This window comes from Salvia miltiorrhiza, chromosome 2 (assembly GCF_028751815.1).
Source record: "Salvia miltiorrhiza cultivar Shanhuang (shh) chromosome 2, IMPLAD_Smil_shh, whole genome shotgun sequence".
NCBI lineage: Eukaryota > Viridiplantae > Streptophyta > Magnoliopsida > Lamiales > Lamiaceae > Salvia > Salvia miltiorrhiza.
Window position 1 is genome coordinate 41329060 of NC_080388.1, and position 144179 is coordinate 41473238.

The window sequence follows — 144179 nt, forward strand, 5'->3', positions numbered from 1 at the left end:
CCCCCTAAATCCCACTTTGTAAAGGAGGTGATTTTGAATACAACAGCATTCTTTTTCTCATTGGTTATTCTCTAAATTCTCGCTTCATACGCAACAGGTGAACTTTCTTAATCCATTCAAATAACCCACCGAAAATGTGCTCATCACTAGAACTAGCAGATTAGGGAAATATAATTAAATGATGATTTAAAAATCCTAATTGGCTAATTATTACTCCCTCAATCCACGAAAAAGAGTCATGATTTCCCTTTTTTTTTGTCCACAAAAAAGAGTCATGTTTCACTTTTTATACAATTATACCCTTTATAACTTTATGTATTTACTTAATTTGCCATTGGAGGACCCACCTCACTAATTAAAAATTCTATCCACTTAAACTTAATCAAACATAATTAGCAATAATTACTTCTAATATTCACTCGTTCAAACCCTATTTTCTAAATCTGGAGCGGCGCCTCAACCTTTTTCTTCTTCCTCTTAAAGCTCAACCTCTGATCTCGCCGCCTTACTCCTTCTTCTTCTTCTTCACCTTAAGGTGTCGTCTCCCTCAAAGCAAGCGTCCCTCAAATCGCCGCCTCCCGCCTCCCACAAATCACCGCCTCCTTCTGACCCAACACCCCAAATCGCTGCTGTTTACCTCGTTTTTGGGTGATCTTTGCTTGTGTTTCGGCTGTGCATTCGAGCATGTTTCATGACTTTTTGCTCTATATTTCACGTGCTCGATGATCTTTTTGGGTATGCTTTTGATTGTATGCAGGATTCGTGAGTTGTCAAGCTTTTTCGGCATCGTTTGGAGCAATTTCCGATGGCAGACTCACGGCCGCCGCCGTGCCACGGCGGCCGCCGTCCAGGCGGCGGCCGCGGCCCTACGGCGCGGGCCGTGCTTGTTTTTGAAGGATTCTGCGAAAGGGCCTCACGGCGGCCGCCGTCCACGGCGCCGCCGTCTCACGGCGGCCGCCGCCTCCGTTCAAATCCGGCAGTTACGGAAATTCGTATAAAAACCCATTTTTAGGGTTTTACTTCATACCTTCGATCAGAACAGCCTCCTAGGCGAATTCCACACCTTTTTTCCATTGTTTTTAGAGGATTTAAACATTTACTTTCGCTTTGGGATTCATTGGAACGCGTTTGATGTGATACAACTTTCGATCGGATTAGATTTCTTGGATTGCTACGTTTGTAAGAACTCTTTTTGATTCTCTTGGTTATATGAATCCATTGGTTTATTGAATCATTGTTTTATGCTTTTGATGAATGTGATGATTTGAGTTTATGCTCGTTGAATCTTAATGCTTTACGTGAATCGTTTGATCGTTGTTGTTGCTCTCGTTTTTCTTTCTATGGAAAATGTTAGGGATTTCTTTTATGGAGATTTAAGCTTTCTTTGAATTCGAATCTTATGCTTGATTTAGTTCTTGCCTAGTTAGTGTTTAATCTTTGAGGTTTACGAGTTTACGATCGTTTGGTTTAGAGTTTGAGATTGAAACCCTAGTTGATTTCATCAATGTTCAAATGCCATGTTCTAGTCCTTATATGTTTTCTGCATTAGTTAATGTTTATTGTTTCTTTCTGTTTACGTTTTGGTGATAGAGTGTGAGATAGTGCCAGACCCAATCTTCTGATTAGAGTGTTTAGATTTCTTTTCAGTTCCTTGTGAGTAACACGATTAGAGCCCTGCTAAGTCTTCCTTGTGAGACGACTTGAGTCACCTTACCACCCTAGGACGACCTCGTATAAATTCGAGTCCATCCGCTAGGTGTTTTTGGATGAGTCAAATTTTGGCGCCGTTGCCGGGGAAGGCTTTAGGCATTTAGTTGTGTTGCATTTGTTTTCGTGTTTATTTTATTTCTTTCTTTTGACTTGGTTATTTTCTCCCTCCGGTGCGTTTGATTTGTTTGTTCGTGTTGTGTATGCAAGGACGTAGAAGCTTGAAGAGAAAGCTTGCACCTTACTACGACAACATTCATCGACCTCGTGAGGTCCTTTCAAGCCTGGAGAAGGAGTCCGAGTCCAGTTCGAGAAGCCTTGTGGAATCACAGTTTCAAGAGGAAAACTGTGAGGAGAGAATTGCTTCCAATCCCATCCTGGAAGCCGTTGAGGAGACGCTTTCAGAGCACTCCGCAGAAGAAGAAGAGGAAGCTCGGCCCTACCTTGACCAAGAAGCAATGGCGGAGCAGAATGTCCAGTACATGGGAGGATTTTCCAGGCCAGTCATTGGGACCACCAGCACGTCAGCGATAGTGCTCCCCACGGTAGTCCGGAATTACAATCTGAAGCCCAACGATTCAAACCTGTTGCCGCTCTTTTATGGGATGCCGAGTGAGGACGCCTTACAGTCCATCCGCTAGGTGTTTTTGGATGAGTCAAATTTTGGCGCCGTTGCCGTGTTGGCTGCACTTCTATACAGGGATGTTCTTAAACTTGCTCTTTCTTTTTGTGCCCTGAGGACAGTGCATGTTTTTCTCTATGGGGGAGGAGCGTGATTTATGAGTTGTGGGGGCTTTATGGTTCTGTCTTGGTCGTGTTGTTGGTTGTGCCGCATGCGGTTTTTATGATGCTTTATCTTTGCGTTGCATGCTTGGTTGTGGTGCCCTGTTTTGCTTGTCTTGGAGCGAATGGTCCCCTTCTCTTGTTTTCTTGCCTGTTCTTAAGTACATCACATGATTGATAGTGATTCACTGGCGATTCGGGTTTGTGTTTTGTTTGGTTTGTTGTCCTTGTTTTTCTTGATTGATGTGTTCCCATTGAAGTGTAATTAGCTTAAGGTTTTGGTGCAACACCCTGTTGAGCAACTCTTGACGTGATTTGTCCGGTAGATGCTAAGGGGAGTGTTTTCAGTGCAATTACCTAATATCTGTCTCTGTTTTGAATTGTTTGGTTGGTTGTTGAGTTTCTGATAGCCTGGGTCTCTGCTCCTCTAATGATTTCATTATGAGCATGGGTAACCACACGAGAACATTTTGGATCACCCCCAAAAGTTCAATCTCGTGAATTATGGCTCATCTATCAAGAGCGAAAATAACTTAACCCCAAAAAAAAAAAAAAAAAAAAGAGAAAAGTGAAAGATTATGAAAAGGGAATGAGACATGATTGTAAAGGAAATTGCATTAGGAAATTCACCCTTAGCGGAGAATTGGGTCTGATCGGATTGAGTTGTATCACCTTGTTGTTGCACTTTTAAATCTTAGCTTTGAACACTTGATTGGGGGACATTGATTTCTTGGAGAACTTGGATTGGTTTGTGTTTGCTTGGTGAGAAGAATCGCTTGTGGGTTTTCTTTCGATTTTGTGTTTGTTGCTTGAAGACAAGCAAGGATTTAAGTGTGGGGGGGCTGTTTACCTCGTTTTGGGTGATCTTTGCTTGTGTTTCGGCTGTGCATTCGAGCATGTTTCATGACTTTTTGCTCTATATTTCACGTGCTCGATGATCTTTTTGGGTATGCTTTTGATTGTATGCAGGATTCGTGAGTTGTCAAGCTTTTTCGGCATCGTTTGGAGCAATTTCCGATGGCAGACTCACGGCCGCCGCCGTGCCACGGCGGCCGCCGTCCAGGCGGCGGCCGCGGCCCTACGGTGCGGGCCGTGCTTGTTTTTGAAGGATTCTGCGAAAGGGCCTCACGGCGGCGCCGTGACACGGCGGCCGCCGTCCACGGCGCCGCCGTCTCACGGCGGCCGCCGCCTCCGTTCAAATCCGGCAGTTACGGAAATTCGTATAAAAACCCATTTTTAGGGTTTTACTTCATACCTTCGATCAGAACAGCCTCCTAGGCGAATTCCACACCTTTTTTCCATTGTTTTTAGAGGATTTAAACATTTACTTTCGCTTTGGGATTCATTGGAACGCGTTTGATGTGATACAACTTTCGATCGGATTAGATTTCTTGGATTGCTACGTTTGTAAGAACTCTTTTTGATTCTCTTGGTTATATGAATCCATTGGTTTATTGAATCATTGTTTTATGCTTTTGATGAATGTGATGATTTGAGTTTATGCTCGTTGAATCTTAATGCTTTACGTGAATCGTTTGATCGTTGTTGTTGCTCTCGTTTTTCTTTCTATGGAAAATGTTAGGGATTTCTTTTATGGAGATTTAAGCTTTCTTTGAATTCGAATCTTATGCTTGATTTAGTTCTTGCCTAGTTAGTGTTTAATCTTTGAGGTTTACGAGTTTACGATCGTTTGGTTTAGAGTTTGAGATTGAAACCCTAGTTGATTTCATCAATGTTCAAATGCCATGTTCTAGTCCTTATATGTTTTCTGCATTAGTTAATGTTTATTGTTTCTTTCTGTTTACGTTTTGGTGATAGAGTGTGAGATAGTGCCAGACCCAATCTTCTGATTAGAGTGTTTAGATTTCTTTTCAGTTCCTTGTGAGTAACACGATTAGAGCCCTGCTAAGTCTTCCTTGTGAGACGACTTGAGTCACCTTACCACCCTAGGACGACCTCGTATAAATTCGAGTCCATCCGCTAGGTGTTTTTGGATGAGTCAGCTGCCTCCCTCAAATCATCGCCTCATTTTTCAAGGTGAGGAGCCACATGCACTACGCGCCGCCGTCTCTCTTCCCCGACGAGGAACGCTGCCACCGACCGCCTCTCTCTGCGTCGCCCTTCATCCCTCGCTCTCTCTATTTCTCAGGTAACAACGACAACCTCTCGTGGTTCCTTCAAATCGCCGCCTTCTGAGCCCGAAATCCCAAATCGCCGCCTCTTTGAGCCCGAAACCCTGATTTCGCCGCCTCGCTCCTCCTAAGCTTGAATTTGTTTTGATGGAATTTGTTGTTGAATTTATTGTTTAATTTATTGTCGAATTTGTTTTGAATTTTCAGAAAGTTGTTGAATTTGTTGTAGAGTTTGAATTTGTTGTTGTAATTTCCTAAATTTGTTGATGGAATTGATTTGTTGAATTTGTTTGAATTTTTCGCTGAAATTCATTTCTTGCTAGAATCGAATTTGTTTGAATTTATTGTTGAATTTGTTTTGATAGAATTTGTTGTTGAATTTGTTTTGAATTTCTAGAAAGTTGTTGAATTTGCTAGAATCAAATTTGTTGTAGAGAGAGATTATGTTGAGTTTTGTTTCGGATTAATTAAATTTAAAAAGTCATTAACACTACCCCTATAAATTTACTTCTCTCTCCACTTACACCTACTTTAACAACTTTCTTAAAACCCGTGTCGAGTCCCAAATGGGACTCTTTTTCGTGGACGGAGGGAGTACTTATTAGACTTATTTTAGTTATTATATTGGGAAAAAATGCCTATTTTCTATAAACTAACCGATCGGGCCAATTTGGCCGAAAAGTCCGGCAAGCTTTTTGGCCCGCGGGCCGCGTGGCCCGACGGGCTGCATGGGTCGGGCCAGATAGGCCCAGTTTTTTTTGCGCCTCAAAAATCCTAGCCCAGCCCAGCCAAAACTACGGGCGGGCCAGGCCACTTTCGGCCCATTTTGACAGCTCTACTCATAACCCTGCGGAAGTCCTGAGTTCCATAACAAATGCACCCTTTGAAAGTCACTGAAGAAATGAATAGAGATTTGACCACACCTTAGACTCAGGAGGAAATTATCCAGGCCCTCAAATAGATGCACCCTTTGAAAGCCCCCGGGCCCGATGGTATGCCTGCTATTTTCTATTCTTCTTGTTGGTTTTCTGCTAAAAATGATATTGGCCCTTTGCTTCTTGATGTCCTTAACAATGGTGCGTCCCCTAGACCGCTCAATTCTACTTTCATTTGTCTCATTCCTAAAAAAAAAAAACTTGTGTTCATCCATGTGATTTTCAGTATTAGTTTGTGCAATGTTGTGTATAAACTTATTTCCAAGGTTATCACTAATCGCCTTAAGTTATGTCTTCCATCTGTCATTCATGAGAGTTAGTCAGCCTTTGTCCCTGGTCGTCATATAACCGATAATGCTATTCTGGCTTTTGAGATTTTTCATATCATAAAGATTAATAAAGCAAAAGCCTATGGTGTATTTACTTTTAAATTGGATATGGCAAAGGCTTGTGATCGTGTGGAGTAGAATTTTCTTGAGTCTATTATGTTGCATTTGGGGTTCTGTTCCTCTTTTGTGGATTTAATTATGCGTTGTGTGTCTACAGTTTCTTTTCGTGTCCTGGTTAATGGCTTTCCAAGAGACCCCTTTGAACTAAGCAAGGGTTTACGTCAGGGAGACCCTCTGTCTCGTTTTTTGTTCTTGTTCTATGCAGAGGCCCTTTCAGGTTTACTTCAATGAGTTGGAACTTCAAATTTGCTTCATGGAGTACGTCTTTGCAGAACGGCCACTAGAGTGAGTCACCTCCTTTTTGCTGATGGCTGTATCATCTTTGGGAGGGGAAATATCACTGAAGTGACGGTGGTTAGAGAGATCTTACGAGCATATGAGATGGTTTCTGGGCAGAAAGTCAATTTGGACAAGTCTTATATCACTTTTAGCAACGGTATATCCGATCCAGTCCAATAAGAGCTCGCGGCTGTTCTTGGTGTTGGTAGAGGCGGTCAAAGGAGTATGTACTTGAGTATTCCAAGTACGGTGGGACGATCCAAGTCCGAGATTTTTCAGATGCTGGTTGATAGGATGAGAAAGAAATCCAAGGATTGGAAAAGACAGTTTCTTTCGGGGGCGGGTAAAATGATTCTTATTAAATATGTCCTTCAGTCGATACCATTGTTGGGTCTCGGAGGGATGCTGAACAGGTGTATTCCCCCCATACACCTGTAGGCTATTTTTCAAAAATCTTGTTGTTAACTGAAAGATTGTTGACTGAAACTGAAAGAGTTTGACAGAGAAGAGCAGTTAAACAGTTTCAATTAAACAACATAACTTTGACTGTTATCCAAAAAGGGACTTCTGTCAAGTTTTGAAACAGAAGAGTGTTATGAATCTTACTGATTATCCGAAGATTTATCAGTTAGACTAATAACACTGGCAGCGAAAAAACTTAAACTTAAGAAATAGCCTTTGTGATTAGCACGTTGTCAAGAGTTTGGTTTCACTTGCCAATTAATCAGTTTTAGTTAAAAAGAAGTTTGTACACATATAAGAAAGTAAAACTAAAAGAGAAAAACAATAAAGAATTTTTACGTGGTTCGAAACAAGTTCCTATGTCCACAGTCAGTTAAACATATTGACAATCACTCTGGGCTTGTGCTTACGGGTGCACAGCAAACCTTAGAGTGAAAATACAATTTCCAGTACCAACACTCTGGGTTGGATTTCTCGCTCACTCTTAGCACGCTAAGACACAAGTGCCTTTTTCCAGTGGGTGGCTAAGATCTCTTGGAGTCAGAACACTGGCCTGAACTCCTCTCTACTCACACTCTCTTTTCTCTCGGGTGAAAAGGGGTTTGAAGTACCAACTAGATTACAGAGAACAGGCTCTCTGTAATCGGAAACTTAGGCTTTGGATATTACAAAGAATTTGCCTAAGGAACTAAGAGAATGTATGAAATAAAACAACTGATTTTGGCTTTGGGAATTCTCTTCTTCGATTCAAAACTTTGAAGGCAGTGAATGGCTGAGTTGCGATTTTGGCAGAGTTTCAGCTTGTGCGTTTGAATCGGTGAAGATTGTAGTGTTCCTCGAACTCTATTTATAGGAGAAGTCTTGAATAGATCCGTTGGTTGAGATGGTCTTCAAGAATTTATTCGTTGTGAGAGTAATTTGAATTTGGTTGAGGCTTCAATCTTCGAGGTTCCTTAATTTGGTGAAGAACGGCGTCTCAGGTACAAGAGGTAAGGCGCATCTGAAAAGTTATCACCAAAAAGGAATACTCTCCAGAGAAATGATGATATTCAATATCTATGCATTTAATGTGGCTGTATTTGAAGGTACATAGCTTCCTTTATACTCAGGAGTTTCAGTCTGAGGAAGAATGTCAACTGATACTTGACTTGGGAATCAGTCCGCTAAATCCACATGGCCTGCATTATTAACTGATTCTTTAGTAAGCAACTCTTTCAGTCAAAACGTCATTATTTGACTTGGCCTTTTCATAGCTAACTTCAGTTGAGGTCGTCAGTCTTCAGTCCTCAGTCCTCCGGTCTTCAGTCTTCAGAACACTAGATAAACTAGAAAATGAACTCCAACACTTGAGTTCGGAAGTTCTAGTCTATTACAAGGAAAAGCTAATGATTTTGGTATCATCAAAAATAGGGCTAGGATATTTCATTAAGTTCCCAACAACCGTCTTATATTATGAGCTATTTTTCATTACCTTAGCAAATTTGTCAGCGCCTCAATAGTGTGGCTGCTCATTTTTTCTAGGGTAAGGATGAGGAATGTCGTATACAATGGAATAGCTGAAAGAGATTATGTGTCTCAAAAGGTGACGGTGGTTTGGGTTTCCGGGATCTTGGAACGTTTAATAAGGCAATGTTGGCCAAACAAGTTTGGAGGCTCCTCATTAATCATACGTCTCTACTTGCCTGTTCCCTTAAAGCTAAGTACTATCTGAGGTCTGATATTCTCCTAGCTAGTAGTGCTCATTACCCATCTTTTGCATGGAAAAGTCTACTAGTAGGAAAAGATTTGATCATGGATGGAATTACGTGGAAATTGGGGGATAGTTCGCGTATCCGGGTTGGTGTGGATAAGTGGATTCCTAATGGAGATGGAAGCTTCTCTACGGCAAAAGTTTCTACTGGGACCAAAAATCTTAGAGTTACGGATTTTATTCAAGAGGAAGACTTCAGTTGGGATGTTGGGATGATAGATTTTGTGTTTGAGCAGCCCAGGGATCGATGGAAACTCTTTTCTCAACTCAAAGGGAATCCGAATGAGGTGGACAAACATTTTTTGCCCATGGGTAGTCGAAACATTTATACTGTGAAATCAGGCTATTGGCTTGCAAGCAATATTCAGAGAAGGCAAGAGGCTTCAACTTCGACTCCAAACAACCATATGTGGAATTGGATTTGGGGGCTTGAGGCAATTCTTAAGGTGAAAATGTTCATGTGGCGCTGTCTTTTGGATGCGTTCCCTTCAACCCATGCTCTGTGGAAACGTTCAATTGATTTGGATCCAGTTTGTTGAAGGTGCGGAGTCGGCGCAGAGACTATCGAACATGCTCTTAGGGACTGCCCTTGGACGGAGTTTTTGTGGGATATTTCGCCTCTGAGGCTACAACCTATTTCAGCGGGGTCACATTGCTCAATTTCAGATTGGTTTGACAGTATTAAAAGTTTCCCCAACAAAGAGCTCCATGCGATTTTTGCTACGGTTTTATGGTCCATCTGGTATGCGCGCAATTTATTGGTTTTCCAAAATAAGGAGCTCTCTCACCTTGACTGCCTTTCCATTGCTTCTCGAGCTCAGTTGATTTCACCTCCTTGTTCTGCTACGAATCTGAGATTAGATATGAAGGTGGATTGCTCTCGGGATAATCAAGTGAAGTTTTTATGCGATGTTGCTGTACATACCAATCGAGGGGTAGGCTTGGGAGTGGTTTTGAAGGATAGTGAAGGTGTTATTCTTGGCTGCAAATTTGGTTTGCTTCAAGGAGCTTTTACTGCCATTGATGGGGAAGCTTTTGCTGTGCTGGAGGCTATTCGATGGTGCAGAGATCGAGGGTTCCATGATGAGATTTTTGAGATGGATTGCCAATTTCTTTACTGGATGCTTGTGAAATACGAAAACGACCTATCCTACTTAAGGGATACTTTGAGACAGATCTTCGAGATTAGTGCTGCTATACCTCATTTTGTTTTCATCTAGACTCCTAGAGAGGGGAATGTTACTGCCGATAGTCTTTCTAGTTTTGCGTTGCGTAATTATTCGCCCATATCTTTTGCTCGGGCTTTTCCTTTTGATGTAAACTCTGGTTTATCCTTTTAATGATGATTTCTTTCTTCCTCAAAAAAAAAAAATGGTTAGCTTCAATATTATATACTTATATTTATTGTTTTTATGAGAAATGTGTAATTTGAACTTTGCTCCAAAGTTTTTAAACATTTCACCAAGTTTTAATTGGAAATTTTCAATTTTGATGGAATCATTATTATGTGAATATCTATTGCACTAAATAATTACACCATTTAATGAAGAAAAAATCAACAAGATTATATTCTAAAATTATTAAAGAATTAAGCAATTAAAAATATCATTAACAATACTCCTAAAAAATACCTTTATTTCTCTTACACAAACCAATATAGTATATAATAATACTCACTCCGTCCTCATAAGTTGTATTCAATTTATTATTTTTGTCTGTCCTCATAAAATGTATCAAGTCTATTTTTAACAAATTTTTCACTCACAATAAGATGAAACTCTTATTCTACTCGCAACACATCCAACTATTTTATTAAAACTCATACTCCCCCCGTCCACGAAATATTGTCCTACTTACCCATTTTTCCTTGTTCACAAAGTAATGCCCTACTCTATTTTTTGTACCACTACACCCTATTTTCTTTCATTTATTTATCATCAATTGCCACTAATGGACCCACCTTACAACAACTTATTTCGTTTTTATATTCTATATTTATTACTCCCTCCGTCCACAATTCAATGCCCCATTTGGGTGTGGGCACGGAGCTTAAGAAAAGCTGAAAAAGGTGATGTGGATAAAGTATACGGGTAGTGATTAAGAGATTAGATGACTTTTACTAATTTTGTGTTAAAAGAGTGTTTTTAATTTATGAATTTATTTTTAGCACCATTTGGATTTATTTTTTAATTAAAAATTTTCAGTTTATTAAATTTCATTTTTCAGATTATTAAATTTAAATTTTTTCAGTTTAAAATTTTCAGTTTATTAAATTTCATTTTTCAGTTTGTTTCCTTATTTCAATTAATGGAAAAAGCATAAATAACTTCACAATAAAAGGGTAGCAAACAAAGAATGGAGGCAAAATGAATTTTATTGACAAAGACTGACAATACAGTGGTGGTGCCAAAAAAGAGAACCGAAAATGGTCCCTCCAAAAGTTTGGAGGGAAAAAAGGAACAGTGCACTAAGTACAAAAGCCTATAAATGCAGCCACAATTTGAAGGAGCATTCAATTCTTGCAAAACAAAAAACCCTCATACTATAAAGTCATCACAGGGTCAGACCACAAAAAATGGTCATACATAGAGCTAGAATCGAGGATGATGAAAGAAATAAGTTAGCACAGTGGCTTCTTGAGCATAGCCTTGGAGGGAAGCTCGAATTTGGTGCCAAAAAAGAGGCAGCAACCCTCTTCAAAGTCGATTTGAAGACAATTTGGAGGATTTGGAGCCAAGTGTCAAAGCAAAGAGCTTGTGGTGTACCTGTACAAGTAAAATCCATTAGAAAATGTAGTTCATACAAAAACAAGATGCAAGTAGATGTTGAAAAAATCAAGAATCTTTCTGTGCTTCAAAGGTCATCAATGAGAGTCATGTCTACAAATCTAGGTGTGTCAAAATCTTTGATTCACAAGTGGGTGAAGGAGAAAAAGCTTAAACCACACACAAATGCAATAAAACCCTTTCTTACCCCCACAGAATAGGCTGTCAAGACTGAAGTGGAGCCTAAATCAGCTTAGTTCAATAAGTGAAGATGGTTTTATAAAGTTTCAAACAATGTACAACACCATTCACATCGATGAGAAGTGGTTTTACCGTACCAAAACCAATGATAGGTATTACCTGCTGCCGGATGAAGGGGAACCATATCGTACATGCAAATCAAAGAGGTACATTGAAAAGATTATATTTATGTGTGCCGTTGCCCCACCAATATTTGGCCTAGATGGCAGATGCATATTTGATGGAAAGTTTGGGATATTTCCTTTCACAACCATGGAGACAGCACAACGGAATTCAAAAAACAGAATGAAAGGTACCATGGAAGTGAAGCCAATCACAGCAGTTACTAAGGAAGTGATGAAATGTTGCCTTTTAAAAGAGGTCAGTTGTTACTTTTTTCTTTTTATTACTGTCTGCTATCAGAAACTGTTAAAGTTTCATCATTTAGTCCTTTTTATTACCTTTTGGCAGATGATACCTAACTTTAAAGCTAAGTGGCCAGTGGGAGCAAACAAGCACATATATATCCAACAAGACAATGCAAAACCCCACATAAAACCCAATGATCCAGACTTTTTAGCGGTTGCAAATACTGATGGTTTTAAATTCCAACTAGTATGCCAGCCTGCTAATTCACCGGATACAAATGTCAATGACCTAGGGTTTTTCAGAGCAATACAGACATTGAAGGATCAAAAACCAGCAGGGAATGTGGAAGAGTTACTCAAGAATGTTAAAGATGCATATGATGAATACCCACTAGAGAAGCTAAACCATGTGTTCATTACTTTGCAAAGTTGTTACCATGAAATCATCAAGGCAAGGGGAGGGAATGACTACAAAATTCCACACATGAACAAAGAAAGACTCTCAAGATTGGGGTTGTTACCAGATTGCATTCAAGTTGAAGAAACACTTGTAAGGGAAACACTACAGTTTCTGGAGTTGGATGCAAGTGCAGAGGGAGAAATTTACAACCTTGGAGCAGTCATAGAAGGGCTGGAGCAGGTTGACATCACTGAATAGACTGTATAGATTAGGGCAGGGTTTACACATACAAACACAATGAACAATCTTTTGATGTGTTTGTAATGTAAATCATTTTTTTGTAAGCATATTAGTCTCTGCCATTTCTTTAGCATCATTGACTGCATAATTTTATTTATATTCAACCTCCAAGAGTGAATTGATGGCTAAATACAAACAACCCTCAGACTATAAAGTCATCACAGGGTCAGCTTACTCATAGATACACAGATAAGAAGGCATCACCAGCCAATCCCCACCAAAGATACACAAATTGGCACCTTAGATACACAAATTGGCACCACCTTAGATACACAAATTGGCACCTTAGATACACAAAGACACAAAGACAACACCAATACAGCAAACATGCAATCGGCAGCAAAGACACACAATCGGCAGCAAAGACACACATTCGACAGCAATCACATAGAATAACAAGGCATCACCAGCCAATCCCCACCAAAGCACAACAACATATCATAACAAGGCATCACCAGCCAATCCCCACCAAAGAAAACAACAATCACAGAACGAAATCACCTTAATCGCTCGGCCTCTTCCCGATCACGTCTGAAAGACTCTCTGATTTTGGCGATTCGTTGTACCTCTTCCCGATCGCGTCTGAAAGATTCTCGGAGGGCTACAATTCACTTGGCCTTTTCCTTCTCTCTTCTAATTTGTTATGGAAGCCATCGGAATCGTATTCCGGTGGTTCAGAGAGAGGTTCCGGCGATGGTGAGAGAGAGAGGGTTGCCGGCTCAGTTTTCGGTAGCAACCATGGTCCGCCTTCGTAAGGAGGCAAAATCTGCTCCGATTCAGAGCCAGGGAGGGAGGCTGCCTCGGTTCCCGGCAGCATCCATGGCGCCGCTTCGGATTCCGGTGGCAACGACTCCGATCCGGTGACAGGGAGCAACGACGACTCCGACTTCGACCCAGTTTCAGTTTCAGGCACGAATTCAACCGATTCAGAGAGAGGGAGGCGCGCCGCTACGGATTCCGGCAGCAACCACGGCGCCGCTTCGGTTTCAAGCACGAATTCTACCGATTCAGAGAGATCGGGAAGAGGAAATTCAGTTTCTGGCACAAACGTCTCCAGCAACACAAATTCATCCAAAGAATCCATAAAAATGCCCTCCATCGATGAAGATGGAGGAGATTTGGATGGAGGTGGATTCATGAATGGAGAGGCCAAAAAATCGGGAGAGAGAGGGAAGCGGCGCTAGGGTTTTCAGAATGGAGAGTGAAAGAGATGAAGCGGCGCTAGGGTTCAAATGAATGAAGAGGCTAAAAAATAAGATTGCATCGTGCAAATAGGGAGAGAGTAATTAGGTGTTAATGATGATTTAATTAACTAACTTCACAATAAGGGGTGGGGTAATGAATGGCAAAGGATAGCAATTTTAAATAAAGAGGGAGGGTAAAAGGGTACAAAAAGCAAAACAGGGCATTCAATTGTGGACACTTTTTAAAGGCCAAACAGGGCACTGAATCATGGACGGAGGAAGTACATATTATTACTATTGGACCCACCACACAACACTTTAGTCAACTACTTTTATCACTTTAATCAATTACCCTTATATTTTACTAACAACCACTTTATCAGTTTTCTTATGCCGAACACTATATTGCACGGATTCGCGAAAAAACAGTAGCGTGCAGTATCGGATACGCCGTGGGTGCGGGTGCGGGTGGGATTCGCGTGGGATTCGCACGGGATTCGCCACGTGGCGAATCACTCCAAAAAAAAAAAAAAAATTGGATACGCGAATCGGATTCACGAATCGGGAGTGTGGAGATGCAGCCGGAGGGAAACGAGGGCAGCGGCCGTGGTCTGTGGCCTTCTGCAGTCGCCGGAGGACAGAGATAGAGGAACAGAGAGGAGTTAGAGGCGATGGCGACAAGGGCGACGACCTCGTTGTGTGCGGTGCGTGTGTTTTGAGGGGATGTTGCCGGAGGGAAAACGGCGACGCCGTACCAGCTTGGTGCGCGACTATGCGTCGAGGATAGAGAGCCGAGAGAGAGATTTGGGGGTGGAGGCTGTGTTGTGTGCGTGTGTTTTGAGTCTTTTGACTTTTGAGGGAACATTAGGTTTGGGTGGTGGCCTGTTGGGCCATAGCTATTGGGCCTTTTTTAATCCAATTCATTTAATTGCTTTTTTTCTCTTTAAATTATTGAACTTTTGTTTAATTTAGTTGAATCTTTGAACTTTGAATTATATTGTGATTTAATTCTGTGAATTATATATATATATATATATATATATATATATATATATATATATATATATATATATATAACACAGACGTATCCTTCATGAATCGCACCCTATAATTTTTTGAAAATTCGTATCCCCGTACCCGAATCGTATCGCTCACGCACCCGCCCCCTCGCACCTGTGCAACATAGGCCGAACATTAAATAGGGCAATACTTTGTAGACGAAGGAAATACTATTTAAAAATTAATACTTTGTATAAAAAAAAGGAAGTAGAAGTATAAGAACAATAAAATTTTGCCTCAAAAAAAAAATAATAATAATAATAAACTTTTTTATATTTGTAACAAATTTGAAGGTGCAAGATATACAATCGAATGGATACTATTTTTCTTTCCAAGCGTTTTTCTATTAATCACATCTCACTATTTCCTCCATTTAACATAAGAAAAATATGAAGAAATAAGAGGTTACGATTTAAAATAACAATAATCCGATTGCCAATCTAAAACCTTCTTATCAGGTTTAGGATACCAATAGAAAGAAAAATATGAAGATACAAATCACGCTTAGCGATACACCTAGCTTCAATTCACCACCGTCACCAAACTCCACGACAAAAAAACGCTTCAAACTAGAGAGCTACTGAAATCACGCTTACGCCCTCTCACCCCTAATTCTCCTAGCCAGCTGAATGTCCTTGGGCATAATCGTAACTCTCTTCGCATGAATAGCGCAGAGATTGGTGTCCTCAAACAGCCCAACCAGATACGCCTCCGCCGCCTCCTGCAGCGCCGCCACGGCGGAGCTCTGGAACCTCAGGTCAGTCTTGAAATCCTGCGCGATCTCACGCACCAGCCTCTGGAAAGGAAGCTTCCGGATGAGCAGCTCGGTAGATTTCTGGTACTTTCTGATCTCCCGGAGAGCGACGGTTCCCGGGCGGAAGCGATGGGGCTTCTTCACTCCGCCGGTTGCGGGGGCGGACTTCCTGGCGGCTTTGGTGGCCAGCTGCTTACGCGGCGCCTTGCCGCCGGTCGATTTGCGGGCGGTTTGCTTGGTTCGAGCCATCGACGTTTAAGTTATAGGGCTTCGGAAGTAGAAATTGGAAATAGGATTGGGGGAATTTGAGCGAGTGTGAAAGCACGTGGTTTGAGTGTTCTGAGATATGATTTGAGGGCAAATTTATAATTAGGGATCTGAGAATTGTGGCGGGAATGCTGATTGCTGTGAGCCGTTGCTTTCCAGTTGAATCTGACAGCTGATGTTTGTTAGTAGTCATTTGGTTCGGATCGATGACGTGGTGGTTACGAGTGATCGAAGCGTTGTGGGTGCTTCGCGGATTAATGACGTGGCAATATCCTGTGTTGGTTTGACGGGGATCTTGGCCATCGGATTCTTAATAGAATCGACGACTCCAATCTGCTACGTTGAACCCACTCTTTTAGAGTTTCAATTAAAATTTCCAGTTTTCATTTATAACAAATATTTCGAACACAAAAAAGAAAAAAAATTGCAACAAATGATTGATTCGAATTGATATCTGCAAAGTGAAAGGTGTGTAGACATATATTGGAAATTTGGTTGAATTAAAGTTTTAATTATTTTTAATTAAAATTTTAATATAATATGCCCCCGTCTCATTATGTGCCCAAAGGCCCCAAACCTTGTATATTCATATGATAATTAATGTTGCTCAATGAGTTATATTTGGCATTTCAAAAAATGAGTTATATTTGGAGTAAATCATCAAAGATTGATCGAAAAATGTGAAGATCATATCATATGAGATCTTAGACTTATTTGTAGGTGTTGATTTAATGTATTCTATGAATAATAATTATCTGGAAGAAGCAAAATTTTACTTGGGTTCGAATTCTAAATGGAATAAAAATTTTATCAATATTTTTGTTAGGTTCCGGAAGGTCAAGAATAGGTGTATGGAGAAAGAATACACCTAAAGGCAGTTTTTCAAAATCAAACACAATACAACCTTTAACAGTTAACTGATACTGAAAAATATGACTGATGAACTAGTTAACGAAAGGTTGAAGACTGATACTGAAAAACACTTCAGTAAAGATATCAGTTAAAGTCAAGACTTTAACTGATACACTTCAGTAACGAAAGACTTTAAGTCGGATGTCATCAGTTGATTCCCTATTAGCTAATCTCCTTGTACTTGAACAACACATTGGTTCTTCAGTTGACCTTGTAGACTGTCCAGTTGATCCATCAGTTCACTCACCAAATTGATATACTGTAAACATAGAGGCATGTTCTCTGACATTTGAGATGCAATCTACATGATAAAACTTTGGCATATCATCATCAGTTTCAAGGGTTTTAGAATCTTAATCAAAACATCAATTTTCTAACACTGTTCAAAACCTCGAGCCACCAGTCGATCTTTTAACTTATCTAACTCACCATTTGATAAAATCTTAACTCAGAAGACCCATTTGTTGATAATAAATTTATAGAGAGGATTATGAGGTATAAGGAACACAGTACCTTTGAAAGTCGAGAGCTTGAAGCTCGTTTTTCATTGCAACAAACCAGCAAAGATCAGCCAAGGCTTCTTCATCAGAAGCTGGCGAAGAAGAAAGTTTTTTGGGCACAATTGAAGCTGACTCGGCTTATTGAGAAACCAACTGAACAATATACACAATATTGTTCACAACAGCAAAATGCGGTGGCCACACATGCATTATCTGACTGTGAAAAAGAATTATATTGATGAGAATAAGCAACCCGGTGAGTATGTAACTTTTGGGCCTAAAATCCCATGTTTTGCCCTTGTAATCATATGGTGAGTGTTGATAGGAGGAAGTGGAAGAGGTGGTGGATGAGAGGGTGGTGGTGGTGTTGTTGTTGTTGTTGTTGATGATGATGATGATGATGATGATGGAGGGATTGATTGAGGATACAAAGGATGAGCTTGGAGTGAGAGTTGGGGGGAAGGGGGGAAGGAGATAAGAGAGAAAAAGAGCAGTTATAGATTGAAAAAAAAAATTGTTATTATGAAAACTAAAACTACAAGATGCATGAGCACATGCATATATACACAACAGCAATTAAGTAGAAACGAAACTTATAGCTAAACAATAACTACTTCAAGATGACTCAACAACTAACTTCTCTAACTAATTGGAATTTATTCAGCTTCTGTAACAGAAAATAAGAGAAAATAAAATATAATTTTAACAATTTACAAATATATTAGGAGAATATATGTCTTTTTAGGCTTAATAATTAAAAAAAATACTTTATTCATCCCATATGAGAGTATCACTTGGGTATGACACGAATTTTCATAAAAAGTTGGTAGATAATGTATTGAGTGAAAATGAGTGATTGTGGTTGAATTGATTGTGATATTATTGATAACACTCATGTTTTCATGGTTTTTAGTGTTCATATGATGTTACTTTTATAGGAAATTGAGTGTTTGATAGTTGTTTTGTGCTTAAATTATTTTATCTTGTGAAATATGATACTTGCTCGTACTTTGATAAATTTTACAAAAATATATAGTTCGAATTTGGACTATTGGTCTTAATGAAAGTTATAGTTTGTCTCGATACGAGTTCGTAGGAACAAATGGTTCGTAAATCGGGGTTCGAACGAGAAAGATATGACCGAAACAAGAAAGTCGCGCTCAGCAGTGAATAGTACCCGACGGGAATTTTCGAATTTTCGGGATTTTGCGGGATTTTCGGATTTTATCAATATTTTCGAGCTTTGTACTGTATTTATCCCATGTGCCTATATATAGGTCTTCTTTTGACCTATTTAGGATTGCCAACTTTAGTTTTTCAGTTTCGTAGCTTTAGATTATTATTGCTTTCCAGTTTTTAGAGCTTGGATTGGATTTATGCAAGGATTGAAGATTCAAGATTGTTCATCAGTTTTATTCAGAGTTTTATTTAATTCAGTTTTTACAATTGCGTTCTTTTTAATTATGTTTATGTTTTATTTCATTATGTCTGGCTAGGTTTTTATTAGGGGTGGGAAGATAGGGTTCGGGTATAGGGTACCCGATTACCCGACCCGAAAAAATCGGGTATCGGGTACCCTATACCCGAAAAATTAGGGGTCGGGGTCGGGTTCGAGTAGTTAGGGTGTAAAAAAATCGGGTATCGGGTATACCCGAAATACCCGATTTTAAACTAGAATATATTTTAAATTATTGAATTAAATTTAATTTTTTAAGTTTGAATCAATTAAGTTTGAAACCCAAACCCTATTCCCTGCGTACTGCCCTAACTTCCGCCGAATCCGCCCCCATTCCCTGCCTCCCCGTCCCGCCTCCGGCCTCCCACCCAGCGGCGCGCCAGCGCCTCTCACCTGCCCGTCGTCGCCCTCCTACGCCACCACTCGGCCTCCCCATGTTCCAGTTCTAGACTTCTAGTCCACCGGCCTCCAGTTCACAGCGGCGCGCCTCCCACTCCCCGTCGAACCCACCCACAGCCGACGTAGCAGTTAGCACTCCAGGCGTCCACCGGCCACCGCCCCGCCTCCGAGCTCGAACAGCAGAGCAGTCGCCAGTTCACAGCGGCGCGCCCCGCCGAATCCGCCCCCATTCCCTGCTTCTTCCTTTTTCTTTTTGCGGATTTCTCTTGAATTTATTTTTTACTTTGAGGAGTCTAATTTCAATTCATTTTAGTCGGGTAATTTAGGGTACCCGAATACCCGAATCGGGTACCCGACTCGGGTATTAGGGTACCCGATTTCAGAATCGGGTTTGGGATCGGGTAGGAGTTTTGGTCAATTTTCGGGTTCGGGTACCCGATTTTTTCGGGTAGGGTACCCGAACCCGACCCGATTCCCACCCCTAGTTTTTATTCTGATTCTAGGGTTTGTAAATAGTTAATTAGATTTATGTGATTAATTTGTTAATATCTATTTGCTTTCCAGTTTATGATTCATAATTCCTGGTGCTTGAATTCTTGTGAATTATCTGACCAATAGTTTGCATGTGTAGCTATTCAGTTTGAGACCTAGCGGAGATAACTGTTTAGCGGATTCAGGAATGTATGATATGATCTTAACCTTGAGACCTAGCAGAGATATGTGGATCATAGAGAGCTATTCTTATGTGCTTTTGGGAGTTAGTAGATTTTCTTGAGACCTATGCGGAGATAGAGAATTTACTAATCTACTATCGTTGCTGCTCTAGCGAGAGTAATTGATTAATTAAGTGATCTCTCATCATAACTAGATTAAATTGGTTAATAGGATTAATAAATTGATTATGTGGATTTAGTTAATGAAATTACTACCCTAGGATCAGTCGTTTTCATTATTTGAATTTTTCTTCTTGAATTTTATTTGCTGCTATTTGAATTTAATTTTAGTTAAATCTTCTTCATATTCTGTTTGCATGTCTACTGTGATAATTTGTTTAGGGAGCAGTTAGAGTTATTTCGTTTATCAGTCTCTGTGGATACGATACTCGGTTACTGATTATTTGCTACAATTGCACCGTGTTAGTTGTGGTATTTTGTGCTAAGAAATTAGTGATCAGTTATGTAGAAATCAGTGGTTGCGGTTAAAAAGAGAAAGTGAGGTTATGTCCTAAAATGAAAGTGATACTTTCTTATGGACAGACGAAAATGGAAAATATGATACTTTCTTATGGGACGAATGAAGTATTTTTTTTTTTTTTTGTGGAGGAGTGTTGTTCTTTGTTCGATAGAGAGTTAAGTAGTTTTATTTTTGTCATGGTTGGCATTAAATTTTTGGGTTATTGGCGCTTCAGTACACGAATTTTGGGCATATGTTGATTTTTTCCACGAACTTTGAAAGTTGTTTAAAAATACACAAATTTAAATATTATTGTAAATTTCTCACAATTCAAATTTCAGTCAAAAATGAATATGACATAACGTTGATGTGGCAGTTTTCTAATCAAAATGACGTTGTTTTGATTCTGAAACATATGTTAAAAATAGATTATTGGCGTCTAAATACACAAACTTTGGGTCCATTTAGGTTTTTTTTACTCAGTTCTTTTTTCGCCCTGATAAAGTATCATTTTTTTATTTATTAAAAGTATCATTTGCATTATGAAAAAATATTCCTTTCGTCCTACCTCACTTGGCCTAGTTCTTTTTGGCATGATTATTTCGAAGAACAAGATTGTAGTGTAAAAGTGTATGAGCCTTATTTATTATAGTGAAAATTGAATACCTAAAAATGAAATAGATGACCAAGTCAAATGAGATAATCCAAAAAGAAATATAGGTCAAGTCAAGATTAAAAGTGTCATTTGTAATGTACCCCCTCTGTCTCATTAGTAATGTCTCAATTACTATATTTGGATGTGCATTAATAATGTCATATACCCTGTGTAGTATAAAATTAGCCATTTAATTTGTTATTAACAGTAGGCCCAACCCATTAAGTATCATTAATGCCCCCATTTTTCATTGATGAGGAGTAAAATATGCATAATATGAATATGACAGCACCAGGGTCGCCAGCACTGAGAACAAAGGTGGAGCGAAGGGTCTGAATAAGGCGCTTCGAAGAAAACGTGAAGGATAAAAGCATTAGGGTCATTTCGGAAAAATTTAGATACTACGTGTGACAGGGCTGAAGAAAAGATAAAATGAGCAGCGCTGGGGATTGAGCAGAGCAAGTGCAATCAGGAGTGGGATTCCAGCGCTGGAAAATAGCGACAGCTCCACTGGTCAACAATAACTCCAGAAAGATTCTCTCTAACCAACAGGGTCGTTATCAACCGTGTAATTACTGTTTTATCCTTGTATTAGGCGATTATAAATAAAAGGAACACCGGTCATTGTAAACACATGTTATTCAAATTTCAATACAACTCTCACTCTCTTTTCTCTTGCTTCAACTGCTCTCGCTTTTTCCACCGATCCATCAACACATTGCAGGTGAATCACTTTACTCATAATCGAAGGGTGAAATTATTGAACTCACCATCCATCTTATCCTGTCGGCAGCCAACACCTTCCTATTTCTCTCTCTTTCTTTCTCTCTCTCTCTCTCTCCACCCTTCTCTGGCCCCTTCTTCTAGCCTCCCCCAGCACCAGCTTCCACTCTCGTCTGCGGCACCCCCCACCCCCCATATTTTCCCAGCGTTGTCGCCCACTTTCCCTCCAAAAAAGCCCCAACTACATAACACCAAACAACCCCCACCCCCCATCTCGCGCCCCCTCCCTCCAGCCTTCCCCAGCGTCGCCCTCCACTCTCGTCTGCGGCGCTCCCTACCCTTAGATTTTTCTAAAGTTGTTGCCCTCCTCCCATCCAAAATAAGCCCTAATTGCATAGCACCGAACAACCGCCCCTTACTCCAGCAACGCCCTTCAGTCTCGTCTATGGCGGCCTCCTCCCAAGATTTCCCTTGCGTCGTCGCCCTCTCTCCCACCCCCAAACCCCAACTGCATATATAGCACCAAACAACTTCGAAGAAACAATAGTTACCGCATGGCCGCAGAGCTTGGGGAGGAGCAGCGGGGTGGGGGCAACATAAGTAAAATGATTTCGTGTAGTTTGGTGATTTTTTTTTGGGATTTTCGGAGGTGAAGAAATTGATTTTTGGGGCTTTCGTGTATGCGTGTGCTGTTAGAGAGAGAGAGGCAGGACTGAGGGGAACGACGCCTAAAAGTGGTGGCTTGTCGGCCTGGAATGGCAGCGATGGATAAGATACGGTGGTGCGGAAGTGGCGCCAGTTTTAGGCGGCAAAAGTGGTTGTCGTGTATGCTGTGTTTTGTGTTAGACAAAGCAAAGAGAAAGATTAGTTGGACACTAACTACACTATTCTTAATCTATATGTCCAAAAGTTGTGAAACATTATTAATGGGAAACATCATTTATTTTTATACAAAATATCATTTCATTTTATTAAGGGTAAATATCATGAAAACCCCTGAAGTATACCCGCTTTATCAAAAATACCCTGAAACTTTTAAAATATTCTTTAAACCCTCAAACTATCGGGTTTTTATCAAATATATCCCGCATCTATTTTTCGGTCACCAGAAACGTGATGTGGCTCGCTGGATGCCACAATGTAATTTATATTCTATTTTTTAAAAATGAAATGGAAAAAACGACGTCGTTTCGTACCATATCATTTTTAAAAAATCCACTATGAAATTTAATATTCATTCTTATCGTGTTTGAAATTCACACTAATAACATAGAATTATGGATAAACACGATAAAATATGGTACGAAACAAAGTCGTTTTTTTCATGTCATTTAAAAAAATAGAATATAAATTACATTGTGGCATCCGACGAGCTACATCATGTTTCTGGTAACTGAAAAATAGATACGGGATATATTTGATAAAAACCTAATAGTTTGAGGGTTTAGAGAACATTTCGAAAGTTTCAGTGTATTTTTAATAAAGTGGATATAGTTCAGGGGTTTTCATGATATTTACCCTTTTATTAAATATGTCATTTTTGAAGTATATATCATTTACATTTAAGAAAAGAATCAGCTGCTGTTAAGAAAAATATTATTTTATATCATGTTTTATGTGTATTATTTCATTTGTTATTGATAAAATTATAATTTAATAAAAATATCATTTATGTATGATAACTAAATGGAACAAGGAAAAAACAATTAAATGAAAAAAAGGTTTGGCTCGAACGGGGCTGGGTATGACTCGTCTGGATCATGCGGACGGTCTCTTTATTTTTTTGGGTTAAGTACCACTTTACCTCAACGTTATCACCCCTATCGCCTTTAACACCCTGAAGTCAGGGTTGGCGCTCTTTACTACCTCAATTTGTCAAAACTGAAGCAAATAAACCCCCTCCGCCCCGCGATTTTAACGGTGCTTAACCCTGTTAAAAAAAATATTATATATTTTTATTTTTAATCCTTCATCCTCACAAACGAATAGATCCTCCATCACCCCTTTCTTCGTCTCCGGATCCATCTCCATCGTCTCGAAACTCACCGGATGGTTGAGCACCACCGAGCTCCAGTAATCAGTTCCATTGTAGTCAACCGTGTGCAGCCTAACACTCCTCATCTCCTTGACTTTCACCAAGATGTACGGCAATTACACCTGCCACCAAGCTCCAGTAATCAGTTCCATTGTAGTCAACCGTGTGCAGCCTAACACTCCTCATCTCCTTGGCTTTCACCAAGATGTACGGCAATTACACCTGCAACGCATAGTCTCTGTGTTTCTGATTGAAACTGAGCTCCAGATACTTCGTTTATGAACGAGAACTCTTATTTTTGGCGCTTTGCTTGACGGCGGCGGCGGATTGCAGGGTCCATTTGAAGTGGATGCCGTCGTGGACATCGACGATCTCTTAATTTTGTCGACGGTGACGACGAGGTATTGCTGTTTGGGAGGCTTGTTCACCTTAATCCTCTTGGTTGTGCGGGAGATTCTGGCATCGAGGTAGACGGTGGCGGCGTCAAACATTTGGTTGGAGGTGAGGCCGTGGAATTCGTCGACGACGACGGTGAGCTGCCGCGAGAGCTTGGCAAGGGATGAGGAAAGGTATGTGTGAGGGATGAGGTCGCTGGCGATGGATTGGGGCCCGCCATAATTAAAAACAAAAAAATACTATATTTTTTCTAACGGAGTTAAGCACTGTTAAAATGCGGGGAGCGATTTGCTTCAGTTTTGACACATTGAGATGGTAAACAACGCCAACTCTGACTCTGGGATGTTAAAGGCTATAAGGGTGATAACGTTGGGAGGAAAATGGTACTTAACCCTATTTTTTATTTATTTTATTTTTTTTATTGTCTCATCAAACTTTTGTCTGATTAAGTTGGATCAGTGGACTTTGCATGCATGTTTAATTGGACAGCGAAATTTTTAGGTTCACATAGGTCCTTAAATTTCATTATCATCGTTATTTTGCACGATTTTGTTAAATGACCGCCCATAATTCGTCTCACACACAACAAACCACAAAGTTTAATGAATCCGATGACCATTTTATGAGCATCTTATACAAGTTCCTATGAATTTTTACTGCCAAATCCATACAAATGTGAAAAGGAAAATATGATATTTCAATTTTTTAGCGTACATTAAGAAATGTTTCAATGTTTTAAAAGTAACAAAAATATCTTGAAGCATATTTTTTGGGCTCGAAAAATCGACGTATCAAATTGACCATGTACTAGGCGTGATGGGGAAACTGATCGGCCAAGTATGATGCATCAACTTTTGGAGATTGCAAATATGCTACGGGATATTTTTGTAATAATATCTAAACATGAAATACTAAAATATTGTGTAGGAGTATTAAAGATGATGACATATTTTCCGAATGTGAAATACATGAGGTGCATCTCTAAAAAGATTTGAAGATGCTTAAATGAGGGAAAAGCAGATAAATATGCTTCTTATCTTAAAAGATTAATTTGGATGGGCATAATTTCTCCTTTTCCGATCCATAAGGCATCGCAAGAGTTAGCATGAGGAATCTGTATATGTAAAGGGGGCTCTTTATTCGCTTCTTTCAACGCCTTATTCGTCTTTTATTTTATTTTATATAAATATAAAAGACCTTTTTAATTGGTGGTTGTGGTTCTCAAGAGTGACCCAAACAAATTCTAGTAAAATAAAAGAGTGTCGAAAGCCAGATAAATGAAAATAAAACTTTGGGATTGACCCAATGTTTTTCGATTCTCTAAGTTTTATATATATATATATATATATATATATATATATATATATATATATAGGCCAAGGTTCAATGAAGAAGGCCTAAATGTAAGAAAGAAGAGAGAAGTAATCTCATCCGTTGATCTTATCTAATCTAACGGACATGATTTGTTCACGCCATGTTCAACGGATTTTTTCGTTGAACTTATGGGGGGTCGAAACCCAGAACCCCCAAAAATATTGTATATGTTCACGAATGTTCAACGAAAAAATCCGTTGAACATGGCGTGAACAAATCATGTCCGTTAGATTAGATAAGATCAACGGATGAGATTACTTCTCTCTTCTTTCTTACATTTAGGCCTTTTTCATTGAACCTAACCCTATATATATATATATATATATATATATATATATATATATATATCTTTTTTATTCAGTTGTGATTATATAATTGAAAAATATATTTTGTAGGGCATGCCTTCATAATCCTAACTGAATAGACTGGAAAATATTGAGAAAATGAAAGATTTTGTTGAAACCACACATTTTCGTATGATCAGTTTTCTCGCTTTACACTACATAAAGGTGGGAAATTATTCCGTATTCAGAATTGAATCCAAGACCTCCAAGACATCTCACAAAGGAGAGTTTTTTAGTACCTCAACTTTGTCAGTTGAGCTGAATCTCATTGACTATTTGAGTTCGATATTTTATTGGTAAGCTGAGTAGTTTGATTATTCCCACGGCATCTTGTAAGAAATAAAAACGTACGTCAAAATTAAATTAAATACTTGTACAAAACTTAGATCAAAATATTTTTTGCAAACTAACTTGAATTGAACACCCTTTCAAAAAAAAAAAAACTCGATTGGAACATCATAGGCCATAGCTTGGTTTGATCGACAACACTAAGAATCTTAAAAACTGAGTGTGAATGTAGTTTAAAATATAAGGGATGTCTCAAGCTATGAGAGAGAGAGAGTGGAGCGTGGTGAGGAGGAAAAGGGTAGGTCGTCCTTGTCCCGAGAGAACTCCGGTGAGGCAGCAAAACTATCCTAACCATAGGGCTAACCCTAAACCAAAGTCAGCGATTGATCGGCAGGAGAACGGGAAGTGTGACCAAGGAGATACTTTCTTCTTTAATAATTTTCCAGAAGGAACCTGGATTCAAACACTCGAGAAGAGCTTCGATAAGATTGGTAAGGTCATTGATATTTTTCGACCCAAGAAAAAAGACGTTCGAGGAAAATCTTTTGGATTCGTGCGTTTCGAGAAGGGATTAGATGCGGAGAAGATTTTGGAGGATTTGAACAACATATGGTTCGGTAGCTACAAATTGAGGGCATACATCCCAAGATTTTCAAGACCATACATAGCAGATTGCTCAGGTAACAAGGAGAATCCAGAGAAAAATGAAAAGATGGTAAAAAACCTTTACGGTGAACAGCAGAAGAAATTCTCAAAGGCGAATTCCGGAAGAATCTTTACGGTGAACAGCAGAAGGGAACCAGGGAAAACATTTGTCGAGGCTCTTGGAGGCGCAAAAAAGCCCTCGACCTTTCCGGCAGATGAAATCATCGGATTCCAAACAACGGAGGGTGAGACGGAATGGCTCCGAAACTCTTTCACAGGTTTCATGAAATCGGAGTTTATTTGGGAAGACTTTGAGGAGGAAATAAGTAGTGAATGTGCAAACAACTTAAAGATTTCTTCTTTGGGAGGCAATCTCGTGTTGATCCAAAGCTTGAACAAGTCACCGGTGGAGGAGTTGTTGAAGGAACTCGACGAATGGGCGAATTTCTGGTTCGAATGGGTTCGGCCATGGTCATACGTTGATGTAAACACGCAAAGAACAGTTTGGACTAGATGGCATGGGGTGCCTTTGCAGGCGTGGAGTACTAAGTTCTTCGAGATCTCAAGCTCTCGAGTGGGGAGGCTCCTCAAGATTCATGAGAATACAAAATCAAAGAAAAGGTTGGATTGTGCGTTCATACAACTTTCAACGGGCCTTGTTACCATTAATAGGTGTTTTGAATGCATCATCGATGGTGCTCATTTTAAGATCAACATTGTTGAAGTTGAAGACTATCCATTAGAGGTTCAACCGATGCAACAGGATGGACAGTCAGATTCGGAGTTTGAGGAGGAAACGGATGAGGAGGAGGAGGTGGAGCAGGTTTCGACGTCACCGGCTAAAGCTCAGATCGGAGACATTTCAGCAGCCGATGGAGACGGTGGAACTTCAGGCAGGAACACGCCCCATTTGACCGAGCTTTCAATTCCCACCAGATATGCAGCCGCCTTCCCGAACCCCGAAAAGATTTGTTACGTTTCTGATACGGCACAATCTTTAGGGAGCTTGTTTCAAGAGGAGAGGTCGAATAAAAATATGACATCTGGCAACCCCGAAGTGGAAATTTCGAAAAGTGGTGGGGAGACTTATGAGGACCAATTATCACCTAGTGTTCTCGGCCCAAACAGCGTTCAAGCTGATTCTTGCAAAGCAACAGGGGATTTAAGCCCATTAATAGAATTGGAGCCCAAAGCCCATGATGCAAGAGAGATGAGCCCACTTAATGGTGAACAATTCTCGCCTCAAGCTGTAGAAGGAATCGGACCGCAGGAATGTGAAGATGGCGGGCCTATTCCACCGACATGTAAGGACAAGGATGCTGGAAAGGTAACTCACATGATAGAGGAAAAGCAAAAAGCAGATTCCATAAAGCTTTGTAGTGGAAAGAGAAATCATCAAAAAAAAAGAGGTGGGGGCGATTTATCTTTAAAAATGGGGGCCAATCGTTTTCTTCATTTCAAACTCAAGAAGTATTCGCATAAATCACAAGATCGAAGGAAAGAGAAAGGAAGGGAGCTCGAAGGAAGTGCGATGGAAGGTGAGATTTTCAGTGACAGATCAACTGAAACGTTTACAAAGGAAATAGCAGATGAGGAAACCTCAATTGAAATTGTTTCGAGTTCCTTAGAAGAAGGGAAGAAAATTTGGGAATTTGGGAAGAATTTAGGGTTGATTAGCTCTCACGCGGACATGGAAATCGCAAAGGAGCTGGTGGAATGTAGAGAGATTGCAGGGGTCAGGGAGAAAACCATATCGAGTGATAGATGAAGATGCTCTCATACAACATCAGAGGGCTGGGGAGTAAGATGAAAAAGAGAGAAATTAGAGAGATCGTTCAGCATCACGACCTCGATTTTTGCTTCATCCAAGAGACAAAAATGGGGAAGATCAGCGAGATGGACATCAAGTTAATTTGGGGATAAGATAATGTGGGAGTGGCAGAGAGACAAGCTGATGGTAGATCAGGGGGAATCCTTACAGTGTGGAATAACGTTCGTTTTCATAGATCGAGCCAGTGGGATTTGCCGGGAGCATCAATTGTTAACGGTCGATGGATCTCAGGTAATGTTGATTGTTGTTTGGTTAATATTTATGCTCCCCAAAGTTTTTCCGATAGAATCTTGTTATGGGATCAGATCAGTTTGGTGGTGGAACATAATAAAGATTTGTGTGTCTGTGTCGTGGGCGATTTCAACTCTATTAGAAACGGATCTGAAAGGGTTGGTAGAGGGTCTCAGTTCCAATTTAGAGATGTGCAGTCGTTCGATTCTTTCATTAGGAACAGCAATTTGGTTGAACTACCGTTACATAATAGGAAATTCACGTGGTACCAACCACAGGGACAGTGCAAGACAAAACTTGACAGATTTTTGGTAAATGATAAATGGTTGGATGCTTGGCCTCAGTCTAAGGTGAGAGGTCTTCAAAGGTCGGTCTCAGATCATGTTCCTATTCTCTTGGAGACTAAGGCTGTGTTTTGGGGGCCCAAGCCTTTCCGATTCTTGAACGCTTGGACTAATCACCAAAGTTTTGAGCAGGTGGTCAGTGAGTCGTGGCAAAAAAGTGGAATCATCGGATGGAGTTGTTATGTGTTTAAAGAAAAGATGAAAAGGCTAAAGGAGGATCTTAGGAAATGGAATAAATCAACATTCGGGCATGTCGAGGACAACATTTTTCAACTGAAAGATCAGATTATGAAATGGGATGCTATTGATGACGCTTTGGGACTGGATGAGGAAGAGGCCATCAAAAGGAACGAAGCTGAGGCAGATCTCATTATACAGCTAAATAATCGTGACAGCCTACTCGCTCAAAAATCAAGGGTTAGATGGATCAAGGAAGGGGACGTCAATAGCAGTGTTTTCCACAAGGCAATCAGGGGACGAAAATTCAAGAACGAGATGTCGGGGCTGCTTCTCGAAGGGGCTTGGATTGAGGACCCAACGGAAGTGAAAAGAATGGTGAGAGAACATTTCAAACTGCAGTTTAGTAACAGGAACAGGTCGAGACCAACAGTACCAGAGGTGTTCGGTCAGAAAAGAATTTCAGATGAAAACAGAGATTTACTTGAAGCACCGTTCACTGAAGAAGAAATCAAAGAAGCAGTTTGGAATTGTGATAGTGGGAAGAGCCCGGGTCCGGATGGCTTTAACTTCCATTTCATGAAGAGATGTTGGGAGATCATCAAAGAGGATCTCATTAATGTTTTCAAAGAGTTTCATTCAAATGAAAAGATAGCTAGAGGTTGCAACCCGTCGTTTATTGTTCTTATTCCAAACAAAGATGCCGCTTCAGAACTGAAGGACTTCAGACCTATTTCTTTAATCAATTGTCTTTACAAGGTAATCGCAAAAACTCTTGCTGCTAGAATGAAAAAAGTGATGAACTTCATTATTTCAGAAAGTCAGAGTGCTTTTATTGAGGGAAGATACATTCTTGATGGAGTGGTTATCCTTAACGAGATTGTGGAAGAGGCTAAAAGGAAAAAGATTGATACTTTATTGTTCAAAGTTGATTTTGCAAAGGCCTATGATACAGTCGATTGGAGCTTTCTTGATAGAATGTTGGCAGTCATGAATTTTGGAAATAGATGGAGGAATTGGATTGTCGGATGTCTTAGTTCAGCGACAACTAATGTCTTGGTAAATGGAAGTCCTTCGGGGGACTTCCAAATGGAAAGAGGGTTGAGACAGGGAGACCCACTTTCACCGTTCCTTTTTCTCGTCGCAGCTGAGGGGTTGAACCTTTTGGTGAAAAGATCAGTTTCTAATGGGACCCTGGAACCATTCAAATTCGGGAGAGACAGATTAGAGATATCTCACCTTCAATACGCGGATGATACAATTTTTGTTTCCTCTGCAAAGATGGAGAACGCATGGGCCTTCAAGTGCATCCTTAAGCTATTTGAGCTCCTATCGGGCTTGAAAGTTAACTTCGATAAAAGCAACCTAATGGGAATTGGAGATGTGGGTGAAAATTGCAGGGAGATGGCTGAGATTCTCGAATGCACAAAGGGGGAGCTTCCAACGAAATATCTGGGAGTCAAAATTGGAATCAGCTTATGTCGAGCGATGAACTGGGAGTATTTGGTTGACAAGATTAAAAAGAAGATTGCTAATTGGACCAACAAAAAAATCTCGTTTGCCGGCAGGTTAACTCTTTTACGATCGGTCCTCTTCTCCTTGCCGATTTACCAACTTTCTTTTGCTAAGCTTCCTAAGAGTGTGTTGGCTGATATCCGGTCTCTTTTTTGTAAGTTTTTGTGGGGAAGTGGGAGTTCTGGTGAGCGAAAAATCTGTTGGATCAAGTGGGAGGAGTTATGTTTAGATCTTAAGGAAGGGGGTTTGGGCATAAAAAATTTGGAGTGGTTTAATATTGCTTTGATGTCAAAATGGATTTGGCGCTTCCTATCTGAAAAAGATCTTTTGTGGGTTAGGGTAATCAGGGCAAGTCAAGGGGAAATAGAGAGGGAGGGGGATGGGTTCCGAGTCAAGGGAGGAAGAGGCGGAAGAAGTGGGTGGTGGAAAAAGGTGTTGAGTATAAGTAGGGGGGAGGGAGGGAACTGGTTCAGGGAGAATATGGTTTTACAAGTTGGGGAGGGTGAGTCGACTAGATTTTGGAAACAACGATGGGTTGGGGAGAGGAGCTTGGAGGATATTTTCCCTAGACTTTTTCATCTTAGCTCCAATAAAGATGGATTTATTAGTGAAATGGGAGGTTGGTTTGAGGGAGTGTGGAGTTGGGGGTTATTGTGGAATCGGGACCTTAGGGGGAGAGAACTTGATCTTTTGTCTTCTCTTAACTCTTTGATTTGCAAGATTCAATTGGTCGAAGGGAAGAGAGATGCTTGGAAGTGGAAGGCGGAGGTATCCGGAGCCTTTTCTGTTAAAACGGCTTACAAATCTTTGAGCAATGCAGCAAGGCCGTGTATTCCCAGTTCAGATGGTTTCGAGTGGCAGCAGGTATGGAAAACACCTGCTTCATTTAAGGTTGTTTTAACAGCTTGGAAAGTTCTTAAGCAAAGGATGGCGACTTGTGATAATCTTCAAAGAAGACATGTCCCTATCTCTTATTCAGAGGCGATGTGTACCCTGTGTAAGTCGAATCAAGAGTCGATTGAACACCTTTTCTTCGAGTGCCAAAGGGCGGTGGAAGTTTGGAACGAGATTTTGGTTTGGATTGGAAAAGTGGCAGTTAATCATCATTCGGCAAAAGGTCATTTCTTAGCTTTTACAAATCTTGGCAGGAAGGACGAAATTTCCTTTCTGACTGGTGTTTGGAGTTGTACTATTTGGTGTATGTGGAAACAAAGAAATGGTTGCAAGTTCAATCAAGAGTCATGGAACAAAGATAAACTGATTGCAGAAATCAAGTCTAGACTGTGGAGTTGGAGGATGGCTTTCGATCTCAAGTCGGTGGCAACATGATTCAGAGGTTGGTTCGCTGCGGCTACATTGTCTGGATAGTTCTTGATTCGGTTATCTCAAGGTTTTTGGAGTTCGAGTGTTTTTACTTTTCAGTGTATTTGTTCTGTTCTTCTCCTCTCTCTTTTTTATGTTTTGAACTCTTAGGTACCCCTGGTACCTCATTTTATTAAACGATTTCTCTTGCCTTAAAAAAAAAAAAAAATCTTAAAAACTACTATATAAAACTAGATTAGAAATAAAACTCCTATGAAATCATTATTTTACATAGAAACATATAATGACGCCATTATACAAAAAATGAAATTAATTTGTTCTTCTTTTCCGAATTAATAAAGGGTATATCAGTAAAGTCACTACTTCAACATTTTGCACAGCGTTTGCCGCGTACACCAACACCACTGTGATTACATTTTGCCTTTTTTTTTTTTCCCCCCGCAGGGAATTAAATAAAGGCTGCTGTAAGCCTGTAATTCACAGGAAAAAACCATAGCTACTTTACTCTTCTCACCCCTATTTCTCTCTCTCAAACCATAATTGAACAAGTATTTGGGAGAAGAGAGGAGTTGAGATTGTTCTGTTTGCTGTTTTCTTCGTAATTTCCTCAACAATTGCGCTGCTGTCCTTTTTTCTGTGATTTTTGGATGTGTTGTCGGACCCATTTGATTTTTTCTGTCACTATAGGGTGGGCAGCGAGCTATTTTCTCCTGTTGTCGTTGAAATAAAAATTGTGTGATTTGTCGGAGTGTGTGTGTGTGTTTGTGATGGGTTTTTTTTGTTCCCCTTCACTTCCAATTAATTGGAGATTGTAGTAATGTTCATGATCATATTCGCGCGATCTCGACGGTTTTCCCTCTGTTCTTTTGTAAAATTCTATCGCGTTTATGGCGAGTTTTCTGGCTTTTTGTATGCGGTTTTTCTAATTAGACTGAAGCAATTTTAAACATTGAAGCAAATTGTGATGATTCTGGCAACCCCTTCCCCCCAAGATAGTATTTTTTGCGACTATGTGTGTATATTTCCACTAAAAAATGGATTGTGATGTTTGGTCTTGTTTTGGCAGCTAAAGAATTTAGTCTTGCAATTGATTTGATGGTAAAGGGTGTGAAGAGCGTTGCGTGCAAGTCAGCATCGCACCAGGTGTTCAAGGACAGAGCGAAGAATCGCGTTGATGATCTGCAGGGAATATTCAGCGACCTTCAATCCGCCAGGAAAGAGAGCCGCACCATTGATGTGGCTGTGCTCGAGGAGCAAGTTCATCAAATGCTCCGAGAGTGGAAGGCCGAGCTCAATGACCCCTCTCCAGCTTCTTCATTGCACCAGGTCATCATTTCATCACAATATAACTATTTCAACTCTAGGTGGCTCCTAACTGGAGAGAACTTACTGCACGTGGCTAATCATTGAGTGGTGATTCTTGGCAACTTCAATTAATTAGCGATTCCTGTTTAATAAGAGTGTGTCGTTTTGCTTGGATAGTCTTCCTGTTCCATTTTCGCAGCCTTTGAGACGAGTGTCTTTCATTAAGGCCTTATTTGCATAATTAAGTCTAGGCAGGCAGGTGTTTCAGAATAGGAATGTGCCTTTTGTGTTATAATTTGGAATGTGCCTGTTCAAAAAGAAACTGGATGCTCTGAAGTTTTACACTATGTGTGATCATTGGTAGGTAGGGAGCCTTGGCTTCTCGTCCGATATTTCTAGGCTGTTGCAGCTTTGTGAGGAGGAAGATGACGCCACTAGTGCATTAGCTGCCCCAAAGCCAGAGCCTGATGCCCAAAAGGCTGTTCATGGATTTACTTGTCAACAGGTTAGTTTTTCGCTTCCAAATTTTTACTTTGAAATGGTGGATTCTTGTAGTAGTTTTTGTAAAATTCAATGTCTCTAATGTAGTTTGTTCATGGAATAACTGCATGTCCTTCTTGGATCACATGTGCCCACAAATATATTTGCTATTTTGATTTCATTATGTCCAAGATATTTGTCTGCTACTTGCAATTCATTAGGTGCTAACTAAATTTTGAAATCTTTTAGTCACTAGGTGTAACTTTGTTTTAAATTTGTTTTAGAAGAGCGTATTTCATTCTGCAAGTATCTTCTTTACATCTTTTGGTCAGTTAATTCACATAATCGATAAAGAAAAGCTTTTTTCACTTCCATAAAATTCTTTTTACCTTCTTTTTTTTTCTTTTCTTTTTCTTTTTTTGATAAATTACATAAGTAAAATAAAGAAATTTAAAGACTGCACGATGGAGGACTCGAACCCAGGACCTTAGGTTTTGGGCATTAACCTCCTACCACTAGGCCAACAAACGCACACATTCCTTTTTCCTTCTTGTATGCATTTCCTTTTGCTCCTTCCTTTTATTTGTTGCAACTTTGCAAGTGTTAAGAAAGCATTTACTATTGTGGTTAAGTTTATAGTGTGAATTAGAATTTCTTCTTAGGCTTCGATATGGTTGCCCCAAATATACTTTAGATAGTTCTAGTTTTGAGATGACAAGTAAATATCGAACCTTCAAAAATAAAGAGCTACATTGTGTGCTATGACGTGTAGAATGTCAACAAGAGCTGTATGGTATCTGAAGTTATTCCTTATGATGATAGAGTAAAGGTGTGGTGTCTAATGGAATTGAGGTTGCTTTCCTTGTATGCCAATTTTCCCGTTCACTTTTTCTTTTTCTATAATTCTCAATCATATCTACGGACAGCCTTATCATGGAAGATTTGCGAGTCTTTCTTTTTACTCCCATAATTCGTTGATATGCTTGAATTGCATGATTTTTTTGGTGACATGGTTTCAATATGTCGAATAGTCCTCATGAACAGGTGTTCCCGCTGGTCGATCATTGCAAAGGCACCGGCATGGGAGCTGGCAACATGGGAATGAATAATAATATGGCTTTAGCAAGGCAACTAGAATTGCAGTCGGTTGCTGTGCATCATGAACTCGAGCAACAAGATTTCACGGGGTTCAGTACTACCAGTTTTCTTGGGGTTGATAGATTGCCTCAGTTGCCAGGCTATCAACAGACTATCCATCCTCCCCCTTCTGCTTTTTTAGGGGCGAAATGCGCACTTTGGGACTGTCCTAGACCGGCACTCGGCTTAGGCTGGTCTCAAGAGCCTGATGAGTACTGCAGCGTTTATCATGCCGGGCTTGCACCTGGAGAGGGCTACCCTGGTAGGGCTCCAGTCGTACGACCCGGAGGCATTGGTTTGAAAGATAACTTACTATTTGCCGCCCTTGGCGCAAAGGCACAAGGGAAAGATGTTGGTATTCCTGAATGTGAGGGTGCAGCTACTACAAAATCCCCTTGGAACGCACCTGGTAAGTTTGCCGTTTTTTTCTTTGTCTTAAATGCTTGCTTTTGCACTCATCGTGATTGAATTTAAACGAACGTGGCTGGTATATTTTTTCTGGTGTCGACAGAGCTCTTTGATCTGACCATTTTGGAAGGTGAAACATTAAGGGAGTGGCTGTTTTTCGACAAACCACGCAGAGCATTCGAGAGTGGAAACAGAAAGCAACGGTCTCTTCCAGATTACAACGGGAGGGGCTGGCACGAGTCAAGAAAGCAGGTGATGAATGAGTTTGGAGGTTTGAAGAGATCCTACTACATGGACCCCCAGCCAATGGAAAATTTCGAATGGCACCTCTATGAGTACGAAATCAACAAATATGATGCTTGTGCACTGTATAGGTTGGAAGTGAAGCGGGTTGACGGGAAGAAGGCTACAAAAGGGAAATCGGGCAATGATTCTGTGGCTGATCTGCAAAAGCAACTGGGTAGGCTGAGTGCTGAATTCCCCAATGACAAGCATCGTGTTCTCAAGTTAAGGGGAAAGGCCAATGTGAAGGTGGATGTAAATGGAAGCATCTATCCTGGGCCTAATTCGTTGCCAAGCCCCGGTGAAGGGCTCGATTTTGCAAGAGGTGCGCCTTATGATTATCTTGTTGATAGCTACTTTATCTGACTTGATTAACTGAATCTGGAAGCAGACTTGAATAAGATAACAATTTGTTATGTTATATTATATCTCGTATTTCACTCAACCCGACCAGATTTAACTGCTAGAATAGGGAAAATGGCTGTTGCTTTGGTGAATACTACAATAGTTGGTGGGGAATTTGTTGAAGCCTCAGAAATTTCAGCCAATATCTTACGGATTATGTAGAATGCCTTGATTTCTAATGTTGGTTTTTGTGCAGTATTTATTGTCCACCTACATGTATATACTTATGTACATATGATCGTATGTGTATTTCATTCGATGTAATATTTGCCTTTCTCTAGCAATTATTTCATTAGGCGGGCATTTGAAATTGAATTCGAATTTTTTGGTTAGAGGCCCAATTGGGGTATGTGTGTTGGTGTTTATTTGATAATAATACACTTAATTGAAGGCGAAAATCTGGAGAGTCTTGTGTAGGATCGTTACACTGGTCAAGATTCATAAATCGTTATAATTGGTAGTTAGTGTTTTGCATTTTGCATTTTGCATTTTGCATTTGTTTCAAATTTTCTGCAACAATATACTTGAATTATGTTACTAATTTATTTTTGCATCCAATGTTGGTTTACCACCAAATTCTTGCTGACTTGGCGGCCAGAATAGTTGACGTGTCACAATCAGCCGATGAAGCGAACGACGGCGTTTTCTTTTAATAAAACATCGTTGTTTTAACTTAATTTACAGAGTATAGTTTGATTTAGGGTTCAAATCCCCTTAATTGATTTAGGATTTTAAGGTTCAAACAAGGGTTTTACCATCTCTCGAATCTCCTCCCTCATCAGTGGCGAACAACTCAAATAGCTTGATATCCCATTTGCTCTTCTCCATTGATGCCTTACCCATCCACGACACGGCATTGTGGGCGGCATGAACGGCAAAACGCAGGCTCCCGCATTGCCAGGGGCTGAGCCTTGGGTGTCTCGGAATATTATAGTTGTACATGAATTCACAGGGGGCGTCGGGCAAGTTAATAGGAGATTTCGAAATTCCTAATGGCAATAGTCTGACAGTCGTTGCCAGACCGAATTTTCTGATAGGCTTGTAGTATTTTGGGTCTGAATTTTGGCGGCACTCGAATTTTAAAGGCACATCATAAATTAAATTGCCACGTTGTCAAGTTAGTTCACTGGCTGCAAAAACAAATTAGTAACATAATTCAAGTATGTTAAGATAGAAAATTTAAAATAAATGCAAAAACAAAAATAGTTAAGGTATTTAGGGGCATTATCCCCTTAAATATATTATGAGCTTTTTTCTTATGAACAGTTTCGGGAAAATTGAGTATACATACTTCCTAGTAACTAGTTTAGATATATTCCTTTCAAAAGAAAATAACTAGTTTAGATATAATTTCTGTAAACTTTTATTTCCTCCATCCTCGATCGGTTCGGGTTCGGTTACCCGTACCCGAATTTTCGGTTACCCAAGCCCAAAATTACCATATTTCACTAATCGTTCCCGAACCGTTTTAGATGTTCGATTACCCCCAAATAACCGCTACCCGATTCGGTTATTTGGGTATCCGAAATACTCATTTGAAAAATTAAAATTCAAATAATTTGTTAGATAGAGGATTCTTATACTTTAAATATAAACTTCATCATCAAATATAAAAGCTTAGTTGTTTTAAGTCCTCTGAAAACATATGCTTTTATATACTCCTTTCATATATTGTAAGCTTGTTAATATTCGGAACAAATTATGTTCTCATAAATTAATTACTATGACACGAGATTAAATTGTGAACCCTAATTATTTAGTAGATCATATATATGATTCATATATTATCAATTTTGGTATGAATTCAGTTGACATAAATATACATGTTTTACAAAAATGTTGCAAAATCAGTTTAATAGATGCTATCAACTCAAATAGTAGTCAGACACATGCATATATCTATTCATACATACGTACATGCTACACAAATATGATTATCATAGATCTAAACCCCCGTGTCAAACGTTAGAGCATCAAATTAGCTCCAACAGAGGAACAAACCTCGGACTCACACTGCCACCACATCTCATCTTTCTTCTTCTCAAACCTCAAAACAAATCTAGACAGATCAAAGCTTCCCAAGAAAAAAATGGGAAAGAAGATCGCAATGTTCCCATGGTTTGCAATGGGGCATCTGACCACATTTCTTCACATCTCCAACAAACTCGCGCAGAAAGGCCACCGAATCTTCTTCATCCTCCCTCCCAAAACCCAATCCAAACTCAACCAGTTCAATCTCCACCCCGACCTCATCACCTTCATCCCCATCACCCTCCCCCACGTCGACGGCCTCCCTCCTGGGACCGAGACCACCGCCGACGTCATCTTCCCCATGTACTCGCTCCTCCGCCGCGCCATGGACCTCACCGAGCCCGCCCTCAAGGCCCTTCTTCAAGACCTTCAGCCTCACCTCGTCTTCTTCGATTTCTCCCACTGGCTTCCCGCCTTGGCGCGGAGCTTGGGCATCAAGTCGCTGCTCTACTGCATCATCAGCCCCGCCGCGGTCGCTTACCTCTTCCGCGACGAGCCCGCAGCCGAGGATTACATGCGGCCCCCGCCGGGGTTCCCTCCCTCGTCCGCGATCAGGCTCTACGCCAACGAGGCGCGCACCGTGGATGCCGTCAACAACATGGAGGAGTTTGGGACCCCGATGAAGTTCGTGCAGCGCGTGATCATGGCGGCCGAGGAGTGCGACGCCATGGGATTCAAATCTTGTAGAGAAATGGAGGGCCCCTATCTCGATTTTCTTGAGAAGAGATTCAAGAAACCGGTTCTTTTAGCAGGCCCGGTTTTGCCCGAACCGCCTGCTTCGGGCCTAGACGAGAGGTGGGTGAAATGGCTGGACCAATTCGGGCCGAAATCGGTGATTTACTGTGCCTTTGGGAGCGAGGCTAGGTTGAAACGGGAGCAGTTTGAGGAGCTGTTGGTGGGATTCGAACTGACGGGGCATCCGTTTTTGGCAGCGCTGAAGGCGCCGATGGGGGCGGAGACGGTGGAAGAGGCGCTGCCGGAAGGTTTTAGGAGCAGGACTGGGAAGAGAGGAGTTGTGGAGGGAGGGTGGGTTCAACAGCAGTTGATCTTGTCTCATCCCGCGGTGGGGTGCTTTGTGACGCATTGTGGGTGGGGGTCCATCTCGGAGGCGTTGATCAACGAGTGTGAGATGGTGCTGATGCCGCATGTGGGCGATCAGTTGATCAATGCAAGGTTGATGGGGGGAGATTTGAGAGTGGGGGTGGAGGTCCACAAGGGAGATGAAGATGGATTGTTTAGTAGAGAGGGTGTGGTGAAGGCAATCAACTTGGTCATGGATGGGGAGACTCAGATTGGGAAGGAGATTAGGGCAAATCATCGTAAGTGGAGGGATTTCATGTTGAGGAAAGGCCTTGAGGATTCTTACATCCATGAATTTGATCACAAATTGCATACCCTTTTACACTAGTCGTATCATGGAGAAACTTCTCTAGCTAGGTGTCTCCTTTTCCTTTTCTTTTTTGTCAATCCATGAGTACTTTCTTTCTTCATTTTCATGAAGCGACGACTAGTCTTGTAGCCCGTGCGATGCACATTTAAGAAAGATATTCTCTCTATTTATAAAAATTAGTCATAGTAAGAAATAGTACGAATTTTAATAAAAATAGTTATTGTATTGTGAGTGGAGAAAGAGTCCCACTTAAAAAGTAGTGTTTATAATGACAATTAATTGTATTATAAGTAAAAAAAAATAGGGCTGTCCATGTAATAGATAGTTTTCAAAATTGAAAATAAACTAATTTTTGTGAACATCTCAAAATCACAAAAAGACACTATATTTTTGCAGGCGGAAGAAGTATAAAATTTTGTAAATATGAATAATTAATACATAAAGATAAATAAAATAAATAAATAAATAACGAACCTGAGAAAATTATAATAAATATAAAAGAAAAATACAATAAATATAAAATAATATAACAGTAACATATTATTGATAAACTATAAACAAAGAGAAAATTTATAAAATATTTATTAAAATTACTCAATTAATTTTTTTCGCATTTAGCTATTTCATTAGATTCCGAAGTGGTGACATGACATAAATATGCTCATGTTAAAAAATAGAAACGATGTTGTATTGTTTAACTGGATGAAAATAATGTTGTTTTTGCAACAAACAATTAAAAGCTAGTTCTTAATTTATGCCTTAATTTAGTTAGATGTTAATTATAAACGTAAACAATGTCGTTTTAATATGCCCAAATTAACATCATTTGAGTAATCAATGAATTTAAATACATGGGATTTTATACGGCCACTTAACAATAAATTTGATCGAAAAACATATGAGATAGCAAAATATTAAAAAAAAAAGTAATTAAGTAATTTTAAAGTTGGTTTGTAAAATGAGAATTTGTTGAAAGTTCAATAATTTACATGCAATTAACTCTTTAATTTATGCCACACCCATCTTATTGTTAAACACCACAATTTTTTTTTTTTTTTTTATTTGGGGGAGTTGGGAAGGGAAAGCAGTGGGGTTTGAACCCGAGACCTCACTGTTCACACACAGGAGGTCGCACCGCTTGATGTCCCCTTGGGAACACACCACAATTTCTTTACACTCATCTTTGTCTCTCACCACTGTTAAGTTATAGAGTGTAAATCGATATTAGTTGTTAGTTATTTTTATTGTTTAACTTTTCACCCTTTTGTCGCTCATTTACATTTTCTTTGAATTTTTTTATAACTTTTTCACAATATATTCTATAAGTAATAATTTCCAAACATATGTTATGTTTTCTTTTCTTCTCTTTGCGTCAGCACTCACTCTCATTAAATGTTTACAAAACCAACAATGTCTCAATCTCTCCCTATATAATTCATTCTTATCTTCTCAATTTTTTTTGTTGAAACTCACCAATCCACCATCACTATATCACAAACTCGTATGAAATTCAAATAATGATGAATTTATAAAAATCGTCCCTATGAAATTCAAACCCAAGACCTGATTCATTTAATAAAATGAAAAATTAATCGTAGATCTTCATAATCTAAGAGGTGATAACGATTCCTAATTTATATTTTAAAATGAATTTTTACTTTAATTTTACGTACCCCCAATACACAATTATATATAAAAAGTTAAGATAATTTAATAAAAATAATTCAATACTTAAAATAGTTTTTATATACTGGATTTAAAATTACACCAATACATGTAACTCTCTACCATGGATAATGATTTAATCAAAATAGCATAAGTATTCATATGAATATATATCATGGATATATAAAACTATTTAATTCAATAAAACAAAGTTAATTAAAATGATAATAAAAACGCGACATTAAATTATATACTCCCTCCCTCCACCAATTTGTATTCTAGGAAAATAAGGCACGAATTTTAAGAAAAATTGTATTATTTATTTGTTGAGTGGAGCAAGGGGCCCACAATTAGTAAGTACCGTTGAAAAAGTGTATTGATTATTTGTTGAGTGGAGAAGGTGACCCATAATTAGTAAGTATAGTTGACTAATGATATTTTTTATGATTAAAAGTGGTGGGACACGAATTGGTGGACGGAGGGAGTATATATATATATATATATATATATATATATATATATATATATATATATATATATATATATATATATATATATATATATATATATAGGGTGCGGTTATAGTGAGAACCACAATTATCGTGAGAATATAAGAACCAATAAAATTACTGCATCTGCTATACAAATTAATGCATCCGCTATTAAATTTAATGCATCCAAAAAAAATAATTTTTTTGCTCCCTTCAGGATTCGAACCCAGCATCTGCATCCATCCACCAAGATGATGCATCCACCGTAGATCTTGATGATCGAATGGCTTAAAATGGTTCTCTGTTCTTATTTTATTAGTGGTTCTTATTTGAACCTCTCCCTATATATATATATATATATATATATATATATATATATATATATATATATATATATATATAGGGTAGGGATCTACAAAGAATCCCCTTAGTATAAAGAATAAGGAATTAATATCTACCATTAAAACCGCTTAATCATGTGGTTGAGATAAATCTGATTTTCAGCTTTTAATTTATTGTACCAAATTTCCATTTATTCATTTTAATTGGAAAAGGGCAATTAAGAGATTTTGAAAATGATAAAAACGGATGGGGCGAAATTTACTCCCCCATTTTAATCTATCACTTCTCTCTCTCTTGCAAATCCCTCAGCCGCCTCCCTCACCCCTTCTCCCCATTCGACAGATTTTCCACAACGATTCACATCCCCCTCGCCGTCAATAGCAACGGTGAACGGCAACTCCCGCCATCTCCTCATCGACGTAGTGCAAAACAATAGGGTGGATCGTCACTTCGTTCGCCGACATCTGCTCTGAAACTCGCGCGGCGTGAGATCTGAGAATTGCGCGACGCCGTGAACGGCTGAGTTGATGTTGCAGTCGCTCGCAGGCGGTGCAAACACGACCATGGCTGTGTGGATCTTGTCGTCCAACTGGGCCTTCTCCAAATCTTTTGATTATTTTTTCTTAGTCATCTCTTTACACAAGTATGATTTAGTATGGTTTTTCTTGATATATTTGATTTTTATTTCTGGAATTCTGATAAAAAAACGACAGAAGACGGGTTGCCGACGCCGCCATGCACAAGTCGTAAAGCTTCAATTACACGTTCTTGGTTAGCTCTTGCTGCGGTGATTTCCAGCTCTGGCTGCCTTGGTGATTTCCAGCTCTGGCTGCCTTGGTCAACTCTGGCTGCCTTGATCAGCTCTGGCGGCCTTGGTGATTTCCAGCTCTTGCGGCCTTGGTCAGCTCTGGCTGCCGTAGTAATATGATAATATTCAGATGTTATATCGTATGTATTCACATGGATGTCAACATTATTCAGAACTTATTGTGTGATATTAGGAACTTATTCGATTAATAATAAAGTGGTATTCGATTAATTTTCAATATTATTCAGTATAATTTTAGTGAATAAACTTTCAATGTTTGCGAATAAAGTGAATACTCTATCCGTCCCTGAAATAAGTTCATATTTTTCCTTTTTGAGACGTCTCTCAAATAAGTTACTCTTTATTTCTTTCCATTTTTGGACAACTACCCACCACTAATAACATTTTGTTTATTCTTACTTTTCACTTTTTCACCACTCTCAATACTAATTATAACACTTTTTCACCTTTTCACCACTCTCAATACTATAACATATTTTTCTCCACTGTCAATACACTTTACCATTTTTCATTAAAACTTGTGCCGTCCCCAAAGAGGAACTTATTTTGGGGACGGAGGGAGTATTATTCATAATTTTAGTGAATAAACTTTCAATGTTTGCGAATAAAGTGAAAAATGTACTGAATATGTTACAAAATATGAAATACAGACTCTGTCGAATTAACATTTAACTAATCTGAATAATTTAACATATTAAACTGAATAAACTTTCAAGTTGTGCGAATAATATGAACAATCTACTGAATATGTTACAAAATATGAAAAAAAATCAAGCAATGAATATGTTTATATTAACAGGAAAAAAAAACACATTTCAGAGTCAAGTTCCACAATTTTCAAGATATATATATATATATATATATATATATATATATATATATATATTATTTCTTTTTTCAGATATATTTTGTTCTTTAAGTTCCAAATTTTCTAAACCAATTATTTTATGATATCTCTGTTATTGTTACCGTTTAATTTATAGTCCCATATTTAATTATACAGTTGATGAATTTACAATAGTAAATTAATTTATTTATTTTTACACTACGAATCCAATTTTCATGTGTTATTAAAGACGTGAGTCTCTTTTTATATAGTGTTCTTAGATTTTGGCAAATTTGATTGTAAATTCCTTTTTGATAATAGGGGATCACCGATTGAATTGAAAGAAGACCAACATTTTAATAATGAAAAGCAATTTGGAAAATAACAAATGGAAATAATCGGTTACAGTAATGATGCATTAACCAATTTGTAGGGATACACTATATCTTACCAAATATAAAATACAATTGAATGAATTAATTATAGATAATATCGGTTACATAATATTATAGATTTACTCATTTGACCTTTTGTGGTTTAAATGCATGAAAATATCTCAAAATTTTGGCCCGTTAGATCTTGCATAATAAACGTCCAAGATTGTTTCTTCATTCTCCCTACATTTGCATTTCTTTTTTGATCCCTTCCCTATATATATATATATATATATATATATATATATATATATATATATATATATCAAACTATTATACTATGTATTACTCCATCCGTCCCATAAGAGTGTGCTCTTATTTCAATTTTGAGATGTTGCACAAGAGTGTGTATGCACTTGCCATTTTTGGACACTACCCCACCATTAACTCCTTATCCTTTACTCTTATTTTATACTAAAGAGAATCATTTTTTCAACTCTCAATACACTCATCAAACATTTTATTTAACTCGTGCCATCAAAAGTGATGCATACTCTTATGGGACGGATGAAGTATTCTTGAACTATCATTTAATTACTCTATAATTTTTTATGCACTATAATTATGTATTATTATATAGTCAAAATACTGGTTCAATTTTAAAATAGAAATTACAATTATTTGAATACTAAATTAACCCAATAAGTTTTTCACATAATTATGTAAAATTACTCATTTACTTTATATTGTTTCATACATTATAATTTATTATATAACAAAATAGTTATTTAATTTTAAAATAGAAATTACAAATATTTTAATATTAATTTAATCCGGTAAAAAAATTATATAGAAATTAGCTATCATAGATAAAATTAACTATAATAACTAAAAAAAATAAAATCAATAAATGTATATGAACAAATAATTAATGCATTATATTCAATGACGCACATCTTTTTATAGGAATCAACAACTCACATTAATCTCTCAATTGAATTAATAGTTCTAAATTAAAAGCAAAACTGTTTCTAAATATTAAATAAGCAACATATTTTAGAAAATTAATTAGATTTAACAAAAAAATATGAAAGCAATATAAAAGAAAAAATTGATACATGACCTAAACTAGATTACATCATTTTGGACATGAATTAAATAAACCAAACGAATAGCCCAAATTAAACTAAATGGCCCAAATTGATTTTCATATACAAAATTCGTAGTATTTGTTTTACAGCTGATAGCTCACTAATTTGATGCATGAGTAGTTAATTATTTGTCAATGGACATATTTTTCATTTGTTGAGTCATTATCAACAAATTGTTCAATACTATGAGAAAACGAACTTGTTCAATACTATGAGAAAACGAGCAAACAAATAAAAAGTTGCTAACTGGTGTGTTCCCCCCACATACCAGCAGCCCCTAAACCAACAAACGTTATATTTAATTGAATTTAAAAATAAATAAAATAGAAAATAAGAAGTTAAAGAAAAAATAAAATAAAATATATAATTTATAAATAAACATTCAATTTTCTTATACTCACAAGTTTCCCATTTAATTTTAAAATTGATTTCCAATTGAAAACTATTTTTTAAATATATTATAAATTATTGATGATCAAATAAATACGATTTGAATATGTATTTTAAAAATATTCATTTATATTTGTTTTTGGTTTTGTGATGAATTTATATATTTATAGTATTACCAATTAAAAATAATTAATTAGTACTTCAATTATTGAAAATACAAAGTTGAAATATATACATTTTTTAATTTAAGATTTCTGTTAAGTAATTAGAGTGAATTTTATTACTTAATATAATTTATATTTACTTATATTTTAATTATATTTATATTTATTTAAAATCTTATTTAATTTCAATGCTAGTTCGGATGAACATTGAACACAAAAAGATTTTTTCCAAACGACTCTCCTTTCGGAATTCGGATTTGGGTAACTGATTCAATAAAAAGGCCCTCTTATAAATATACTCGAGTCTAATTTACAAAAAAAAGAAAACGAAAAAAGATATACTCGAATCGCCCATTGTCGCCATTTCTTCGGTAAGCAGAGGAGACTACACTCTGTCAAGCATCAAGTATCATGGGGAGAGGCAAGTTCAAGGGCAAGCCCACCGGCCACCGCCAGTTCTCCACTCCCGAGGAGATGCGTACGCTTTTCTCCAAATTTTGTCTCTCTCTAATGTAATTCATGTGCAAATATATAATCTGCGATGCGATGGAGGACGATAATTGTTAATTTTAATGAATTTATGCTGGGTCTTTCTGGTCAGAGTTTTTTGTTCGTTTGTTTGTTTTCGCGCTCGCTATCTGTACTTCAATTTCGGATTGATTGGTTGTGATAGGAAATAGCAGATTCTTACAATAATGTTATTTTTTTGGGGCGGTGAGTAATTGAATGGGGTACTCATGATTAGGGTTTTTTAGTGGCTTAGTGTGCAAGTTGGTTTTGAGTTTTAAATCTAATCTGATGGCTATTTGTTGTTATGAATGGATGTGTGTATCTTTTTACTTGTTGCATCTAACTTTGTGTAGCTCACTTTTGGTTTGATGAGTTTCGAAAACCAGTGGTGCCTTTTAAATTAGCTTCTGTTGATTCCTAGTGATTGTAGGATGTAGCTGTGAATACTCTAGCACTTGAATTTTCTTTATTTCTGAAGTTTTAGATTATCAAGCTCACCAACACAATTCTTCTTCTTAAATTTGCAAACAATTCAGTGGCTGGTACCTCTTCTCGTCCTCGCACCTTCAAGAAGGTAATTCACACTTCTCTAGTCCTAACTTATGATAGTATGTTACTGAGATACCTCTCGCAGAACTTGATATGAAATTAAAAGCAATACTTCTAGATATGAAATTGGTCATTTGCATGCTCTCATTCCATTGTGAGATACTGAAATTTTAAAACAATCTACATTTTGTTCATTCTATACAGAAATTTATTGTTTTCAGCTTCATCGAGAAATGAAATTGGTCATATCTTTGAGGTCGAGATGTTGTTACATAAAGTTTAAGAAGTGTAGCATTATAACATCTTCCTTGCAGTTTGTACTATAACTTCCTTGATTGGCAGCATCTTTAAGGGCATAACTTAATATTTTTCTTGTTATTGCTCAATTCTTGTATGTGAGCAGTTCGAGTCCTGTGGATATGGACATATCGTTCAAGATATCTTATTTTTAGGAGCTAATGATTTGCGATGCTAAATAGTCAAATTTTCTGATCTTCCTTTTTGTATTATCAGGAAGTCGCTGAGGACGTAGAAGATGAGATATCTGATGAAGAATCTGAAGAGGAGTCTGAAGATGAATCTGAGGTCTATATTCTAGCCTGTTGCTGCTTAGGCAGTGTTTCTCATTCAGTTAGGTTTATCCCAATTAAATGGCTAACAATTAAACATTTTCTGTTGACAGAAGGTGAAAGGACCCCAGGGTATCATTCAGACAGAAAATCCCAACTTGTCAAAGCCAAAGAACTTGAAAGCACGGGACCTTGATGTAGCGTATTCGAATTTATCATTTGTTTGCATAATAGTTGTTCCTAAATCTAATACTGGCTGTGTTTTTTGACAGCTAGAGAAAACAACTGAGCTTTCAAGACGTGAAAGGTCCGTAACTTCACTTATTTCCTGGCATTCAATCCCACATGAGAAAGTCATCACAAGATATCTTTGAATACTTTGTTTCTGTGGTGTTAATAGAAACACCTGATTTCCTCCCCCCGGTTGAACATTTTATTGTTTCTACCATTCATTATCTGTAAGAGTTTTGCTGCATATGCTGTTCATTATCTGTAAGTGTTTACCCCCTCACATCAATTGCCAAAAGGTTGCTGTGGATTATGCTAATGCTTTGTTGATATCATACACCGAAAATGATTCTGATTGTACGTATTGCCATTACTGTTTGGGAAGAATTGCATTTAATTTTAACCATTAATAAGTTTCATACTTCTGTAATAACCACCTGAACTTGTTAACTTGCAATGCATCATGCTGATTTTCTTATTAAGCTGGTAAGCTTTTATGCTTACTTTTTCATCAATCATCATTCGCCTGCGGTTTCTTTGTTATAGAGAGGAGATTGAGAAGCAGAGAGCTCATGAAAGGTACATGAGGTTGCAAGAACAGGGCAAGACAGAACAAGCAAGGAAAGATTTAGGTACATATATGATTCAGTCTTCCGTATTATTTTTGTACTGGTTTCATAATTGGGTTGTTTAGTACCAAAAAATGATTTAGACAAGTTAAGTGATAAATATCTATGTGAAATAATTGTTCATGTTTATAATTTTCTCGGCCAATCAAGAGAAACAATAATAATGTCTCTTAATATGTTGTTATTCTTACAACTTGCAGATCGTTTGGCCCTTATACGCCAGGAAAGAGCTGAAGCTGCTAAAAAACGGGAAGAAGAGAAAGCTGGTACCTATCTCTATATTCAATTAGCTGCTTTTATTCTCCAGAAATGCAGATGGCTGATTTTGTGCTACTCTTTTCTCCTTGTAGCCAAAGAACAGAAGAAGTTAGAAATTCGGAAATGATCTCGACACGCTCATAAAATCCATTCTCTTTGGTTAATGACATGATTTTTTCCTCTGCTGGAAATTGTTAATTTTATTTGAAGATCTGTGCTTTCTGATATAGGATTTCGTTATGTATACAAAAGATTAGTGTATATTTGAATTTCATTACAAGAACATGGGATATATCGTAGATTATTATACATCGTGAATCTTGTGATTTTTTTTTTTTTTTTTTTAAATTTAATTCCGTCCTTGTTTGCTGGAGTGGTGTACCATATATACATCGCAAATCACGTGATGATTAATGGATTCAGAATTTTGACGCTCCGTCCATATTTTATGGAAGAATTGCAACATATATCGTGAATCACGTGATGATTAATGCCCAAAAGAGAATCTTAATTTCTTACTTGGTCGGTATATGGTTGGTTTGAATGAGACTATTAAATTGCTGTATTTTCCTGACTTGGCTGGTAATAGTTGACTGTCAGGACCATTGATGTGCTGAATATGTTCAACTTTTAATTGTCAAATAATTAGTCTTCCACTCGGTAATAATTGAAACTGAATATGAACACAGAACGCTAGAAATTATAAATCTTCCCATACCCTTACAGATGAGTTTGATTATTCAGATTTGTTTTGTTTTTTGAAGTTCAGATAAGTCATGCAACTTGAATATAAAAGTAACAAATGATCTAAATGAATGAAATCTATCGAATGAAAACTTGGAAGTCCAAACATATTTCTATTCTTGTAATCCTAAAACAAGCAAACTGATAAAAAAGAATATAAAGAAAAATACTGTACATTTTGGTAACTAATTAAAAAACCAATAATGCACAACTCCTATGTTAAGATGCAACAGCAAAACCAGTGTGATTGTGACTCTGATGTTCATCAATGAAACTGGACACAATCACATTCACATCCTCCAGCCCTACCTTGATGCACAGAGAGGCCATGGCAGTGGTGGGCCCATTGACAACCTTGACATTTGGTCCATCCCTGCATTTCCCCATGCATTTGCACCCTGAAACTGCACCTTCAATCCCTACAACTCTCTGGAACTCCTCCAGCAGCGCCCCAGCCCCCGATTTCTTGCATTTCCCTCCCATACACACCTCAATCTTCTTCGACCCTAAATCACCTGCATCCTCTGTATTGCTTGAACAGCTAGGCTTCACCGCCGTCTCCTCCTCAGGTGAGGCCAAAAGAGGTGTCGGATCAGCATCAATTTGGAGCGACGGTGGAATGGTTGGTATGATTGGAGTTGGATATGGTGAAGATGTCTCCTCCTCCACCTGTTGTAACCCGGTTTTTAGGCTCTTCATGTCAATGACTTCTCCACATTCACTGTCGCTCGATTCAGAGGAAGAACTAGATGACGACGTTTCGCAATTACCACCGATTTGCATTCGACTTGCTGCCTTCACTCTTGCTTTCTCTTCTTTCATTCTTCTTTTCGCTTCTTTCTCTTCTGCCTTCACCTTCTGCAGCTGCTCCAGCAAAAGCTGCGTTGCTTCCTGCAATTTGAGATGCCTAAGAGTGTTAAACATCGGCAATAATATTCGCCAGTGCAACAGAAAGAATCAGCACAATTTTGTTGATAAGATGAACCCTGCTATTGTTGAAGAACTTGATGATAAAAAACATTCACATGATTTTGGTGAACTTGAAATTGATCATCGGACTGATACAACACAAATAATTAAAATAAAAACTTAGGAAGATTTATGAAGCAATTCATACCGTGATCATATTTCCCTTGATCTGATCAAGCAACGCGCCTGCAGAATCCAATCCAAATCCCATCTGAGAGAAGGTGGATAAATCCCTAGACAATCCCTTGACCAATTTCAACTGCTTCTTCTTCATCTTCTTCACGGACTTCTCCTCCTTCCCGCTCTTTACTTCCTTCCCACTCATCACACTCATCCTCCCCCCGGACTCCGTCTCCTCCGCCGCCGTTACGGCGGCAGAATCGAAGCTGGACTTATAATACTGCAGATGACCCAGATCACGAAATCCAGTTGACAATACTCCGTGTCTAGGCCTCCGCCGCCGCAACCTAACAAGCCCGGAAGAATCTCTCAGTTCCTTGGACGAAGACGAAGCAGCCGTTGCGGCAGCGGCGCAACCGGTCGGTGGAAAGCGAAGAGGCTGACGCAGAGACATGGCGGTGGCGTCCATTATAATTGTACGCGTGAATTAATCGAAGAGAGAACAAGACGATTAAGAAGAGAGGCTGGAGATTATTTATGGGGAATAATCTCAAGCCCACCGATGAAGAACCTCTTCAAATAAGGGTTACGAAGCGAGGATACGGGAAAGGATATGTTTGCTTCCATTGTTAACAAGGAATCCTACAAGAGAGCGGGGATGAACTTTACGCCTACGTGGTGCGCTCTCATTGGCTCCAGGGTGACCTGTGCTTGGCGCCAGCGCGCGCGCGGCGGTTTGAGTTTGCCACGCGCTTTCCTTCACTCCACATGCGATTAACGGCTGCCACTACGGGCTTTCTCCTGCCACGTCGGATTCCACGTGGCTAGGATTTTCCACGTCATTCGAGTGGGATTATTTTTTTTCTTTTTCGAGATATTATATTCTTAGCATATGGCATAATGCTTTCGTAATAGTTACTAGCATATTCTTAGTTAATGGTATGATGCTTTTTTTTTTTTTTGAGAAAAAATGGTATGATGCTTTATAACACTAATAATTGAAGTGTTGATAGCAACACATTGTATTTTATACATGATATATCCACGTTATGACGTAAGGCAACACAAAATTCAATATATGCAAGGGTAAGAATAAATTATTGTATTTCATCGAGAAAAAGAATAAATTATTTTATGCTCAAATATTAATATTTTATCAGATATATATGTCATGAAGTTAGTCTTTGGTGCCTGAAATCATACTTATCACATTGGAGCTGATTGGTGTTAATCGAACAAATTTCACCATAAATTCGATCTAAGTTAATCAACAATATAAAATGTAAAATAATGATACCACAATTTTGAAGAATTTGTTTACGGAAAATTGACTGGAATTCACTATAGATAAAATAATACTCCATCCGTCCATGAAAGAACTTCCTATCTTTCTTTTTTGGGACGTCCATAAAAGAACTTCCTACCTATTTTTGGACTATACCCCACCACTTATAATCCTCTTACTTTTCACTTTTCACACTTCTCAATATTAATTATAACACATTTTCATCACTCTCAATACACTCAATTACCTTTTATCCAATCTCAATACACTCAACAATATTTTTTCTTAAAACTCGTGTCACTCCCTCCTAGGAAATTCTTTCATGGACGGAGGGAGTATTAATATAAAATTTTGGGCAAAACCACTTTTTTTATTTTAAATTTTTCAATCTGATCTCACTTTCAACGCAGACCTATTTTCTTATATTACAATAAATGAAAATAGAAAACGAATACACACACAAAGTGACTATGGCTATTTATAGTGTTAGAGTTTTTTGGCCATGCATGCAATATTTACTGAGGGACTTGTTGAAAGGAAATAGATCAATTAAGAATCAATCAAAGATTCTTGATAGATGTTTCCTTTTTACTTACTTACCTTATTTAGTTCAATTGTAACCTTATAAAAGAGAGCTTGTAATACTTAAAGAAAGCAAGTAATACAACACAAACAATTCAGTCTCCTAAAGAAGTCTTCTAGCTATACAAATATGTTTATACGATGTCTAACATGGTATCAGAGCAGGCATGATTGTTTTGAGGTATTTGGAACATTGATGAATGATTTTTGATATGTCAGGAAAGATTCAAGCCACAAATCCAACCACCTCAAATAAATTAACTTCCTCAGCCGAATCGGCCTTCTCAAAAATGAGAAGGGAGGCCGCCCGGCTACAGATCTTGCAGCCGGCAACCAACCGCTTCGACGCCAACATTTCATCATCGAAAGAGACCGGGACCGGACTTACCACCACATTCCGCCATGCACCATGGCTGGAAGCCCGATTGCAGTAAACCACCGCCGATAGAAGCCCTCAAAATCGCTCAGGAAACCCTTCATCGCGGCAAAGGGTAAGGCGCCAGCAGCCTTTCGGACTTGGAATTGATCAATTTCCGAGAGCCGGAACCCTAGCACCGTGATCCCATAATCACTTTCGTCTAATTTCAGCAACAATGAGTGAAGAAGGCGGAGGAAAGAACCCAGGCATCTCGATCGCCGCCGCCACCCAATCTTCGCTGCCGCCGCCGAATTATTACTACGGTACTTTTCAAGGCGTGGCTAACTATCAGAGGCCTACCGGAGCAGAGGCGGTGGCTGCGGGAGGAGCGGTGGTGGCCACGAATCGGACGTCCCCGGCTGGGCAGAACGGAGGGAGCAGACGTGAAAGGCCTACCGGAACAGAAGTGGTGGTTGCGGAAGCAGCGGCGGTGGCCGCGGATCAGGCATCCCCGGCTGGGCAGAACGGAGGGAGCAGGTGTGAGAGGGAGGCGGCTGGAGAAGGGAATGCGGAATTAAAATTAGGTACAGGGTTTGGTGTTTTCACACTAAACCCTCATTCTTCTCTTTGTTTGCAAAAAATACCCCATCCCTTAAAATTTGCCCCCTAAGTTTTAATAAAATACAAAAGCTACCCCGAGGTTTTGTTAAATTACAGAACTTACCCCATCTTATGCAAACTGCCCCCCTAAGTTTTCGTAAATTACATAAACACCCCAATCTTCTACATAATACTAAAATCACTCCCCAATTATGTAGAAATTCCCTAAATTTATCCGCTGCATATCAAGCCTCTTGTGATAATAGGGATAGAGAGGAAGGGTGATTTTTTTTATTGTGGAGCTACTGATACGATAACCTTTCATAAAACTGATATTATTAAGTCATCAACATCCCACCGAACACATGTTCAAACTGCTAGTGGTGATTTGACTCGTGTTGAAGGAGTCGGAACTATAGAAATTTCTCCTACTCTTCGTCTCTCAAATTGTCTATATGTTCCATCTCTTTCTCATAAACTGTTTTCTAGTAGCCATGTTACAAAAGAACTCAATTGTACCATGATAATGCATCCCCACTTCTGTTTTCTTCAGGATATCAGGACGGGGGAGATTATTGGGCGTGGCATTGAGCGGGATGGATTGTACTATGTGGATGAGATAGCTCAACAAGGCAAGGTGATGCTGGCTCACGGAACTGCTGACCAGGAAGCCTGGCTTTGGCACCGTCGGTTAGGGCATCCATCCACGGGGTATCTTAAGCTTTTATTTCCTAAATTAGTGAAAAATGAGACTTTATCTTGTGAGACTTGTGTTTTAGCTAAAAGCCACTGAAAATCTTTTAAGCCTAATGATACACAAGTGAACTCCATATTTTCTCTTGTTCATTCTGATGTTTGGGGTCCTTCACCTGTTGTGGGGGGTCAAGGTTTTAGTTATTTTATGCTCTTTATTGATGATTGCACTAGGATGATATGGGTGTACTTTCTCAAAAATAAATCTCAAGTTTTTGAAAAGTTCACTCATTTCTTCAACATGATTCAAACTCAATTTCAGAAACATATCTAAACCCTTAGAACCGATAATGGGGGGAATTTGTCAATCGATCCATGCAGAACTTCTGTCAACAAAGAGGGATAATTCATCAAATCACTTGTCCCCATACTCCCGAACAAAACGGTGTTGCTGAACGAAAAAATAGAATTCTCCTTGAAATGACCCGTGCTATGATGCTTGAGTCTAAGGTACCCACCCACTTCTGGCCTGAAGCTGTCGCCACCTCTGTTTACCTTATAAATCGCCTTCCCATCAGAACCCTCCAGCTTCAAACTCCATTACAGAAATTACCCACTCTTGCTGATATACCTCTCGCTCTTACGCTTCAACCTCGAGTTTTTAGTAGTTCTGTATTCGTTCATATTCCCAAGTATGAACGAACTAAACTCTCTCCTTGTGCCATTAAGTGTGTGTTTGTCGGGTATGGTGTTAACCAAAAAGGGTATAGATGTTACAATCCTAAAACCCGTCAAATCATAACCACCATGAACTGCGACTTTCTTGAAACTGAGTATTTTTATAGTACCCACCTTAACAGTCAGGGGAAGAGTAAGAAAGAGAGTGAGATCGACTTGTTAAGTTGGTTACTAATGCCAGGCCCGGAAGCAGACCCAACAGAAAAAGTTAGCCTTGTCGCCGAGCATGTTTCATCCACTTCAGAACAATTTAGTCCGCTGCATGAGCCTATATCTTCTCCGCCACTGATATCTGAGGTAAGAGCTTTTGAACCTACTACTGTGTCTTCTGATTCTACTTATCATATTTCTCAAGTCATTGAAGAAGAACAGGAGGAGAATACAGTAGATGGAGATACTGTGAGATATATGCTACCACCCAGAAGTAATCGGGGTGTGCCTCCTAAACGGTATACCCCAGAGAAGATCGTGCAGAATTCTCGATACTCAGTTGGGAATATCGCCAAAGGAAACTTGTCCAAAAATGCAGCAGCCTATGAAGCAGCCTTATATGATGAGGAGATCCCACAAACAGCAGAACAGGCTCTCAAGATCGAGCATTGGAGAAATGCTATGAAGAAAGAGATAAGTGCCCTGAACCGAAATCACACATGGGAGAAGAGTAGGTTGCCAAAAAGGAAGAAAACTGTAGGATGCAAATGGGTTTTCACAATCAAAAGGAGACCAGATGGTTCTATTGAGCGTTACAAAGCTCGACTAGTCGCAAAAGGATACACGCAGATGTATGTGATCGACTATGAAGAGACCTTCTCACCTGTCGCAAAGATGAACACCGTTAGAGTCCTCCTCTCCATTGCTGCTAATAAAGACTAGGATCTCCATCAGTTCGATGTTGCAAATGCTTTCCTTCATGGAGAACTTTAAGAAGACAGGGAGGTCTACATGGAGATACCCCAAGGTTTTTCAGAAGATTTCGAAGATGGTGAGGTATGCAAGTTGAAGAAGACCTTATATGGGCTCAAACAGTCTCCCAGAGCCTGGTTTGGGAGATTCACCACAGCTATGAAGAAGTTTGGATACCAGCAAAGCAACTCTGACCACAACTTATTCTTAAAGAAACGAGGTGATCTTATTTCCTGTTTGGTTATTTATATTGATGACATGATCATAACAGGGGATGACACAGAGGAGATTCAGAAGTTGAAAGAAAGTTTTTTCAAAGAATTCGAGATGAAGGACTTGGGAAAACTAAAATACTTCCTCGGAATTGAAGTTCTCAGATCAGAGAAGGGGATCTTCATCAACCAGAAGAAGTATATTCTAGATCTTCTAGCAGAAACAGGGATGCTAGATTGCAAGCCAGCAGAAACTCCTATTGTTGTAAATCATGGGTTACAAATTGTGAAATGAGCTGAGTTAGCTGATCGAGGACAATATCAGCGTCTGGTGGGAAAACTCATCTACCTTTCTCATACCCGACCTGATATTGCCTATGCTGTTGGTGTTGTGAGTCAATTTATGCACCAACCACAAGCTGGCCACTTGGAAGCTGCACTCATAATTGTGAGGTACTTGAAAGGAACCTTTGATTATGGAGTGTTGTTCAAGAGGACGGGACATTTGGATATACAGGCCTACACGGATGCTGATTGGGCTGGAAACCCGATTGATAGGAAATCAACAGCGGGATACTTTGCCTTTATTGGAGGTAATCTTGTATCATGGAGTAGTAAGAAACAGAAGGTGGTGGCTCTTTCAAGTGCAGAAGCAGAGTTTAGAGGAATCAAGAGTGGGCTGACTTAAGTTCTCTGGTTAAGGAGACTATTAATGGAGTTAGGTCTCCATCCAACAAAAACATGCCAAATATTTTGTGACAATAAAGCTGCCATCAGCATATCTGAGAACCCTGTTCAACATGATAGAACCATACATGTTGAGGTTGATAGGCACTTTATCAAAGAAAAGATTGAAGGTGGCATTGTGACTTTACCGTTTGTACGATCAGAAGACTAACTTGCAGATATCCTAACCAAAGCTGTGAACTCCAAGAATTTTGCAGAAGTTCTTGGCAAGTTGAGTATCGGAAATTTTGTCACTCAACTTGAGGGAGAGTGTTGAAAGGAAATAGATAAATTAAGAATCAATCAAAGATCCTTGATAGATGTTTCCTTTTTACTTACTTACCTTATTTAGTTCAATTGTAACCCTATAAAAAGGGAGCTTGTAATACTCAAAGAAAGCAAGCAATACAACACAAACAATCCAGTCTCCTAAACATGTCTTCTAGCTATACAAATATGTTTATACCATGTTCTAACAGGGCTTTTATGCAATATAGATAACTGGAGGGACTGGAATATAAATTGTCTTCAAAATTCTATTTTAGCAATGGTCTTCTGCATTAGTTTTGAAGTTCATCTAGTTGCGATTTCAAGATAGATTTAGAAGCAGTTTTCGATTGTATTTTTCATGTCTAATCTTCAGTGTATATATTGGTGTAAATTTCTCATTGTTTACGGTTTTTATTCGTTGAGCAAGAAGAGAGAAAAAGTTAGCTGCTAGAGAGTGTTTGAGAGTGAGTTCTAGCTGAGATTTAGAACTGCTTTTGATCTGTGATTGCAATGTGTTGTAATTGAGTTTCTTCTCATTTGTTCAATCAATAAAAGATCATCGTGTTGACCCTCCCATGGAGTAGATCTCCGGATCGAATCACGTTAAATATTGTGTACTCTTCCTTTCAATTCTTTATCATCTTTGCTACGTTCGAATTGATTTGTGAAGGTTCTTCAGTTCACAAATTGGCGTCGTCTGTGGGAATGAAAATAGAACCAAACTAGAGCTGAAGATACTTTGCAATGGCAGTGTGGTTCGATGTAGAGAAGTTCTCTGGGAAGAACGATTTCGGCCTTTGGCGTATAAAAATGAAGGCGATGCTAATCCAGCAAGGTTTAGCAGGCGCACTTAATGCAGATTCGGAGAAGAAGGATCCTGACGCAAAGATCGATCAACAGATGAGGAAAATGATGGAGAAGGCTCATAGCACAATTATACTTTATTTGACTGACAAAGTCTTTAGAGAAGTCTCAAGGGAATCTAATGTTGTTGGTGTATGGGCCAAACTAGAAAGCTTGTACTCCCTCCGTCCCAATATTCAAGTCTCCTTGCTTTTGGGCACGAGTATTAAGGAGAGTTAAATTAGATGTAAAAGTAGTAGGGACCACATCATTAGTGCTTTATTTAATGTTATTTTATTAACTAATTAAAGTGACTAATAAAATGCCTTTTGGATTAAAAATAGAATCTGTTTTATCTTTAATAGAATTACTTTAATTATTACGTACATTTAACTAAAGTAATTGCTGCCCATTTAGAAAGGGAAAAAACTGCAGAACTAGGGGAAAAAAAGGCGGCAGAGACTGTTTGGGCTCCAAACTTAACAATTTCGTTCCAAAAAATTTGAAAACACATCAATTTTCGTGCAACTACAGCTATTAAAAGAGAGCTATTGTTTGCTCACAATTCTTACATAATCAAGTGTGACCAAAAGAGAATCTAAAAAAAGAGGATGAGAAGAAAAGATTTAACAACAGAGAAGAGGTCTTCTATGCTTCAATTCCTTCTTCTTGAAAGCAAAAATGGGAAGCCACCAAGAGGGAAGATGAAAGCTATGGAAGAGAAGTTCCACGTCTGCCGGCGGACTGTTTCGCACATTTGGGCTGAGGCAAAACAACAACAAAGTCAAGGGCATGCCATAAACTCATCAAGTAAGAAGATAGCAAGACCAAGGAGAAAAAGAGTTGAAATAGACCTAGAGCTAATTGCAAGTTTAGATTTAACAAAGAGGTCTACCATAAGGAGAATAGCTAGTGGCATAAATTGCAACAAGAGCACCGTAGGTCGCTGGATAGATCAAGGTCTGATCAAAGCTCACACGAGTGCACTAAAACCTGACCTTACAACCCAAAATAAGCTGTTAAGGTTGAGGTTTTGCTTAGATGCAATAGAGATTGGCAGGCTGTCACATAACTTGAGGTTCAAGAGCATGCAAAACATTGTACACGTAGATAAGAAATGGTTTTACTTAACCAAGAGTTCTCACAGGTTCTATTTAACACCAACAGAGGTTGAACCACATAGAACTTGCAAGAACAAGAACTTCATACAAAAAGGTGATGTTTATATGTACAGTGTGCCGGCCACTGTTTGCTGAAGATGGGAGCATTTTATTTGATGGGAAGATAGGCATCTTCCCATTTACAGAGATGGTGGCAGCAAAAAGATCAAGTAAGAACAGGGTGGCTGGCACTCTAGAGCAAAAGCCCATAGAAAGTGTCAGCAAACCAGTTATGAGAGACTATTTCATCAACAAGGTAATGCCTATATGCATCATTTATATGGCAGATTGAAAAGTTATAAGAAATAATTTTCATGCTTACTTATTTACTATGGCAGATTGTGCCTGCCATCATAGCCAAGTGGCCATCTTTTGCAAGCAAAGATGTGTTTGTTCAACAAGATAATGCAAGACCACATATTTGCAATGATGACTTGGAGTTTAGAGAGGCTGCCACACGTGATGGTTTCAATATCAACATTGTGAATCAATCTCCAAACTCACCCGACACCAATATCAATGACCTTGGGTTTTTTAGGGCCATTCAAAGCCTACAAACTGAAATTGCATGTAGTGATGTTGATGATTTAGTAAATGCAGTGCATAAAGCTTATGAAGACCTAGATCTAATGTCTTTAAATTGTCTTTTCTTAAGCTTACAAGGTTGCATGTTGGAGATCATGAATGTGAAAGGCAATAACTGTTACAAGCTGCCACATATGAAGAAAGGTTCATTGATGAGACAAGATTTACTTCCAATAAGTTCGGAAGTCCCCCATGAACTTGTCACAGAATGCGTGAGACATTTGAAAGAGAAAGGTGCAGAGGAAGGACTAGCAGAGCTAATGGACAGATTAGGCATTAATGAAGCAAATATGGATGGCATTGAAGAACTTTTCAATGCCATGATGTTGCTTGATTAAAGCTATCATCTTGAAGGGTTTTTGAGTTTTTGTAAATGCCTACATGAAGATATAGTGCAGTTTAGATTTTGTAGTAGGAAACATGTTTAGAAAAGTTGAAAATGTATGGCAGATTTTATTTGTTGCCATTTAATGCCTATATGCAGCAAAGTAGCATGATTAATGAATGTGGCAGTCAACTACACACCCCAAGATTAAGGTGGCAGCCAACTACACAACCCACAACAAATGGTAGCACACCAAGATAGCAAGAACAACCACCAAACATCAAGATGGCAGCCAACTACACACCCCACAATTAAGATGGCAGCCAACTACACACCCCACAATTAATGGCAACACACAACCACCAAACACCAAGGTGGCGGCCAACTACACACCCCACATGAATGAAGATGGCATCCAACTACACATCACAACGTAAGCACACGAACACACAAAGCACAAACATCACATTTAACCATCATAGAGTATAATCAGAGCATGTTTATATCATTTCAGAGCCAACTGACAACCAACAAACCCTAGTGCTCTTGCATGCAGCCACCAAGAAACCCAAGTACACAATTAATCAGGGGAAACAAAAATCAGAACACCAAGAAACAGAATTGGGAATCACCCGAAACCAAATAAGCATGAGAAACAGGGAAGATCTCACCGGAAATAAATATAAATTCGAAACAGGAGGAGAAGTCACCAGAAATAGAATTGGAAACATATGTGCGAGCATCCGAAGGTGGGCTATGGATGCAGTGGGCCACCACTCGTTTGGTTCCTCCAATTTTGCCTCCAATTCCTCCGAGTTCGCCAGCCATCTAGGGTTTTCCTTGCTCAGAAAGTCAGATCCCCAAGTTTCATGATAGAGAAGGTCGAAATCTCTCTTAATTTCAGAGGATTTAGGGAACCTCTCTCTCGTTTTTATCCTTGCAGGGCGTCGGATGATCGGAGGTCGAAACGGAGGAGAAGGACTCTCATCTACCTCATACTCTCGGACGCCCTCGCTCTCTAACGCGCTACCACCACACTCCTCAGGCGACGCCGGCAACGTCTCCGACAGGGAGAAAGGGAAAAACACAGGTGGTGGATCACCCCACAACGACAGAGAATCTTCGGTGTCAGGAATCACTTCATCGCTCAGATATTCCTTCCAACCATACAAGGGGTTCATCACGGCGGAGGAAAAGAACGGAGAAAGGCGGTGGACTGAAAGAATGGAGGAAGACGGCGAGCCTTAGGGTTTTCACCCGAAGCGGGCGACACTTGATTTTAGAGAGAAAAGGCGAAGAGAGAGAGTGAAAGATTCGAGATAGGCTAGGGTTAGCAATAGATAGGGAGAGAGAGAGAGAGAGAGAGAGAGAATTGTTATAATTAGTGGAGAGAGAGAGAGTGAATTGTTAATTAATTGAACTAATTCTATCTTAATTTATGCTAAAAATGAGAGGAGACTTGCATATTGAGACGGCTCAAAAAAGAATAGGAGACTTGAATATTGGGACGGATGGAGTATATGACAAAGCCATTTGCAAATTGGATGTTCATGAAACAAAAAATTGTATTCATACAAGTTCTTGGAATAAAAGAGGATCAGTGAACAACTTGATGAGTTCAACAAATCGATTGATGATTTGGAGAACATTAATGTCAGCCTTGATGAAGAAGACAAGGCAATCATATTGTTAAATGCTTTGCCTAAGTCTTTTGATCAGTTAAATGATGCCATGTTATATGGTAGAATAGATTCTATCACTTTTGGAGGAAGTTCAATTGGCCATTAAGGCAAAGGAGTTGCAGAAACAAAACAATGGAAATAAAGAACAAGCTGCACAGAGTTTAAATGTAACAAAATTTAATGGCAAGAAGGCAAATAAAGGGACTCCGAAATCTAGCAAACAAAGTCAATCCAAAGCAAAAGATGCAGATGGAAATGAGACCAGAACATGCCATTGGTGCAAGAAGCCTGGACACCTTAAGAAGAACTGCTATGCTTGGAAAAAGACTCAAGCAGATAAAGACCGAAAAGCCAACACAGTGGATCTAACTGAGAGAGTGGAGAATGAAGAGGTCTTGAACATTGTTAAAAAGAATGTTGAAGATGCTTGGATTATGGACTCAGGGTGTAGCTTCCATATGTGTCCAAAAAAGTCTTGGTTCCAGCAACTCACTGAAGATGATCAGGGCTCTGTACTTCTTGGAAATAATCAGGTTTGCAAAGTAAATGGTATGGGATCTGTGAAACTCAAAATGCATGACAATTCTTTCAAAATTCTATCTGATGTTAGATATATCCCAGGCTTGAAAAGAAATTTAATCTCTCTTGGCATGCTAGAATCTAAGGGCTGTTCTTTCATTTATGAAAATGGAAAATTATCGATTATTAAGAACTCTATTACTGTCATGACTGGAAATAGAAAGAATAGTTTATATTGCTTGGATGTTGTATAGATGATTCTTATAGTATAGAGTCCACTGACCTATGTCATAAAAGACTCGGGCATGTTAGTGAGGGAGGTATGAAAGAGTTAGTCAAGCAGGGACTGATAAACATAGATAGTGGCAATAAGCTTGAGGTTTGTGAATACTGTGCATTAGGAAAGAGTAAGAAAATCTCAGACCCTGCTGGAAAACACACATATACAGCCCCCCTAGACTATGCACATAGTGATTTGTGGAGACCTTCTCAAACTGAAACTGTAGGTGGTGGGAAATATTTCATGAGCATCATTGATGACTATTCTAGAAAACTTTGGATATATATCTTGAAAGATAAGACTGAGGCATTTGATAAGTTTAGAGAATGGTGCCTAGAAGTTGAAGTGGAAAAATGGACTAGTTTAAAATGCTTTAGAACTGATAATGGGCTAGAGTTCCTATCTGAGAAATTTCAAGAATTCTGTAGAGAAAAGGGGATGAAGAGACATAGAGCTGTACCTGGTCATCCACAGCAAAATGGAGTTGTTGAGAGAATGAATAAAATCATATTAGAGAAAGTTAGGTGTATGCTCTTAAATTCTGGACTGTCTAAGAAATTTTGGGTTAAGCTAGTTTCTACTGCTGCAGTTCTTATAAACAAATGCCCCGCTTCCTATATAGATTTTGATACACCTGATTATAGGTGGTATGGAAGTAAGGGTAACTACTCTAACTTGAGGGGTTTTGGGTGTAAAACTTATGCACACACAAAACAAGATAAGTTAGAAGCTAGAGCTTTCAAGTGCATTATTCTAGGTTACCAAAAGGGTGTAAAGGGCTATAGGCTTTGGTGTATAGAACCTAGGAAATAGAAAATCATTATTAGTAGGGATGTGAAGTTTAATGAGGAAGAACTACCATATGCTAATACTGAGAGAGTGAAGTTAACTACTAAAAGTAGAGAAAGGCCTGATACTAGAATTAAGGTGGAGCTTACTGATAATAAGACTGATGAGATATCTGATGAAGAATCTAGTCAAACTTTAGAAGATGATGGATCAGTATGATGCTACTACTAATGATCTCAGAAACTATAAGCTAGCTAGGGACAGAACTTGAAGATCTATTAAGCCTACATCTAGATTTGCAGAAGCTAACATGATTTACTATGCTTTGAATGTTGCTAAGGAAATTGAGTACTCTGAGCCTAATAGCTATACTGAAGCCATTAGCGGAAATGAAAAAGGGAAATGGATTGAAGCCATGAATGAAGAAATTGCTTCATTGATTAAGAATGGGACTTGGATTCTTGTAAAGAAACCTAAATCCCAGAAAGCAGTAAGTTGTAAGTGGATCTTTAAGAAGAAGGTAGAATCAGCTAAAGTCACTAAGATCAGGTATAAAGCAAGATTAGTAGTCAGAGGGTTCACTCAAAAGGAGGGAGTGGATTTTAATGAAGTATTTTCTCCTGTGGTGGAATAAATTTATCATCTAAGGTTCAGGAAATTTGATCGAGAGTTAATTTACTTGCAATGATTTTTGCTTTATCCGATCGAATTGTTCATATTTAGATTATCAATTGGCCATTGCTTAATCTTTCTAAATAACGAATGAGATCTAGATAAAATTTCTCCATTTGATCGTGGTTTAATGGGAGTTAGGCTTAATTGGAAATGTGTAGCCTGATTATTAATTAATTCTTGTAATTTCCTTTGTGTAGCTTCAATTCATGAATACGAAAGTTAATGATTGAGTATTTTTGCAAAGTTACTGTTGGAATTAAATGACAACATAAATTACTTGTTAGTTGTGTACTCTCGAGATAAAGAATTATGAACCATAGACTTGTTTTGTATTTAATACTTGAAAGGTTCTTATTGTGTTTATTTGTCTTAATTTATCTCTTCTTTGTTTATAAACAATTCTTGAAAATATGGATAGAATGTTTAGGATGTTTTTAATTTCATGTGTGTAACACATAAAATCATTAGTCCTGCTAAGCTTTCTTCGAGAACACGACTTGGGAAACTTATCCCTCTATGATTGGCCTCGTTCTCTTGCGAGCAATCTAGAGGTACACTTTAGGTTAAACAATCTTCGTCCATCGCCCCCCTTCCACAACATGACTTAATCTTATACTCCCTCTATCCACCAATTTGTGTCCAAGGGGAAGGGGGAACATGACTTTTAAGAAAAAAGTGATTTATTTGTTAAGGAAATAGTTACTAAAAATGGGTAGGACACGAATTGATGTACGAATCAAAATGACAAATTAGGACATGAATTGGTGGATGGAGGGATTACCATATTTAGACTCATCCACTATATATGTTCAATTCAAAATCTTCTATCATGGGTTTTGCATCTAGATAATAAAGATTATTCTTCCTAATATCTTTTCATGACAGTGATATTTTTCTTAAGAACTAATAACTCTCTAGAATAGCCTTTAGCTAAGATCAGGAATATACATGTTGGAGACGATGAAGCGCAGTCTATTGGTAAGACGCTTCTCCTCCAATCAATAGGTTGAAGGTTCGAGTCAGCTATAAAACTAGAGCGTGTGAGTGTGTTTTTTGATTTCAGTGGCTAAAACGACGTTGTTTGAGCCACATCAATTTATAAAGAAAAAAAAAATTAAAATATACTATAATAATCTGGCTTTTCAAAATAAAAAAAAATAGATGTGAAAAAGTTCAAGGTTAAAAAAATATTTCTAGCAATTCATAATATAATTAATAGTGTGGAAATAATTTAATAATTAAATTAATATTTACCCTAAAATCTTAATATCGTCATCAACTCGCATTTCTAGTCACCCGTCCTCTGAAGATAAGAGATTCTAAATTTCAATAGAACGATCAAAATTCAATTATCATCCACGATCTTCAATTTCAGTTGACCTTAATATTTAATTTTGAAGTCGACATGTTGCAAAATCGCTAAATACAATATTGGCTAGTAGTCGATCAAATACAATATTGTACTTAAAACAATTAAAAGGCCAAATTTCAGTAGACCACTATCCTTAATCAAGACAATAGAAGATCTCAAACTGGATATGTCTTTACACTATATGGAGCTACTATTTCCTGGAAGTCTTCATTCCAAAGTGTGGTTGCTTTGTCAACAATAGAGGCAGAGTACATAGCCTTGACAGAAGCAGGGAAAGAAAGTTTATGGTTGAAGGGCATTCTGAAAGAGTTTGGGATTGAGCAGAAATCATTGGTTGTTTATTGTGACAGCCAAAGTGCTCTACATCTAGTGAAGCATAGTGTCTTTCATGAAAGGTCGAAGCACATTGATGTAAGACACCATTTTGTGAAGGACATAGTTAACAAAGGGTTGGTGGAAGTTGCTAAGATTGGGACAGCTGACAACCCTGCAAACATGTTAACCAAAGCCTTGCCTACTTTAAAGTTTAGGCATTGTTTAAGGTTGATTAGTTTGGTTTCTCAGTAAGGATTTTGAGCTGAGGGGGAGCCCTATAGTGGGGCTGTTTGAGGGGAAGCAAAGTATCTGTTACTATAGCCTTTTGATCACGGTGGAGAATTGTGAAGAATGCTGATTGCAAAGGCTATTGAGCTGAGGGGGGCCTTACTGTTATTTCTTAAAGTTTAAGGAGTATTATGTTAATAGTCTAGCTGGCAGTTATAACAAATTACTAAGAAGCACGGTGTCGTTTTGGTGTTTTAGTTAATAGCCTTTTATTTTCGAATCAGTCAGTAATAGCAGTCATATTCTTTGCGTGAGTTGTGAGCTGTCGAGTTTTAGCCATTGTTGTAGAGCTTGAGCTCAAGTCGTGTTTCTTGAGTGTACTCTGTAAACTTACTCTGTAAACTTCCGTTCCGGTGATCTTCTCCGGCTATAGTAATACACAGTGTTGTTGACCCTTCGTGGATGTAGGCATTCTACTGAACCATGTATATCGAGTGTGTTATTCTTTTCTCGCATTGTTTAGCTTCGATCTTGCATCTTTTACCAACATGTATAGTGGGACATTTTATGAAAAGAAACTGAAAGTTCAGGACTTTTTAGGAGAAAATGAGAATTCAGGATATTTTATGAAAAACGCTAAAAGTTTGAAACATAAAACGCTATTAACCCTATTAATCGATAATTTTATATGTACACGATTTGGGTTCGATGTACTTTGCATAATTACACTATTAGATTAGAGCTATTTGTTTCTTATCAGTCATGATGTGTGTATTTATAATTTATAATCTATTGAAAGTGACTCGAAATATTTTTTGGAACCTTTCAAATATGTGGAAGGATAAGAGGCAAAATTCTCCCCTCACAAAATTTATTCGACGTGCAACCCGAACTTTCGTACACCCTTTTTATAGAATAAAACTCAACATTTACTTAATTGGATGACAAAAACCCACGTCGTCTAGTGGAACCAAATGACAATTGGCCGAACTTTTTTTTTTTTTTAAAGATCGCGACTACTTGTGTCAAAAAGACATATGCTTGTAATGAAAATTTATTAGTATTGTATATTTACATAGTATTAGTATGTTGGTTATTTATTTCGATAGCTTCCTTGTGTCACAAAGATATATGCTTTCTTTAGATTGATAAAAGTATATAAAAATAATGGGTAGGGCTTTATGATTATAAGTTCTTAATTAAGGATTTTGCGGCAAATTCTTTTGGACTCCATCCTCGCTTAATACGAAGTCGTACCACTATATTAGAAGGTATTTTATTTACCACTCCCAAAAGCTTCCACAAATAAACATTATAGAGTGTTTATGCAGTCTTTCGAGAGTGATTGCTTTCTAGGCAAACCACTTGATTCTTTTAGTCCCATTATTATAGAGTATTGTACACTATTCTAATTGTGTGATTGCTTATACGCAAATTGTCACATGATTAGGATTGACTTTTGTTATTTTTTTGCGACGAGCCAGTTTCACAGTTGCTATTTAAAATACAGATTAAATGAATTCCGCGCTCGTGTTATAGCCTATAAATCTATATCTATACTATATTAAAAAGGGAGTTTTTAATGTGAAATCAATTTCATTGAAATTGATTTCAATGGTAACTTTATAAATAAATTCAATTAAAGAGGGTGAAACTAATACTAAAAAACTGTCAACGATATACTCACATCCATTTCCGTTAACCACTACTTTAGCAGATTGTATTATCTATCTTCTACTAATATTAGTATTTTATTATATGTTATTTTTGGCGAATTTAATACCATTTAGCTTTTATTATTCATAAATAAATGTAAAATTAATGATTATCAATTATGTGCTGCGATGATATACATATTTATACATTAAAAAATTAACTTTTTAAAAATATTAGTGAAGATCTAAAGTGATGAGAACGAAAAAAAATGAAATGAAAATATAGAAAACACAGTGGAGCTCAAAATAAAATTGTTAAGGTTATAAGAAAGGGGGATTGAATTTTTTATTTTTTTGATATTTTTGTTTCAAAAATAATATCATACTCCATCCGTCTTCAATTTTTGCCATTTTGGAACATTCACAAAAATTAGTCTCTTTATTATGAATATAAAGATACATAAATTTATATATATATATATATATATATAGGGAGAGGTTCAGGAAAGAACCATAAATAAAAAAAGAACGGAGAACTATTTTCAGTCATTCGATCATCAAGATCTACGGTGGATGCATCATCTTGTTGGATGAATGCAGATCCTGGGTTCGAATCCTGAAGGGAGCAATTTTTTTTATTTTTTTGAGTGCATTAATTTTAACAGCGAATGCATTAATTTTTACCGTGAATGCATTAGATTTGATGGTTCTCACGTTCTCACAAATAATGTAGTTCTCTCTAGAACCACACCCTATATATGTATATATATATATATATATATATATATAACACTTACTATTTAAAATTAAAATATATGCGTGTTTGCTCCAAAAAAATTATAATTATATGTAGTATTAATTGCAGTTAGTTCAATATTATATTATATATTTATATATGATCTTATAATTGGTTGATTCCATTGAATGAATAATGCATCTATAATTTTGACAAATACTATATGTAGTCTTCGCCTAAATTAATAGATTATTCATGTATTATTGAATTGAAGATTATCTATATCTACTATATATATATAAAAAAAAAGTTATGACTTTTTCAAAAATATTAATTGTGACTATTCTGTCAATTCGTAAATGTTCGTTTTTAAAAAATAATCTTATGAAATATTAAAGTTTTTATTTTGTTAGTGTACTTCTCTATTTTTTTTGTAGTACAACTATAAATATTGTATAAAATTAAACATTTCAAAATTAACTATGTGTTATATTTAATAATTTTTCTAATTTAATATTATATATATATATATAATATTTTAATAATAACTATTATCGTGCATCGCAAGAAGAACAAATCTAGTTATATGTAAAAGAGAATAAGCTTTATTCATAATGATGTAAACAATTTTATGCATTTCTTTTTTGGGCTCGGCCCCATTTGACTTAAGGGTTAATTACGCCAAAAACCATGAACTTTGGGCCCATTTCCAAATTTTCCATGAACTTTTTTTTTTATCAAATTTTCCATGAACTTAAGGGCGTGAACAATTTTGTCATGATTTTGAGCTCCGGTGAAGGTCCGGTCTTAGCTGGCACCTACATGGCAATACCGAGCTGACATGGCGCCTACGTGGTAATATCGAGCTGATGTGGCATTGCCAGAGCTGATATTTCACTCCAGAGCTGAGTCTGCAGAGCTGATTCGAGCAGAGCAGAGTCGACAGAGCGGAGTTGGGCAGAGCAGAGTCGGCAGAGCTGCCTCTGGCAGCGCTGCACTCTAGCAAGGCTTAGTCAGCTCTGCCGCCCTCTCCACCACCGCACCTCTTTCTCCATCGCCCTTCCCCACCACTATCACCAGATCCGCCGTACCTTCCCCCACCACCACACCAGATCCACCGCCTTCATCTTCCCCCAACCACCTCTCAGATCTGCCGCCCCCTCTGCTGCCTTCCCCCACCACCACACATCTCTCTTCATCGCCCTTCCCCACCACTATCACCAGATCCGCAGCACCTTCCCCCACCACCACATCAGATCCACCGCCTTCATCTTCCCCTAACCACCTCTCAGATCTGTCGCCCCCTCCGCTGCCCTCCTCCACCACCATTAACGGCAGCGCAACCATCTGCCCGCCCCTCCACTGCCTTCCTCCACCACCACACCAGATTCGCCGCCTTCTTCTTCCCCCAACAACCTCCGCAGATTCGCCGCACCCCTCCACTGCCTTCCCCAACCACCACACCAGACCTGCTCTTCCAGCGAAAATCTGCACTCGTTTGCTTCGTTTGGACTCTGGCGAGTTTGCTTCATTTAGACTCCGGCGAAAATCTGCACTTCGGCGAGCTCGGCCACCACCTGAGAGAGAGAGAGAGAGGGGTTTGGATTCAAAACTACGTCGTTTTACTCCTAACTAAACGACGTCGTTTTGATTCACCGCTGGTGACGCCATGTCACTTTTCAGGTCACTTAAAAATACCATGTCAGCATTCAATTTGAGAATTTTTGAAAATCATGGAAAAATTGTTCACGCCCTTAAGTTCATGGAAAATTTGATAAAAAAAAGTTCATGGAAAATTTGAAAATGGGCCCAAAGTTTATGGTTTTTGGCGTAATTAACCTTGACTTAATTATGAAATAAAAGCGAAAAAATCCAATAGCTGATTTTTGGGCTTATATTAAAAATTAAAATATCTATGTGTTATATTATATATCATATAAATCATTCTTGTTAAATTGAAAGCCCAGAGCTGAAATCAACACCAAGACCAAGATATAACGTACAACAATTGACTAGATGAGAAAAGTTGAATCTGAAAAAGACAAAAATCAAACCCAAATGAATATTGGTGTTAAGTTTAGGTTGTAGGCTATAAATACAGATCTTATATTCAAATATCATAGGCCATTCATGATTCCCTTATTTAAAATAGATATTTTCATATTTTTTTTTTAATAAAGGGCTAGTTTGATACATGGTATGAGATAATGTTTGACTGATATGTCTTTTACCATACATCATACTCTTTTGTCCCCCAAATAACTTCTTAGGAGGAAGGAACACGGATTTTAAGAAAAAATTGTTGATTATTGGAAGTGGTAAAAAACTGTGATAAATAGTATTGAAAATAGTGAGAATGTATTATAATTAGTATTGAGAGTAGTGAAAATGTAAAAAACAATAATACATGAAGTATTATTAGTGGTGGAGTAATGTCCCAAAATGGATAAGAAGTTATTTGGGGGACAACCTAAAAAGAAAAAATATAGGAAATTATTTGGGGGAAGGAGGGGGTATTAATGTTATGTTTGATAGAATGTATTAAAATATTTGTAAAATATATTATTTGGTATGATTAGTAAGATTATATATAAAATTTTAATTCTTAAAATGTCATTATAATTGAACTATTTAATAATATCGCTTAAATTGATATTGAGATAATTTAATCAATGATTAATTAACACCTATTATAATTAAGATTGGTACATAAATTTGTAATTTTATCGGATTTTTGAATTTATAAATAATCGTGTATTTATTTCTTACCAAATAAGATGTCATAATTATATTATACACTCTAATCACTCGTACCAAATGAGCTATAATGCTTTTCAAATTCAAACATTCCTCTCCACGATCTTGTGCTTGATTTTTTTCGTTTTTACAAATTCGATGTTGTGGCAAAACCCACAACAACACATAGGGGGCTGACTTTCTTATTTACATTCATACGCGAATAGAACATTTTTTTTAAATCTTAACATCAGTTTCATCTAAACTAAACTTAAAAGAATGGACTAAACCACGATACCATTAATTGTCACATACGATGTTTATAAACATCAAATTAATTTTATTTAGTTTATTTTGAGTGAGGTGAAGTTGCATGCGATGAATAAAACTGAAACTCCTCCTTCTTACAGAGGGTAAATCCACCGTTTAAATGTGTAATGAAACAAGTTTTTTGAATATTAATAAGTATAGATCGATGAGATTTTACATTTTATTATTCCAAAATTTTTAAATACAGAACGAGATAGTATAATTTAAAACTCCAATTATGAAGCTCAGCAAAAATATTTGGTATAATGGGCCAAGCCCATTAGCCCAAAGAAACCCGAAATGGTGAAGCGGGTAGGGTAAGTGGAGCGCCAACGGTCTTCCTGAATATGTGGAGGGAAACAACAATCAAAACAACCAAAACGCATACATTCTTCCCGGATTTACACAACAAAAAAATTTCACACCTACACTTGTTCAGCTCATCAACAAAAAAATTAACATGTAATTTGCGGCAATCCCCACAAAAATAGTAGATCCAACGCGACAATTTTTGGGTTAAACAAATGGGATCGTACAGGGCGGACGAGGATTACGATTACCTGTTCAAGGTGGTGTTGATCGGCGATTCCGGCGTCGGAAAATCGAATCTCTTGTCCCGATTTACGAAGAATGAGTTCAGCCAGCAGTCCAAATCTACGATCGGCGTCGAGTTCGCCACGCGATCCATTCAGGTCGATGATAAGGTCGTTAAGGCCCAGATTTGGGATACCGCCGGCCAAGAGAGGTGATCAATCCTTTGTATTTTCGGCTTTGCTCCAAAAATTATTCCTTTTTTCCTTTCCAACAATTTTTGAGCGTGCATTTCGTGCTTTGCATTTTTAGTAGGAGAAAGGTGGAGATGGAAATATGTGAGCATGCGAGGTTTTGGATTTCGCGGAATTAATGTTTGTTTTTTTTCAAATGGTTTGATCTGTTTTGATCTTGATCGTCTCGGTTTTTTTGTCTAATTATTATTAGCATCTTATTCCTTTGATGATTCTTTGTATGAGAGACAGATCAAGAATGATTGTGATTTCGTTAAATGGAATTGGGGAATTGATTAGAAAGGATGGTTTGTGCGATAATGATCTGTGATTTTGCTGTTTGAAACCGGGATTCAAATGGAGTTCTGGTGAAATCTATGATTGAATTTGGTGTCATTTCTTAGCATAAACTTTCATGTTTTCATATATTTTCCACAATTAATTTTTTAAGGCTTTTTTTTGGTGAAATAATGATATGATGTAGGCCATAATTTTACATGAATTCGCACGAGCTCATTCCCTATCTAAAAGTTGCTTCTATAAAATGTTCAAGAATCTAAGACTGCATTATTAGTCATATTGTTAATGAATAGTAGATTCCCGATGTTCTCTAAATCTAGAAAATATCAATCTATTAAAATGTTCAAGAATCTAAGATTGCATTAGTAGTCATTTTGATGAAGTGAAGAGTAGATTCTTGGTGTTTGCTAAAAATCTTTAAAACATCAATCGATATGCTCCAAAATATGTGAATTTTTTCTTTGTGCAAGTGCAGGTACCGTGCAATTACTAGTGCATACTACAGAGGTGCAGTTGGGGCTCTACTCGTGTATGATGTCACGCGCAATGTGACCTTTGAGAACGTGGACAGATGGCTGAAGGAGCTCCGGGGGCACACGGACTCAAACATCGTGGTGATGCTAGTAGGGAACAAGGCAGATCTCCGTCACCTACGCGCCATCTCCACAGAGAAGGCCAAGGCCTTTGCAGAGAAGGAGCACACATTTTTCATGGAGACTTCGGCCTTGGAGGCCTTGAACGTCGAGAGTGCCTTCACGGAGGTGCTCACAAATATCTACCACGTCGTGAGCAAGAAGGCCCTCGACATAGGGGATGACCCCTCGGCTCTGCCAAAGGGCCAAACCATCAACATTGGGAACAAGGATGATGTATCTGCTGTCAAGAACAGCGGCTGCTGCTCGGGCTAGTTATGATCAAGAGGTATTGGTTTTGGTAAGGGAAACAGTGAAGCAATCTTGGGAGATGTATAGTAAGTGCAAAACCTTTCAATTTTTTAGTTGTTTGGTTGTGTGAACAAAAATGGGATTAGATTCTTCAGTTCTTGATTGCAAAAATGGAAGAAGAAAAGATTGATTAATTATCGTTTTCTAGATCTACAATGAGAGGATGTGGTATTTCTTGATTGATTCATTCGTTGTGGTATATTCGTCTCGTGTATTCATCAGCTTAAATTGACAATCTTGGTTAGTTGCATTATTTGATGGATTCTTGTAGCTTAATGCATTAAGTAGAGTTCCGTTTTTTTGTGTTATAACTTATAAATCACACAAGAAAGCGACAAATCAAACTCGGTTCTTTTTTTTTTTTCTTTTTTTTTTACACTATTATTTTTGGTTTTTCCTGGTTAAAGTTGTCATTTGAAGGTTCTGTTTTTTATGGGTGGGGGATTTATTTGAATTTAATTTGCCGGTTGAAGATTTTGATTCTTGGAATTCGGGGTTGAATATAAACCGTGGCCCATTTTAAGTACATTAATTTCAAGAGTAAAGAGAATCATGTTTGGATTCGTAAATAGAAATCGACGACACTAACTATTTCAGGAGTTGGAATTACATGGTTCATAATTGGAATATTAATGAAGATAATTCGCATAAATATATGGTGGCAGTTAATATTTTAAAATTATGATTTGAGCTAGAGCATGTGAAATCATACATTATAGTTCATTCTCTAACGTTCCATGTTGTGTCGTATTTGTCAAATCATGCAATCTAAGTAGTTGTAATTATTTAAATTATGATTTAAGAAAATGGATACTTGTGCCTAGTTATTGGAGAAATGGTGTGACATGCCATAACATTTGCGTATGAATAACAACAAGAAAGCCATCCCTAATTATGTTCAATTTGTCTCTCTGAGTCACGTTATCGTGTGAGAAGATTAATGTGGCCATTTGAGCATATATATATATGTAATAGTAATTAAATTTATTAGTATCAAAAGTAGATGATTATTTGAGAAATTATTGAATGCAATGAAAGATGAAACAGAAGAGTGCGTAATGGGTGTGGCTGGCACATTGATGAAGAGTACTGTTTGGAGGAGGCAGTGTAGTCATCATTCCACAGAAGAACTCAGCTTTGGCATTTTTCTTGCAACAGACAAATTAAACACAATCTTACATTCCACTATAAATTCTTCGTAGTAATGCTGCAACAGATTTTATACGAACCACAGCTAGTCCAAGTTTCGTTTGCAGATACCAGCAAAATTTAATACATTTCAATCCAATACGTTTTAAGGAATTCGAGAATTTCGCTTGATCTGTTTTTTTCAAGATTTAAATTTTTTTAAAAATTTTGGTTCCATCGTCGACTTTTCCCAATTTTAATTTGGCGTGGTTATTGGAAATGATACGCTGGACACATAAGACATCCAAATAAAATGGCGTCGTCCCACTTAAGTGCTTGTTTGGTTCAAATAAAGATGATGAATGGTAATAATAATTCCTACTTTTATTGAGTGTTTGATTCAACAATGAAAATGAATCACTAGTAACAAATTCTCTTTCTTTTGTTTCTCCTCTATTTTGAGGGATACAAATTGGGTGATTAGATTACCCTCAAGTAAGGATAATGCACTCAAATCAAACAACAATAAATGAATTCAATTATTTGAATCTCTTTCCAAGCACCAAAAATACCCAACCGAACATGGGCTAAAAGTAATAGATATCGTTTTGTGTGAAATTCACATGGTGAATCGCTATAATACTGAAAAACTGGATTATGTATTCTGAGGAAAAAAAGAAAAGAAAAAGATTATGAATCTTAAAGACAGAAAAAAAAAAAAAAGCTCAGCTACAATTCTAGAATTCCTATAACTTTTGATCTATGTTACACAGGTGCGAAGGGGCGGGTGTGGTTGCGGGAGCGATACGATTCGGGTGCGGGGATACGGATTTTCAAAAATTATAAGGTGTGATTCGTGAGGGATACGTCTGTGTTATATATAGGTTAAGTTGTATAGAGAATTATCTTTTTATTCATTATGAACAAATCTATACATTTTACGAACAAATCAACATAAGTAATGAACAGACATATTTAGTAAAAATAGAGAAAAACTCGCCACCAACAGGATTTGAACCCGGGGCAAATTTCTGTTCATGCGATACATTGATTTGTTCATCAAAATTATTGATGTTCGTTTTTGTTTCACAAATTCTATATTATCTAAATATTTAACATTCTCTGTTGAACCTTTCTCTCTCTCTCTCTCTCTCTATATATATATATATATATATATATATATATATATATTATATGTCACATATGATACATGTCATGCTTTAAACATATGATAATTAATTTAATTAAAGGGTTAATTGCCCATAAAATACCAAACTTTCATCTAATTCTGGTTTTGCATACAAACTTTAAACTATGGCATGATAATTACTAAACTTTTGATTTTATCTGATTTTGCTACTAATCTAAATTCCGGCCAAATTTCGTCCAAATTCCATGCCAATATTTGACGTGTCGTATTTATTCTTGTGTGCCAAGTAGTTCGACTCATTTGCTTTCTTTAAATATTTTATTGCAAATAACATGTACAAATCAAATTAGTCGAAAATTGGCATGGAATTTGGATGAAATTTGGCCGAAATTTAGATTAGTAGCAAAATCAGATAAAATCAAAAGTTTAGTAATTATCACGCCACAATTTAAAGTTTGTATGCAAAATCAGAATTTGATGAAAGTTTGGTATTTTATGGGCAATTAACCCTTAATTAAAATATGCATGCAATAATAATAATAATAATAATAATAATAATAATAATAATAATAATAATAATAATAATATTTTTATACAAATTATTCTTTAAATAAATAAATTAAACTAATGATAGTCCCATTTAATTAAAAGAAACTGGACAACCTAAATAAATAAAAGGGGCAGCCCAAGACTTATTTAAAAATCGCTTTAATAAATTAAAGAGGCCCCGTTGAATTAATTAACCCAACCCTATTTCTTCTCATTCTCTATCACACGCACACACGCACATATTTGTTTCTCTCTCACTCTCTCGGTTCACGCACACACGCCCGCAATCCACACAAAATCCGCCGTCGCGGCTCCTCCTCCGACGAAGAGCCGACGGTTGGCCCTCTCCCTCACCCCCATCTTTTCCTCTGTCGCCTCTGCTCTATCTCTCTTTCTCTCAAGCCGCTACATGACGACACACACTCACACAAACTGAAAAGGCCGCCGCCTCTCCCCCTCAAAATTTTCGACGAGATTACCGCCAGAAACATCGTCTTCTTCCCCTATATCTTTTCGGAACGGGAATTGCGGTCAGCCGAACCGCCGCCATCGCGACCTCTCTCGCCACAGCCGGATTCGTGAGGTTGGAGCACCCGATTCGCTAATCTAATTTTATTTTTTTATTAATTTTTTGGGGAGATTCGCCATGTGGCGAATCCTGTGTGAATCCCACGCGAATCGCACCCGCACCCGCTCCCTGCGCGTATCCGGTACTACAATGTACTATTTTTACGCGAATTCGTGCATCACAACTTCTGATTTACATGCAACTAACCATAACTTAAAAACAATGCTTATTTCTATGCACATTAATTGTGAATACTTTCTCATTCCATAAAAAATGTAGTGTAGTTTAGTTGTGATAAATGGTTGAGAGACGCGTATACAGTAGAGAAATGAATCCTCTGAAATTGAGTAGAGATAGGGACTCACCAAAAATTGTGTTAAATGATTGAATGTTTTGTAAATATTGAGTGCGAATGATAATTAAAATATAAAATGTCAATTTTCAATCATTTGATCATAAAGATCTACGGTAGATACATCATCTTGATAGATGAATGCAGAGTTATAGAGAATTTTTTAGGACAATAACTTAGACTGATTTGAAAACTAGGGCCAAAATTCTCTGGCTTGTAAAAGTATGACACCAATTAATAAATGCATGAATAAGTAATGCACCTACAGGACAATTCTTGGCCCATTTTAATTATTTTTCTACTTTTCTAAGCCCAAAAATTTAGTTTTTGGCCCATTTTAGTGTTGAGTAAGTCTGAAACTCGCAAAATGGGTCGATAACTATCACGAGGGTTCCTTATCTCACTACAAAAAAACGCACGATTACTGACGGCAATTTGCCGTCAGTAATAAGACACGGCCGCCGGTGATAAAGGTTACCGGCGGCGTTACCGGCGACAACTCGCCGTCGCTAACCGGCTCGTCGGTAACGCCATTACCGACGGCGATCGGCCGCCGCCGGCAATTAACGGCGGCGAAGCCGTCAGCATTTCCGCCGTTAAATACCGCCGTTGAACGGCGGAGAGTTGCCGGAAAATTACCGACGGCAAATGCCGTCGGTAATTAGCGGCGGCGAGATCACCGTCCGTAATTTTCACCGGACGGTGGTGGCGCACACGCCGGAGTTGTTCAAGGTATTACCGAGGGCAAAATGCCGTCGGTAATTACCGATGGCATTTGCCCTCGGTAATATTTTTTAATTTATTTATTTTATTTTATTTTATTTATTTATTTATTTGATTTATTTATTTTATTTTATTGTATATCCACAATTTATTTCGGTATTTATACAGTATTGCATAATTTAGACGAACTTCCCAGTCGGTCACCCATCTTAGTTGTGCTCTAAGTCAAGCACGCTTAACCTTGAAGTTCTTTTCGAATGGTCACCAGTACAGAACACTCGTATTATTGATATATATATATAGTATCTATTAATTCATTTAAAGTCTACTTCAATATACAATATCATATATATTCATAACCTTAGAATATATCGAGATGATATACAAAAAATATTGTTAATTACGGATTGGGCTCGTTTCCGTTCTTATTTTTATGTCGGAAAAATATTTATTAATTAATTTATTATTAATTTTTGATTTTTTTTTTATCAATCTAGTTTATACACCATTCATAACCTTAGTGTTGATTGATGAGTGAATCACTAATCAAATTAACATTATTAAGTTATAATTATAAGTTTCTCACTAACAATTTTGAATGCTTAGCAATAATATTAGAGTAGTGATGATTGATGAGTGAATCACTAATCAAATTAACATTCTTAAGTTATAATTATAAGATTCTTACTAAGAATCTTAAATTCTTAAGTAATATCTTACATTAGTGATGAGTGATGTGTGAATCACTAATCAAATTAACATTATTAAGTTATAATTATAAGTTTCTTACTAATAATCTTCAATGCTTAGTAATAATATTAGATTAGTGATGATTGATGAGTGAATCACTAATCAAATTAACATTCTTAAATTATAATTATAAGATTCTTACTAAGAATCTTGAATTCTTAGTAATAATCTTGGATTAGTGATGATTGATGAGTGAATCACTAATCAAATTAGCATTCTTAAGTTATAATTATAAGATTCTTACTAAGAATCTTGAATTCTTAGTAATAATCTTGGATTAGTGATGATTGATGAGTGAATCACTAATCAAATTAGCATTCTTAAGTTATAATTATAAGTTTCTTACTAAGAATCTTGAATTCTTAGTAATAATCTTGGATTAGTGATGATTGATGAGTGAATCACTAATCAAATTAACATTCTTAAGTTATAATTATAAGATTCTTACTAAGAATCTTGAATTCTTAGTAATAATCTTGGATTGGTGATGATTGATGAGTGAATCACTAATCAAATTAACATTCTTAAGTTATAATTATAAGATTCTTACTAAGAATCTTGAATTCTTAGTAATAATCTTGGATTGGTGATGATTGATGAGTGAATCACTAATCAAATTAACATTCTTAAGTTATAATTATAAGATTCTTACTAAGAATCTTGAATTCTTAGTAATAATCTTGGATTGGTGATGATTGATGAGTGAATCACTAATCAAATTAACATTCTTAAGTTATAATTATAAGATTCTTACTAAGAATCTTGAATTCTTAGTAATAATCTTGGATTGGTGATGATTGATGAGTGAATCACTAATCAAATTAACATTCTTAAGTTATAATTATAAGATTCTTACTAAGAATCTTGAATTCTTAGTAATAATCTTGGATTGGTGATGATTGATGAGTGAATCACTAATCAAATTAACATTCTTAAGTTATAATTATAAGATTCTTACTAAGAATCTTGAATTCTTAGTAATAATCTTGGATTGGTGATGATTGATGAGTGAATCACTAATCAAATTAACATTCTTAAGTTATAATTATAAGTTTCTTACTAAGAATCTTGAATTCTTAGTAATAATCTTGGATTAGTGATGATTGATGAGTGAATCACTAATCAAATTAACATTCTTAAGTTATAATTATAAGATTCTTACTAAGAATCTTGAATTCTTAGTAATAATCTTGGATTGGTGATGATTGATGAGTGAATCACTAATCAAATTAACATTCTTAAGTTATAATTATAAGTTTCTTACTAAGAATCTTGAATTCTTAGTAATAATCAATGTTTAAATTTTCACTTGTATTTCAATATATATTTGATTTTAATGTTTTTGTATTTTTATCTTTGATCAATTTATTAGATGATAAATGAAAAAAAAAATAAAAAATTTAAAAAAAATTAAAAAAATTAAAAAAAATAAAATTAATTACCGACGGCATTTGCCGTCGGTAATTAGCGGCGGAAAAATGCCGTTGGTAATTTTGGCCGGACGGCGGTGGTGCTATCGCCGGATGTCACCGGCGGTGGTGATTAGCGGCGGCCGGTTGCCGCCGGTAAATACCGACGGCAATTGCCGTCGGTAATAAATAATATATATTTATATTAATATATATTTAAATTAGCGACGGCGTAACCGCCGCTAATTAGCAGCGGCCCGTTTTGCCGTCGGTAATGCGCCGGTAATAGTCAAAAGGCGGGTCGCCTTTCTTGCCGCCGTCGTGCCGTCGGTAATTGCCGGCGGCGGCGCCGCCGTCGGTTGTTTTCGTCGCTATTTACGCGTTTTTTTGTAGTGTCTATTATTTAGTGTCATTTACAAGCTCGATTTTCCCCCCTAATTTTCAAATCAATTTAAGTTATTGTCGTAAAAACCTATTTAACTTGATGAATGCAACACATGAGTTCGAATTTTCAAGGAAGCGAATTTTTTTTTTCTCATTTTTTACGAATGTAGTTAATTTCATGACAAGTATACGTCAGTGCAATATTTTGAGTTTTCGATTTAAATTATGGATTTTATGATATAACCAACCCGTATGTATGTATGGGCTAAAATAAATACACTTCTTAAAAATAAAATATGAACCATTTCCAGCCCTTAAATTATTAAGATCTACGGTTGAGTCATCGCCTAGTTGAATGAATTCATGGCCCCGAGTTCGAATCTCATATGCAGCAAAAAAATTATTTTTCGCGATTCATAAACACAGCGAATTCATACGTGTTCTACATAGAATTCATATATTTTAGCTAGTTCGTATTTTATATGTTAAGAAGCGTTTATAACCTAGCCCTCCATATATATATATATATATGACTTTTTTTACAAAGAGATGCATTAGATTGATATGTAAAACTCAGTGTGGATTATGACTGTTTGATGGTCGCACATACTGTAAATATATAAAAGAAATTGGATCATCCTCAACTCGCAGAGAAATTAATAAATGATGAGAAAGAGAAGCACAGATGAAAAAGGAACAAACATGATAGCAATAACTATTTACAGAGGAAGACAGCTACTGCTATATGTTCTTGTGACTGAAAGATTTATTTTTCCTTTTCTTTTTGGGTAAAGTTTCAATCCATTTTGAAAGAAAATACTCCATATAAGCTTTTAAATAGAAAATTCGAAGTTATAAGTAGCTACTAGCTAGATAGTTATATAAATTCAATCAATTCCTCTATGTTTGCTGTCTCACCCAAAATCTTAAGACCATATCAACTGGCACTATATATATATATATCTCTATAATATCATTGAATAAGATCATATAAATTATAGATATCTAAATTATTATAATAAATAATTTTGAGTGACTGTATCAGAAAGCACTGAATCTGCTCAGTGCGTAACCAACGGTATTAACCGCATTAATTCCTATAAAAAAAATATAAAAATTATTATCACCTTATTCTTGATATGTTGCAAATTAAAACGTACTTGAAATTATATTATACTGTCATTTGGGGGACACATTATTTTTCACAAAAACTTCAATAAATACAATTGGGACGAGGGAGTAATACTCAAATAAAAACTAGAAATTAAAGCCTTAATTTACAATTAATGTGCCCAACTAACAAGCAAAATTAAGGAGTAAAAGATAAAGAAAAAGAAAAAGAGAACTCGGTTTACTAAATGAGATCCACAAAAATGACAATTCATCTGATATTACAATATATATATAGTTAAAAGCTTGAAATAGGAAATAGAAATATAGAATACAACTTTAAAATAGAGAATCTCGTATGTCGTCTACTACCATGAATTTTACATCATGAAAAAGTGGACATAAGAAACTGAGACGGTCAACTAGTTGTTCCCTTCTCTTCAATTCCTCAGTTCCTCTAAATCTGCAGAAAAATCACTCAAATTACTGCTCTTCGAAAACACTATAATGCAATGAAGGGAAACAAAAAATATCCCAAAACATTCAAGAAAAGTAAGCATACTGAAAATTAAACACACCAGATCCTCTATTTGAAAAAAAAAATACATATAATTGTAAGAAAGGAATTACCAAGTGAATGGTGGTGTGGTGTGGTGGGTGAGGTAGTAGAAAGCAGCATGTTGGAGGGGCTGCCGAGTTACGCCCCATTCGTCGGTGGGAACCGGCTGCCCCGACGACTGTATCAACACGACGTCGTTTCCAAATGCTTCCCTAACATTGAAAGGCTCTCCTCTTGCAACATCAAAACATACATCGTTGATAAAAACCGTCGACTTTGGGGGCGTCGGTTCCACTAAACCTGGGCCTGAAGATGAGGATTCCACGTCACTCTTGACTCTTGTTTGTCTTAGTTAATTAGTAAGAGATCTTTTGTCATAGTGCACGAGTTGTGAGAGACAATTGGCATGAATTATGGGATGAATTCTAAAGAATTTCGTTTTTTTTTTTTCTAGAGATATGATGTAGATTTGATGCCAATACAGGATGTTTGGGAAATTAAGAAACGTTAGTAGACACATAAATGTGATTCGGGAATTATATTTGTTTTATGTTTAGCTTATCTCGTGGATTCCACCATTCTCATATTTACTTAATAAAAAACGCTGAAGTTGGTTTGTGTCGCCATAAGGCTATTTAATGAGTAACTATAGCATCTATAAGATTGATATTTTCTATGTTTATCTCGTGAATTACACTAAATGTAGGTTTCTAGCTCGTTATACACAAGCAAATAACTAGCATGTCTATAAGATGGAGAAAAGTTTGGAAGCACATCCATATATGGACAGCTTCTTTTGATGATATGATGGAAGGAATGTTGAAAGGCACACAATTCATTTCAGAAATTCTCATTAGGAAATACACTAAAGTTTGTCTATGTGTATTCAGACGCGGCTAGGTGTAGCATCTACGAGAGACTAAAACCCTATTCTTGAAACCGAATTCTAAAATTCACACAATTTAGGGCAAAAAATACCTTGAGGAATTTGATTAGTTGGGGATAGAGAAGCGAGATCCGGCGCAGCGTAGCCAATCTGATGCTGCGGGAGTTTGGCCTTCTGATCATCATCTTCACCTTTGCTCGAACGGCCATGATTCGTGGGCACCAGATCACCAAGCGAAACATCGGAGCAAGTTTGAGACAAATCAGGAAAGCAAATTCCATGAGTTAAAGCAGCACAACTCTCCTGCCCAGAAAACAGCAAGGGCTCAGCCAAAAACGGCTGATTCACCGACGTCGTCGGAGAATTCAGCAGATCAATCAAAGTGGAGGAGGTGAGAGAGGGGGGTTTTTCGTTGGAATTGCAGCGGCTAGGAGAGGACTTATCAGAAGAGGACGACGAAGAAGCTTGAGCAGCAGTGACCGGCGTTCTAGGCTTGGTGGTTTGGATGTTGCGCAGCTTGTGTTTGCTCCTTGATTTCCTGTTTTGGAACCAGTAGAAAACATTAGCGTCGCCGACATGGCCGAATTCTTGGAGCTGAGCCCTAATTCTTCTGATCTCATCTCGGGGAGGGTTCACCGTCCCCGAGTTGAAGATGCCTTCCAGAATTCGGATTTGCTCCGGCCGAGGGTTCCACCGCGGCTTCGGCTCCGGGCTTCTCTCCTCATCTGCTCATCGCAATTTCAAATGGAATTTATCAATAATTCACATTAATAGTTGATTTTTTTTTCTCGACCTAATTTATGAGAAAAAGTAAATATATATACATATATATACCTTGTGTGTATAGATCTCTGGGTAAATGATCATGGTGCCATGGAGTAGGGCTAGTGTTGGAAGTGGACTTGGATTTGAACAAGCTAGGCCAGTGTCTGTTTGAAGAAGACATGATGATTGATAGATAGTAGCTACTTATGTAAATGGAGGCTTTTCACTCTTAGCTACGAGAAAAGGGAATGAAAAAAGACAAAAGTTTTGCAATAGAAAGGGTGCAGAGAAGATGCATATAATATATGCATTGCAACGTAGAAATTCTACTCTATTGCAACTCCCTCAGATGACAAGAAGATGCACGTGTTTGGCAGAACTCAACTTCAGAGAGAGGGAGAGTTTATGATGAGTTTGTCTAAACATTTTCCGATTTATAATTTTATTGTTTGTGCAATTTCCGATGGGAGGGGATTCAATTAAGGTTTTTTTATTGTAAATAAATAATGAGGAAGAGAGGTCATGAGATGACACAAAATAAATATAATTGTTTTTTTTGGGTCAAGAAAAACAAATTGAAGAGGTTGTTGCAAGGAATAATAAATGGTGGGGGTTGAGATTCAAGAAGGTGGCACGTAGGGTTTCTGGGAAGCGGTGGGATAGAGAGCACCCATTTTACTTTTCTCATATTTCTGGTTAATTGTCCTTATATTTTGTACTTATATTTTGTACATCTAAAAAAGTGTTAATAATGAAAACTTTCCATTTTTAACTTGCAAAGAACAAACAAAAAGTACCCACGTTTGACAAATCTATCCTTAATGAAAATAAATAAAAGTAAATTAAGAAGAAATGAAAAAATTTAATTAGTAGTGTGGCAGCGCCTCTCCTCCGACGCTCTCAGCCCCTTCGCGCAGCGCGCCACCATTTTCTCGAGAGCGATGCCTTCGTCATGCAGCGTGGATCTCTCTGTTTTGCTCAAAATTTTATAAAAATTTTCATATTTTTAAAATTAAAACGAAAAAAAAAAGTCGAAAACTATTGACAAGCCTTTGCATTTTTTGAATCAAATCAATATACGAGTTTGGATAACTTATTAAAACGATAAAATTAGTGCCAATTAGTTACTAATGTAGAGGTAAATTAAATGACGACTACGTAGGTTAGTATAACTTATCCACATATAATTGATAAAAGGAACAACAGCTATGAACCCAGTTTTTAACAACTACAAAATAGAAAATAAATACGAATTTTGACAATATAAAGTTTCTTTTGTTGACATTATATTAAATATTAATTCATGCAATTACATTATATACATGGAATAAAAAACATAACTTAACCTAGATACAGAGTAATTAGATTAAATGGGTTTCGGCATTAATGAGGCCATACGAAATCTTTTTTCTTAAATGCAATTAATACAGATTTAATGATTTGAGATTGAATACGATGAATTCGCCTACTTCGTCAAACCTTAACTTTTAATGTTTTAGTTCTTGGTATTGAAAGAATTGATGACGCCTTCTGACTCCTGAAAAAATGCATTATTTAAGGCAAATTTGGTTGTGGAAAGTTGGAAGGGCGTACTACATTTGACTATAATTTACTCTCACCGTTCTCAGACGAGATCTATTGTCTTACAATTTTATGTGTACCTCTATATTCTATTTTTATATTTTTTTTATTTTAAAAATATTCTTTATAAAAATAAAAGTTAATAATACTATGAATTATATTTAATTTTTATTTAAAAAAAATAAATTTTTTTATAAAAAGTATATACCATAACTTGGAATTTATCAACCTATTATTAACTAATAAAAATAAAATTAAATGATAAAAAATAATTATATGCCCTAATTTGATGGAATAAACCATAGTTAATAATAGGGGTTTTGGCATATAAAATCACGAACTGTTTAAAATTTACAATTTTAACGGGACTTTTGAAGTATGGCGAATTAAATCACTGTCTTTTTAATTTTTGCAATTCTGTCCCCCTAATTTTTTTTTGATCGGCAGATTGTTGAGTTGGCATTTACGTGGATTAATTCGCCACATAATATTCATATTACGATGTCGTTTTCTACAAAATTGCTGAATATTGGAAATTATGGTGCAAATACAGGATACGACCCTATTGAAAAATTAATGAAATATCATTGTCCTTGTTTTGATGATACCAAAACCCTTAATTTTTCCTTCACTAGAGTAGATCTTTTTTAACTCAAGTGTTAAAGTTCAGTTTACTAGTTAGACTGAAGACCGCTGGACGGAAGATCGAAGAACTGAAGACGCTTGACTGAAGATTGGAACTAAAAAGACTGAAGACAAATTATTGAATTATTTGAAGGATGAAATTTGACTGAATACTTGTGCTGGCCACGTGGAAAAAGCGGACTGATACTTGAATCAAGTATCAGTAGACATTCTTCCTTGGGTTGAAGACTTAAGTTTAAAACAAGCCACGTATTCAAGCCAAGTACAACTGCATTAAATGCAGTTGATACGAGGATCATCCTCGCCTGAACATAGTTTCCTATTTTGTGCTACCTTTTCAGAAGCACCATGCTCCTACTGCAATTGACACCCAATCCTCAACCAATTAGGAGCCTTGAAGATTGAAGCCTCAGCCAAAGATTCAAATTTATCTTACAACGGCAGAAATCTTGAAGACCGTCTCACCAACGGATCTATTCAAAACTTCGCCTATAAATAGAGCTCGAGGATCACCTTCAATCTTCACCGATTCAAATACTCAAGCTGAAGCTCTGCCAAATTTGCGACTCAGCCTATTCACTGCTTTCCAAAGTTTGAATCGAAGAAGAGAATATCCAAAGCCCAAATCAGTTCACTGATTATCTAAATTCTCTCATCATCTTAGGCAATTTCATTGTAAACCCTTAGCCTAAGTTTCGATTACTGAGAGCCTGTTTTCAGTAATCTAGTTGGTATTCAAACCCCTTTTCAAAAGAGCGAAGAAAGAGTTTGAGAGAGAGAGTTCTAGATTGTTGTTTGAACTCAAGAGTTCTTGGCCCCTGCAAGCAAGACGTGTGTTGTATTTGCAACTGCGAGCTAAGAAAGAGATGAGAAGTCCAATCCAGTGTATTGGCACTGAAACCTTGTTGTTTCTGTTTAAGGTTTGCTGTGCACCCGTAATCACAAGCCTATAGTGTTTGTCAGTTTGATCAGCTGGCCGTGGACGTAGGAACTCATTTTTCGAACCATATAAAAATTGTTGTGTTGTTTATCACTTTTAGTTATTTCCTTTCTTAAGCTGTGTTCAAACTCCTTATCTAACTGAAACTGGTTAATTGAAACAGAGAAACCTAAAAATTGACAAAGTGTTAATCACAAAGGATATTTCTGAAAGTTTATTTTTTCGCTGCTGGTGTTATCAGTCTAACTGACAAATCTGTGGATAGTCAGTAAGATTTATAACACTTATCCGATTTCAAATTCTAGACTGAAACCTTACATGGATTATCAGTTTATCGATCCGTTCGTAAACTGAAATCAAGTACTGAAACTATTTCAGTATCAGTCTAAAGCCCTTCCTTAACTGAAATCTCTTTGACTGTTGTCTTCAGTCTATACTTTTTCAGTACAGTTGATATTCACTTCAGTTTTGAAAAAGAATTTCGAAAAATAGCCTACTGCTGTATTCCCTCCCCCCCCTCCCATACACCAGTTCAGTGACCCTCCAGGACCCAACAGACCCTTTTATAATTTGGGTAAATTTTTAATTGAAATTGTATGAAACGGCGTCGTTTAAGCCTCACAAAAACGACGTCATGTTTACTAATCCAGGTAAGCTCCAATTCAACATTCGGACGATCGAAAAAAAATTGGAGGGACGGAATTGCAAAAATGAAAAAGATAGTGATTTAATTCGCCATAATTCAAAAGTCACGTTAAAATTGCAATTTCGAAATAGTTTGTGATTTTATTTGTCAAAACCCTTAATAACAACAAAATTAAACTAAAATATACAAAGTTGAAAATGAAGAAAAAATATATAAGAAAATAAATAAAATTGAAAGTAGGACACAAAGTGGGTATGGGACACTGAATCCGATCATTCCTCTCCCTCTAATTTATCTTGACACACTTTTCTTTTCAGTTTGTCCCAAATAATATTCTCGTCTCGAATTTGTATATATATGCGTGTGGGGGGGGGGGGGTTAAGTAAGAATCACACTCTATATATATAGTATGATTCTATTATAATTTTATTTTAAAATTTAATGAAAATAATGAATAAATCAATAAAATTGATGAACATACGTATTTATTTAATATGGTGAAAATTTCATCCCCTCCACAATTCGAACTCATATCAAATGTTTGTTCATAAAAATTATTGACTTATTCATCAAAATTATTAACTTGTTCACGAAATTTATACGCATTCTCAATTCTTAGAACATTTATTATTTATTATGTGATAGCTATATATAAATAATTAATATGCAAGCTTAGTTAAATTATTATCTTATAAGATCCTTGGCGGAGTAACCCTTCACCTAGGTTCCATGCATTACTGTTAATTAATGGGTTGGATTAAGAGTATCAAATAATGATAATGGGTTAATCAATAAAAGGTAACGTTAAATTATGAATGGTTTGTTTTGTGAATAAATTGAAAAAGTAGGGATAAATTATCTATTTTTTTGTTTATCAACTTGAGAAGTATGCAATTCAGTTGTACAGTCGGTCCGTACTAGTACAACGTGGACATGGCGAGTTAATATATAATTCGAGCAAAATTTTATGAAGGAAAAAAATAAAAAATAAAATAAGGAATGACAAAATATAACATATCTCTTTTAATACGTTACAAGAATATTGAAAACTTTAATATTGATGCGCTTTGCTACAAGAGGAATTCACATATGCTATTTATTTATCCATTTGAATAAAAAGGTAACATAAATGTTTTTATCTTCGGTTATCTTTCACCATTTTTTCACATCTCCGTAGTGGAAACTTATTTTCTTGGTAATTAATAGCCAAAATGTAAAAACAAAATAAAAGAAGGTGAAGAAAGGGTGAAAGATAATCAGATACTATATATTTTAAGTGGTTGAGAAATTAATCTTGAAATTCAAAGGAATATGCATCCTCTCCATTGGTGAAGCTTTTTCTTTATTTTTGGAGGTCGCAGAACAACTTTTATTGCAGTATCAAACACGGCTTTCACATTCTGAAAATATGCAAAAACATTCAAAATTTTGATCAATGACAAATTTAAAATGAGGCAGTAATAATAATAATAATAATAATAATAATAATAATAATAATAATAATAATAATAATAATAATAATAATAATATATTTTACCTGTTGGGTTTTAGCACTGCACTCAAGATACGCCACAGCTCCAATCATCTTTCTCAATTCTTCACCCTAAATCAAAATTCAGAAACCATTGGTATTAAAAATATATTAATTAATTACAAATATTATTGTTTTTAAATAAAAAAATTGCTATCACTACTCGAATATGGTCTGGCCTAAATATTGAGCGGGCTGGGCTACAATTTTGTAACTAAAAAGATTTTTGGCCCACTCAAATTACATTTGTTGACCCCAAAATAGCCTAGTATACTGGTAGCAGGCAGCCCGGCCCATTCATTTGACAAAATGTATATTATGGGTTAAATTTTGTGCAATCAAATCATGTGATTTCATTTAAGAAAAGTTGGAGCACTATATAGAAAATTCATACCTGCTCTGTTGTTATAGCAATTGCACCAGGATGATCAATCAGATATTGTTTATCTTCTCTCAAATCTGCTTTTGTAAATACATCGTGAATATTTTGGCAGAAAAAGTAAAAAAGATTAACAAAAAATTTATTTTCTTAAGTTAATCACTCTATTTTAACTGAGATAAATTAATTTAATGATCAAGGACTAATAATTTTGAATCGTACCCGATTTAGTTCCCACAAGAACAATTGGTATGTTACGAGTGTAGTGCCTTAGCTCAGGAACCCACTGCCATTCAATCAGAAAACAAAATTAGTTGAACACTAGTTCAATTTTTTAATTTATATAGATATAATATAATATGTATATTTATTTATTATCTAACTCGTTTCAAACTTTTCATTTATTTTATCTGTAGACGACATTATCTATAACTATATGATGATGATATTTAATTTAATTTAATAACTACATTATATAAAACACGATAAATATGAAATAGAAGATTCCGAATCGAATTAGCTGGGGGAAATGGAAGAAACTAGAACCTTCTTGTATATATTCTCGTAGCTGGCTTTGCTGGTTATAGAAAATGCTAGCAGAAATACATCAGCTCCTCTGTAACTTAGAGGCCTCAACCGGTTATAATCTTCTTGCCCTATAAATTAAATTAATTTAGCAAATTATTACACCTTAATAACATAAATATACAAGAAATTATTTAAAATTACCAGCTGTGTCCCAGAGGCCTATGTTAACTGTGCTCCCATCAACGATCACGTTAGCACTAAAATTGTCGAAAACAGTTGGAACATAATCCTGCATAAGATCAATTAATCATTTAATCCCCACCAAAAAATCAATTCACAAACTATGATCATATATTATAGAAATGTGTAAAAATCAGAGCGCAAAATAAATTAAAAGCTAGTTTAATTTCATACAGTAGGGAAGGTATTGCTGGTGTAGGAAATGAGCATGCACGTTTTCCCCACGGCGCCATCTCCCACGGTCACACACTTGATAAATCTAGCACTACTCATCTCTTTTTTCTTACAACTCTCAATTTTTGTTATGCTGAGTTTGTAGATTTTTGCATTCTAGTTTTTATGGTACAAATTATATATACTGTTTGTCAAATATTTCATTTGATGTAAGAAAAATGATGAGAAGTTTGGAATTTTTTAACAACCTTGAAAATGATTGGCGCATCACTTTTTGTTATCTTAAAGTTGAAGGACATAATCAAATATTGTAGGAAATTAGGTGTAGTGGTGATGGTTTGTTGGTTAAGTGTTGGACAAGGAAAGAAAAATTATGATCAATTGCTTGATTTATAACTAATACTACTATATGATTATGGTGTTTGTTAATGATCTAGGATATTCGTGAAAGTTAGGACTTTTAACTTTTTGTTTTTCTTGGCTTTTTCTGTTTTTGGGAAATGATGATTTTGAAGTTTCATATCAAAATTTGGAGGGTGTTGGTGCCTCATTATAGTTTTATGGTATATGTGGTTGGAATCTTATATTGTAAAATGAGTAATGTTCACCAACCTACCAGTTGTCACATTGATCATATTGCTATACAAATTGTTGTTGTATACAATGTTAAAATGTGTAATTTTTTTAAGAGATTCTTTTTAGGGAAAAATGAGCAACTGTTTTAATCTTGAATTGAATTCACGGTCACAAAATTTTGCCATATAAAACTTTGTTTAACATCGTTCGAAAAAATACCAGCTTATCGTGACATGAAATAAACGTGTTTAGATTTATATAGATGTCTAAGAAATATTTTATTTTTTATTTATGATTATACAATTTATATTTTTATTAATAATGAATCAACAACACATTACGTGCACTAGAGTATCTCTAGCACAGAGGAGGCATGCCGCCTCAAGCCGGCATGCTGCGGTGGCGTGCCCCTGGTTCGTGCCCAGCTCCTTCATCCGTGTAGGCAATTTCAACGAGATTTGGCTTTCGCGTGCAGTTCACGCGCTATTTAATAAAAAAAATTGATTATTTTCAACCGTTCAACCGAAAGTTTTATTTTTATTTTAAAAAATTGACTGTTGATGCAATGTCTTTCCCCTTTTTTTATTATTCTTTTATTTTCTTATATAAATATCCCTTTATTTCTATTTCAATTTCACACATAATTTTTTCTCCCCAATCTTCATATAATCTTTTTCTCTCTAGCAAAATGTCATCATCATCTTCTCAATCTCCTCCAACTCAAGTGACGACGAGTAATTTACTGACCAATTCGCCAAACTTGTGTCGCAATATTATGAAATTATTAATGTCGTTGGTCCGCCGGAAACTACTCCCAGACGAAGGAAGCCAAGTGTTGTTAATGATTTCATAAGCTTATAATCGAGTTTGTACACTCTGCTGAATAGTGGTGTTTTACTCTGGTGGAGAAGAAGGATTTTTGTTGTCTGATGCAGAGTCATAGTCCTGTCGCCAGAGTCAGAGTTTACACCCCAGAGTCAGAGTCCAGAGCCAGGGTCAGAGTAGCCGGGGCAGAGTCATAGTAGCCAGGGCAGAGTTCACTCACAGAGTCAGAGTCAGAATTCACTTGCAGAGCTGAAGTCAGAGCTCAATAGCAGAGCTGAATTTTGAAGTCTGATTTTTTCGTTCGTGTATTCTACGTTTGCTATAAAATGAGCGATTGTGTGTCTCATACTCTAACACTTGTAGTTTCTCAGTTTGTGAATCAATAACAAAAGCTCTGTGTTCTTGGTCCCGTGGATGTAGGGTTTCAACCCGAACCACGTAATTGCTTGGTGTTCATCGCATTTTCTCATTGTTTTTCTTTACACCAAGGAAGAAAATTTACATTCATCGGGATAGTGAAGCCGGAGCACAACGTCTCTGCGAAGATTATTTTGCCCTTAATCCGGTCTACACCCATTCCATGTTCCGGTGCCGTTTCTGTATGTGCCGCCCCTTGTTTTTTATCGTCGTCAATGCCGTGCAGTCTGATCCTTACTTCCAACAACGTCCAGACGCACTTGACATGTGACAGCCCGAAACCAATTTATTTATCTGAAATTATTTATTTTTGAATTATTTGAATTTTTATTATTTTGAAGCAATTGAAATTTTTTATTATATGTTCAATTTATGAATTTGTCTAGTCGCGCCCCTAGTTAGATGTATGATTTTGAACTATAGGTTATACCTATTAAAATAGAAAATTATATTCAATTACTTTTAATTTAGATTGGGCCTAGATAAAATTATTTAAGCCTACCTAGTTTGGGCCTTATTTAATTTGAAGTTAAGAATATTTATATATACTCCCTTCGTCCCACGAATCTTGACACGTTTGGTTTCGGCACGGGAATTAAGGAGTTGTAGATTAGTGTTTTAAGTGTGTAATTAATAAAGTATAAAAATGATTAAATAGGAGATAGAAGGTAATAAAAATGATAAAGTAGGAGAGAGAATGTAATAATTATTACCTTATTTGAAAATGTGTCAAGATTTGTGGAACGACCCAAAAAGAAAAACGTGGCAAAATTCGTGAGACGGAGGGAGTATATATATATATATATATATATATATATATATATATATATATATATAGGGGTGGGCTAGGGTGAAAACACCCCTTAGTGTATAAAATAGAAATAAATACTAACCATAGATCTACTTAATTGGACGGTCCAGATTAGATTTTTATTAATTAGTTGATTCAAATTAAATACACTAATAAATCATGCAGAGTTTTCGATTGAGGCTATTTCGGGGAAATAAAAAATCGGCTAGTTATCTACACCAAACTTCCTCCGAAAATAGTGTTCAATTTATTAGGAAACTAAATTCTGATATGATTGCCTGCAAATTAAAAGGATTATAGGGTTTAGTTTCAATTATCTCACTTTACAACTTCCGGCGGCGTAAGCTACTGGATTCTTTGCAGACACATGACGATTCCAGTTTTTTTTTATAAAAAAAATCATACTGGGCTAGAGGTTTATTGATCGAACATGTCGATTACGAAATCAAAAAGAGCGGGTGAGTGCGATTGAGACCCCATCTATGTAAATAACTATTTTTTGATGTGTTTTTTTTTTTCTCTTGGTTGTAAAATTAGCGATTTTGATTTCAACAATCGAAAAATCGATGGTTTCAATTATGATTCCAACTTCGTGATATATGAATTAGTAGTGAGAATTGAATAGTATGCGATTATTGATTTATAATTTTATGATTTAGACATCGCTCTATGTGTTCAAAAGGAGAAATTAGTGGTTTTCGATTATGATTCCAACCTCGTATCATATGTTGTTTGCATATGTTGTAATGTTTATATTTATGAATTTGCGTCGACCTTTGGATTAATGGAATGAGCATAATAATTAGGTGTTACCGTGTAGGTAGATTCTACAGTGGTGTGAAAACAATGTATCTTTGGGGTTTAGAAACCTGATGAGGATGTATGTATGAATCGTTTTCATTTTTTGCTTGAATCCAAGTGGAATAACCCAAAATATAATAATAGTATTAACTGTTATATATGATTATTACTACCTTTACGTATGCTAAATATATTCGTAAGGAAAGGATTTTTAATCCTTTATTATTTCGAAATATGAATAGGGACAGGTAGCTCGGAGGACAAAGGGAAAGAGATTGCTACAAATGACCATGAAGATGATGTTTTGCAAGGTTATAGCTTTAGTTTTCTTGTTTATATTTTGAAAGTGCATGCGTGCATCTGATAATGTTTACAGTGAATCACACTTAAATGTTGTATGAATTATTTTGTTTGAGAGGTTATAACATGAGGATTTTTTGTTTCTTTTTTTAACCTTTGGATATGGATGTATGCGTGCATACGTGCATCTGATAATGTATGCAGTGAATCACACTTAAATGTTGTATGAATTCTTTTGTTTGATAGGTTATAACAGAAGGTTTTTTTTTTTGTTTATTTTTTTTAGCTGTGCATATGGGTGTATGCATCTAGTAATGTTGTGCCTGAATCAATATTAAATGTTACATGAATTCGCAATTATGATATTTCTTATACGAACTTTAAAACATGAGGTTTATGTGGAACTTTTTACTCTATTCAGGTTGCACTTGAATTTTGGCATTATTTGGTTATATGTCTTTTGCTTATGTTTATGTAGTTTCTGAATTATTTGGTTGTTTGGATGAATTAGGAGTTTTGAAAAAGATGAAAGAATTGGAGGTTGCAAAGAAATCTGGTGAAGATGCATCACACAAGTCGGTGGATGTTGGAGGGTCTCCAGTCGCTGCTGTCAAGAAGACAAGCTATGAGAAACGCAAGGAGGGTATGGTGAATTACAAGGAGTGGGATGTCAGACAATTACAATGCTCATAGGTCGGAGATTGTTCTTTCTTCTGGGAAGACAATTCCAGTTACCGAGGATGATGTTTACCGAGTACTAGTAGTTGGAGGGGACGCTTCCCATGAAGGAATCCAAAGAAAATTAAGAGTTAGGTACCTTCATGGGTGATGGTACCTCTGCATGGAGCTATGGTGTAACTGCCAAAATGAAGAAGCAATTGAATATGTTTAGAGTTAGGTATTGAACTGCTATTATTGGATGAAAAAAAATAGTGTTAAGATGTTGTTGTTGTCAGTGCAAATGTCTACTATGATGAAGTTTTTGGTGATCCAACCATCAATATCGACACCACTCAGCTTGGATAACGACCTGTGGACACCAGAATTAATTTTTTCCCAGTAGTTGGAATGGATAATGAACTTTTAGTATGAATAAAGCTTTGAATTGTTGAACAATTATTTTGTTTTGGAACGATTTATAAGTTGGTTTTATTTGTCATCCGGAATCTTTATGAAATAAAGTAGTAACTTGGACTTGTAGAAGATTTACCCAATAGTTCTTCGACTCATAATCACTAATTTACGTTATGAAAAACTGATATGTTAGACATTGTTACTAATAAAAAAAACTGATACGTTGCTATTGAGGTACAACGGTTGAAAACTCACATACAAGCATCATGAATATTTTTGGATTCGTGCTTTAATAATGGTTGATTCATGTAAATTTAATTTTCGATTTGATTTGAATCAACGCGTAGTTCATACTGGAAACAAAATCTGGAGGTATTTTTGTTTTTGTTTTTTTAAGGCTGTGAAGAGAGATACATACTAAATTATAATGATTCATTGTTAGTAATTCGTGCATTATAAAAAACTAATATGTTGCTAGTGAGGCACCATGAATATTTTTATTCGTGTTGTAACAACAGTTGATTTGTGTAATTTAATTTTTGATTTGATCTGTATGAACACGTAATTCATGCAAATTGTATTACAGAATACATCTGGAAGAAAAATCTGGTGATTTTTTTTTCTAAGTCTGTGAAGATAGATACATACTAACTTATAAAGATTCATTGCTTGCTAAATAGCTATTTAAATACAACCATGTATCTAATGGTGACACAATATAAAAGATTAATTCAAACTAAACAATAAACAAACAGATTTGTAATGAAGGGAAGCTTTGCCCCATAAAACGACTCAAACATCTTTTCCTTCCCACTTCTCGTGGTCGAACATTGTACGTCAGATGAATGATTAGATGCCCAACGTTTCAATTCTGCCAATAGTGATTTGGACAAATCATCATTATCTTCCAACAGCATATCTATAAACTAAATAAAAATCATACGCTTCATCGAGTGTTTTGAAAACTTGACCTATGTAAGGTTTCTTACTAGCCTCACAAGTTGAAAAGTATGATTGAGAAACATGGCTTGATGAATATCATCTCCTGCAAATGAAACAAGTTACAGATCCTAAAACATGAGATGTTAAATGGAAATGAAACATGGTATTTTTTGTGTTTTGATGAGATGAAACATGGTATATTAAAGATATAAATAAGTTATCTACATATATTCATGATTAATATTATAATATATTCAATTCGTGTTTTTCTAGAGTACAATTCAGAATTTAGAAACGATTGATATGCATGAAATCAAATAACTACAAACATATTACTAGTTATTTAAAATATGAATTACTAATTTGTACTCCCTCCGTCCCAAACGAAATGTCCTGTTTTCCTTTTTGGGCTGTCCCAAACGAAATGTCATGTTTCCTTTTTTTGGCAATACACACTCTCTCTACACTTAATATTTAAATAATTTCCACCAACCCACTTTATCTACTTTATACACATTTCTTAATCTACGTGCCGAAAAGAAATAGGCCATTTCGTTTGGGACGGAGGGAGTACTTAATATGAATCATTGGATAATCTTATTAAATAATTATAGGTATTTTGAATCTGTGATAGGCTATCAGGAAAAGCATGAGACATAATTTAAATCGTGGGTGCAGAACTAAGCAAGGCCAAAAAAATCACAACGCTAATAAAATTACATAATTATATGCATTAATTATTCAAGCAATTCTAGTTCGTGCTATTCTGAAGAAAAGTCCAGACCTTTGATACAATTAATATGTATACCGGTCATGAATCACATAGTTGATTGTATGAATTAATTTATATAGAATTGAATCGAATTTAAAATAATTTTCGATTCATGTTGTATCAACGGATGATTCGTGCAATTTAATTTTTGATTTTTTCTGTAACAACACGTAATTCATGCAATTCGTATAAAAGTAATAAGTATGTGTTGTTTGGCATACATCTGGAAAATAAATAATTAGACCTGGATGATTCGAAGAGAGAAGTGAGAAGAAAAACGTACCAGACGACTCCATATGCAACAACTCAATTACTATATGATTTTTGGATTGACTCATATTCTGTATTTTGCGGCAGAGAGCAAAGAGAATTTCAGATTAATATGTATTTTACGTGTTGGTTAGGATTTAATGTGTAAAGATATGTTTTGATATGAGAATAATTAAATACGATTATGGTAACCGAATCTGCTAAATTAAAATGACAAAAAAATCCCTAAAGCTTATTGGCGTTTATTTAGTGGCTGGAGAGGGGTAAAATTGGAATGTAATTTTCAGATTTAATAATTAAAAAAAATTAGATTTTCTCAAAATAGATACTATATTTTAGATGCATAAAGTTTAATACGAAAATGCATGAAGGTTCATATAAAAATGCATAAAGTTTCATATAAAAATGCATAAGATTTCACCCCACCCCACCCCACCCTTGCCCCACCCACCCCCCCTCATTTTTTTTTTCAAAAACTGATTTTTTGATTGCTGACCCACCCCCACCCCCTACCCACCCACCCACCCACGCCCAATTTTTTTTTTCTTTTTTCAAAAACTGATCAGAAAATCAGTTTTTGAAAAAAAAAATTGGGGGTGGGGGGGTCAGCAATTAGAAAATCAGTTTTTGAAAAAAAAAAAATTTGGGTGGGGTGGGGGGTGGGGGTGGGATGGCGAAACTACCAGATTTATTAAAATGAAATGCATTTTTTGTATAATTTAATGCATTTTTATGTGAAAATTTTATGCATTTTTGTTTGATTTTATATGCATGTGAAACATGCCTATTTTTGGGGGTGGTAATGGGGAGGGTTGGGGGGTGGTGTGGGGTGGGTTGGGGGGTGGTATGGGGTGGGGTGGTGAAAATACCAAAACTGTAAAAATCAAATGCATTTTTCTGTTCAAAGTCATGCATTTCATGTGAAAACTTTATGCATCTTCGTGTGAAACTATATGCATCTAAAATATATCTATTTTGAGAAAATCTAAAAAAAATATATATATATTTTTAATTATTAAATCCAAAAATTACATTCCAATTTTACCCCTCTCCAGATTTTGCCTTGAAATGCCTTGCCACGTGTCACCATCTTGATGCGCCACATGTTATAAATGTGTGGTTTAAATTTGGACCTACGGATCTATTATAAGCATTGGATACTACATGATCTCATTCCTATATATATATATATATATATATAAAGGCCCATTTTCTTTCACAAACATTATATGCTCATATCAGACCATAAAGTGTAAATTTGACTTTTAATTTCAGAGTGATTGACGTGTTGTATTCTGGTTAAGCCACGTATCTTAATTTTAATCTGTTTCAGCCACGTTTCATCAAAACTTCATATTTAAGCTCACCAAAAATACACCCCATCAACTTTTATCACTTCACTTTTAGAAAACTTTGCCAAAACACAGCAACTCAATTTCCATCAGTTTCCTTTCTCCCCAAAACTTCAACGGTAAATTCTCCATTTTCCCATGATATTGTTTCAATACATAAAAATACTTTCTCCTTACTTCCTTCTCTTTTATTTTGTACAGAAACACAATAATTTATTTGAATAATCTCTACCCCAAAGCCAAATTCAGTACACCATACATCAAAATCAAAGAAAACAGCTCGTAAGTAAACATCCTTAGTTATTTTTGTTGGAAATATGGTTTTATGCCATATCTGAAAATTATTATTTAATTAAATATTTATTATTTAATTAAAATAATTATTGGATGTTAATCTACATCTCGAGTAGATCAACGTGATATACTTGAAGTCTCAAAACCGATTTCCGATGAGTGAGATATTGCATGTCAAAGTTTGGAAGTTGAAGAGGGAAAATCAGTTTCAACTTCTGCGTTCAACGATTGCGGCCACCTACCGCAGCCGCCGGAGTTGACTGCCGTCCGTTCACACCGGCAGTTCACACCTTACGTTCACACCTTCCGTTCACACCTTCCGTTCACACTAGGTTTAACACCTATAAATATGGGTGTGTTGTGAGCTTCAGAATTAACGAATTCACTCACAACTCATAACTCACAACATATTCTGCATTCCACCACAACCTCTAGCTCAGTTCTTGATCCTTATTCAGTTCGCCGGAGCTCGTCGGATTGTGGTGCTACATCCGACGAGACGAAGTCGTTTTACCTTTGGGGAAGATACGCCTAAACCGAAGAGCACTACCGGGGCGATAATCTTCTTGCGGGAAGAGATTCATCTCGACTCGACTTATTTTATACGTATAATTTATTTATACTGTATATTTCAGTTGTATAAAATTATTTGAGTTGTAATTTGTCAAATTATTTTCTTTGTAATATTTTCAATTATTTTGAGTTGTAATATCTCAAAATATTTATTGTAATATCTCGATCGTGTACCCGGTTCTAACAATCGCAAGAAGATTATCTCTCTGCCGTTGATACACGTTCGAGAAATGGCTCACACCGACGTCAATATGGACGGCTCCACCACCTCTGCAACCATCGGTTCAACCACGTCGTCAATGTTTTCCTCGTTTGCATCAATGGGGGCTTCAACGTCAACCATGGCCCCATTGCAAACATCTAGAACTATTGGTCTTGCCGAGAAACCATCAACGTTCTCGGGCAAGAATTTCAAATATTGGCAAGAAAAGATGCTATTCTACCTCACAACCGTGGGGTTTGCCGGATTCTTGATGGAGGATAAACCTCCAACCCCGAGTGAAGGGGAGACGAGCTAAGAAATTCGTGCCGGATATTTGAACTGGTGCCGCGGCGACTACTTGTGCCGTAACACCGTTCTCATGTCTCTGGACGAACGGCTCTACCGTGTTTTCAAGGTTCAGGAAACCGCGAAACAATTGTGGGAGGCCCTTGATCTAAAGTATCAAGTGGACAAGGCGAATACTACCAAGTATGTCGTTGCCAAATGGTTGGAATATAAAATGGTCGACTCCCGACCATTGATGGACCAAGTGGAAGAGTTCCAAAATCTTTCACATGAGGTTCAAGCCGAAGGGATGCCCTTGGCGGATGCATTGCTCGTTGCAATCATCATAGAGAAATTACCTCCTAGTTGGAGGAAATTTCAAAACCTTTTGAAGCATGAGCGCTCGGAGATGTCCGTGCCGATATTAATATCCAAGCTTCAAATGGAGAATCACGTGAGAAGTCGTGATCAAAAGGGAAAAGCTCCAATGGAGGCAAAGGCCAATCTCACCGAGAAAGGCGGTCCCTCCAACAAACGTGGTCGTCCTAACCCTAATAATAAGGGTAAAGGGAAGCAAGTTGGTAGTCAACCATCAAAGTTTGATGGTGTATGTTATAATTGTGACAAACAAGGTCACATGGCTAAGGATTGCCGCAAGCCAAAGCGGAAGAAGGCGAAGAGCAACGTGAACAACGTCGAGAAGGACTTCGACGATTGGAACCACGATGACTTTGCTGCCATGATCTCCGAGGTGAATCATGTGGACAATCCTAACGCTTGGTTCGTGGACACCGGCGCTACCGTCCATATATGTATAAATCGTGAGTTGTTCCACAACTACAAGGAAGTGGAAAACAAAACGATAATGGAGGCTAGCGAGCGGACATCCCAAGTCCTTGGCATGGGAGATGTGATTCTTCAACTCACGTCGGGCGTGGAGATCACATTGAAAGACGTATTACACGTTCCAATTGTCCGAATGAATTTAATTTCGGGCTTTAGGCTTACGAAAAAGGATTTTGAATTGTTTTTCAAATCTGACTATGTTGTAATACGCAAGTGGGGAAAGTTCCTAGGGAAAGGCTATGCCTCCGAAGGACTTTTCAAACTTGGAGTAAGAGCTTGTAAGCCTGCCAAGGCTAAAATCAATAAAGATGCATCAACTGCTTCTGCTTACTTGATTGAGTGTTCAGATTTATGGCATTGTAGACTTGGACATGTTAATCTAAATGCTATAAAGAGATTAGTAAAAATGAATTTACTAAAAGTTGATGAATACAACTCACAAGAAAAATGTGAAGTTTGTGTTGAAGCCAAAATGACTAAGTTACCGTTTAAATCGGTAGAAAGGAGCACTCAACCATTGGAACTTATTCACACAGATGTTTGTGATTTAAAGTTCGTGCAAACTAGAGGTGGCAAGAAGTACTTTATCACCTTTATAGACGATTGCACAAAGTATTGTTACCTTTACTTATTGAAAAGTAAAGATGAGGCTATTGAAGCTTTTAGAAACTTCAAAAATAAAGCCGAGAATCAACTTGGATGTCGAATTAAGATGGTTCGAAGTGATAGAGGTGGAGAGTATGTAGCTCCGTTTGCTGAATTATGCAACGAAAGTATAATCCATCAAACGACGGCTCCTTATTCACCACAATCTAACGGCGTTGCTGAACGCAAGAATCGAACTCTTAAGGAGATGATGAATGCCTTGTTGATTAGTTCAGGATTACCCCAGAACATGTGGGGGGAAGCTGTCTTAACGGCCAACTATATCTTGAACAAGATTCCACTCAAAGGGAAAGATGTAACTCCCTATGAGCTATGGAAAGGAAGGAAACCTTCGTATAAATACCTCAAAGTGTGGGGGTGTTTAGCCAAGGTAGAAGTGCCTTTACCAAAGCAAGTTACAATAGGACCTAAAACGGTAGATTGTATCTTCATTGGTTATGCACTTAATAGCAGTGCCTATCGTTTTATAGTGCACAGATCGGAGATACCTGATATACATATTGGGACAACGATAGAATCAAGGAATGCTATATTCTTTGAAAATATCTATCCTAACAAGGATAAAGTTACATCGAACTCTAATGATGGAGTTGATGGTGATGCTACAGGTTCTAAACCTATGGAAGTAGCTAGTAATTCTACTAAAGTAGATGATGCCACGGGTTCTAATCCTGTACCACCTAATAGGAAAAGACCAAGGTCTAAACCTATGGATGTAGAACCAAGACGTGGGGAACGAGTTAGAAAAGCTAATGTCTATGGACCGGATTATGTTGTCTTGATGCTAGATGACGAACCGGTGACGATCAAAGAAGCTTTATCTGGCTCAGATGCAGCTCTCTGGAAAGAAGCCATCGATATTGAGATTGATTCCATTATGCAGAATCATACTTGGGTGCTAGTAGATCTACCACCTGGTGCTAAAGCTTTAGGATGCAAATGGATCCTAAAGAAGAAGTACAAATCTGATGGTACTATAGATAAGTACAAAGCCCGACTTGTCGTTCAAGGTTTCAGGCAGAAAGAAGGGTACGATTTCTTCGATACCTATTCACCTGTGACTAGACTAACATCTATTCGGATGCTTCTCGCTATTGCTGCCTTGCACAATCTCGAGATTCACCAAATGGATGTGAAAACTGCGTTCTTGTATGACGAGTTGGAAGATGAAATATATATGAAGCAACCTGAAGGGTTTGTAGTACCTGGGCAAGAGCACAAAGTATGCAAACTTCAAAGGTCTTTATATGGGTTGAAGCAAGCACCGCTTCAATGGCATTTAAAATTTGACAGTGTAATGTTGTCAAATGGATTCAGAATCAATGAGTGCGATAAATGTATCTACATTAAGATTTCTAATAACGGATATGTTGTTGTTTGTCTTTATGTAGATGACATGCTCATCATGGGAAGTAATTCCCGAGTGATTCAAGAAACCAAAGGCATGCTAAGTAAAAATTTTAGCATGAAAGATATGGACTTAGCTGATGTTATCCTTGGAATTAAAATTCTAAGAAGACCTGATGGTATTTCTATATCACAATCTCACTACGTTGAGAAAGTGTTAAAGAAATTCAACGCTTTTGACAAGCCAATAGCTAAGACACCATGGGAACCTAGTGTGCATTTGAGTGTACACAAGGGAGAACCTGTTGACGCGTTAGAATATGCGAAGATTATTGGGAGCCTGATGTATCTAACAAATTGCACTCGTCCCGATATAGCATGCTCGGTCAACAAGTTGAGCAGCTTTACAGCTAACCCTAGTAATGAACATTGGAAAGCTCTTGAAAGGGTTTTGAGATATTTGAAATATACTCAAAACTATGCGATTCATTATACTAGGGAGCCCTCTGTACTTGAAGGGTACTGTGATGCAAATTGGATATCTGATGCCAAAGACTCGTTTTCAACGAGCGGTTTTGTATTCACTGTGGGGGGTGGTGCTGTGTCTTGGAAATCCAAGAAGCAAACATGTATTGCTAGATCGACCATGGAATCAGAATTCATAGCTTTGGATAAAGCTGGTGAAGAGGCCGAGTGGCTTAAAAATTTCCTCGAGGATATTCCATGTTGGTCGAAACCTGTGTCGTCCGTGATAATTCATTGTGATAGTCAAGCTGCTATCGGACGAGCACAAAATCATTTGTATAACGGTAAGTCGAGACATATTCGTCGACGTCATAATACCGTGAGACATCTGATCACTAGTGGAGTTATTACAATTGATTATATAAGATCAATTGATAACATAGCGGATCCTTTGACAAAAAGTATCCATCGAGATCAGATGTATAAACTGTTAGGGGGAATGGGTTTGAAGTCCACAAATTAAGGATAATCATAGTGGAAACTCAACCATGATGACTGGAGGATCCCAAGAACTTGGTTCAATGGGACAACTAAGCTATGAAAATCCGTGTGTTGAACACTCGAATTGCCTATTCCTTGTAGAACAGTGAGTGTTAGGAAACCTGCACGTGGTGAGGTTAAGTCTTTGACTTTTAATGACTCTAGAACTCCTCGAAGAGGACAAGTATAGCAGGATACTTGAGTTAAGAGTCACCTATGTAAGTGTGAAGTGGGGCCGCTTCGATTGAAACACTTATGAATCCAAAGAGGTGTTCCAAGGCCTGTAATGGACACAAACGTGAGAACGAATAAGGATTGAAGCAATATTGTGTCAATATTGTTGACTTAGTATACACCGAGGAGGACTAGTTCAAGGAACACAATCCACTAGGCCGCCGGTATACTCGATAACATTGACTATGGCAGGTTCAAAGCCACAAGCTACCTTTCCAAATGCAATGTTGTATCTTAAGAGGACTGAGCTAAGTGTTTGCATACTTTCGCATACTGTTTTCTCACTCATGTGGGGGATTGTTGGAAATATGGTTTTATGCCATATCTGAAAATTATTATTTAATTAAATATTTATTATTTAATTAAAATAATTATTGGATGTTAATCTACATCTCGAGTAGATCAACGTGATATACTTGAAGTCTCAAAACCGATTTCCGATGAGTGAGATATTGCATGTCAAAGTTTGGAAGTTGAAGAGGGAAAATCAGTTTCAACTTCTGCGTTCAACGATTGCGGCCACCTACCGCAGCCGCCGGAGTTGACTGTCGTCCGTTCACACCGGCAGTTCACACCTTACGTTCACACCTTCCGTTCACACCTTCCGTTCACACTAGGTTTAACACCTATAAATATGGGTGTGTTGTGAGCTTCAGAATTAACGAATTCACTCACAACTCATAACTCACAACATATTCTGCATTCCACCACAACCTCTAGCTCAGTTCTTGATCCTTATTCAGTTCGCCGGAGCTCGTCGGATTGCGGTGCTACATCCGACGAGACGAAGTCGTTTTACCTTTGGGGAAGATACACCTAAACCGAAGAGCACTACCGGGGCGATAATCTTCTTGCGGGAAGAGATTCATCTCGACTCGACTTATTTTATACGTATAATTTATTTATACTGTATATTTCAGTTGTATAAAATTATTTGAGTTGTAATTTGTCAAATTATTTTCTTTGTAATATTTTCAATTATTTTGAGTTGTAATATCTCAAAATATTTATTGTAATATCTCGATCGTGTACCCGGTTCTAACAATCGCAAGAAGATTATCTCTCTGCCGTTGATACACGTTCGAGAAATGGCTCACACCGACGTCAATATGGACGGCTCCACCACCTCTGCAACCATCGGTTCAACCACGTCGTCAATGTTTTCCTCGTTTGCATCAATGGGGGCTTCAACGTCAACCATGGCCCCATTGCAAACATCTAGAACTATTGGTCTTGCCGAGAAACCATCAACGTTCTCGGGCAAGAATTTCAAATATTGGCAAGAAAAGATGCTATTCTACCTCACAACCGTGGGGTTTGCCGGATTCTTGATGGAGGATAAACCTCCAACCCCGAGTGAAGGGGAGACGAGCTAAGAAATTCGTGCCGGATATTTGAACTGGTGCCGCGGCGACTACTTGTGCCGTAACACCGTTCTCATGTCTCTGGACGAACGGCTCTACCGTGTTTTCAAGGTTCAGGAAACCGCGAAACAATTGTGGGAGGCCCTTGATCTAAAGTATCAAGTGGACAAGGCGAATACTACCAAGTATGTCGTTGCCAAATGGTTGGAATATAAAATGGTCGACTCCCGACCATTGATGGACCAAGTGGAAGAGTTCCAAAATCTTTCACATGAGGTTCAAGCCGAAGGGATGCCCTTGGCGGATGCATTGCTCGTTGCAATCATCATAGAGAAATTACCTCCTAGTTGGAGGAAATTTCAAAACCTTTTGAAGCATGAGCGCTCGGAGATGTCCGTGCCGATATTAATATCCAAGCTTCAAATGGAGAATCACGTGAGAAGTCGTGATCAAAAGGGAAAAGCTCCAATGGAGGCAAAGGCCAATCTCACCGAGAAAGGCGGTCCCTCCAACAAACGTGGTCGTCCTAACCCTAATAATAAGGGTAAAGGGAAGCAAGTTGGTAGTCAACCATCAAAGTTTGATGGTGTATGTTATAATTGTGACAAACAAGGTCACATGGCTAAGGATTGCCGCAAGCCAAAGCGGAAGAAGGCGAAGAGCAACGTGAACAACGTCGAGAAGGACTTCGACGATTGGAACCACGATGACTTTGCTGCCATGATCTCCGAGGTGAATCATGTGGACAATCCTAACGCTTGGTTCGTGGACACCGGCGCTACCGTCCATATATGTATAAATCGTGAGTTGTTCCACAACTACAAGGAAGTGGAAAACAAAACGATAATGGAGGCTAGCGAGCGGACATCCCAAGTCCTTGGCATGGGAGATGTGATTCTTCAACTCACGTCGGGCGTGGAGATCACATTGAAAGACGTATTACACGTTCCAATTGTCCGAATGAATTTAATTTCGGGCTTTAGGCTTACGAAAAAGGATTTTGAATTGTTTTTCAAATCTGACTATGTTGTAATACGCAAGTGGGGAAAGTTCCTAGGGAAAGGCTATGCCTCCGAAGGACTTTTCAAACTTGGAGTAAGAGCTTGTAAGCCTGCCAAGGCTAAAATCAATAAAGATGCATCAACTGCTTCTGCTTACTTGATTGAGTGTTCAGATTTATGGCATTGTAGACTTGGACATGTTAATCTAAATGCTATAAAGAGATTAGTAAAAATGAATTTACTAAAAGTTGATGAATACAACTCACAAGAAAAATGTGAAGTTTGTGTTGAAGCCAAAATGACTAAGTTACCGTTTAAATCGGTAGAAAGGAGCACTCAACCATTGGAACTTATTCACACAGATGTTTGTGATTTAAAGTTCGTGCAAACTAGAGGTGGCAAGAAGTACTTTATCACCTTTATAGACGATTGCACAAAGTATTGTTACCTTTACTTATTGAAAAGTAAAGATGAGGCTATTGAAGCTTTTAGAAACTTCAAAAATAAAGCCGAGAATCAACTTGGATGTCGAATTAAGATGGTTCGAAGTGATAGAGGTGGAGAGTATGTAGCTCCGTTTGCTGAATTATGCAACGAAAGTGGTATAATCCATCAAACGACGGCTCCTTATTCACCACAATCTAACGGCGTTGCTGAACGCAAGAATCGAACTCTTAAGGAGATGATGAATGCCTTGTTGATTAGTTCAGGATTACCCCAGAACATGTGGGGGGAAGCTGTCTTAACGGCCAACTATATCTTGAACAAGATTCCACTCAAAGGGAAAGATGTAACTCCCTATGAGCTATGGAAAGGAAGGAAACCTTCGTATAAATACCTCAAAGTGTGGGGGTGTTTAGCCAAGGTAGAAGTGCCTTTACCAAAGCAAGTTACAATAGGACCTAAAACGGTGGATTGTATCTTCATTGGTTATGCACTTAATAGCAGTGCCTATCGTTTTATAGTGCACAGATCGGAGATACCTGATATACATATTGGGACAACGATAGAATCAAGGAATGCTATATTCTTTGAAAATATCTATCCTAACAAGGATAAAGTTACATCGAACTCTAATGATGGAGTTGATGGTGATGCTACAGGTTCTAAACCTATGGAAGTAGCTAGTAATTCTACTAAAGTAGATGATGCCACGGGTTCTAATCCTGTACCACCTAATAGGAAAAGACCAAGGTCTAAACCTATGGATGTAGAACCAAGACGTGGGGAACGAGTTAGAAAAGCTAATGTCTATGGACCGGATTATGTTGTCTTGATGCTAGATGACGAACCGGTGACGATCAAAGAAGCTTTATCTGGCTCAGATGCAGCTCTCTGGAAAGAAGCCATCGATATTGAGATTGATTCCATTATGCAGAATCATACTTGGGTGCTAGTAGATCTACCACCTGGTGCTAAAGCTTTAGGATGCAAATGGATCCTAAAGAAGAAGTACAAATCTGATGGTACTATAGATAAGTACAAAGCCCGACTTGTCGTTCAAGGTTTCAGGCAGAAAGAAGGGTACGATTTCTTCGATACCTATTCACCTGTGACTAGACTAACATCTATTCGGATGCTTCTCGCTATTGCTGCCTTGCACAATCTCGAGATTCACCAAATGGATGTGAAAACTGCGTTCTTGTATGACGAGTTGGAAGATGAAATATATATGAAGCAACCTGAAGGGTTTGTAGTACCTGGGCAAGAGCACAAAGTATGCAAACTTCAAAGGTCTTTATATGGGTTGAAGCAAGCACCGCTTCAATGGCATTTAAAATTTGACAGTGTAATGTTGTCAAATGGATTCAGAATCAATGAGTGCGATAAATGTATCTACATTAAGATTTCTAATAACGGATATGTTGTTGTTTGTCATTATGTAGATGACATGCTCATCATGGGAAGTAATTCCCGAGTGATTCAAGAAACCAAAGGCATGCTAAGTAAAAATTTTAGCATGAAAGATATGGACTTAGCTGATGTTATCCTTGGAATTAAAATTCTAAGAAGACCTGATGGTATTTCTATATCACAATCTCACTACGTTGAGAAAGTGTTAAAGAAATTCAACGCTTTTGACAAGCCAATAGCTAAGACACCATGGGAACCTAGTGTGCATTTGAGTGTACACAAGGGAGAACCTGTTGACGCGTTAGAATATGCGAAGATTATTGGGAGCCTGATGTATCTAACAAATTGCACTCGTCCCGATATAGCATGCTCGGTCAACAAGTTGAGCAGCTTTACAGCTAACCCTAGTAATGAACATTGGAAAGCTCTTGAAAGGGTTTTGAGATATTTGAAATATACTCAAAACTATGCGATTCATTATACTAGGGAGCCCTCTGTACTTGAAGGGTACTGTGATGCAAATTGGATATCTGATGCCAAAGACTCGTTTTCAACGAGCGGTTTTGTATTCACTGTGGGGGGTGGTGCTGTGTCTTGGAAATCCAAGAAGCAAACATGTATTGCTAGATCGACCATGGAATCAGAATTCATAGCTTTGGATAAAGCTGGTGAAGAGGCCGAGTGGCTTAAAAATTTCCTCGAGGATATTCCATGTTGGTCGAAACCTGTGTCGTCCGTGATAATTCATTGTGATAGTCAAGCTGCTATCGGACGAGCACAAAATCATTTGTATAACGGTAAGTCGAGACATATTCGTCGACGTCATAATACCGTGAGACATCTGATCACTAGTGGAGTTATCACAATTGATTATATAAGATCAATTGATAACATAGCGGATCCTTTGACAAAAAGTATCCATCGAGATCAGATGTATAAACTGTTAGGGGGAATGGGTTTGAAGTCCACAAATTAAGGATAATCATAGTGGAAACCCAACCATGATGACTGGAGGATCCCAAGAACTTGGTTCAATGGGACAACTAAGCTATGAAAATCCGTGTGTTGAACACTCGAATTGCCTATTCCTTGTAGAACAGTGAGTGTTAGGAAACCTGCACGTGGTGAGGTTAAGTCTTTGACTTTTAATGACTCTAGAACTCCTCGAAGAGGACAAGTATAGCAGGATACTTGAGTTAAGAGTCACCTATGTAAGTGTGAAGTGGGGCCGCTTCGATTGAAACACTTATGAATCCAAAGAGGTGTTCCAAGGCCTGTAATGGACACAAACGTGAGAACGAATAAGGATTGAAGCAATATTGTGTCAATATTGTTGACTTAGTATACACCGAGGAGGACTAGTTCAAGGAACACAATCCACTAGGCCGCCGGTATACTCGATAACATTGACTATGGCAGGTTCAAAGCCACAAGCTACCTTTCCAAATGCAATGTTGTATCTTAAGAGGACTGAGCTAAGTGTTTGCATACTTTCGCATACTGTTTTCTCACTCATGTGGGGGATTGTTGGAAATATGGTTTTAGGCCATATCTGAAAATTATTATTTAATTAAATATTTATTATTTAATTAAAATAATTATTGGATGTTAATCTACATCTCGAGTAGATCAACGTGATATACTTGAAGTCTCAAAACCGATTTCCGATGAGTGAGATATTGCATGTCAAAGTTTGGAAGTTGAAGAGGGAAAATCAGTTTCAACTTCTGCGTTCAACGATTGCGGCCACCTACCGCAGCCGCCGGAGTTGACTGTCGTCCGTTCACACCGGCAGTTCACACCTTACGTTCACACCTTCCGTTCACACCTTCCGTTCACACTAGGTTTAACACCTATAAATATGGGTGTGTTGTGAGCTTCAGAATTAACGAATTCACTCACAACTCATAACTCACAACATATTCTGCATTCCACCACAACCTCTAGCTCAGTTCTTGATCCTTATTCAGTTCGCCGGAGCTCGTCGGATTGCGGTGCTACATCCGACGAGACGAAGTCGTTTTACCTTTGGGGAAGATACACCTAAACCGAAGAGCACTACCGGGGCGATAATCTTCTTGCGGGAAGAGATTCATCTCGACTCGACTTATTTTATACGTATAATTTATTTATACTGTATATTTCAGTTGTATAAAATTATTTGAGTTGTAATTTGTCAAATTATTTTCTTTGTAATATTTTCAATTATTTTGAGTTGTAATATCTCAAAATATTTATTGTAATATCTCGATCGTGTACCTGGTTCTAACAATCGCAAGAAGATTATCTCTCTGCCGTTGATACACGTTCGAGAAATGGCTCACACCGACGTCAATATGGACGGCTCCACCACCTCTGCAACCATCGGTTCAACCACGTCGTCAATGTTTTCCTCGTTTGCATCAATGGGGGCTTCAACGTCAACCATGGCCCCATTGCAAACATCTAGAACTATTGGTCTTGCCGAGAAACCATCAACGTTCTCGGGCAAGAATTTCAAATATTGGCAAGAAAAGATGCTATTCTACCTCACAACCGTGGGGTTTGCCGGATTCTTGATGGAGGATAAACCTCCAACCCCGAGTGAAGGGGAGACGAGCTAAGAAATTCGTGCCGGATATTTGAACTGGTGCCGCGGCGACTACTTGTGCCGTAACACCGTTCTCATGTCTCTGGACGAACGGCTCTACCGTGTTTTCAAGGTTCAGGAAACCGCGAAACAATTGTGGGAGGCCCTTGATCTAAAGTATCAAGTGGACAAGGCGAATACTACCAAGTATGTCGTTGCCAAATGGTTGGAATATAAAATGGTCGACTCCCGACCATTGATGGACCAAGTGGAAGAGTTCCAAAATCTTTCACATGAGGTTCAAGCCGAAGGGATGCCCTTGGCGGATGCATTGCTCGTTGCAATCATCATAGAGAAATTACCTCCTAGTTGGAGGAAATTTCAAAACCTTTTGAAGCATGAGCGCTCGGAGATGTCCGTGCCGATATTAATATCCAAGCTTCAAATGGAGAATCACGTGAGAAGTCGTGATCAAAAGGGAAAAGCTCCAATGGAGGCAAAGGCCAATCTCACCGAGAAAGGCGGTCCCTCCAACAAACGTGGTCGTCCTAACCCTAATAATAAGGGTAAAGGGAAGCAAGTTGGTAGTCAACCATCAAAGTTTGATGGTGTATGTTATAATTGTGACAAACAAGGTCACATGGCTAAGGATTGCCGCAAGCCAAAGCGGAAGAAGGCGAAGAGCAACGTGAACAACGTCGAGAAGGACTTCGACGATTGGAACCACGATGACTTTGCTGCCATGATCTCCGAGGTGAATCATGTGGACAATCCTAACGCTTGGTTCGTGGACACCGGCGCTACCGTCCATATATGTATAAATCGTGAGTTGTTCCACAACTACAAGGAAGTGGAAAACAAAACGATAATGGAGGCTAGCGAGCGGACATCCCAAGTCCTTGGCATGGGAGATGTGATTCTTCAACTCACGTCGGGCGTGGAGATCACATTGAAAGACGTATTACACGTTCCAATTGTCCGAAAGAATTTAATTTCGGGCTTTAGGCTTACGAAAAAGGATTTTGAATTGTTTTTCAAATCTGACTATGTTGTAATACGCAAGTGGGGAAAGTTCCTAGGGAAAGGCTATGCCTCCGAAGGACTTTTCAAACTTGGAGTAAGAGCTTGTAAGCCTGCCAAGGCTAAAATCAATAAAGATGCATCAACTGCTTCTGCTTACTTGATTGAGTGTTCAGATTTATGGCATTGTAGACTTGGACATGTTAATCTAAATGCTATAAAGAGATTAGTAAAAATGAATTTACTAAAAGTTGATGAATACAACTCACAAGAAAAATGTGAAGTTTGTGTTGAAGCCAAAATGACTAAGTTACCGTTTAAATCGGTAGAAAGGAGCACTCAACCATTGGAACTTATTCACACAGATGTTTGTGATTTAAAGTTCGTGCAAACTAGAGGTGGCAAGAAGTACTTTATCACCTTTATAGACGATTGCACAAAGTATTGTTACCTTTACTTATTGAAAAGTAAAGATGAGGCTATTGAAGCTTTTAGAAACTTCAAAAATAAAGCCGAGAATCAACTTGGATGTCGAATTAAGATGGTTCGAAGTGATAGAGGTGGAGAGTATGTAGCTCCGTTTGCTGAATTATGCAACGAAAGTGGTATAATCCATCAAACGACGGCTCCTTATTCACCACAATCTAACGGCGTTGCTGAACGCAAGAATCGAACTCTTAAGGAGATGATGAATGCCTTGTTGATTAGTTCAGGATTACCCCAGAACATGTGGGGGGAAGCTGTCTTAACGGCCAACTATATCTTGAACAAGATTCCACTCAAAGGGAAAGATGTAACTCCCTATGAGCTATGGAAAGGAAGGAAACCTTCGTATAAATACCTCAAAGTGTGGGGGTGTTTAGCCAAGGTAGAAGTGCCTTTACCAAAGCAAGTTACAATAGGACCTAAAACGGTGGATTGTATCTTCATTGGTTATGCACTTAATAGCAGTGCCTATCGTTTTATAGTGCACAGATCGGAGATACCTGATATACATATTGGGACAACGATAGAATCAAGGAATGCTATATTCTTTGAAAATATCTATCTTAACAAGGATAAAGTTACATCGAACTCTAATGATGGAGTTGATGGTGATGCTACAGGTTCTAAACCTATGGAAGTAGCTAGTAATTCTACTAAAGTAGATGATGCCACGGGTTCTAATCCTGTACCACCTAATAGGAAAAGACCAAGGTCTAAACCTATGGATGTAGAACCAAGACATGGGGAACGAGTTAGAAAAGCTAATGTCTATGGACCGGATTATGTTGTCTTGATGCTAGATGACGAACCGGTGACGATCAAAGAAGCTTTATCTGGCTCAGATGCAGCTCTCTGGAAAGAAGCCATCGATATTGAGATTGATTCCATTATGCAGAATCATACTTGGGTGCTAGTAGATCTACCACCTGGTGCTAAAGCTTTAGGATGCAAATGGATCCTAAAGAAGAAGTACAAATCTGATGGTACTATAGATAAGTACAAAGCCCGACTTGTCGTTCAAGGTTTCAGGCAGAAAGAAGGGTACGATTTCTTCGATACCTATTCACCTGTGACTAGACTAACATCTATTCGGATGCTTCTCACTATTGCTGCCTTGCACAATCTCGAGATTCACCAAATGGATGTGAAAACTGCGTTCTTGTATGACGAGTTGGAAGATGAAATATATATGAAGCAACCTGAAGGGTTTGTAGTACCTGGGCAAGAGCACAAAGTATGCAAAAACTTCAAAGGTCTTTATAAGGGTTGAAGCAAGCACCGCTTCAATGGCATTTAAAATTTGACAGTGTAATGTTGTCAAATGGATTCAGAATCAATGAGTGCGATAAATGTATCTACATTAAGATTTCTAATAACGGATATGTTGTTGTTTGTCTTTATGTAGATGACATGCTCATCATGGGAAGTAATTCCCGAGTGATTCAAGAAACCAAAGGCATGCTAAGTAAAAATTTTAGCATGAAAGATATGGACTTAGCTGATGTTATCCTTGGAATTAAAATTCTAAGAAGACCTGATGGTATTTCTATATCACAATCTCACTACGTTGAGAAAGTGTTAAAGAAATTCAACGCTTTTGACAAGCCAATAGCTAAGACACCATGGGAACCTAGTGTGCATTTGAGTGTACACAAGGGAGAACCTGTTGACGCGTTAGAATATGCGAAGATTATTGGGAGCCTGATGTATCTAACAAATTGCACTCGTCCCGATATAGCATGCTCGGTCAACAAGTTGAGCAGCTTTACAGCTAACCCTAGTAATGAACATTGGAAAGCTCTTGAAAGGGTTTTGAGATATTTGAAATATACTCAAAACTATGCGATTCATTATACTAGGGAGCCCTCTGTACTTGAAGGGTACTGTGATGCAAATTGGATATCTGATGCCAAAGACTCGTTTTCAACGAGCGGTTATGTATTCACTGTGGGGGGTGGTGCTGTGTCTTGGAAATCCAAGAAGCAAACATGTATTGCTAGATCGACCATGGAATCAGAATTCATAGCTTTGGATAAAGCTGGTGAAGAGGCCGAGTGGCTTAAAAATTTCCTCGAGGATATTCCATGTTGGTCGAAACCTGTGTCGTCCGTGATAATTCATTGTGATAGTCAAGCTGCTATCGGACGAGCACAAAATCATTTGTATAACGGTAAGTCGAGACATATTCGTCGACGTCATAATACCATGAGACATCTGATCACTAGTGGAGTTATCACAATTGATTATATAGGATCAATTGATAACATAGCGGATCCTTTGACAAAAAGTATCCATCGAGATCAGATGTATAAACTGTTAGGGGGAATGGGTTTGAAGTCCACAAATTAAGGATAATCATAGTGGAAACCCAACCATGATGACTGGAGGATCCCAAGAACTTGGTTCAATGGGACAACTAAGCTATGAAAATCCGTGTGTTGAACACTCGAATTGCCTATTCCTTGTAGAACAGTGAGTGTTAGGAAACCTGCACGTGGTGAGGTTAAGTCTTTGACTTTTAATGACTCTAGAACTCCTCGAAGAGGACAAGTATAGCAGGATACTTGAGTTAAGAGTCACCTATGTAAGTGTGAAGTGGGGCCGCTTCGATTGAAACACTTATGAATCCAAAGAGGTGTTCCAAGGCCTGTAATGAACACAAACGTGAGAACGAATAAGGATTGAAGCAATATTGTGTCAATATTGTTGACTTAGTATACACCGAGGAGGACTAGTTCAAGGAACACAATCCACTAGGCCGCCGGTATACTCGATAACATTGACTATGGCAGGTTCATAGCCACAAGCTACCTTTCCAAATGCAATGTTGTATCTTAAGAGGACTGAGCTAAGTGTTTGCATACTTTCGCATACTGTTTTCTCACTCATGTGGGGGATTGTTGGAAATATGGTTTTATGCCATATCTGAAAATTATTATTTAATTAAATATTTATTATTTAATTAAAATAATTATTGGATGTTAATCTACATCTCGAGTAGATCAACGTGATATACTTGAAGTCTCAAAACCGATTTCCGATGAGTGAGATATTGCATGTCAAAGTTTGGAAGTTGAAGAGGGAAAATCAGTTTCAACTTCTGCGTTCAACGATTGCGGCCACCTACCGCAGCCGCCGGAGTTGACTGCCGTCCGTTCACACCGGCAGTTCACACCTTACGTTCACACCTTCCGTTCACACCTTCCGTTCACACTAGGTTTAACACCTATAAATATGGGTGTGTTGTGAGCTTCAGAATTAACGAATTCACTCACAACTCATAGCTCACAACATATTCTGCATTCCACCACAACCTCTAGCTCAGTTCTTGATCCTTATTCAGTTCGCCGGAGCTCGTCGGATTGTGGTGCTACATCCGACAAGACGAAGTCGTTTTACCTTTGGGGAAGATACACCTAAACCGAAGAGCACTACCGGGGCGATAATCTTCTTGCGGGAAGAGATTCATCTCGACTCGACTTATTTTATACGTATAATTTATTTATACTGTATATTTCAGTTGTATAAAATTATTTGAGTTGTAATTTGTCAAATTATTTTCTTTGTAATATTTTCAATTATTTTGAGTTGTAATATCTCAAAATATTTATTGTAATATCTCGATCGTGTACCCGGTTCTAACAATCGCAAGAAGATTATCTCTCTGCCGTTGATACACGTTCGAGAAATGGCTCACACCGACGTCAATATGGACGGCTCCACCACCTCTGCAACCATCGGTTCAACCACGTCGTCAATGTTTTCCTCGTTTGCATCAATGGGGGCTTCAACGTCAACCATGGCCCCATTGCAAACATCTAGAACTATTGGTCTTGCCGAGAAACCATCAACGTTCTCGGGCAAGAATTTCAAATATTGGCAAGAAAAGATGCTATTCTACCTCACAACCGTGGGGTTTGCCGGATTCTTGATGGAGGATAAACCTCCAACCCCGAGTGAAGGGGAGACGAGCTAAGAAATTCGTGCCGGATATTTGAACTGGTGCCGCGGCGACTACTTGTGCCGTAACACCGTTCTCATGTCTCTGGACGAACGGCTCTACCGTGTTTTCAAGGTTCAGGAAACCGCGAAACAATTGTGGGAGGCCCTTGATCTAAAGTATCAAGTGGACAAGGCGAATACTACCAAGTATGTCGTTGCCAAATGGTTGGAATATAAAATGGTCGACTCCCGACCATTGATGGACCAAGTGGAAGAGTTCCAAAATCTTTCACATGAGGTTCAAGCCGAAGGGATGCCCTTGGCGGATGCATTGCTCGTTGCAATCATCATAGAGAAATTACCTCCTAGTTGGAGGAAATTTCAAAACCTTTTGAAGCATGAGCGCTCGGAGATGTCCGTGCCGATATTAATATCCAAGCTTCAAATGGAGAATCACGTGAGAAGTCGTGATCAAAAGGGAAAAGCTCCAATGGAGGCAAAGGCCAATCTCACCGAGAAAGGCGGTCCCTCCAACAAACGTGGTCGTCCTAACCCTAATAATAAGGGTAAAGGGAAGCAAGTTGGTAGTCAACCATCAAAGTTTGATGGTGTATGTTATAATTGTGACAAACAAGGTCACATGGCTAAGGATTGCCGCAAGCCAAAGCGGAAGAAGGCGAAGAGCAACGTGAACAACGTCGAGAAGGACTTCGACGATTGGAACCACGATGACTTTGCTGCCATGATCTCCGAGGTGAATCATGTGGACAATCCTAACGCTTGGTTCGTGGACACCGGCGCTACCGTCCATATATGTATAAATCGTGAGTTGTTCCACAACTACAAGGAAGTGGAAAACAAAACGATAATGGAGGCTAGCGAGCGGACATCCCAAGTCCTTGGCATGGGAGATGTGATTCTTCAACTCACGTCGGGCGTGGAGATCACATTGAAAGACGTATTACACGTTCCAATTGTCCGAATGAATTTAATTTCGGGCTTTAGGCTTACGAAAAAGGATTTTGAATTGTTTTTCAAATCTGACTATGTTGTAATACGCAAGTGGGGAAAGTTCCTAGGGAAAGGCTATGCCTCCGAAGGACTTTTCAAACTTGGAGTAAGAGCTTGTAAGCCTGCCAAGGCTAAAATCAATAAAGATGCATCAACTGCTTCTGCTTACTTGATTGAGTGTTCAGATTTATGGCATTGTAGACTTGGACATGTTAATCTAAATGCTATAAAGAGATTAGTAAAAATGAATTTACTAAAAGTTGATGAATACAACTCACAAGAAAAATGTGAAGTTTGTGTTGAAGCCAAAATGACTAAGTTACCGTTTAAATCGGTAGAAAGGAGCACTCAACTATTGGAACTTATTCACACAGATGTTTGTGATTTAAAGTTCGTGCAAACTAGAGGTGGCAAGAAGTACTTTATCACCTTTATAGACGATTGCACAAAGTATTGTTACCTTTACTTATTGAAAAGTAAAGATGAGGCTATTGAAGCTTTTAGAAACTTCAAAAATAAAGCCGAGAATCAACTTGGATGTCGAATTAAGATGGTTCGAAGTGATAGAGGTGGAGAGTATGTAGCTTCGTTTGCTGAATTATGCAACGAAAGTGGTATAATCCATCAAACGACGGCTCCTTATTCACCACAATCTAACGGCGTTGCTGAACGCAAGAATCGAACTCTTAAGGAGATGATGAATGCCTTGTTGATTAGTTCAGGATTACCCCAGAACATGTGGGGGGAAGCTGTCTTAACGGCCAACTATATCTTGAACAAGATTCCACTCAAAGGGAAAGATGTAACTCCCTATGAGCTATGGAAAGGAAGGAAACCTTCGTATAAATACCTCAAAGTGTGGGGGTGTTTAGCCAAGGTAGAAGTGCCTTTACCAAAGCAAGTTACAATAGGACCTAAAACGGTGGATTGTATCTTCATTGGTTATGCACTTAATAGCAGTGCCTATCGTTTTATAGTGCACAGATCGGAGATACCTGATATACATATTGGGACAACGATAGAATCAAGGAATGCTATATTCTTTGAAAATATCTATCCTAACAAGGATAAAGTTACATCGAACTCTAATGATGGAGTTGATGGTGATGCTACAGGTTCTAAACCTATGGAAGTAGCTAGTAATTCTACTAAAGTAGATGATGCCACGGGTTCTAATCCTGTACCACCTAATAGGAAAAGACCAAGGTCTAAACCTATGGATGTAGAACCAAGACGTGGGGAACGAGTTAGAAAAGCTAATGTCTATGGACCAGATTATGTTGTCTTGATGCTAGATGACGAACCGGTGACGATCAAAGAAGCTTTATCTGGCTCAGATGCAGCTCTCTGGAAAGAAGCCATCGATATTGAGATTGATTCCATTATGCAGAATCATACTTGGGTGCTAGTAGATCTACCACCTGGTGCTAAAGCTTTAGGATGCAAATGGATCCTAAAGAAGAAGTACAAATCTGATGGTACTATAGATAAGTACAAAGCCCGACTTGTCGTTCAAGGTTTCAGGCAGAAAGAAGGGTACGATTTCTTCGATACCTATTCACCTGTGACTAGACTAACATCTATTCGGATGCTTCTCGCTATTGCTGCCTTGCACAATCTCGAGATTCACCAAATGGATGTGAAAACTGCGTTCTTGTATGACGAGTTGGAAGATGAAATATATATGAAGCAACCTGAAGGGTTTGTAGTACCTGGGCAAGAGCACAAAGTATGCAAACTTCAAAGGTCTTTATATGGGTTGAAGCAAGCACCGATTCAATGGCATTTAAAATTTGACAGTGTAATGTTGTCAAATGGATTCAGAATCAATGAGTGCGATAAATGTATCTACATTAAGATTTCTAATAACGGATATGTTGTTGTTTGTCTTTATGTAGATGACATGCTCATCATGGGAAGTAATTCCCGAGTGATTCAAGAAACCAAAGGCATGCTAAGTAAAAATTTTAGCATGAAAGATATGGACTTAGCTGATGTTATCCTTGGAATTAAAATTCTAAGAAGACCTGATGGTATTTCTATATGACAATCTCACTACGTTGAGAAAGTGTTAAAGAAATTCAACGCTTTTGACAAGCCAATAGCTAAGACACCATGGGAACCTAGTGTGCATTTGAGAGTACACAAGGGAGAACCTGTTGACGCGTTAGAATATGCGAAGATTATTGGGAGCCTGATGTATCTAACAAATTGCACTCGTCCCGATATAGCATGCTCGGTCAACAAGTTGAGCAGCTTTACAGCTAACCCTAGTAATGAACATTGGAAAGCTCTTGAAAGGGTTTTGAGATATTTGAAATATACTCAAAACTATGCGATTCATTATACTAGGGAGCCCTCTGTACTTGAAGGGTACTGTGATGCAAATTGGATATCTGATGCCAAAGACTCGTTTTCAACGAGCGGTTATGTATTCACTGTGGGGGGTGGTGCTGTGTCTTGGAAATCCAAGAAGCAAACATGTATTGCTAGATCGACCATGGAATCAGAATTCATAGCTTTGGATAAAGCTGGTGAAGAGGCCGAGTGGCTTAAAAATTTCCTCGAGGATATTCCATGTTGGTCGAAACCTGTGTCGTCCGTGATAATTCATTGTGATAGTCAAGCTGCTATCGGACGAGCACAAAATCATTTGTATAACGGTAAGTCGAGACATATTCGTCGACGTCATAATACCGTGAGACATCTGATCACTAGTGGAGTTATCACAATTGATTATATAAGATCAATTGATAACATAGCGGATCCTTTGACAAAAAGTATCCATCGAGATCAGATGTATAAACTGTTAGGGGGAATGGGTTTGAAGTCCACAAATTAAGGATAATCATAGTGGAAACCCAACCATGATGACTGGAGGATCCCAAGAACTTGGTTCAATGGGACAACTAAGCTATGAAAATCCGTGTGTTGAACACTCGAATTGCCTATTCCTTGTAGAACAGTGAGTGTTAGGAAACCTGCACGTGGTGAGGTTAAGTCTTTGACTTTTAATGACTCTAGAACTCCTCGAAGAGGACAAGTATAGCAGGATACTTGAGTTAAGAGTCACCTATGTAAGTGTGAAGTGGGGCCGCTTCGATTGAAACACTTATGAATCCAAAGAGGTGTTCCAAGGCCTGTAATGGTGTAATGACCCGACTTTTTATTAAGGATTATATACTTTTAATTACTGATTTAAGGATTGATTATGGTAATTAGGGTTCAGCATCCATTAATAAAATACGAACTTATATGAATTTGATAATTTATATATGTGATGATTTATTTTTTTTTATTTTCAATAGATGATGCACTCAAAATATATTTTGAGTCCATTAATTTATTGTGGAGAATTTAACACTGAAGTGTTAAATATGAATCTTTTATCGATTGTTTACTTAAGCCCATGAGTAATTTAATTTATGTTAGAAGCAAGCTCAAATGGATTTTATGCTTCAATAAGAATTAGGCTTATATGTCTTAATGTATTTAAATGAGTTTGGAACCATATAATTAATATATTAATCTCTTAGATATTTTAATGATTAAATTTGAATAATCCTAAGCATGCTGAATCCTAAGCATGCTGAAGAAATTACTACGCATGCTGAAGAAATTCTTCAGTCATACAAAGCTAGCTGAAGTGTTCATACTTGTCAGTTGAAGAATTTCCACGACCTCACCACCCCATTTTTCTTTTATAATCTACACCATTCTTCACCCAAACCTCACCACTTCACCATTTCTAAATTCTGCAGTCTCAATTTCACACAGCAAGTTAAGGTAATAGAATGAGGATATTCATCTCTTTCAATTTATTTTTTTCACAACTGACCTTTCTAATCTTAGTGATAAACAAAATCTGCAGAAATAAATATCTTCCACCACACCTATTCAAGGTATTCCCCTTTTATCCAATATATCAGAGAACCACCAAACGAGAATGATCCAAAAGAAAAATTTACATGTATTAACGTATGAACTGAAATTTACAGTATTTGATTTTTGCTCAAATCCTATGTGCTAAGTGTTCGACTGAATTTGAGGCTTGAAACCTTTGAAGGGGGGGGCTGACCCTGCCTTGTGTGTGTGAGTCGAGATCAGAGGGAGGCGGCAGCCTTGGTGACTCGTCGTCGCCGGCGGTCAACGGACGGCGACGGAGCCGCGGTGGCTTCCGATCTGCCAAAGAGGGGGAAGGGAGATAAGTTTTCAGATTTTAATTTAGAAAAGGGAAAGGATGAGGGAAGGAAAAAGAAAAGGAGAGAAAGGAAATTAGAGTTACCTGTTTTCAGACGGCGGTCAGCGGCGGAGCCATGGTGGCTCGTCGTCGGCGGCGGCGGCGGTAACGTGACAGCCGTGACGTCGCCGTTGCTCCGATTCAGCCAAATCAAAAGAGAGAGAGAGGAGTTTTCAGTTTTAATCTAAAAAGGAAAGAAGGGGAAAATGAAAAAAAGTTAGGGTTTTACCTGGCTCTCCGGCGACGGTGGCGGCTCCTGGCCGTCTGTCCACCGGCGAAGGGGAGGACGACGCGGTGGCGCGGCTTTCGCCGTGTCTGCGTGCGTGTGTGTGTGAGTCAGTGAGAAGAGGAGACCGAGGGGGTGAGAGGGAGAGGCGAGACGTCCGGCGAGGCGGCGCGCCGGAGGCGGCGCCGCACTCGACCGATCAGAGAGAGAGCAGAGAGAGTCGGGAGAGGTCCGAGAGAGAGATGAGAGGCGCATGTGTGTGTGCTGAAAATGTGTAATTGTGTGTGTTTATTTAGGTTAAGAATTGGGCCGGGTTGGGCCGATTTTTTTTAAATATTGGGCTTCCCTTTTTAATTTAATTGACTGGTGGGCCGATTTTAATAAGTGTTTGGGCTTCAATATCTGTTGGGCTCGGCCCTTTTAAATAAAAATCTGATGGGCTTCTTTAATTTAATTGTTTGGGCCTTATTCAAAGAAAAACATGATAGACTTAATTTATCTAATTAATTTGGGCTTATATCTATTTAAATTATTTGAGCTCTTAATTATTAATTTAAATTGAGCTTGATTAATTTAATTATATATTGACCTTTAAATTAATTATTTAAATGGAGTTCTTTTATTTCAAGTATTTTTACAAATGGACTTTAAAACAAAATATTTTGAGTTAAGCTCTTATTTAAATTAATTCTTTTCAAATGACTTATTAATATGGATTATTTGAAAATGATTAAATTATTTTAAGTATGAGAAAGAATGATCTATGATGACATAATTTGTTTATGTAATATTATATGATTTGTTATTAAATGACGGAATATTTAACTTGATGGCGTGAGTAGAACGAGTTATGATTGATGCGCATGATGATGTTCAAATAAACGGTTTCGAACCTAAATGTTAGTTATGTGATAGATGTTTTGAGTTTAAGGTTTTGAACGAGACAAGATTAATATGGATGCTAGAACCCTAAAATCATTAAAGGAGATAGTTTAGTTTAGAGACCTATCTTCCTTTCTTACACGACTTTCTTCTCGAACTTATCGACTCTTCGTCAATAAAGGTCCAGACGGGAAGTGAAAGCTAATGAAGGAGGTAACTCTACGCCCCTAGTGGGAACGGAATGAGGTGGGCTTTCTTAAAACACGTATATAGAGATCCCCTGCATACAGGCCTCTTATACGAAATGAAATGAATGACATGATATAACTGTAATATTTTAAATGGTAAATGGTTCTTATTAAATGAAATGTTTATGGAAATGATTAAATGGTTCTTATGAAAGGAAAGGAAATGTTTATGAAATGATTGTCTGCCAAAAATGTTTATGTTTTATGTATGTATCCTATCTGTGTTGGTTCGCCAACTATAAAGGAAATCGAATTCGGACCCTACGCTAGACGAAGGTTTGCTAGTAAGGGTTAACGTGTACACTCATGGAGACTGTGTGTCGCTTGCGACCGGTCTTGGTGTCCGTGGAAGGAGGCCTCCTTCCCGGCGTGTAAAAGAAACAGATATGGATCATATAGACTGAAAATGGGATGCGCATCCAACTTTATGAAATGAAAGAAAATGTTTAGTAAGCACAGGTCCTTCAAGTAAAACCCTGTGTGTTACTGTTGGCAGTACAATAAATGATATAAAATGTTATATTTCCGGCATATGTTCACTGAGTATTTTTACTCAGCCCTGCATGTTGTTTTCCCTAATGTGCAGGTTGAGCGGGTGATGGAATGGAGTGGAGTTGAGCGGATGTACCCTTGAGACGTAGAACAGTAATGTAACCTTGAGTATACATCTTCATATGTATAACTCACACGTATTTCCGCTGCAAGATACTCTGATTATGCTAATGTTTTATTTTAAGTATGATACTCTTTTGTTGGGTAATCCACTTCGACGGGCCTTCCCGAACAAACGTCTTGTATTTGCCCAAGTGATCAGTTATGATCCTAGTGTTATATAATAAATGTCTCTTTTCGTAAAATGTTTGATTGTTGAGTAAATGCCCCTTTCTTTCCCCGCTTCTTAATCCCCTTCCCGAGTCATAACCCCGGTTAAACCATCCTTAGGGATTGCGGGCTGTGACAGAGTGGTATCAGAGCAGTTCGTTTGCTCTGGCCCAAAAATTTTCCTTCAAAAGCCAAGTCTAGATCGAGTCATTTGACTTAAATGAATCTTATGACACCGCTCAACGCTCCATTGCATCACGCTCAATCAAGAAAAAGGTAACTGAAGTTACAATGTTTAATTATGTTATGGTTTTAAACTGTTGCAAGAACATGATTGTGAAAGATATGCTATGAATGAATGTTGAATGATTTACGTTGGTATGACAGGTTTGATGCGTACTATGTTAATACGATTCGAGGAATGAATGATAATGAACACGTTTTCAAGGAATGTAGATTGTTATAAGTTTTATGATCACATTTGCAAAAGAACATAGATTGATGGATTTATAGGGTATCCCTATAACCTAGATGCTTGAGAATGACGAAACAGAAAATGACTGAACACCTCGAATGTTTTGGTTTCCTTCGGGAGACTGTAGTTTCGTTAAAACTCAAAGATAGACTGAAAAGATACGTGCCACGATGATAGTAAGTCAACGAAAGGAGGCATGAGACAACTTCAAGATGGACGTTATGTAATGACCCGACTTTTTATTAAGGATTATATACTTTTAATTACTGATTTAAGGATTTATTATGGTAATTAGGGTTCAGCATCCATTAATAAAATACGAACTTATATGAATTTGATAATTTATATATGTGATGATTTATTTTTTTTATTTTCAATAGATGATGCACTCAAAATATATTTTGAGTCCATTAATTTATTGTGGAGAATTTAACATTGAAGTGTTAAATATGAATCTTTTATCGATTGTTTACTTAAGCCCATGAGTAATTTAATTTATGTTAGAGGCAAGCTCAAGTGAATTTTATGCTTCAATGAGAATTAGGCTTATATATCTTAATGTGTTTATATGAGATTAAGCACACATGGTTCTCATTCATCCACATCCCTCTCATTCTTCTATTAAACCAATCACCAATACGTTCACAATTTTCTTCACCTACTACTTCACAATTTTCTTCACCAATACGTTCACAATTTTCTTCACCTACTACTTCACAATTTTCTTCACCTCTGAAGTCAATCTCCAAATAGAATTTTGCTTCTTTAAAACCTATTCCACTATCTCAACTCACCCATTCCCACCTCTGCAGCAAGTTTTATAAAGTAATAGAGTGAAGATTATTCATCTCATTCAATTCTCTTCACAATTGGCTTCTAATCTATGCCATATATAAAATCTGCAGAGACTAATACCATACACCTATTCAAGGTATTCCCCTTTTTATTCAATATCAGAGAACCACCAAGTGAATGATCCAAAAGAAAAGTTTACACGTATTAACATATGAACTGTAATTCCATAGAGTTTTATTTGCAAGAAAAGATATTTAGATCCCCTGCGTGTCGCCGGGCTGTTTCTTCGCCGACCGGCCACTAGGCTCTGAACCGAGAACGTGTACTCGTTCCTCCATCTTCAGGCTACCAAATCCAACAATCGAAAGGCCGAAGCCTTCTCTGTTTTTCCCTGACCAAAGACCGCAATATCCTTCGGCGGCCAACGTCGAATTCCCGACTTAGCCACCGGCCAACTTACGGCTTTCGTTTCTCACTATCCTTACGACGAAAAAGGATTGAGAAACCACCGTTGTGTAGCCTGATCTACCTCGCACGAGGAAGACTAAGTCGTAGACCTTCGCGGCTAAACACCATAGCGGAACGACGACCAGAAAACCCCCGACGAACAACTTCCATTAGTGCTCACTTGGACAAGGGTAAGTTGACGCCCTTATTTCGATACATTCCCGTTTCTATTATATTATGGGAAATTTCTGGGGTATAGATGGGAGTGTGGTGAATATTTGTACAAAGTTTCATGTTATTTGAACTTCGTTTACTACCCTTTTAAAATTTGAGAAGTCTACTGCCCGTATCTGTTGAAACTGTCGTGAGGCAGATGATTAAGTTAACTATTTCAGTAACCATATGTTGATATTTAGCTCTCAAATTTTTATGGTATAAATTTATATGCGTTATCTATCTGCATATAAAATTTGAGGTCATTCCGGAAACGTTTGCTATTTTTCAAAGATCTGGACTTTCAGTTGGCAGAAACTGCCGAATCTGGTAGGCGATGGGAAAATCGCTATATCTCTTAAACTACTTGGAGTTTTTCAACACACCTTTTTTTCAATTAAACTAGACTCAAAGAGGTTTCAATTGAAATAAAATTCGACTCCATACGAGTTCGGAGTAAAAGCAGTTTATTAGTTGAAGTTGAATCTATACAGTTTTGTTGAGATGGAAATGATTCAAAATAATTCCTATTAAGGATTTTAAAGTTTTATTGTTGATAAAATATCACTTTTAGTTTATAAATGAGCTATTGATGTGTATATATATATATTGGAGATTGGCATTATTAAATGGGGAAAAGGAAAACGTTTTATGTTTATAGAATTATTCTTTATTTATAATAGATAAATAAATGAATAAAATGGAATTTCCTACATCCTCAAAGGTACATGAAGTATTTTGATAAAGGAAGAACGATTGTATATGAGTTAGATATAGTCGTTTAAGGAAATATGGGTAGTTAGAGAAATGAGTGAATAGTGATTCACTGCATTTGTTGTTATCTTTTCTATTATTCACTCGAACACATGTTTTCGTGTTATCAAAGGTTCAAATAAACAAAAGCGTCTGAGTAACCTATCGCGCTAAGGAAAGAGAATCGTTGTCTTAAGTAGCAAAACACTGCAATCAGGTGGGCATTACTTTCATATATATCAAATGAGTTTAAATGTTACGTTCAAGCAAGTTATTTCATGACTAAATTAATTGAAGTTATTTCAACTGTTGTCTTGCCATAAATGTTTCAATGTTTGGTATGATATCTATCTGATGTGGCTTTGCCAGTTATTATGCAATCGAATTCGGGTCCTGAGCAGTTGATAGCTATCCTGCCAGGGCTAGTGTACACCAGTGACCGTGAGTCATCTAGCGGGTTGGCCGGTCAAGTGACCGTGAGAGGTGGCCACCTCTCCGGCACAAAGTTCCAGATATGATAGATTACAAGAGAACTTAGTCTGCAGACGAACTTTAAGAATCACAAATGAATTTAGTAAGCTTGGGCCTTTTTAGCGAAAAACTCCCTTGCTGTACTGTTTATGATGGCATAACAATTTACAGTTTCGAAGCATGTATTTTTATACCTAGGCATACGTGCCCACTGAGTGCTTTTGTACTCAGCCCTGCATATGTTTTCTAAATGTGCAGGTTGAGCTGATGTGATGATGGTGCTGCAATGAGCGGAGTCTCCAGGGTTGTTAATAAATAGTTAACCTGTCTAGAATATGTCTTCATACATATGTCTAGCTACTTTCCGCTGCAAGATGTTGTTAATGTTATAGTATGTTATGTCATACTTTGAGTCTTAAGAGAATGGTTTCATATGATGTATAACTCGATTAATGATATTAATTAAGTTTTATGTTGTCTTTCATAGACTGTTCAAAAGAGTATTAATGAGTAAATACGATGATTTTTCTTAAGTTAAGTAAGATTTACGGTTTCAAATGATGCCCCTTTCTTTCCCTTATTCTTTAACCCCATCCCTAGTCGTAGATCACTCGGCTTAACTATCCTTAGTTAAGGCGGGCTGTGACAGAGTGGTATCAGAGCGAAGGAAAGCTCTGAATTAGAAGTCTTGAGTTTAGTCTAGAATGAGTCGCTAGACTAATAGTTATTAACAACCGTGAGCTCAGCGCACCATCACACCAGGCTCAACGAGGTATGTAAAATTTCAAAGTTTATTTGACGTTAAATTTTGAAGAGCATGATGTTGAGGTTATATGATGAGTTATGATGTTACACTTTAAAGGTGCATAGTTTGAGTTTGAGAATGACAACATGATCAATAATGAGTTATTATGTTGTAAGAGCATATGTTGATGTTACATGATGAATCATGAGAGCGTTTATATCATATGATGTTATATGATTGAGGATGCATAATTATGAGTTATGATGTGATGTATTTGAGATGTTTTGTGATGAGAATTGTTTGAGCAGTTGTGATAAGTCACGATGATTTAGATGAAGGAATCTAATGTCATTGTTAAGAGAGATTTTTTTTTTTTTACTAAGTAGAAGGATGAAATGAGAACTTAGAGCTAAAGCTTGAGAGAATTAGCAATTGCTTTAAGTACTTGTTGGTTTGAGTTATGAGTTTGAGTTATGAGCTTGAGTATAATAGCATGATTAATGATGAGTTATTAGCATGCTGCAATGAGATATTGTACGATATGTTGAGTTATTTTGTGACGCGAGTTTTGCTCACGCAACCTTAATGGTACTTGAGGAGGTATCATGAGCCATAGTCTTTGGAGATGGCTTTGAGAGAGAATTGTTGAGTTGTCTTACTGAGTCACGATGATTTAGATTAAGGGATCTAATATCATTGTTTAGAGAGATTCCCTAGTAAGTAAAGACGGGACGAGATGAGAATTTAGATGTTTTGAGCTTGAGTTTTAAGATAACAGTACTACTTAATAGGAGTTTTGCTAAGTTATGTTTTGTTTATTTTTGTTGCTGGAGCCAAGTAGAGTTAGTTCCTAGAGTCACCTTTAAGTTCTCCTTATAGGTTGGCCAGGACTGCTGGCACTGCACGAAAGTGGACTGTTGTGAGATCGAACTCAGGAAAGATCAGATACGAGGATGAGGCGTACAGTATGTGGTACAGAGATACCCTAGCAGATTTTCAAACACATGTTCATAGACTATGAAAGGATGAGAAAGAGCCAAGGAAGGCTAGAGTTGATGAGGATGAGAAGAGAATCCGATGTAGGCTAGAGCTAAGGATGATCTTGAGAGTATGAGCAGTACACCTTTGTTTTTGATTAGTTTCAATTATATTGCGATGTATATAACTTACTTAGGAGATATTGATACTTGAGCTTTTGACATGCTGATAGATAAGCATGCGAATATAGTACCCTACTGATGTTAAATAGATGGATGTTCCTAGTGTGCTAAAGTAGCAACTAGATGAGTTAACCGGTAACAATTACCGTAGGAAGTCCAAACCGAGACATAGCACCATTAATGGTGTCGGTTTAGAAGGGACATTACGATAGATACTATGGTTTTTGTAGGGTTTATATAACCCCTTTATGTAAGTCCTCTAAAAAGAGGCATTCTACTGATGGATATATTAGGTTGACCAGAGTGGTCTTTTTGTTAGCATTTCGTGAGTGCTTATTGCCTTACAGATGAATGTTAAGGTGACCGTGAGGGTTTCCTTAAAGTTGAGTTAGTAAATTGAACTTGAGTTTTGAGGATGCTTAGAGCGTTGGTCGAGTTGAGTTTTCCTTTTGTGATTTCAAAAATGCCTCAAAGATGTCATCAAGAGTGTGATGTGAAGGATAGGCGGGATAATACTCCGCCACCACCACCGCAACATGAGAGGAGAGTCGAAAAATATTGAACTTTCGAAACAAGAGTCTAGAACATAGGACCCTGAGTTTAAGCTTTTAGCTTGCTGGTGTGAACTTAAGTTTTGTTATGTATAGTATGATGAGAATTTAGAAGACCCAGAATTACCAAGTTCGGGATGATGTTTCCCGTGTAACTGGGAAGTGATTATGTTGGACCTGGCCAGTCCACATGATCCAAATCTCAGTAGACGTCTTTTGGGTTTATAAACCCCTGTATTTCAACTTCAGTTTAAAAAAAAATCAGATGGGTTCTCACTCTAGGTCATTTTGTTCGACTTGGTAGTTACTCCTTTCTACCCTCTGGTTATTTATTTGAGTCTCTTGAACAAATTTTCTGCAACACTTTATTTTGATATCATTCGAGAATTGAGCCTTTGCAACTTTTGAGTTGTTCTAGTAGATTCTTTTGATGTATACGACTAAGAAGCGTTAGTATATTGACTTAGTAAGTCACCCAAACTATAGCATGGTTAATTGACTTCAGTTGTGTCTAAATTAGTTGAGATTAGTATTTCTCCTCTGATTATTATCGACCACTCCTTTTGTTAACAATTTATAGTACAAACCGTAAGGTTTGAGAATAAGGACTTGAGTTATTTTGTCTATGCTGATTTCACGATGGAATCATGAAAAAAAAAATGTTACACATGTGATATGAGAAAAGGAATGTATTGATGATCGTTTTTTTTTTTTTTTTTTTTTTTTTTTTTTTTTTGAAAAATAGAATGTCTGGTAGATGAGAAGCTAGAAACGAGATGAGGACAAAAATAAACCATTACGAAAGATGGATGAACTTTTTCTCGAGTAAAGCTTGTTATAGCTATGAAACCAAGAATCCAGTTGAGGGTAAACTCTAGATTAAGACGAAGAAGAAAACCTTTGATTTTCTTTGTACCGCACAAGAAAGACTTCATGTGTTGCGTTCCAGTTGACTAGATCTACAGATTTTGGTGGGAGGCCAAAAGAAAAGCAATGACTCAAGAATGTTAGCAAACTTGTCTTAGTAAGACTATAAGACGGACACATATTACATATTTTTTTTTTATATCTGCGATAAGTGGAAAAAAACGAAAATGTTCAACCTCAAGCAAAACAAGATGTCTATGACCAAGTACGACCAGATTTGCTGCGACATATCCGTTATGCCCCACAATAGGTGGACATCGATGAATAGATGCTGAAGAAGTTTCGACCTGGCCTAAAGTATGAGATAAGAATGGCATTCGCCAACCACGGTGAGTTTACGTACTTTGAATTGCTCAACAAAACTCTAGACGCCAAGGTAGTTATGCTCGGGGATCACCCGACACAAATTCAAACTGAACAAAGTGGTCAAGACATGAAAAAAAAAAAAAAAACTTTTCACGCGTAGAAGGGACAACGATAGTAACGCCTAGTTATATGAACCTGTAATTGAATGTAAGATCACTTAAGGTGGTAGCGAATAACTTGATGTTATACCAATATGGAACGTAGATGTAACCCTAGGAATGGACTGGTTAGCTGAGAATTATATGCTACGATTTATGCATTAAATGAGAAATCTCCTTCAAACCTTCAAGAATAGACGCATTAAGTTTTCAAGAGATAAGTATAAGGAGAGAATATCAGTTATTTCATACATACAAGCCATGAAGGTGATAAATAAGAAACATTACCAAGTTTTCCTTGTATACCTAAACGGATGAGCTAGCACAGAAAGGACAGTTGAGGACGTAGAAGTTATACGTGAATTTCATTATGATTATCCGGAGAACTTACCAAGACTGCCACCCAATAGATAAGTAGAATTTACCATCGACCTAGTACCAGGATCGACACGTGTATCAAAAGCATCGAACAAGATTACTCCAAAGGAGTTGGAGAACCTAGAGATCCAATTGCAGAAAACGACTAGACCTAAGTTTAATCATGTCTAGTGCATTCCCATCAGGAGCGCATATTTTGTATGTTATGAAGAAGTATGGTACTTTAAAAAGGCGCACAGACAATAGAGCATGGAACAAATTAATACTCAAGAATGAATATCCTTTAGTGAGGGTAGATGAATTGTTTGACCAACTCAAAGGTGCAAATGTGTTTTCCAAGATCGATTGAGGATCGGATGTCATCACCCAAGACAACTTTTAGAACGGGTTATGACCACTACAAGTTTGTAGTTGTGCCATTCAGGCTAACAAATGCCCAGATATATTCATGGGCATCATTGATAGAGTATTCTACCTTCACCTGGATAAGTTCGTCTTAGTGACTCCAAAAATGAAGATGAACATAAGGAACATTTAGGGACCATGTACAAAAGTACTATTGGGTGAACGAATTTATGCCAAATCAATAGGTGTGAGTTTTGCTCAAGAAAGTGGCATTTTCTGGAACATATTGAATGATTTGAGTTTATATATGTGTTTATATTTATTAAATATTGCACGTATAATTTACTTAGATTAATTTGAAAACCAAGGTTCAAATTTGATGAAGGCCGTGAGTCATAAGGCCAGAGACGAGCGATGCTCGATTTTAATTGAGTTATTTTGAGCATGCCAATGTGTTTAGAATAATTAAAAATATTTGTATTTAAATTTTTGGAATTTATTTCCATTAAATACAAATTTTCTAACTATTCGATGATTTATTAAGTTGAGATATGTGGAGTATGTGAAGTCATGTAAGTGAACTAGCAGTGCATATGAGTTAATGCTATGTTAGTAAGACTATATGAATTATTTGAGTATTTATGAGATGAGCATGATTAGTAAGTTATTGAGCTTTTTGAATTACATGAGAAATGCATATAAAATGGCTAAGTATGAGAAATTAGCATGGATTAGATTTATTAGTTTAAATGAGGTAAATAAATTAGGGAAGCATGTTAATTAATTATAGTTGGAATTTAGTATTTAATTACAAAGTCCGAGATTTAATCGAGAACTATGAGCATGATAAATTGTTAAGATATAAATTATTATTTGAGTTTGATATCGATTATGTGTCTAAATGGAGTGAGTGTGAGAGTTATGAATAACGCACATAAATGTTGGTATCTGACACTCGAACAATTGGTGTCGAGTATAAATGATAGTTTACTGATAAAGAGTTTTGATGATTTTGAATTGTAGTGCTAGAGATTCTAAAACCTGATAAGGAATTTGTAGTAGCTGATGAGACAAAGAGGATGGGTTGAACCCGTAAAGGATTATGATTTTGGTATTAACCATCACATGGACAAGACCAATGTAGTAGATGATACAGTGAGCCGGATGGCCTCGTCTAAGATATGATAAGATGATGATAGAAGTGATTAAACCACCCAGCTTGAGGAAAATTGTGGTAGGAGCACGAAGGAAGGATGAGAAGTTAAGAGTAAGAATAAGGATAAGAAATTTCAAGAGTTACCACGAGGAATCAAATAATGCTATCTTCTTTGAAGGGAAGATATGCATCTCCATGACAATGAACTTAAGAATAAGATAAAGCCATGGCACCCATATACTGTCACCAGGAAGTACTAAGATATATTAAGATCTAGAAAAATTCTAGTTAGGAGAAATGAAACGAAATGGTTGGTCTCCTTACAAACTGTTTAAGTTGCCTTAAGAATGCTTTAGAGATATTAGTCATTATAGTTCCGCTTAAACGACATAGAAATTACTAATAAGGTATGTTGAAGACGACCGAGCTAAACCGGGGTGAAAGCTGAGAACATGTTTTTGCCACTCTTTGTGAGACATATAATACCAGTTATCAATCGACTATCAATAGGTTAGCAAATGAGGCGTTATACGTGAGGAAATATAGATCACCACTTTGTTGGGATGAAATGACTAGATGATTGAAATCATCCGTCAAAATTTGATAGTGAATAAAATAGGGGCCATGATTGACAGAGTCATATGTTGACAAATGACAAATTGACCTATGATGTGAAAGTGGAGAGATAATTTCCATAAAAGTTTCTCCATCAAGAGAAATCATTGGACTCAATGTGAAGGGTACGGTAAACCTAAACCCCGTTTTATAGGCTCATACGAGATTGTAGAAAGGATAGGCCCAATAACTTACTGTTTGGCGTTAGCGCTAAGCTTTGAGAATGTGCGTAATGCATCCCATGTGTCGCAATTAGAGAAAAATGTTTACGATTCAAAGCATATGATCCATAAGAACAACATTGTTATTAGTCAATATTTGAGTCACGAAGGAAGATCCAAATCTATCTTAGAGCGGGAAGTTCAGGTACTAAGGACTAAGTCGATACCGATAGTAAGGGACCTATGAATATATCATGGTCAAGAATAGACTACGGTCTAACAAGAAAGTGAAGTACTCAGAGTTGTTTTCTGCGGTACAAATTTCGGGACGAAATTTCTTTTAAGGGGGATAGTATGTAATGACCCGACTTTTTATTAAGGATTATATACTTTTAATTACTGATTTAAGGATTTATTATGGTAATTAGGGTTCAGCATCCATTAATAAAATACGAACTTATATGAATTTGATAATTTATATATGTGATGATTTATTTTTTTTATTTTCAATAGATGATGCACTCAAAATATATTTTGAGTCCATTAATTTATTGTGGAGAATTTAACACTGAAGTGTTAAATATGAATCTTTTATCGATTGTTTACTTAAGCCCATGAGTAATTTAATTTATGTTAGAGGCAAGCTCAAGTGAATTTTATGCTTCAATGAGAATTAGGCTTATATATCTTAATGTGTTTATATGAGATTAAGCACATATGGTTCTCATTCATCCACATCCCTCTCATTCTTCTATTAAACCAATCACCAATACGTTCACAATTTTCTTCACCTACTACTTCACAATTTTCTTCACCAATACGTTCACAATTTTCTTCACCTACTACTTCACAATTTTCTTCACCTCTGAAGTCAATCTCCAAATAGAATTTTGCTTCTTTAAAACCTATTCCACTATCTCAACTCACCCATTCCCACCTCTGCAGCAAGTTTTATAAAGTAATAGAGTGAAGATTATTCATCTCATTCAATTCTCTTCACAATTGGCTTCTAATCTATGCCATATATAAAATCTGCAGAGACTAATACCATACACCTATTCAAGGTATTCCCCTTTTTATTCAATATCAGAGAACCACCAAGTGAATGATCCAAAAGAAAAGTTTACACGTATTAACATATGAACTGTAATTCCATAGAGTTTTATTTGCAAGAAAAGATATTTAGATCCCCTGCGTGTCGCCGGGCTGTTTCTTCGCCGACCGGCCACTAGGCTCTGAACCGAGAACGTGTACTCGTTCCTCCATCTTCAGGCTACCAAATCCAACAATCGAAAGGCCGAAGCCTTCTCTGTTTTTCCCTGACCAAAGACCGCAATATCCTTCGGCGGCCAACGTCGAATTCCCGACTTAGCCACCGGCCAACTTACGGCTTTCGTTTCTCACTATCCTTACGACGAAAAAGGATCGACAAACCACCGTTGTGTAGCCTGATCTACCTCGCACGAGGAAGACTAAGTCGTAGACCTTCGCGGCTAAACACCATAGCGGAACGACGACCAGAAAACCCCCGACGAACAACTTCCATTAGTGCTCACTTGGACAAGGGTAAGTTGACGCCCTTATTTCGATACATTCCCGTTTCTATTATATTATGGGAAATTTCTGGGGTATAGATGGGAGTGTGGTGAATATTTGTACAAAGTTTCATGTTATTTGAACTTCGTTTACTACCCTTTTAAAATTTGAGAAGTCTACTGCCCGTATCTGTTGAAACTGTCGTGAGGCAGATGATTAAGTTAACTATTTCAGTAACCATATGTTGATATTTAGCTCTCAAATTTTTATGGTATAAATTTATATGCGTTATCTATCTGCATATAAAATTTGAGGTCATTCCGGAAACGTTTGCTATTTTTCAAAGATCTGGACTTTCAGTTGGCAGAAACTGCCGAATCTGGTAGGCGATGGGAAAATCGCTATATCTCTTAAACTACTTGGAGTTTTTCAACACACTTTTTTTTCAATTAAACTAGACTCAAAGAGGTTTCAATTGAAATAAAATTCGACTCCATACGAGTTCGGAGTAAAAGCAGTTTATTAGTTGAAGTTGAATCTATACAGTTTTGTTGAGATGGAAATGATTCAAAATAATTCCTATTAAGGATTTTAAAGTTTTATTGTTGATAAAATATCACTTTTAGTTTATAAATGAGCTATTGATGTGTATATATATATATTGGAGATTGGCATTATTAAATGGGGAAAAGGAAAACGTTTTATGTTTATAGAATTATTCTTTATTTATAATAGATAAATAAATGAATAAAATGGAATTTCCTACATCCTCAAAGGTACATGAAGTATTTTGATAAAGGAAGAACGATTGTATATGAGTTAGATATAGTCGTTTAAGGAAATATGGGTAGTTAGAGAAATGAGTGAATAGTGATTCACTGCATTTGTTGTTATCTTTTCTATTATTCACTCGAACACATGTTTTCGTGTTATCAAAGGTTCAAATAAACAAAAGCGTCTGAGTAACCTATCGCGCTAAGGAAAGAGAATCGTTGTCTTAAGTAGCAAAACACTGCAATCAGGTGGGCATTACTTTCATATATATCAAATGAGTTTAAATGTTACGTTCAAGCAAGTTATTTCATGACTAAATTAATTGAAGTTATTTCAACTGTTGTCTTGCCATAAATGTTTCAATGTTTGGTATGATATCTATCTGATGTGGCTTTGCCAGTTATTATGCAATCGAATTCGGGTCCTGAGCAGTTGATAGCTATCCTGCCAGGGCTAGTGTACACCAGTGACCGTGAGTCATCTAGCGGGTTGGCCGGTCAAGTGACCGTGAGAGGTGGCCACCTCTCCGGCACAAAGTTCCAGATATGATAGATTACAAGAGAACTTAGTCTGCAGACGAACTTTAAGAATCACAAATGAATTTAGTAAGCTTGGGCCTTTTTAGCGAAAAACTCCCTTGCTGTACTGTTTATGATGGCATGACAATTTACAGTTTTGAAGCATGTATTTTTATACCTAGGCATACGTGCCCACTGAGTGCTTTTGTACTCAGCCCTGCATATGTTTTCTAAATGTGCAGGTTGAGCTGATGTGATGATGGTGCTGCAATGAGCGGAGTCTCCAGGGTTGTTAATAAATAGTTAACCTGTCTAGAATATGTCTTCATACATATGTCTAGCTACTTTCCGCTGCAAGATGTTGTTAATGTTATAGTATGTTATGTCATACTTTGAGTCTTAAGAGAATGGTTTCATATGATGTATAACTCGATTAATGATATTAATTAAGTTTTATGTTGTCTTTCATAGACTGTTCAAAAGAGTATTAATGAGTAAATACGATGATTTTTCTTAAGTTAAGTAAGATTTACGGTTTCAAATGATGCCCCTTTCTTTCCCTTATTCTTTAACCCCATCCCTAGTCGTAGATCACTCGGCTTAACTATCCTTAGTTAAGGCGGGCTGTGACACGTTACACCACGAAGGTTTTTAAGCATAGTCTCTACGTTCGATAGTTCACACCTGACAGAACATCGAATTAACTTTGTTTCATGATGAGTTATAGAAAGAATATGGTTGAACTGTTACATTACTATGTTGTAATATATCTACTTATGGAAGAATGTTGAACGTTCGGAATATAAGTCTAAGAAATAGGACCCTATGCTTCAGCTATTAGCTTACTGTTACGAACTTAAGTTTTGTTATGTATAGTATGATGAGAAATTAGAAGACCCAGAATTACCAAGTTCGGGATGATGTTTCCCGTGTAACTGGGAAGTGATTATGTTGGACCTGGCCAGTCCACATGATCCAAATCTCAGTAGACGTCTTTTGGGTTATAAACCCCTGTATTTCAACTTCAGTTTAAAAATCAGATGGGTTCTCACTCTAGGTCATTTTGTTCGACCTGGTAGTTACTCCTTTCTACCCTCTGGTTATTTATTTGAGTCTCTTGAACAAATTTTCTGCAACACTTTATTATAATATCATTTGAGATTTGAGCTTTTGCAACTTTGAGTTGCCCTAGTAGATTCTTTTGAGGTATACGACTAAGAAGTGTTAGTATATTGACTTAGTAAGTCACCCAAACTATAGCTTGGTTAACTGTCCATCAGTTTGTGTCTAAAATTAGTTGACATTAGTTCTTCTCCTTTGATTATTATCAACCATACATTTTGTTAGCAATTTATAGTACAAACCGTAAGGTTTGAGAATAAGGACTTGAGTTATTTTGTCTATGCTGATTTCACGATGGAATCATGGAAAAAGTGTTACGCATGTGATATGAGAAAAGGAATGTATTGATGATCGTTTTTTTTTTTTTTTTTTTAAATAGAATGTCTGGTAGATGAGAAGCTAGAAACGAGATGGGGACAAAAATGAACCATTACGAAAGATGGATGAACTTTTTCTCGAGTAAAGCTTGTTATAGCTATGAAACCAAGAATCCAGTTGAGGGTAAACTTTAGATTAAGACAATGAAGAGAACCTTTGCTTTCCTTGTATCGCACAAGAACGACTTCATGTGTTGAATTTCAGTTGACTAGATCTACAGATTTTGGTGGGAGGCCAAAAGAAAAGCAATGACTCAAGAATGGTTAGCAAACTTGTCATAGAAAGACTTTAAGACGGACACATATGACATATATTTTCAATATCTGCGATAAGTGGAAAGAAACGAAAATGTTCAATCTCAAGCAAAACAAGATGTCTATGACCAAGTACGACCAGATTTGCTGCGACATATCCGTTATGCCCCACAATAGGTGGACACCAATGAAAAAAAAAAAAACTCCCGAAGAAGTTTCGCCTTGGCCTAAAGTATGAGATAAGAATGGCGTTCGCCAACCACGGTGAGTTTACGTACTTTGAGTTGCTCAGCAAAACTCTAGACGTCGAGGTAGTTATGCACGGGGATCACCCGTCACAAATACAAACTGAACAAAGCGATCAAGACATGAAAAACTTTTCACCCATAGAAGGAACGACGATAGTGACACGTAGTTATATGAACCTGTAATTGAATGTAGGATCACTTAAGGTGGTAGCGAATAACTTGATGTTATACCAATATGGAACGTAGATGTAACCTTAAGAATGGACTGGTTAGCTGAGAACTATATGCTATGATTTACGCAATGAATGGGAAATCTCCTTCAAACCTTCAAGAATAGACGCATTAAGTTTTCAAGAGATAAGTATAAGGAGAGAATATCAGTTATTTCATACATACAAGCCATGAAAGTGATAAATAAGAAACATTACCAAGTTTTCCTTGTATACCTAAACGGATGAGCTAGCACAGAAAGGACAGTTGAGGACGTAGAAGTTATACGTGAATTTCATTATGATTATCCGGAGAACTTACCAAGACTGCCACCCAATAGATAAGTAGAATTTACCATCGACCTAGTACCAGGATCGACACATGTATCAAAAGCATCGAACAAGATGACTCCAAAGGAATTGGAGAACCTAAAGATCTAATTGCAGAAACTATTAGACGTAAGTTTGATCATGTCTAGTGCATTTCCATCGGGAGCGCACATTTTGTATGTTATGAAGAAACATGGCACTTTGAAAAGACGCACAGACAATAGAGCGATGAACAAACTAATACTCAAGAATGAATAGCCTTTATCGAGGGTAGATGAATTGTTCGACCAACTCAAGGATGCAAGTGTGTTTTCCAAGATCGATTTTTAGGATCGAGTATCATTAGCTAAAAGTCATACAAGAAAGTATACTCAAGACAAATTTTAGAATGGGTTATGACCACTACAAGTTTGTAGGTGTGCCATTCAGGCTAACAAATGCCCAAATATATTCATGGGCATCATTGATAGAGTATTCCACCTTCACCTGGATAAGTTTGTCTTAATGACTCCAAGAATGAAGATGAACATAAGGAACATTTAGGGACCATGTACACAAGTACTATTGGGTGAACGAATTTATGCCAAATCAGTAGGTGTGAGTTTTGCTCAAGGAAGTGGCATTTTCTGGAACATATTGAATGATTTGAGTTTATATATGTGTTTATATTTATTAAATATTGCACGTATAATTTACTTAGATTAATTTGAACACTAAGGTTCAAATTTGATGAAGGCCGTGAGTCATAAGGCCAGAGACGAGCGATGCTCGATTTTAATTGAGTTATTTTGAGCATGCCAATGTGTTTAGAATAATTAAAAATATTTGTATTTAAATTTTTGGAATTTATTTCCATTAAATACAAATTTTCTAACTATTCGATGATTTATTAAGTTGAGATATGTGGAGTATGTGAAGTCATGTAAGTGAACTAGCAGTGCATATGAGTTAATGCTATGTTAGTAAGACTATATGAATTATTTGAGTATTTATGAGATGAGCATGATTAGTAAGTTATTGAGCTTTTTGAATTGCATGAGAAATGCATATAAAATGGCTAAGTATGAGAAATTAGCATGGATTAGATTTATTAGTTTAAATGAGGTAAATAAATTAGAGAAGCATGTTAATTAATTATAGTTGGAATTTAGTATTTAATTACAAGGTCCGAGATTTAATCGAGAACTATGAGCATGATAAATTGTTAAGATATAATTTATTATTTGAGTTTGATATCGATTATGTGTCTAAATGGAGTGAGTGTGAGAGTTATGAATAACGCACATAAATGTTGGTATCTGACACTCGAACAATTGGTGTCGAGTATAAATGATAGTTTACTGATAAAGAGTTTTGATGATTTTGAATTGTAGTGCTAGAGATTCTAAAACCTGATAAAAAATTTGTAGTAGCTGACGAGACAAAGAGGATGGGTTGAACCCGTAAAGGATTATGATTTTGGTATTAACCATCACATGGACAAGACCAATGTAGTAGATGATATAGTGAGCCGGAAGGCCTCGTCTAAGATATGATAAGATGATGATAGAAGTGATTAAACCACCCAGCTTGAGGAAAATTGTGGTAGGAGCACGAAGGAAGGATGAGAAGTTACGAGTAAGAATAAGGATAAGAAATTTCAAGAATTACAACGACGAATCAGATAATGCTATCTTCTTTGAAGGGAAGATATGCATCTCCATGACAATGAACTTAAGAATAAGATAAAGCCACGGCACCCTTATACTATCACCAGGAAGTACTAAGATGTATTAAGATCTAGAAAAAAAAAAAAAATTCTAGTTAGGAGGAATAAAACGAGATGTAACCTCATTTGTTGAAATATGTCTTGCGTGCTAGCAAGTGAAGGTTTTACAACATATCATATTGTTACTTTGAGTCTTCGAGCTCATAAAGTCAAGCTAAATGTCGTGTTTGGGACAAACCGAGCCCTTAACGAACCAATGAATTTCGTTGTCGAGATGGATTTTTCGAATCCATCAGACTTAAGCAAAGGTTGTCACGAAAGGGGGCAGTGAATGCCCACATGACTCGAGATTCCATCGATGAATGAAAAAAAGTTTATAACGGCGTTTTAGGCTGACTGCCTACATGCTCGAAATGGTTGGTCTCCTTACAAACTATTTAAGTTGCCTTAGGAATGCTTTAGAGATATTAGTCGTTATAGTTCGGCTTAAACGACATAGAAATTACTAATGAGGTATGTTGAGGACGACCGAGCTAAACCGGGGTGAAAGCTGAGAACATGTTTTTGCCACTCATTGTGAGGCATATAATACCAGTTATCAATCGACTATCGATAGGTTGCCAAATGAGGCGTTACACGTGAGGAAATATAGATCACCACTTTGTTGAGATGAAATGACTAGATGATTGAAATCATTCGTCAAAATTTGATAGTGAATAAAAGAGGGTCATGATTGACAGAGTCATATGTTGACAAATGACGAATTGACCTATGATGTGAAAGTGGAGAGATAATTTCCATAAAAGTTTCTCCATCAAGAGAAATCATTGGACTCAATGTGAAGGGTAAACCTAAACCCCGTTTTATAGGCTCATACGAGATTGTAGAAAGGATAGGCCCAATAACTTACTGTTTGGCGTTAGCGCTAAGCTTTGAGAATATGCGTAATGTATCCCATGTGCCGCGAATAAGGAAGTATGTTTACGATTCAAAGCATATGATCCATGAGAACAACATTGTTATTAGTCAATATTTGAGTTACGAAGGAAGATCCGAATCTATCTTAGATCGGGAAGTTCAGGTACTAAGGACTAAGTCGATACCGATAGTAAGGGACCTATGAATATATCATGGTAAAAAAAAATAGACTACGGTCTAACAGGAAAGTGAAGTACTCAGAGTTATTTTCTGAGGTACAAATTTCGGGACGAAATTTCTTTTAAGGGGGATAGTATGTAATGACCCGACTTTTTATTAAGGATTATATACTTTTAATTACTGATTTAAGGATTGATTATGGTAATTAGGGTTCAGCATCCATTAATAAAATACGAACTTATATGAATTTGATAATTTATATATGTGATGATTTATTTTTTTTATTTTCAATAGATGATGCACTCAAAATATATTTTGAGTCCATTAATTTATTGTGGAGAATTTAACACTGAAGTGTTAAATATGAATCTTTTATCGATTGTTTACTTAAGCCCATGAGTAATTTAATTTATGTTAGAAGCAAGCTCAAATGGATTTTATGCTTCAATAAGAATTAGGCTTATATGTCTTAATGTATTTAAATGAGTTTGGAACCATATAATTAATATATTAATCTCTTAGATATTTTAATGATTAAATTTGAATAATCCTAAGCATGCTGAATCCTAAGCATGCTGAAGAAATTACTACGCATGCTGAAGAAATTCTTCAGTCATACAAAGCTAGCTGAAGTGTTCATACTTGTCAGTTGAAGAATTTCCACGACCTCACCACCCCATTTTTCTTTTATAATCTACACCATTCTTCACCCAAACCTCACCACTTCACCATTTCTAAATTCTGCAGTCTCAATTTCACACAGCAAGTTAAGGTAATAGAATGAGGATATTCATCTCTTTCAATTTATTTTTTTCACAACTGACCTTTCTAATCTTAGTGATAAACAAAATCTGCAGAAATAAATATCTTCCACCACACCTATTCAAGGTATTCCCCTTTTATCCAATATATCAGAGAACCACCAAACGAGAATGATCCAAAAGAAAAATTTACATGTATTAACGTATGAACTGAAATTTACAGTATTTGATTTTTGCTCAAATCCTATGTGCTAAGTGTTCGACTGAATTTGAGGCTTGAAACCTTTGAAGGGGGGGCTGACCCTGCCTTGTGTGTGTGAGTCGAGATCAGAGGGAGGCGGCAGCCTTGGTGACTCGTCGTCGCCGGCGGTCAACGGACGGCGACGGAGCCGCGGTGGCTTCCGATCTGCCAAAGAGGGGGAAGGGAGATAAGTTTTCAGATTTTAATTTAGAAAAGGGAAAGGATGAGGGAAGGAAAAAGAAAAGGAGAGAAAGGAAATTAGAGTTACCTGTTTTCAGACGGCGGTCAGCGGCGGAGCCATGGTGGCTCGTCGTCGGCGGCGGCGGCGGTAACGTGACAGCCGTGACGTCGCCGTTGCTCCGATTCAGCCAAATCAAAAGAGAGAGAGAGGAGTTTTCAGTTTTAATCTAAAAAGGAAAGAAGGGGAAAATGAAAAAAAGTTAGGGTTTTACCTGGCTCTCCGGCGACGGTGGCGGCTCCTGGCCGTCTGTCCACCGGCGAAGGGGAGGACGACGCGGCGGCGCGGCTTTCGCCGTGTCTGCGTGCGTGTGTGTGTGAGTCAGTGAGAAGAGGAGACCGAGGGGGTGAGAGGGAGAGGCGAGACGTCCGGCGAGGCGGCGCGCCGGAGGCGGCGCCGCACTCGACCGATCAGAGAGAGAGCAGAGAGAGTCGGGAGAGGTCCGAGAGAGAGATGAGAGGCGCATGTGTGTGTGCTGAAAATGTGTAATTGTGTGTGTTTATTTAGGTTAAGAATTGGGCCGGGTTGGGCCGATTTTTTTTAAATATTGGGCTTCCCTTTTTAATTTAATTGACTGGTGGGCCGATTTTAATAAGTGTTTGGGCTTCAATATCTGTTGGGCTCGGCCCTTTTAAATAAAAATCTGATGGGCTTCTTTAATTTAATTGTTTGGGCCTTATTCAAAGAAAAACATGATAGACTTAATTTATCTAATTAATTTGGGCTTATATCTATTTAAATTATTTGAGCTCTTAATTATTAATTTAAATTGAGCTTGATTAATTTAATTATATATTGACCTTTAAATTAATTATTTAAATGGAGTTCTTTTATTTCAAGTATTTTTACAAATGGACTTTAAAACAAAATATTTTGAGTTAAGCTCTTATTTAAATTAATTCTTTTCAAATGACTTATTAATATGGATTATTTGAAAATGATTAAATTATTTTAAGTATGAGAAAGAATGATCTATGATGACATAATTTGTTTATGTAATATTATATGATTTGTTATTAAATGACGGAATATTTAACTTGATGGCGTGAGTAGAACGAGTTATGATTGATGCGCATGATGATGTTCAAATAAACGGTTTCGAACCTAAATGTTAGTTATGTGATAGATGTTTTGAGTTTAAGGTTTTGAACGAGACAAGATTAATATGGATGCTAGAACCCTAAAATCATTAAAAGAGATAGTTTAGTTTAGAGACCTATCTTCCTTTCTTACACGACTTTCTTCTCGAACTTATCGACTCTTCGTCAATAAAGGTCCAGACGGGAAGTGAAAGCTAAAGAAGGAGGTAACTCTACGCCCCTAGTGGGAACGGAATGAGGTGGGCTTTCTTAAAACACGTATATAGAGATCCCCTGCATACAGGCCTCTTATACGAAATGAAATGAATGACATGATATAACTGTAATATTTTAAATGGTAAATGGTTCTTATTAAATGAAATGTTTATGAAAATGATTAAATGGTTCTTATGAAAGGAAATGAAATGTTTATGAAATGATTGTCTGCCAAAAATGTTTATGTTTTATGTATGTATCCTATCTGTGTTGGTTCGCCAACTATAAAGGAAATCGAATTCGGACCCTACGCTAGACGAAGGTTTGCTAGTAAGGGTTAACGTGTACACTCATGGAGACTGTGTGTCGCTTGCGACCGGTCTTGGCGTCCGTGGAAGGAGGCCTCCTTCCCGGCGTGTAAAAGAAACAGATATGGATCATATAGACTGAAAATGGGATGCGCATCCAACTTTATGAAATGAAAGAAAATGTTTAGTAAGCACAGGTCCTTCAAGTAAAACCCTGTGTGTTACTGTTGGCAGTACAATAAATGATATAAAATGTTATATTTCCG

At 37.4% G+C, this 144179-nt stretch overlaps 11 protein-coding genes and 5 long non-coding RNA genes across 19 annotated transcripts in view; 11 read left to right on the forward strand and 5 right to left on the reverse strand.

Annotated features, from left to right (window-relative positions):
- Positions 1 to 8376: 8376 nt before the first annotated feature.
- On the forward strand, positions 8377 to 9717 carry LOC131008471 (uncharacterized). The gene is made up of 2 exons (XM_057935346.1): positions 8377 to 8951; positions 9039 to 9717. Exons 1-2 carry the CDS (start codon positions 8377 to 8379, stop codon positions 9715 to 9717), a joined length of 1254 nt encoding a protein of 417 aa, XP_057791329.1.
- A 1839-nt stretch (positions 9718 to 11556) lies between these two features.
- LOC131008472 (uncharacterized) lies at positions 11557 to 12528 on the forward strand. Its single transcript, XM_057935347.1, has 2 exons — positions 11557 to 11883; positions 11974 to 12528. Exons 1-2 carry the CDS (start codon positions 11557 to 11559, stop codon positions 12526 to 12528), a joined length of 882 nt encoding a protein of 293 aa, XP_057791330.1.
- Positions 12529 to 15224: 2696 nt separating this feature from the next.
- Positions 15225 to 15918, reverse strand: LOC131013469 (histone H3.2). The gene has a single exon (XM_057941558.1). The coding sequence runs from the start codon at positions 15814 to 15816 to the stop codon at positions 15406 to 15408; it is 411 nt and encodes a 136-aa protein (XP_057797541.1). The 5' UTR covers positions 15817 to 15918; the 3' UTR covers positions 15225 to 15405.
- A 16945-nt stretch (positions 15919 to 32863) lies between these two features.
- Positions 32864 to 36370, forward strand: LOC131013470 (transcription factor VOZ1-like). Of its 3 annotated transcripts, none has more exons than XM_057941560.1 (5): positions 32864 to 33004; positions 33222 to 33481; positions 33825 to 33965; positions 34985 to 35486; positions 35589 to 36370. In XM_057941560.1, exons 2-5 carry the CDS (start codon positions 33251 to 33253, stop codon positions 36131 to 36133), a joined length of 1419 nt encoding a protein of 472 aa, XP_057797543.1. In that variant the 5' UTR covers positions 32864 to 33004; positions 33222 to 33250; the 3' UTR covers positions 36134 to 36370. The 3 variants fall into 3 exon arrangements, with proteins under 3 accessions (XP_057797543.1, XP_057797542.1, XP_057797544.1); XM_057941559.1 differs by having other exon boundaries at positions 32866 to 33045; XM_057941561.1 differs by having other exon boundaries at positions 32908 to 33023.
- Positions 36371 to 36422: 52 nt separating this feature from the next.
- Positions 36423 to 39847, forward strand: LOC131013471 (cyanidin 3-O-galactoside 2''-O-xylosyltransferase FGGT1-like). Its single transcript, XM_057941563.1, has one exon. The coding sequence runs from the start codon at positions 38262 to 38264 to the stop codon at positions 39609 to 39611; it is 1350 nt and encodes a 449-aa protein (XP_057797546.1). The 5' UTR covers positions 36423 to 38261; the 3' UTR covers positions 39612 to 39847.
- Positions 39848 to 46029: 6182 nt separating this feature from the next.
- Positions 46030 to 48877, forward strand: LOC131013473 (uncharacterized). 2 transcript variants are annotated; one of them, XM_057941566.1, is made up of 8 exons: positions 46030 to 46303; positions 46872 to 46909; positions 47398 to 47469; positions 47567 to 47650; positions 47726 to 47760; positions 48228 to 48313; positions 48511 to 48576; positions 48661 to 48877. In XM_057941566.1, the coding sequence occupies exons 1-8, from the start codon at positions 46237 to 46239 to the stop codon at positions 48693 to 48695; spliced, it is 483 nt and encodes a 160-aa protein (XP_057797549.1). In that variant the 5' UTR covers positions 46030 to 46236; the 3' UTR covers positions 48696 to 48877. The 2 variants fall into 2 exon arrangements, with proteins under 2 accessions (XP_057797549.1, XP_057797548.1); XM_057941565.1 differs by having other exon boundaries at positions 46041 to 46303; positions 48511 to 48877.
- A 521-nt stretch (positions 48878 to 49398) lies between these two features.
- On the reverse strand, positions 49399 to 51037 carry LOC131013472 (diacylglycerol O-acyltransferase 3). Its single transcript, XM_057941564.1, has 2 exons — positions 50430 to 51037; positions 49399 to 50203 (listed from the first exon to the last, which is right to left on the reverse strand). Exons 1-2 carry the CDS (start codon positions 50868 to 50870, stop codon positions 49532 to 49534), a joined length of 1113 nt encoding a protein of 370 aa, XP_057797547.1. The 5' UTR covers positions 50871 to 51037; the 3' UTR covers positions 49399 to 49531.
- A 6475-nt stretch (positions 51038 to 57512) lies between these two features.
- On the forward strand, positions 57513 to 59694 carry LOC131008473 (uncharacterized). The gene is made up of 4 exons (XM_057935348.1): positions 57513 to 57787; positions 58288 to 58711; positions 58779 to 59027; positions 59110 to 59694. Exons 1-4 carry the CDS (start codon positions 57513 to 57515, stop codon positions 59692 to 59694), a joined length of 1533 nt encoding a protein of 510 aa, XP_057791331.1.
- An 11643-nt stretch (positions 59695 to 71337) lies between these two features.
- On the forward strand, positions 71338 to 73172 carry LOC131013474 (ras-related protein RABA1f-like). Its single transcript, XM_057941567.1, has 2 exons — positions 71338 to 71722; positions 72517 to 73172. Exons 1-2 carry the CDS (start codon positions 71502 to 71504, stop codon positions 72947 to 72949), a joined length of 654 nt encoding a protein of 217 aa, XP_057797550.1. The 5' UTR covers positions 71338 to 71501; the 3' UTR covers positions 72950 to 73172.
- An 8562-nt stretch (positions 73173 to 81734) lies between these two features.
- LOC131008474 (WUSCHEL-related homeobox 9-like) lies at positions 81735 to 83499 on the reverse strand. The gene is made up of 3 exons (XM_057935349.1): positions 83388 to 83499; positions 82646 to 83281; positions 81735 to 81973 (listed from the first exon to the last, which is right to left on the reverse strand). Exons 1-3 carry the CDS (start codon positions 83497 to 83499, stop codon positions 81735 to 81737), a joined length of 987 nt encoding a protein of 328 aa, XP_057791332.1.
- A 4624-nt stretch (positions 83500 to 88123) lies between these two features.
- On the reverse strand, positions 88124 to 90200 carry LOC131013475 (rac-like GTP-binding protein RAC13). Its single transcript, XM_057941568.1, has 7 exons — positions 89983 to 90200; positions 89770 to 89857; positions 89587 to 89696; positions 89263 to 89326; positions 89056 to 89120; positions 88668 to 88733; positions 88124 to 88530 (listed from the first exon to the last, which is right to left on the reverse strand). Exons 1-7 carry the CDS (start codon positions 90079 to 90081, stop codon positions 88432 to 88434), a joined length of 591 nt encoding a protein of 196 aa, XP_057797551.1. The 5' UTR covers positions 90082 to 90200; the 3' UTR covers positions 88124 to 88431.
- A 32148-nt stretch (positions 90201 to 122348) lies between these two features.
- On the forward strand, positions 122349 to 123274 carry LOC131013481 (uncharacterized). Its single transcript, XR_009097714.1, has 2 exons — positions 122349 to 122415; positions 123004 to 123274. It is a non-coding gene; the product is annotated as an uncharacterized LOC131013481 (long non-coding RNA).
- Positions 123275 to 125660: 2386 nt separating this feature from the next.
- LOC131013479 (uncharacterized) lies at positions 125661 to 126951 on the forward strand. The gene is made up of 2 exons (XR_009097712.1): positions 125661 to 126139; positions 126652 to 126951. It is a non-coding gene; the product is annotated as an uncharacterized LOC131013479 (long non-coding RNA).
- Positions 126952 to 134422: 7471 nt separating this feature from the next.
- LOC131013480 (uncharacterized) lies at positions 134423 to 136219 on the forward strand. Its single transcript, XR_009097713.1, has 2 exons — positions 134423 to 135453; positions 135966 to 136219. It is a non-coding gene; the product is annotated as an uncharacterized LOC131013480 (long non-coding RNA).
- Positions 136220 to 141782: 5563 nt separating this feature from the next.
- Positions 141783 to 144179, forward strand: part of LOC131013477 (uncharacterized) — a 2720-nt gene continuing 323 nt past the window's right edge. The window contains exons 1-3 of the long non-coding RNA XR_009097711.1: positions 141783 to 141842; positions 141928 to 141958; positions 143585 to 143649. This is a non-coding gene — a long non-coding RNA (uncharacterized LOC131013477). The remainder of the gene's footprint in view (positions 141843 to 141927; positions 141959 to 143584; positions 143650 to 144179) is intronic.
- Positions 141951 to 142825, reverse strand: LOC131013476 (uncharacterized). Its single transcript, XR_009097710.1, has 2 exons — positions 142341 to 142825; positions 141951 to 142237 (listed from the first exon to the last, which is right to left on the reverse strand). It is a non-coding gene; the product is annotated as an uncharacterized LOC131013476 (long non-coding RNA).

Bases quoted from the DNA above. Each gene is read 5' to 3' on its own strand.
- LOC131013473 (XM_057941565.1), top strand. From the start codon at position 46,237: ATGGGGAGAGGCAAGTTCAAGGGCAAGCCCACCGGCCACCGCCAGTTC. The intron at 47,470-47,566 runs GTCTATATTCTA...TTCTGTTGACAG, and splicing joins AGTCTGAAGATGAATCTGAG to AAGGTGAAAGGACCCCAGGG. The intron at 48,314-48,510 runs GTACATATATGA...TACAACTTGCAG, and splicing joins ACAAGCAAGGAAAGATTTAG to ATCGTTTGGCCCTTATACGC.
- LOC131008474 (XM_057935349.1), bottom strand. From the start codon at position 83,499: ATGTCTTCTTCAAACAGACACTGGCCTAGCTTGTTCAAATCCAAGTCC. The intron at 83,282-83,387 runs GTATATATATGT...AATTGCGATGAG, and splicing joins CAGAGATCTATACACACAAG to CAGATGAGGAGAGAAGCCCG. The intron at 81,974-82,645 runs GTATTTTTTGCC...CCTCATCTTCAG, and splicing joins AACTAATCAAATTCCTCAAG to GCCCAGGTTTAGTGGAACCG.
- LOC131013475 (XM_057941568.1), bottom strand. From the start codon at position 90,081: ATGAGTAGTGCTAGATTTATCAAGTGTGTGACCGTGGGAGATGGCGCC. The intron at 89,858-89,982 runs GTATGAAATTAA...GATCTTATGCAG, and splicing joins CCAGCAATACCTTCCCTACT to GATTATGTTCCAACTGTTTT. The intron at 89,121-89,262 runs GTACGATTCAAA...TTACAAAAGCAG, and splicing joins TCTTGTGGGAACTAAATCGG to ATTTGAGAGAAGATAAACAA.
- LOC131008472 (XM_057935347.1), top strand. From the start codon at position 11,557: ATGTACAACACCATTCACATCGATGAGAAGTGGTTTTACCGTACCAAA. The intron at 11,884-11,973 runs GTCAGTTGTTAC...ACCTTTTGGCAG, and splicing joins AATGTTGCCTTTTAAAAGAG to ATGATACCTAACTTTAAAGC.
- LOC131008471 (XM_057935346.1), top strand. From the start codon at position 8,377: ATGTTGGCCAAACAAGTTTGGAGGCTCCTCATTAATCATACGTCTCTA. The intron at 8,952-9,038 runs GTTCATGTGGCG...AGTTTGTTGAAG, and splicing joins GCAATTCTTAAGGTGAAAAT to GTGCGGAGTCGGCGCAGAGA.
- LOC131013472 (XM_057941564.1), bottom strand. From the start codon at position 50,870: ATGGACGCCACCGCCATGTCTCTGCGTCAGCCTCTTCGCTTTCCACCG. The intron at 50,204-50,429 runs GTATGAATTGCT...CTCAAATTGCAG, and splicing joins TCAAGGGAAATATGATCACG to GAAGCAACGCAGCTTTTGCT.
- LOC131008473 (XM_057935348.1), top strand. From the start codon at position 57,513: ATGGCAGTGTGGTTCGATGTAGAGAAGTTCTCTGGGAAGAACGATTTC. The intron at 57,788-58,287 runs GTACTCCCTCCG...TCTTCTTGAAAG, and splicing joins TGGGCCAAACTAGAAAGCTT to CAAAAATGGGAAGCCACCAA. The intron at 59,028-59,109 runs GTAATGCCTATA...TTACTATGGCAG, and splicing joins GAGACTATTTCATCAACAAG to ATTGTGCCTGCCATCATAGC.
- LOC131013470 (XM_057941559.1), top strand. From the start codon at position 32,973: ATGTTCATGATCATATTCGCGCGATCTCGACGGTTTTCCCTCTGTTCT. The intron at 33,482-33,824 runs GTCATCATTTCA...GATCATTGGTAG, and splicing joins CAGCTTCTTCATTGCACCAG to GTAGGGAGCCTTGGCTTCTC. The intron at 35,487-35,588 runs GTAAGTTTGCCG...TGGTGTCGACAG, and splicing joins ATCCCCTTGGAACGCACCTG to AGCTCTTTGATCTGACCATT.
- LOC131013469 (XM_057941558.1), bottom strand. From the start codon at position 15,816: ATGGCTCGAACCAAGCAAACCGCCCGCAAATCGACCGGCGGCAAGGCG.
- LOC131013471 (XM_057941563.1), top strand. From the start codon at position 38,262: ATGGGAAAGAAGATCGCAATGTTCCCATGGTTTGCAATGGGGCATCTG.
- LOC131013474 (XM_057941567.1), top strand. From the start codon at position 71,502: ATGGGATCGTACAGGGCGGACGAGGATTACGATTACCTGTTCAAGGTG. The intron at 71,723-72,516 runs GTGATCAATCCT...GTGCAAGTGCAG, and splicing joins GATACCGCCGGCCAAGAGAG to GTACCGTGCAATTACTAGTG.